We start from the raw sequence: 144,179 nt of genomic DNA on the forward strand, positions 1-144,179 counted from the left end.
GTAAAGTGGGGTAACCCAGGTATTTTGCTGAGTTAGGGGATCCAAGGAGAAGGAATGTGGGAGGCGACATTTTAAAAAAGAAAGGAGCTCAACAATGGAAGAATTTTGGGGTACTTGGAGGGAGGAGTCGGGCGCACCCCAGAGATCTCCAATGGTTCACATTCTAGAGAGGATATCCAGCTTACTCCCAAAGAGCCTGGGTTCACAGAGCAGCTCAGTTTACTCTGTGCTGCTTGCTGCCAAACCCGTGGTGTTTACCACAGTCCGGGTGGTTTGCAAACCCAGATGTCAGACTTCCTGTCCCAGGGATTCTCAACTGCTCACCCCCAACTCCTCTTCGGCCTTCCCCAGGAAAGAGAAGGCTGCTGGAAGCAGGAGGAGCGTGCACGCCGTAGCCTCACCCTTCCTCTCTCCCCACCCCGAAGGCAGGAATTTCTGGGATGGGCAGATGGTCCACCTCCTTTTCCTCCTCCTTGCCGAAGCCGGAGTGGGTAGGGCGGGGAAAACGTCCGCAACTTCCCTATCTGCAGCCCAGAGCCCCGAGTGTCCGCATACTGTGGTGACAGGGGCGACGGAGTGGGTCTCCGGGACGCAGGGGCAGCGAGGCCCCGGGAGGGGTGGAGCACGGAGGGGTGCTGCGGTGCCGCCCCCGGCGCCGCAGCCGGCTGCTCCGACTGTGGAGCTGGCCGCCGAGAGCGTCACCCCGGCCACCCGGCGAGTCCAGTGGTTAGGGATGCTGTTGCTGCGGTCGCTGCCGTTGCTGCTTCTGCTGGGGGCGCCACGGAGCTTCACCGAGGGCGCGGCGATGGCACTTACCCGCGAGCCAGTCCTCGAGTGGCAGGGTGAGTGTCCCCCGGGCCGGAGGAACCAGACTGGCTCATCGGGGGCTGGGGTGGTTAAGGCAGAGGTGGAAGGGGTGTAGCTGGGGACAGGGAGGCGTGAGCTGTCAAGGAACTAAGGCGGCCGGATTTATACGGTGGCCGCGTCTCGGTAGTCCCGAGAAAGCCGTCAAGATGGGCCAGTCCGGCAGTCGGACGGGCTTTGCACCCACTCTCGCCGCCCCACGTCTCCCTGCTCTAGCCCCCCGCACCCTCCTGGCTTTGGCGGGCGGAGAGGCAAGGGGCCTGGCCTGGGCTCGCAGGCAAAACTTGACTCAGCTGTGGCCCGGGGCCTGGCCGGGCACGAAGGGGTAGGAGATGTTTCAAAATATAGTCTCCGAGAGTTGTTTATTTGGAAGGATTATGTCTCGGATAAATGATGGCAAAAAGAGGTTCCATTTCATTCCCTCCCAAAGCAAGCGTTCTGGATGTGTGCCACCCCTCGCCCAGTGACCCTAAACCAGGCCTCTACCCCTCTGCGACTTGGGGAAAAGAGTACTAAAATCTTTTCTATTAATACCTTGTAGACCAAACAGGGGGAGTGGAGCCTCTGCAGCCCCCATGAACTATATAAGCTGGCACAAATAACCCTCTAGGCTTCTCAGTTTCTCTCATCAGAGAAATGGGGTCTGTTATGTCCAGAGGACCACCAAGGATTAAATGAGATGGTTTGTAAGTCATTTGGTGTGCCAGTGAGCCAGAGTTCCTTCAAAGTCACTCCACAGCACAAGCGCACACCAGGTCAAGTCACCAAACACTCAATCAGCACCTAATACACATACGACTCATAAAAGATTTGTGTAAAGAGTCATGAGAGAAGGTTGTTCTGCAGAAGCCCACTCTGGAGAATAACTGCATAGGTGCTTATGAGACAGAGGGAAGCCAGTGCCCAAAAGTGGAAGCCCGTGTGTGAAAGGAGGAGGCAGGTGGGGTGAGAAATAAACCAGGAGGAGGCTCCAGGCAGCCCCCATCCTCTCTGCCCTTGGGGATAAGTTTGGAAAGGAGGTAAAACAAGGTGTGGCCAATGCCCGTGTTCATGTTTTTTTTTTCCTTCTCAACATACTTTGCATACATTTTTGAGGTAATCTCACTTGGACTGTATCCTCTCGCACTCCCACAAGGCTTTATCGGGGACAGATTGAGTAATTCTCATTTTAAAATGGCCAAAGACCAGAGACCTCTTAACCCTCTTGGTAAGTTCAATAGAATGGTCCTGTGGATGTACATCTGACCCCTGGTATGGTCCATCTCCACTAAGAGTTTACCATACAGTGCTTATTACTTTACATTTAAAACGTGCCTGAATGCTAGGTATCTAGAACAGGGCAGCAGCCCATAGGACAGAAGCTGGACCCAAGCCACACAGAGAAAATGCACTGGTGATCCTCGGAGCCAGTGTTAGCACTAACGAGCTAATCCCTACTATATGTAGCAGACCCAAATCCTGGCCTGAGACAGTTTCTAATCAGTGCTTTCTTTTTAGTGGTCAAGGACACTCTGAAGTTAAAACTACCTGCTACCTCCTGTACACTCCAAGTGACAGTTTGCAAATCTTAAGGCATTTGACATAGTTGGCAGAGAGATTCTTCAGATATGAAAATGCTGTTACCGGTGTTCATGGAATATGGGTCTTAGAGAATGTGTGGCAGTGAATGAACCAATCCCTGCATAGGCTCCCCTCCCTGACTTCAATCCCCCACATCAGTGAAATTTCAAGTATAATCTGGATGGGTTTGACATCAAGTGTTTCCTGTTTATACAAAGATGGAAAAACAAAATGTTAGCATTGCAAGGGACCGGAGACATTGTCTACTCCAGCTGTCTGTTTTTCAGATGTGGAAGCTTTTACAGTTTTTTAAAATCATTCTTTGGAGGTGCCTCAGTTTACTGTTGTGTTCCACATGTGCCCCAACCACAGTGACTACCTTTATCTATGATTGGTATTCACAGAGCAGCCAGGGGAAATATACATGCATTTTAGTTTTATATTTATTAATAAGGGATATGTAATAATCCAAGGCAGATTATACATGTAGTACTTTTTCATCTGAGTTGTTTAATACGTGTTGTTTACTATGTATTCCTGATTGTTCTGATGTGTATTATAAGGATCCCAGCCTTGAGAGGCAGATGATGGATGCTATTGTGTTGACTTTTCAATCATTTATCAATAATTTCATGTTCAAAAATCAGTAGATATAGTGTCATATAATAGTTATGTTCATGGTCTCTGAGCCAAACTGTTTGGGTCCAAATCCTATCCCTACCATTTACCAGCTCTGTCACTTTGGGCAAGTTACTTAACATCTCTGTGCCTTAGTTTTCTCAAATATAAAAATGGAGCTAATAATAGTACTCACTCAAGTGTTGTCCTTTGGTTTCAATATCACCGCATCACCATTTTCCTCTGGCCAATCCAGACTACTTTGGCAGTTGATAGTCTTTTAATAATTATATACTGCCCTGCACACAGCACTGTACTTGGCATGTCTGTGTTGGCTGTAACAGGCTTCACTGTGATTCTAGAATCTGAGCTTTTCTAGCAAGTGCTGCGACTTGGCTGCCTCACTCACTCAGGTATCCCCAACACTGGGAGGGCAGGTGGGAGGATGAAGAAAGGAGTAGGCACTCTGGGGAAAAGTACACATAGTCTCTGCAGAGGTCGCTAAAGGAAATGAATGGGGGCAATAAAGACTTTTAAAGCTATGTTGAGAGCAGAAAATTATGTGAAATGACCCCAACCAACCTAATAATAGGAGAGTTTCCTCAGCAGCACTTATCTTCCCAAGGGGCAGGACTGGAGGGAGCCCATAGCTGTGTTAATCCTTGAGGATGGTCAGGGTAGGTAGGCTATTCTGAATGACTGGTGACCAGGGGAAGTGAGAGTGCTGATGAGGCTGAGGTCAAAGTTCATAACCATGGGGCCTATCTGGAAGAAGAAAGTGAACTGGGATAGATGGGTAGGGTCATCCCTTGAAATCTTGAGCCAACAGGAAGAGGAGTAAAGTGCTGAAGGCTTCAGCTATTCATTCACAATTTGTCAAGCACTGTGTGCTTTATCTCCCTTCCTGGTTTGGGTTCACCTGGAAGCAATCCCCAAGATACGTCTTAATCTTGATGTAGGTAGTTTATTTGGGAGGTGATTTTAGAAGACATGATGAAGGAGTGAGGGAATGAGACAGGGAAGGGAAGAAAGTCATTACAGACAACTGGGGCTCAATTTCACAGGAGCCCTTCTGAGTGACTGCGGAGAATGCAGTGGACCCACTGAGGGGAGGAAACAGAGATATTTCTCCACCACCCTCCACTCCTCACTGATGAAGGTCCCTCCTCGGAGCCTAATCTTCTGGTCTCTGGAATGTCAGGGTAGGCGGTATGAGTAGGGAACCAATGGAATCTGCTACTCACCCCCAGATTAGAGAGATAAAAATATGAGTAGGATATGTCCCCAAGAGGCTGAGAGTCCAGAGACACATACAGAAACACAAACAAATGCAGTAGATCTTAAAATAACAAGGAATGAGCAAAATTCTAAAGGGATAGAGAGAAAGGACTGACTTGAGGGGCTGCAGACTCACTGAAGGGCATTTTTCTTTTTCCTGAAGGAGAAGTAGACAGTTGCTACATGAGAAAAAGGAGATAGAGCATTCTGGAGGAAAGCATAGAATGCATGCAAAGGCAATAAGCCAAAAGTCTTTTCCTGGGCTTTTTTGGATAGAGGAAAAAGGGCCCACTGAAGGATATTCAGGCAAATGTGAGGCTCAGGCCACCTGGGAACTGAGAACTGGCCACTTAAATAAAGCAACTACTGTCTCTGCTTCTCTCTCAGGAGCTGCCTACTGGTCCCTGTTTGGTTCTTTCTGTGGACTAGTTTCTTCTGCTTCAACTTGCAGGACCTTTCACATATAGCTCCCATAGCTTTGTTGGAAGACTTGTCTAATATCCTAGGAGAGGAATCTGGTCACGCTCATCATAGCATGCTGGTCAGTCCCTGTGCTCTGCTCTTGAATTAGAGGCCTTCCCATGGCTAGTAGGATGTAATAGTAGTATGAGGTACACACAGGGGTCTGCCCTTTAGGAGCTGTGGATAGAGTAGATCCTCAGAATAGGGGTGTGGCAGGACAAGACACTATGATATATCTGTATTTGGACGCATGTAAGAGATGAGGAAATGAAGAGTTTGGTTAGAGGCACTCTGTTGAAAGAAAATAAATTCTGGTTGGGTGAATTGGTTTAGCAAACTCTCTGTGGAGAAGAGCCTCATGAGTCTGGACTAAAGGGAACAAGGTCACACTTTTAAGTTTAGGAATGCCATGGTCAGTTTGGGACTTGAAGAGGGTAATTCTAGAGGGCAGGAAAGAGAGTATCTGAGAGGTTAAAGCAATTGCCCATGAAGGAAGACATTGATGACATGAGCTAAAAAATCAGTTGCAGCAGGAATACTGAGGATTAAAAAGTTTGGACTTAAGAAATACAGGCTAAAAAAGGAGGAAAATTAAAATTAATAAGCTTAGCGAAAGACATGAGAGAAATGGAAGAATAAGAGGGGCAGTGGTTATACAATAGGAATAACAAGTTTTGGAGATGGATACATTCTTGGTATAACCAGGTCCATGATGTTGTTGTAGAAGCAATCGTTAAAGTGGGTAACAGGTGAAAGAAGGTCCCTGGGGCAGAGAAAGTTGAGGAACCCAGAATCCATGGCAGTACAGACGTAGGTGTCTGAAACAAAAGGTTCATTTAAAAAAAAAAAAAAACATTACCTAATACAATGTGTTACTACTCATCTACTCAGTTCCATTCCATTTGATTTTGTAACATGGATTATGACACACTGCACTGATATCATGATCCATTAATGAGCCATGATCTGTGATGGAGAACCCACTGGGCCAGAGTGCTGGGGCACCTGTATGGAAATTAAAAGCATTGAGGTGGAGAGGACAACGGGGAGCCCACTGGCATCAAAGTCATAGCAAAAGTAAGGAAGAGATTCAGGATGATGCACCCTGGTGTTGAGGAAGGGAAGATGGAGTGCCGTGTGGGAGAGGTTTCTGAAAGAGGGTGATGGGAAGAGCCACCACCTAGATACAGCAGTGGGGAGATGCTATGACCCTGAGACTTTTCCCATAGCTTTAATTTCTGATACAAAGATAACAATGGCCCCCTTGACTGCTTCTAATAGTATCTAACATTTGGAGACTTGATTACTGTGTACTATTTTACATACATTAACACACTGAACCTTCACCACAATGAGGTATGTACTATTAATACATACTCTTCTTTACAGATGAAGAAGGTTAAATAGCTTACACCTACAGGAATTTGAAGAATGTGAATTCAAACCAGATACTCAAGCACAAATGGAAAAGACACCCCTTCCCAAAGCCTTGTGACCTCATAAAATAGTCCATTTTGTATCCTGTTGTTTGATGGGAGCATGTGATTTGATTTTGTGATAGGAGGAACAGGAAGCCAGCCTCTTGTTCTCTGCAATTCCTCCTTTTCTAAGCCAGTACTTCTACATGTAAGAGTGAATATTTTCATAAAACAGAAAAGCTATTGACTAAAAAAAATGTTCTAGGCAATTCCTACACCCCTGAGCAATGAGCCATTCTCCTAATCTGGAGATTTGGAATTTAAGTAAAAGCCTGATCAGATACTGGTTTAACTGTCCTTCCCGGCCATCAGACTCCAACCATCTGACTCTGTTTACCTATCTTCACTGTCATCTCTCAGCATCTCTTCCACTTCATAATTTTCTCATCCTAGCTTCTCTGACTGGCTGCTTTCCTTACAAGTCTTTGAGAGTCAGCATAGACTTCCAGTTTTCCTGGTGCTTTACTTTTTCTCACTAAGCTTCTAACCTCTTCCCATTCTTGGTTTTCACAGTAACTGATATCACACAATGCAAGTTCCAAGCCAATGACCAGAACAGTTGAGTCACAGAGAGCTCAGATATCTCCTCATTTTCTTTCCTTGATTTAACAATTTGCTTATTTATATCCAGTTTCTTGAAGAAATGATTCCTTTGTTTTGCCTCTTCTAAACTCATCCCTTTGCAATGAATCTTCATATTATCTATCAAAGTAATATAGTTGAGACATTTATAGAGGCTTGCCTCCACTTTCTTTCAGAAATTATCCTTGGGGCACCTGGGTGGCTCAGTCACTTAAGAGTCCAACTTGACTCTTGATTGTTGCTCAGGTCATAATCTCACAGTTTGTGAGTTTGAGCTCCAAGTCAGGCTCTGACTCTGGCATTCTGTCTCTCCCTCTCTTTCTGCCCCTCTCTTATGTGTGCTCTCTCTTTCTCAAAAATAAATAAATAAACATTAAAAAAAAAAAAGAAGAAATTATCCTCGAAAGCCTTTTAGGAGATTTTCCAATACAAAGCTAGGAACATAAATTATATTTCTTTAATTTTTCAGAGTGAAAGGACATATAGTTCATAAAAGAAACAAACAAAACAGTGAATACCTTATAAACACCGTATTAAGTCATTTATAGAAAAATATTTTATAAAGCCACTCAAGAAAAATAGAGGAATATTATTAAAATTTCTGTATATCAGGTTCTGTGATACAGAGCTAAACGAAACAAACAAGAAGATTCTGCTTTTATGTGTGGCCAATGTGATTTTAAATTTATGACACTTTCCAGGCTACTATAGTTCCAAGAAATATGTTAGCATGCAAACTGAAAGAAGTCAGTCAGAGAAAGACAAATACCATATGATTTCATTCATATGTGGAATTTAAGGAACAAAGCAAATAAGCACATGGAGAAAAAGAGCGAGCGGGAGAGAGAGAGAGAGAGAGAGAGAGAGAGAAAGACAAGAAACAGATTCTTAATTATAGAGAACAAACTGATGGTAACCAGAGGGGAGGTGGGTGTGGGTATGGATAAAATAGGTGATGGGGATTCAGAAGGGCCCTTGTCATGATGAACACTGGCTGTTGAATGCAAGTATCGAATCACTAACTTGTACACCTGAAACTAAATTACACTGTATGTTAACTAACTGGAATTTAAATGAAAACTTAATTTAAAAAAAAAGTAAATGGCTAACCTAAAAACATATTCAGCCTCCCAGGTAATAAAATAAACACACACACACACACACACACACACACACACACATAAAAAAGAGAAATATGCTAGTAAAAATATTTTACTATTTCTGGCTTTTGGCATTCTGCTCTTGAGAACTTTCCTTTTTAATAATGAAAATATAAAGAGGAAATTCAAAGTGGTTATCTAACTGAAAACATTGTCTTATTTGGCACTATCCATGCTCAATGTCAAGATTTGCTTTTTTTTTTTGTTAACATTTATAAAGTGATCTTAGTAACTGAGGTAATCCTTATCAGGATCCTGTGAAGGCAGTGTTATTATTACACCCATTGTACAGATGGTGGTTTAGCTTCAAGTGGTTCTACCCTAAAAGAAATGCTCTGCAGTTTGCCAAAGTCTTTCCTCCATGGTGTTAGCATTGTTCAAGTAAGAACAGGGTAGGCTTCATCAGCATGTGGCCAATGAAGACACAAAGCCCCATGTTTAGCAGGGCATCACACTTGGAGTTCAATGTTCTGTGACTTTGGGTCTTGGAATTCTTAATAATTATAATATTTGAATTTGTGCTTTGGGCATGACATCTCATGAGACAGTAGAGCATGAGCCAGAAGCTAGAAGCCTCAGCTTAGGCTCAGTTCCACCTGTGTCACCTCTCTAGATCCCCTGGATGGGTTCTAAGCTTCCTGCCCACTCCTACCCTCCACCCACTATGCCAATCAGATTGTGTTGGGGTGACAGGAGGTCCAGGGTTTGGTAGTAAATTGGCCAGTAACATCTCAGGGAAAGGCAAGGCAGCGGCTGTCCTCACTGGGCTGACAGCACCAGGCATATTTGGTGAGGACTGAGTGAGGAGGCTGTCATCTAACTCCAGTCCAAGTACTGAGTGTGATTCCAGAACTTTCTGGCACAGATGTTGCAGTCCCTCCTGAACTCATAGGAAGTGGAGATTGACTTGACTTCCTTGCCCTAAGCAGGGCCCCACATTTTTATTTTACTCTGGGCCCTGAAAATAGGTAGTCAGTCTGAATCAGAAGCATGGGGACTATTATGGTTTTAATTTATATGTTGAAAATTTATATGTTGAAGTCCTAACCCCCATCACCTCAGAATGAGACTTTATTTGGAGACAGGGCCTTTACGGAGGTAATTAAGTTAAAAACGAGGTGATTACGCCAGTCAGAGTGGCTAAAATGAGCAAATCAGAGAACTCTAGATGCTGGCGAGGATGTGGAGAAACGGGCACCCTCCTCCACTGTTGGTGGGAATGTAAACTGGTACAGCCCCTCTGGAAAGCAGTGTGGAGGTTCCTCAGGAAACTAACAATAGAACTCCCCTAGGACCCAGCAATAGCACTGCTAGGAATTTACCCAAGGGATACAGAAATGCTGAGGCATAGGAGCACATGTACCCCAATGTTCATAGCAGCACTCTCCACAATAGCTAAAACATGGAAAGAGCCTAAGTGTCCATCAACGGACGAATGGATCAAGAAGATGTGGTTTATCTATACCATGGAATACTACATGGCAATGAGAAACAATGAAATCTGGCCATGTGTAGCAACATGGATGGACCTTGAGGGTGTTATGCTGAGCGAAATAAGTCAGGCAGAGAAGGACAAATATCATATGTTTGCACGTATAGGAGGATTAGGAGGAACTTGACGGAGGAACAAGGGGGAGAAGAAGGGCGGAAATGGTGGGGGAAAGGGAGAGAGGCAAACCATGAGAGACTCTTGAATGCTGACAAAAACTGAGGACTGATGGATGTGGGGGGGAGGGGGGGATGGGCATGGAGGAGGACACTTGTGGGGATGAGCACTGAGTGTTATGTGGAAACTAATTTGACAATAAACTATTTGTAAAAATAAATAAATAAATAAATAAATAAAATTTAAAAAAATGAGGTGATTAGGGTAGACCCTAATTTAATATGACTGGTGTCCTCATAAAAAGGGGAAATTGGGGGGGCGCCTGGGTGGCTCAGTCAGTTAAGCATTGGACTTCGGCTCAGGTCATGATCTCATGATTCGTGGGTTCGAGCCCTGCATTGGGCTCTATGCTGACAGCTGGTTCGGAGCCTGGAGCCTGCTTCAGATTCTGTGTCTCCTTCTCTCTCTGACCCTCCCCTGCTCACATTGTCTCTCTCTCTCTCTCAGAGATAAATTAAAAAAAAAAAAACATTAAAAAAATTTTTTAAAAAAGAGAAAGGGAAATTGGAACACAGAAATATGTGCAGAGAGTAGATGATATGAAGAGGCACAGGGAGAAGACACCCATCTACAAGACAGGGAGGGAGCTTGGGCCAGATCCTTCTCTCACAACGCAGAGGAAGTCAATCCTGCTGACACCTTGATTTTTCACTTCTAGCCTCCAAATCTATGAGCCAATAAATTTCTATTAAGTCACTCACTTTGTGGTACTTTGTAATCACAGGCCTAGCAAACGTACAGGGACTAGCAGTGTATCTATCATTAAAAGTTGCTATGGTTTTTGTGTTAATTTCTAACTCCCAGTTAAGTATATGTATTTTTTTTCTTAAATGGGTGTATTATTAAAGCACCTAAGATAGAAATGCTTCTGTATTCAGAAATGCCACATCATTTCCAGGATTGTTTTGGTCGCTGGCGGAGTTGTTTTCTGTTTCTGTTTGTTTTGATGATCTACCTAGTCTTTGAATCCTATCCTCAGGGCTTCAACATGCAGGCTTTTGTGAGGGAAGTTTAACTGTGTTCTGTCTTACTCTGCCTTGCCTTAACTTGCTCTTTGTAGTGAGGCTCCCCAGTGACTGAGGTGGTATATTTTCAACACAGCCTACAAGATGATAACAGAGCTGCTGTGAATAAGGATTTTTATACCAGCAACGTCTGTTAGGTACTTTCGAGTTAAAGACAAAATGATGGATGAATAGACCAAAAGCTAAAAGGGAAAAAAAATGTTTTCAGTTCAGTTTAAAAACTCACTGGTAAGATACAGATAGATACAGTGAAGAACTTCAGAAGAAATGAGATTTTTCTGCAAGGGTTGGCTACTGTTAAAGAGGAAGGGACTGGAGGGAACCAGGAGAAGCCGAGAGTGGCAAAGACAGTCTAAAAGGGTTAATCCCCTTCACACAGGGGTTGGTAACAGGCAATTTGAATCCCCACAAAACTGGAGCCAAGCTGGTGGAGCTGATTAGCAGAGTTTCATGTTTCCCCCATGTGAGAAGTAGTATTATGTGCCCCCATGGAATGGGGAGTGGTGATTTGGGAAGATTAGAGAGAAAAGGGGAGAGAACAAGTAAAAAGATTTAGCAAATGGGATCCCATGGGCCTGTGGAGGTGGTGATTATCCAGGTTCAGAAGCTGCAGGAGAAATAAAGAACACTGAAAATCAAGGACAGTGCTAGGGCAGAGAGACGGAAGTTCTGACACAGGATAAGGAGATATTTTAAAATGCACTTTACCTTTTAGTTGATTAACAGAAGGCAATTGAGAGGTAGCCACAAGCTTTGTTAGGTGCTGTCAGATTAAGAGACAAACACCAAATCTCAGATGATTTGAGATAAAATGCAAATGTGCATGCAGAGAGAGCCAGGAAGGGCAGGCACACCTTTCACTTTGTTCTGTGGGACTGTTTTTTAAGTACAATGCATATGCTGCAAGCATCAGAAATTCCTTGCTTATTGGTTTGGAAAGTCATATTAAGAATCCAGATTTTCTACATCATTCAGCCATGAACAGGACTTGATTCAGCTGGTTACCACATCCTTTCCTGCTACAAAGTAATCTAAATAAGGAACACAGTCAGATCTGAATCCATTGTTCACGGGATAGGACAAACCCAAATTTGTGTAGCTGGAAAAGGTCAATACATCTCAAGAGAGAAGATGCTTACCTTCAGATTGGTTTGAGGAGAAATGTCCTCCCCACTACCTTCTGGACCCTTTCTGGGTCCAAACTGAAATACAGTAGCCCCCTCTTATTCATGGGAGATTCATTCTGAGACTCCCAATGGATGCCTGAAACTACAGATAGTACCAAACCCTATATATACTATAGTTTTTCCTATACATATTTATGATAAAATTTAATTTATAAATTAGGCACAGTAAGAGATTAACCACAATAATAAAATAAAACAATTATAATATACTATGATAAAAGTTATGTGAATGTGCTTTCTCTCTCAAAATACCTCATTGTATTGTACTCACCCTTCTTCTTGTGATTATGTGAGATGATAAAATATCTATGTGAAGAGATGAAATGAGGTGAATGTTGTGAGTATTATAACATAGTATTAGGCTACCTGTGACCTTCTGATGATACATCAGAAGGAGGATCGTCTGCCGCCTGATCACAGCTGAGCTTGGGTAAATTGAAACTGCGGAAAGCAAAATGGAAGATAAGGGAGGAGGGGGACTGTACTGTCAGAACAGAAAGGAACTAAACAGATTCAAGAGATGATACAGGGCAGGGAGTGCATGAGCCCAGCACCAGCTGTGTGGGTGGATACTGTAGAAGAGCTTTAAACCCAGGGAAATGGGGTGGGAGATTGAAACTGGATTGCATTTGGCAAGCTGTGGCTTCCTAATAGCTTGTCATAAGCATTGTACTTGATGTGAACCATGTATGTGAACTTTTCCTTCCAGTTCCCTTAACATAGAGGAGCAGAGAAGCCGACTTTTTATGTGTAGTTGGATTAGGTGGCCGCTGTCATGGTTGAATTTATTGAATGCCAGAAAGCCTTTTGCTTGCCTAAAAATCCACCGTAAAAAGAACTTCATTTTAGGAATTGTTTTATTGTTTGTTTCAAGTGTGAAAAGTCCAGAAACCTCACGAAGTCTTAACACTTCAAACCTTATCTTATTCACTTACCACTTCAAACCTTCAGCCATTTCTAAGAGCTGACTAAAGCAAAAGGGAGTACCACAAAGCAGGTAAAGGTCATTGTAAGGGGTGCTGAAAATGAAGTGGGAGTGGGGAACCTCAAGAGAAATGTCCTACAGGCACCCCCAATCGGCACTGTTCAACCAGACACATCAGACTATAATAGTAGCCTTAGGCTTTAGACCCTAACCTCATAGTGTCATAGAAATTGGCAGGCATCTGCCAGCTAGCTAGACACCTGAGCTAGAAAACAAGTCATTGCAGCTACTTTTTCCAGAATCCTCCCATTCCATGGATTGGCAAATCTTGTCACTTATTCCACCTCTGAATTATATTTCTGGTGACCGGAGTCTCACTATTCCCTCCTTTCCTTTCTCGCCACAACCAGCTGAATTGACACCTTCTGTCCCCTTGCTGGATCACAGCAAAAGTCCTCAGACTGTGCTCCGGTTCCGTTCATAGACTGTCTTATCCCACCTAAAGGAGAACTCCTCCAGGCCAGGAATTTGGACATTTGCCTCACACCAATATTCCTACCACCTAAAACAAGGCTGGGTACACAGTAAGTGCTCAATAAATGCTTTTGCTGAATGATTCACCATGCCAGTTCAACTACACCACAGCCTCAGTCATGCTTTCTATTATTCCCATTTCTCCCTCACATCTGAAGAATAAAAGACAAATTTTTGAATAAAATTCAAGTTCTTCATAAAATGACCCCAAACCACCTCTTTCCAACTTTATATTCTATAACCACCAAAGTCTTTTATATTGGTAGGCTCTCATCAACCTGGAGCTGATTATTTTTGGCACTTCTGAGCTTTGGTGACATTCGCTCTGTCCGGAATGCCCCCTTGTCCACCTTACCAGCTGTACATCTATAGACCTCCTCCACTATTCTTTTCTCTCTCTGTCCTGAGAACAGGTAATCATGCCTGGCCACCAAGGTACCTCCGTGTGTGACAACTGTTAGGTCCTAATAAATGACTGGCAAATGAGAATGTGTGTGTGTGTGTGTGTGTGTGTGTGTGTGTGTGTGTGTATGACAGAGAGAGAAAGAGAGATTGCAATAAGGAGAGATTTCTCTAATAGGCCAAACTTATCTCTTCTAGCTCTGGCTTCCACCTCACTGTGCTTATCTATACCTCTGATGTCAGAATATATCTTGACATTGTTATAGTTCTTTTCATGCATTTCATGATGTATTCCTGGGGATTACATCGACTCCTCGAGGGCAAACACTATGACGTACATATCCTTTTTTCTGCAGTCTTCCTAACACATATGAAACTAGGAACTGAAAAAAATGTTCTTTTGAGATTTTAAGTCCTCTACCTCAAATTGTTTGGCAACAATCTGCAGCAGTTTGTTAAATACATACATATTTAACATACGTAAATAAAGCTAGACCTAGACCTATATGGTCCTCACTATGCATATGGATATTAAACTTCTAAGACAAAATGGATTTGGAAAAAATATAAAAGATGATTTGACTAAATAACCTTTCCAGTCCCATGCAGACTTAACGTTCATGATTCTGGGTTTATGGATAAAGTCAGTCTCCTCCAGGGAAACCTGGGTGGCTCAGTTGGTTGAGTGTCCGTATTAGGCTTAGGTCATGATCTCACATTCATGAGTTCGAGCTCTGCATCAGGCTCTGTGCTGATAGTTCAGAACCTGAAGCCTGCTTCAAATTCTGTGTCTGTGTCTCTCTCTGCCCCTCCCCTGCTCACACTCTGTCTCTCAAAAAAAAAAAAAGTTAGTCTGCTCCAAATGGTCTCATCCCTTCCAGTGTTCTCAGTCTCCTCCCTGGAAAATGGGCAAGTGCGTGCATACACACACACTCTTCCCACTCAGAATGATCTGATGACACCAAAAAGTCATATCCACCTCACACATGACAATAGTTGAGGATCCAGGCAAGTATTCTGAATTCTGGGCTATTTTCTTGTTCCTATTTTTCATCACTTGTTTTTAAGGGCTATTTTCTCTTTTTATCTGAGAGACAGAGCACGATTTGGGGAGAGGGGCAGAAAAAGAGAAAGAGAGAATCTTAAGCAGGCTCCACACTCAGCGGGGAGCCCAACACAGGGCTCTATCCCACAACCCTAGGACCCTGGGATCATGACCTGAGCTGAAATCAAGAGTCAGACACTCAATCGGCTGAGCCACCTAGGTGCCCCAGGGCTATTTTAAATGTGGTTATAATGTTTTCTTTGGAACTGATTGAACTCCCTTCTTTTCATTAACTAAGAGTGTTCTCATGATTTCAGAAGAAATAAGTATACTTTTAAGGGACAGATAGTTAGGCAAATAATTTCTCTATCTCTAGTGCCGTACTCAGTGCCTACCACATGGCTAGCACCCAACAAATACTTGTGGAATGAAGTAATGTTCTATATGCAGTCCAAAAAGGATTACCTTAAGCTTAAGTTCCACACTTGATCAAGGAAGCATTCTCCTCCCATTCCTTCAAAAAGTACATGTTATCCTATGGGGGCAAAGGGTAGGTCTAAAATGATCTCCTCAGAAGAACCCAGAAGTAGAAAAAAGAACCACTGTCTTCCATAGATTTCATTCCACAGAATAAGAAAGAATGAATATTAGCTTATAAGTTGCTTCTAGTAAATCAATCCTTTTTCTCCTCTTAAACTTATAATTATGAAGGGAAGTATAATAACATTTTACTGCAAAGAGATTTAGTAATTCTGGCAGTACTTCATTAATCACTTAATCGGTGTTCAAGCAGAACTGATGTCTTTGACATATATAATCAGTCTTGATTCCTCCCACATTTGGTTTTCATTCTTTTTGAAATCTGACTATAGACACTAAGGATTGGTGGCTTTTTTTCACATTATGTGTTTGTAACAGACAGCCCATATATGCATATAATAATAATCAGAATATTGATACCTATATCGGGTCTCCTCATAGTTTATTTGAAGGCAATTGTTTTCTCTTCAGTGAATTTATGGAGATTAATGGTGCCAGGACCAGATTCTATTATAGTTTAATGGGAAAATGGGATTGGGTCATTTTTTAGCCTAGTATGGCATAGTATTCCTTTGGAGATGACATATTTATTGTTATTGGTAAGCCAGAGCTACTTGTTTATGATACATTCTGAGGAACTTTTCCAAAGCTACATTCTAAAGGCAGCTGGGCATGAAAACATAATAACACTCCAAAAGTGAACAGCATGGGATTAGGTTTGTCTAATACCTTCTGCTTCAGGAAGGTATTTTTATGATCACTGGTGTAACTACAGAAGTTCTGATTTCACCACTCCTTTCTCTTAACACTTAATAATTTGGACATCAATAAACATTTATTCATCCAAAATGTTAGTGATATATAATGTCTATGTTGACTTACAGACCATCCATTCACGTATCCATACACTGCTTGTCAACATTATGTGTTTTTCACTTTCTTATAAGAGAGCTGCAGTATAGAGTTTACAGTAGATACTAGTTTGGAAGTTGAAAATATGGAGACTCTTAATTCATGATTGCACATATACTTAAACACATAAGAAAAGAAATTTGTTATCTGGATTTTGAAGAGTACTTTTCCTCCATAAAAGGTGATCTCAGGATCGTTTAAAACTAAAAAGTCTACTCACACTTTGTACTGCAGAAGCTAGAGGAAAATTAATTTTTCTGCTAATGGTAGAAGAGAAGTCTTTGGGGGATGTTCAAATTAGCACTCTTCAGGTGTCCAACCAGATCTACAGTTGTATCTGCAGACCAAGAATCAGGAAGCCAGAGGGAGAATAGATACAATAATAACACTAACAACTTGCTGAAGTCTTCCTGTGCCAAAGCAGTGTGTGATGTGCTTTGCAGGGGTTATTTAATGGAATACTCTTAATATCCCTATGAGATCGGTATCACACATGCTCCCAGTTCAAAAAGGAAAGGTGAGGCTCACTGAAATTAAAAAATTTGCCCAAAGTTCTGGACTGATCTGCCTGATTTGAGAGCCCTCAACCACTAGCCAGGTAGGCTGTTTGCCCATTTTAGGTGTATAAACTGAGGCCCAGAGGGCTGAGGTCCAGCCAGTAAGTAGGTGGATATATTTGAACATGTAAATGATATAGAAGCTAAACTACAGAACAATCATAGTAAAATGATTATCCTTTAGTGATAAATTAATGAAACTCTGAGCTAGCTAGAAAGTAATTAGTAGATTACAACAGAAATTAAGGTTAACATTCTACCCAGGCATGAAAAGGTGAAAAGAAGAGTTGGAGAGAAGGTTAATTATCAGCGTCTATATCACATTGGCAAGGGGCAGATTTGATCTTGAATGACTATTACTAATAACTGTACAGAATGGTCTTCATTAAGAAAACAAATTTCCTGATCTAAATGAAATCTCCCTAAAACCATTCATTCTCTTCCCCCACCCAAACACACACTCCCTTCTCTTTTGCTCTGGTATATGACGATCAAAGCAAATTTCTGACAGCTAATTCAACTCCTCAAATACATGTTTCTAAGTAAGGTTATCAATTATAAAGTGAAGTATAGCTATCATTAATACATTGGCAATCTTTTTAACAATGTCTTAAGTGATTTTGGTTACTGTAAATCAGTTCTCAACCTGAGTAACTTGGGAAAAAACAAAATAACTTTTACCAAAATGAAGCACTGTCCCCATGCACCGATGCACAAGGAAGCTCATTCTGTGTTGTTCCATATCCCTAGAAGGCCTCTCTGTCTATCACTTCTATGCCCCTGCCACAGGACATGACTTGCCCTAAACTGTGGCCATTTTAAGGGAAACTGATAATATCCCTTCAGATTTTTAAAGGCTGGACAGGAGGTAAACTACAAGAAGAGAATAAAAGAACTCTTGGGCATGATCAGACCTTCTGAGCTGAGTAACTCAGGAAGCCTAGGCCTGCCTGCCTATGTAGGCAGGCCTGTGCAGCTGCTAGGGCATCTAATCACCATCAAGCATTTACTGAACTTCTACAATGCATTCAGTACACTCTGTGCTTAGACTGAAGATAGTAGACACAGCTTCAAAAAAATCTGTGGGAGGACAAGTTCATAATTGTATAACTGGTGTCTTCCAGGCCAGTGATGAGGTATAGTCAGATGGCAGGCAGGTAGCTAATACCCATTCCTTGGCTGGGCCCTACTAGATTTTCCACAGGAAATTCACCCAAATCTCTCCAGGGGGTTAGAGGTTCAGAGGTGCATCACAAAAGCCTACTTTCTCCATATTCCCCTGTGGACTGTGTGGTTTTGCCTCTGCCATGGTGCTCCAGTACCTCTCATGTCTCCATCCATGATGCAGGGCCTGTGCTAGGCTCCTGGGCATCCACCTGCTGCTGGTACCACTTAACAAGGCTTCTCCTGTGAAGAGGCCATCCCCACAGCAAATGTCCACACTTTTTTACTCTACATGGACCCAGCACAGAGAGCAAACTGAAGAATCTTTCTTCCCTCACCAGCTTTACACCTTGTATCAAGACATAAAGCAGCACTTCACTTCTATCCTTTCAGTTTTCTATAGGAATTGATGGTAGAACTTTTCATTTCAGTGGCCCTTGATTCAACTGCCATGTTTCTAATATTCAGGCATTTGTCTGAAGAAAACCAAAAGATCACCATGCCTCTGGGCATGCAATGTCCCTCCCATTTAGCCCTGGGTATTATTACTGATCCCTGCTCTCTATCCAGTTGTGGCGAACTCCTTCACCATAATACCTTTCCCGTGTGGATTAATAGGCAGCCTTTGCTACTGTATGGCCAGGGAGGTCTTAGATCACATTCTCATTAGTTCCAACAAGTCCATTTATATTTCCTAAGAAATGCTTCTATTGTGCAAATAAAGGCCTTCTGGTGGACCCATCCATCAACTCCAGATCTGTTCAAAATGGCTGTAAATTGTCACATACAACATCTTTGACATGCACACCGGGGGTCCTCATGACACTAGTTAATGATATATGAAAGTTCCATGCCATGTTTTCTATTTTGTTGTTTCAGATAAAGGAATATTCATTATCCAGAGTGAGAGCCTCGAGAAATGCATTCAAGCAGGCAAATCTGTGCTGACCCTGGAGAACTGCAAACCAGCAAACAAACACATGCTGTGGAAGTGGGTTTCAAACCACCGCCTCTTTAACATAGGAAGCAGTGGTTGTCTGGGTCTGAATTTATCTAATCCAGAGCAGCCACTAAGCATATATGAGTGTGATTCTATTCATGTTTCCTTGAGATGGCGCTGTAACAGGAACATGATCACTGGCCCTCTCCAGTACATGGTGCAGGTGAATCACAACAACGTGCTTGTGGCCTCATGGAAATATCTTCATAAGTGGATTTCCTACATGTCAGGTGGTGGAAGCATTTGTGAATATCTGCACAACGGTAAGAAATAATTTAAATAAAAGTACTCATGATATAATGTATTTAGGAAGATGATCCCTAGGTAAAGATTTGTAAATTATATTATATGACAGCACCCAGCCTCAAGGGACTTCTGCTAATACATTTTAGTTGCTTACTCGCTTATCATAAAAGGATTATTGGAATCTTCAAATGAACTTGGTAAATTCAGTTAGTGAAGCAAAACTCAGAATTTAAAGGTGTTAGAGGAGAAAACACTGAAATAACTCTGAGAATCAATGGAAAGGGGAAGAAAGAACAGAAGGATAGGAGAGAACGAGAAAATAAAAGAGGAAGATAAAGTCTTTGAAGACTTGTCAGGATGAATAGAAGAACCTCTCCTGCTACCATTTCTGTTATTGTAGAAACTCAGCCCCATAAATGAGCATGTCTACAGAGCACCTGAATGCCTCCTCATGCCTGACTGGCATTCATGTGATGATCATGCACGAGGCATTGAAAGATAAACCACACACTACTGTCAGGAACAACTGACAAGTGTCAAGCGATGGGAAAGAATGGTTTCAGGAGTGGGAGCTCTCATTTTCCATAGTTCTATAATATTTGGCATTCTGAGCAGGAAAAAAAAATGATAAAATGGCATAAATTCTGAAACTGCAACCTTGTCTCTTAGATTCTGTTCTGTAGCTTTCTTCATTCATTCATCCATCCATCACATATTTATTGAGCAGTGACTATTTCTCGGGTGTAAGGCTGGGCATTTAATTTATAAAAGCCAACAAGACAGATGTGGCTCCTGACCTCATGGTGCTCTGTAGAATTATACCTTAATGAGAGTATATCCTTCTAAGAACTCTATACCAGCTCTAGGAAGGAGAGCAAGGAACTCCTATGATCCTAAGCAGGACTTTCTCCTGTACCTATAAGAAAGGAATGAAAAAGCCAAGAGCACGCCATTTTCAGGACTCAGTACAATAAGCAAGTGCTGCAAGCCAGCACTCAATAGTCTACAGTCCTAAGGAAGAACTTAATATTTTGCTTTGGGTTAATTTTTTAGGCAGATACTCACATTCCTATGCACTCAAGCAAAGACTGAGCAGAAGTCAGCGGACTGAAATAAGGGGATGTATCCTGAAATACCTGTAGTTCCTAAACAGCCCAAACTTCTAGGGCTGGGGATATGGGGTGCTTTCAGTCTAGCCCCTGCCAGTTGTGGGGAAGGAGTGGAAGGAGTACATTCCAGGACCTGTTAACTTAATTGAAGGCAGTCCTTATCCCCCTCACCATTGAAAGCCCCCATTGAGTCATGCTTAAGGCCAAGGATGCCCGATTATTGTAATACTCTGAGAAGACAGCCAACAGGCCACCTCTTCACACTTCTCTCTCCTCGAGTATTGTAGAGGCCTCCTAGCTATCATCCCATTTTCTTCTCTCTCCCTATAGGTTCTGTTTGTTACACTGCACCCTGAGTTAGTCTTTAGAAATGGAAATCTGATCCTGTCATTTTCCCATTCAAAATTCCCCAGCTACTTCCCCCTACCCTTAGGGTAAAGGCCAAAATCCATAAATGTAGCAGAGCTGGCCATCTGTGAGCTGACTCTCCAGTACTTCCTCAGTTGCACTTCCTCTTGAACCTCCTTGCTCTTTCCATTCACCCCACACATGTTCTTGTGATGGGTCCTTCGTATTTGCTGTTCCTCCCACCAGAATGACTCTTCTTCAGAGACTTGCACCCTCACCTCACCCAGTTCTTACTCAGAGAGGCCCTCACTTGCAACCCTATACAAAATAGGGCCCCTCCACCCTTCAAACACACACACAGTTATTCTGTCTTCCTACCCTGCTTTGTTTTTCTGCATGACACTTGCCACTACCTGAAATTATGTGTTTACTTGTGTATTTGCTTTCTCTTTGTCTCTCCCCAGTAGAACAGAAGCTTCATATGAAAGGGAACATTTGTAGCTTTGGTCGTTAGTACATCCCCAGTGCTGGGCACATTAAATGCTCAATGAATATGTATTGAATGAAAAGAGTAATAGATGCCTATAAAACTCTTGAGGTTCAAATGCTGATCTCCGATGTATTTGGGGAGTGGAAGGTATTGTAAAGTAAAACTCAGGGCAGCTAGGAAGCTCAGTCAATTGAGCATCTGACTATCAATTTTAGCTCAGGTCATGATCTCACTATTGTGGGATCGAGCCCCGTGTGGGGCTCTGCGCTGAGTGTAGAGCTTGCTTGGGATTCTCGCTCTCCTTCTTTCCCTGCCCCTCTCCAGCTCATGGACTCTCTCTCTCTCCCTCTTTCTCAAAATAAATAAACATCTTTTAAGTTAAAAAAGTAAATCTCCATTTACTTTTCTTTCTTATCCATTAACAAATATATATGCTACTGTGGCAGGGACACCACAGTAAATAAACAAGTAGATAATTATGTAAACAAGCCATTTATCAGCACACTCTCTGAGTCCAGCACTCACCCTGTACTTTTACATACACTAGACAGTAAGTCCTGAGGGTTCTTGATGGTATAGCAAGGGCCTCACCCACTGTGGGTTTTCAGTTGATTAAAAAACGTATTCACCATATGACTGTTTCCTAAGATAAAGCTGATGTTAATACTTATTTGTCTTTATCTTTCTCCTAGATTTGTATACAATCAAAGGGAATGCCCATGGAACACCGTGCATGTTTCCCTTCCAGTATAACCATCAGTGGCATCATGAATGCACCCGGGAAGGGCGAGAAGACAACTTACTGTGGTGTGCGACAACAAGCCGATATGAAAGAGATGAGAAGTGGGGATTTTGCCCAGATCCCAGTAAGAATAAAATCTATGCTTCCATATGTCATGAATGAATCAAGCATGATTAGAAAGTTATCTGTATCTAAAGAAAAGCACCAGGATTGATATATTGAAGTCTGAATAAGCACTCTGATTCCATTTATCCAGATTTTGATTTTGTGTTTGTTTTGCCTTGAAAAGACAATTCCGATGTATACTCTTTTTTTCCTCCTGTGTTCAAAAGATGTTAATTAGCCACTCTTCATTAAGCTCAGCGCATAAGGATGCTTTTACCAAAATGAAATTATAACACTCTGTATGCTCATTAATCCCAGCTTCCGGGCAGAATACGTCAAAACAAACCTAAATGCACATAAAACTCATTCTTTATATCTACTTTCAATCCACCCCCTCTTATAAGCTGCCTTGATTTCTCCATGTCCAGACAGCTTGTCTTGCCCATTGTCAAGTCCAGAAATCAGCTAGCCCCTTGACCTTTCTTAAATCACTGTGCCCTCATTATTTCTCAACAATGAGTTCTCATCTTGATTCCTTTCCCTTTTTACTCAATTTCTAGCTAGTACTTCAAAATCTGACAGCTGCAATGTTCTAACTTTTCTTCATTTTAGTACTTATTTTATTTTTATTTAGCTAAAAGCTTTCCAACAGCTCCTAAATATTGAAAAATATTTACTTATACCTTTTACTTTCTATACTCAATGTCCTTCACCTTGGTTCCTGCAAGTCAGAGAGTATTGCTCCTATCTCATCTTCTTGCCTACCTCTCCACATATATAACAAAATGCATCTCCTTCACATATATACCAAAATGCATCAAATAAACTTGAAACAAAAGCAAATTGAAGAGATGAACTCCAAAGAATGTGATTTATAAGTTATCTGTAGAATTGTTTTGTAATCTAAGAACCAGTATGGCTTAGTCAAAAAAGAGAGTATGGCTTTGAAGTCAGACAGACCAAGACTGGAGTCCTTTTCCCTTTCAACAAAATAATGAGATCTTGAGTCTTAGTTTGTTCACCATAAAATGGAGATAATAACAGTACCTTTTAGAGTTATTGAGATCCAATTAGATGATGCGTCTAAGGCACTTATACTATCTGGCACATGGTAACCACTCAGCATGATTAGTCATCGCCATTAGCATCAACATATATTATCATCAAAGATAACTTATGCTTTCAGTGTGCACTTCTGAATCAATTACCCCTTCTCTTTATTGTCTCTCAACAGCACTAAGTTAGGCATAGTGGTGAATACCAAGAGTACTAGGACTTAGGATCCTGCCTTCAAAGAACTTGGCCTCTAGATGTAACAGAGTACAGACAGATTTGCTCTATGCAAGAGAATGCAGACTGTATTTGATATGATATTCTAGAATCACCTACAGCATAGGTACAAATACATATACTGGCCCCTCTCTCAGAGATGAAATGAGTCCAGTGTGTGGGATCCAAGGATTTGGATTTTTAAAATTTAAATTTAAGCTAGTTAACATACTGTGTAGTCATGACTTCAGGAGTAGAACTCAGTGATTCATCTCTTACACGTGGCACCCAGTGCTCATCCCCACAAGTGCCTTTCTTAATGCCCATCACCCATTTAGCCCATCCCCCCACCCACCTCCCCTCCAGCAACCCTCAGTTTGTCCTCTGTATTTAAGAGTCTCTTATAGTTTGCCTCCTTCTCTGCTTTTATCATATTTTTCCTTCCCTTCCCCTACATTCATCTGTTGTGTGTTTTAAATTCCACATATGAGTGAAACCATATGCTGTCTTTCTCTGACTCACTTATTTCACTTAGCATAACACTCTCTAGGTCCATCCACATTGTTGCAAATGGCAAGATTTCATAATTTTTCATCACCGAGTAGTATTCTGTTGTATATAAATAAACAAATCTTCTTTATCCATTCATCAGTTGATGGACATTTGGGCTCTTTCCATAATCTGGTTATTGTTGATAGTGCTGCTATAAACATTGGGGTGCATGTGCCCCTTCGAATCAGCATTTTTGTATCCTTTGGATAAATTCCTAGTAGTGCAATTACTGGATCATAGGGTAGTTCTATTTTTAATTTTTTTAAGAACCTCCATACTGTTTTCCAGAGTGGCTACAACAGTTTGCATTCCCACCAACAGTGCAAAAGGGTTCCCCCTTCTCTGCATCTTTGCCAACATTTGTTGTTTCCTGAATAGTTGATTTTAGCCATTCTGAAAGGTCTGCAGTGGTATCTCATTGTGGTTTTGATCTGTATTTCCCTGATGATGAGTGATGTTGAGCATCTTTTCATGTGTCTGTTAGCCACCTGGGTGTCTTCTTTGGAAAATTGTCTATTCATGTCTTCTGCTAATTTCCTCACTGGGTTGTTTGTGTTTTGGGTGTTGAGTTTGATAAGTTCTTTATAAGTTTTAAATACTAACATCATTTGCAAATATCATCTTCCATTTCATTGGTTGCCTTTTAGCTTTTAAAATTTTTTTTCCTTTGCTGTGCAGAAGCTTTTTATCTTGATAAGGTCCCAATAGTTCATTTTTGCTTCTATTTTCCTTGCCTCTGGAAACATAGCAAGTAAGAAGTAAGCATCTGCATTTTTGACAAGTACCCAATGATCCTGTTGCAGATAATTCTTCATCAGACAATTCACAGCATGCAGATAATTCTGCACAACATAGATCTATATACATAGGTGATATTAAGACATTTAACAACTAATATGTTATGTGCTATTGACCAATCCAAGTGGAGACTTTAACATGGAGGTTAGGAATCCCAAAGGCCGAACACTGGTATTAACCCCTCAGCTGTGGAATTTGAGGAGGTGGGAGAAAGGAAGAGATGCAGGAGAGACTGGCATAGCAAAGGGCACCCAGAGCTCAGGATGGCAGCTGTTCACCAACCAGCATGAGAGTATTTCATTGTTTAATAATTGTTTAGTAATTAACCTTCTCCATTTGAATCTGAATATCTATTTGTAGGTGTATGTATCTGCAATCCCTATGCTCCTTAGATTCTTGAGTCAGATGCCCTATCATTTGTATTGTCTTCTCTTTCCATTTCTATCTCTTATAGATGACATTATTAAAAGTACATGAACCAATGCCAATAGCATTAACATGTATCTCACAGTATTCTTGAGTTCTGTGAAGAGCCCTTTACTATCCTCTATCTTTTATCCAATTATTATTTCCCAGATGGAAGTCTGGGTGTAGTGGTGCTTGGCGATTTTCACACACAACAGCCACCCCCCCCCCCGCCCCGCTCTGCCCCATTCTTCCTACAGCTTAGAAGCTGCTTCTGCTTCTGCTTGACAGCCTGCTAGATTCCAGCTCTCCTGACCTTTACCACACCAGCAGAGCATGTTTATTTGTAAAGTGCTAAATTACAGTTCCAGTTTTCTTCCTTTCTTGTTACTTCTGGTTCCTGGTGGCCAACATAACTCAGAATGATGTGTCAGAGGCTGAAATCTGAGCAAGCTGATGGCTCTTTCCACAGGAGCAACAAGTAGATAGAATAGAGAGGAGTGAGTGGAATAAAGTAAAGATTTGTACTTCTGTATCTCATATTTCTTAATGGAAGTTTTTAGTATCTCAATGTAAAATGATGCTTCCTTTTTTTTAAGTTGATTGTAAATTAGCAAAGTTTAAATTTAGTATACTACATATACAAACACACTGGCAGTGAAGGATGCAACAAAACACCTATCACTATAAATTTTCAGGAACAAGGAGATACTATAGGAATCTCTCTGGGTTTGTTTAAAGGCTATTCTGGGCCATCGTAAGAACCTCTTAATTGTGTCTTTTATACAGCTGGACAGTCATGTTTAGTTAGTTTGAGATATTTTTAAGATATTAACTTCTGAAATAGTTTGAGGATTGCCTTTGAATAATTTTTTTTTTTTTACCACTAACTTCAGTGGTATAACAGAGAAGATTGGTACTAACATAGATGTATGACTGCGAACCTCACCTAAGCCTTCCACACTGGTTGCAGTGCTATTATATCTCTTTCATCATGCTGCTCACTTGCTGCCACAGTGACCCTACCAATCTCTCTATCGCCTGGGTTAGAAGCTAACGTCTTACCCTACCCCCTATTCTTCTTTCTGATTCTCCTCAAACGACCTCAATTCCTACTCATAATGAAAACAGGATCTATCCGAGGGGAAGTTTTGACAATTTCTTCCTCCCTAACCTTTAAATCTACTTGGGTCTGCACCCATCCTTTTTCCTCCATCATGTACAATGATGTTCCTCCTTCTACCCTAGGGCAAATTGTTCCCCCTTGGACTCAGAGCCTCCTATTAAGCCTTCTCCAACCTGTATATCAGTGTTTCTCAATGTGTGATCCCCATTCTGACAGGATCAGAATTTCCTGCAGGCTTGCTAGAAATGCAAATCATCAGCTATACCCCCAAACAACTATATCAGAAATTCTAGACATGCAGCCCTACAGTCTGTTTTAACAAGTCTTCTAGGTGATTTCAATGCACAGCACTCTACTGATCTTTCTCCATTAGAAGCTAAACCTGCTCAAGTCTTAAGAGAACATCCTAAAAATAGTAGGACCCCTTCATCCCCACTTCTGCCTCCTGAAAACACCCATGTCTTTCACCACCCCTCAAAAGACAGACTTCTCAGAAGAATTGTCTGTACTTCTTCACCTTGTTTTCATTTCTCAGTCCACTGTCTCTCCTTTACTTCTATGACAATGCATGCTTGATCTCCATTTCCACAAATCATTCATTCATTCATTCATTCATCCATTCCCACAAATCTGTATTGAACACCTACTATGTGCGAAGCTCACTGCTGGGATTATAACCATGAACATGAAAGATGAAAGTCATAGTGCCTGCCTTAATGAAGTTCACATTCTAGAATAATACCCAAATTAACATATAATTATAATTTTTGATAAGTCCTACTTTTAAAAATGTTATCAGTAAGAAATCTAATTTAAATTTCTGAGTCAAAGAAGGTGTTCCTGAGTATATTGTACTTAAACTATAGTCCAGGAGATGAGTAAACGTTATCAAGATGGAAAGTGAGGGGATGAGATACCCATTCAGAGGTGCATGGTGCAGCAGTATACCAAGGAGGCAAGGTCAAGAGAAGGCTGTAGGAATGGTCAGCACCAGGTGTACAGGCAATAAAGGGAATATATTGTTTGAATAAAATGGAAAACAAATAATAAATCCAACTACATGTCAATCTGCTTTTGACTTACCATACACATGTACTGACAATTCTAAACAATGTCCATGATAAAAATGCTGTCACCTGTCCAGGATGACTGCTTCCCCACCATCGCTCCCAGCAGCACTAGCCATATGTCTGAAGGCTGTGAAGAGGGAAAGAGGTTTCTGCTAGTATCTAGGAATGTGGCAAGAGCACAGTGAGTAAAGGAGAAAGGAACAAACATTCTGGAAAGGTTGGCAGAGGCCAGTTCATGCAGAGGCAAGATAGTTCAAGGTGTCCTAGAGGTAAAGAGTCACCTAATTCTAACTATACATGGAAGCTATAAAAGGATATTAAGCAATGATGTGATAATGACTTAAAAAAATTTTAAGTGTCGCTCTGACTTCTTTATAGCAAATGGCTTGGAAGGGAGCAAGAGAGAAATCCTGGAGCTCAATTATAAGGCCACAGCAGTAGTCGACCCAGGGATAGTGGTGACTTGGGTTAGGTAGCAGAAAGGGGGTTGGAGAATGGATGTGTCGAAGATCTAATTTGGAGATAGACTGAATAGGATGTGGTTGTCAGGAACACAGCTGAGCTGGAGAGAAGGAGCTGAGTGTCAGGTGTCTGAGTAGCCGATTCAAGCAACAAGCCAAAAATGAAAGAGTTAAGCCTTTCACCACTTACTGTGAGATATAAGCAAGAGCCTAAAATGGGAGGAAGCACCAATTCCTCTTGTTCCACTTTTCCTTATAGGATGGTATGCTGGTTGAGGGTCAATCAACACAGACTATTGAGGGGGCCCTGAACAAAATCTTCCTCAGTTTTATGGACTCTGGGATCAAGGGTATGGGGAGGGAGAAAAGCTGGGAGTGGAAAAGGATTGGGTGCAAGTCAGAGTGAGTAAAAGTGTCTTCAAATAGTTCCCCCTCCTTTGCCCCCAACCTCAGCAGGGGTGCCTGAAGAAGATATCATCCCAAGGCCTCAGATAAAGAGGCCTAGAAATGAAGGTGCCAGGGGTAGGAATCCAAATGTGTGAAGAGCATGATGCGCTGGGGGACCTGAGTCTTGGACTAAAACTACCTTCAGAGACTTCAGTGCACTGACTATGAACCAAGTCTGATATGGGAAGGCATCCTTCCCTCATGAAGTGTGACAGATAAAGCCTTTGTAATTGCCTATGGTCAGACCTGAAAATCACATATAGATTTTTAACCAGCGGTTGGACTCGGCACTGTTAAGGACAGACTTAAAGGACATAAAGGAGAAAATGAGATGTTAATTAAGACCCAGTTTCTGATATGCATAGCTAAGTTAATGGAGATATATGTTTGGAAGAGACAATCAAGCATTCAGACTGGTACTTGTTATATATCAATTATGTGAGATGTGAACTAGGCAATTAGACATAAAGGTCTCCAAATATTTGAGAGTTGTACTAAAGGGATTTATAGGAATGAATTTGATAGTCTAGAGTATGTGTAAAATAGAAAGAAAGGGGCTCAGGCCCAAGTCTTAAGAGCTAAACATTTAGTTTGACCAGAGAAGAATGAACCAGCAAAGGAAACTGAGAATAGGCAGCCAAAGAGGTAGAAGTGTAGCCAGGCATGTAAAAGAAAAGAGAGTGTATCAGCCAAAAGAGAAAGCTCAACTTGCCAAATTATGCTGAAGGGCTTAATCTGAAATGTAAATGTTTGCTGGACTTGGCAACATGGAGGTCATTGATGGCCTTAACAAGATATACTCTAGTTGCTAGATTGAGTGGGTTAGAGAGTAAATGGGAAAATAGAAGAGAGGAGAACATTTCCTAATTCATTCTGTGAGGCCACTATTACCTAGATAGTGAAGCCAAACAAAGGCATTATAAGTAAAGAAAACTATAGACCACTATCTCTTATAATATAGATGCATAGATCCTTAACAAAATACTAGCAAACAGAGCTCAACAACATATAAAAAGAATCATATACCATGACTTATCCCAAGAATGCAAAAATGGTTTAAAATCTGAAAACCAATTGATATAATACATATCAATAGGGTAAAAGGCAAAAGCCACATGATTATCTCAAGGAATGCAGAAAAAATATTTGACAAATTTAACATCCCTTCATGCAATTAAGAAAAAACACTAAGAATACAAGAACAGAAGGGAATTTCTCAACCTAATAAGAAACATCTATGAAAAACTCACAAACAACATAATTGATGGTGAAACACTGGATGCTTTCCTCATAAGATCAGGAGTAAGATGAGAATGTCCACTCTTGTCACCTCTATGCAACATTGTATTGGAGGTTCTAATCAGAGCAAGTAGGCAAAAAAAAAAAAAAAAAAAGAAAGAAAGAAAAGGCATCCAGATTGGAAAGAGGAATTAAAACTATCTCTGTTTGCAGATGACATGATCTTGTACATATAAAATTCTAAGGAGTCCACTAAAAAACTATAACTAATAAACACATTCACAGGATACAAAATCAAGATACAAAAATCAATTGTATTTCAGTACAGTATCATTGAACAACCCAGAAATTAAATTAAGGAATTAATTCCGTTTATCATAGCATCCAAAAGAATAAATAAAATAAAATACTTTGGGAAACATTTAACAAAAGAAGCAAAAATCTTAGACTCTTAAAACTACAAAATATAGTTGAAAGAAGTTAAAGAAGACCTAAAATAAAAACATATTCCATGCTCATGGAACCAAAAACCTTAATATTGCTAAGATGGCACTACTATCTCAATCTCTTCAAGATTCTGGCTGACTTCTTCGTAAAAAGTGGCAAATTTATCCTAGAGTTCATATGGAAATTCAAAGGACCCAAGAGAACCAAAATAAAAGGAAAAAAAGAACAAAGTTGGAGGACTTAACACTTCCAAATTTCAAAAGTTATGCAGAGCTATAGTAATCAAGACAATGTCAAAATTGAATAGGAGTACCTGACTGGCTCAGTTGTAAGAGCATGTGACTCTTGATCTCGGGGTTGTGAGTTTGAATCCCACCCTGGGTGTAGAGATTACTAAAACATAAATAAATAAACTTAAATGAAATAAAATTGCAAGTCTGTTTTTATGATTCATTGACTTTGGACAAGGATGCCAAGATAATTTAATGGGGAAAGAATAGTCTTTCAGCAAATAGTAAGGGAAACTGGATATTCACATTCAAAAGAATGAAATGGACTCCTATCTCTCACCTTATAAAAAAATTAACCCCAAATGGATCAAAGATTTAAATAGAAAAGATAAAACTATAAAACTCTTAGAAGAATATATAGGGGTATAGCTTCATGATCTTGCATATGGCAATGGGTTCTTAGATAGGACACCAAAATTCAAGGATCAAAAAAATAGATAAATTGGACCTCATCAAAATTAAACACTTATGTGTGTCAAAGGACAGTATCAAGAACATGAAAAGACAACCCATGGAATGGGAGAAAATACTTGCAAATCATATATCTGATAGTGGACTTTATATCTAGAATGTATAAAGAATTCTAATTAATTAAATAATAAAAAGACAAGCCAATTTAAAAATGGGTAAGTATCTGAATAGACTTTTCTCCAGAGAAGATTTACAAATGGGCAATAAGCAATTTAGCCATCAGGGAAATTCAAACAAAAGCTACAATGAGATGCCACTTTACAACCAGCAGAATAGCTACAATCAGAAAAACATAATAACAAGTGCTGGTGAAGATACAGAGAAACTGAAGCTCTCATCTACCACTGAAGGATTGTAAAGGGTAAAGCTGCTTTGGAAAATACTCTTGTCAGTTCCTCAGAAGGTTAAACATTGAGTTACCATATGACCTTGCGATTCCATCCTAGGTATGTATCCAGGAGAAATGAAAACATGTGCCCATATAAAAATCTATAAACAGATGCTCATAGAAGCATTATTCATAAAAGCCAAAAAGTGGAAACAGTCTAAATGTCTATCAACTGATCAAGGCATAAATAACATATAGTACAGTCATACAGTGAGATATTATTGGGCAATAAAAAGAAGTGAAATGCAGGTACATGCTACAACATAGACAACTCTTGGGAACAGTATGCTATGTGAAAGAAGCCAGTCACAAAAGACCATATATTGTATAGTTCCATTTATATGACATGTCCAGAATAAGCAAATCTATAAAGACAGAGACTAGATTAGTGGTTGCCTTGGAATGAAGGCAGGGATGGGGATTGAGGGGGAAATGAATAGTGACTACTAACGGGTCCTGGCTGATGAGAATGTCCTAAATTTAATTGTGGTGATGGGGTTGCACAATTCTTTCAATATACTAGAAATCACTGATTTATATACTTTAAATGAGTGACTTATATGTCATGTTAAGTATATCTCAATGAAACTTATTTTTTTGAAAAAGTAAATGGGAGATGAGGAATTGAAAACAGTATGTGTTTCAAAAGATTTGACTAATGGGGGTAGAGAAAAGGCAATGACTGGGATGGAGAGGCCAAGGGAGGAAGTAAGTATTTTTGTTTCTTATTGTTTGAAGATGAGAGACACTAGACCATCTTTGAATGCATGTGGAAATTATCTAACAGAAAGAGGTTGAAGATATAGCAAAGTGAAAGCAATTGGTTGTATAGATATGATCTCTCAGAAGAGGAAGTAGGATCCAGAACATAGATGGACAGACTGGCCTTTCATAGATGTAAAGACAATTTCTCCATAGGTGGGAAGATGGAGAGGGTGGTACGGGTCCAAGAAGTTTGAGTGATTAGATGATGAGAGAAAATAAAGAAAAACTGGTCCAGTGGCTGTGGACTTTCTCTCTGAAGAGGGGGAAGAAGGAATAAAAGATTTGGACAATAGAAAAGGTGTGAAATGAGCATTGTGGCTGCCGGAGAGCAAGCTTATTAGAGAAAACTAGCAATGTTTCCAGGAAGTATTGGAGGTGGTTGATAATCAACTAATCAGAATGACTTTTCTCTGATCACCTGTTGGGGCCAGGCACAAAGAAGGCAAATGATTGGTCTCCTCTGTTAAAACAGTACTCCATGCTCACTATGAACTCAGTCCTCAACTTACTTAAAGATTCAGCAACATGTAACAAAACTGACACCACCTCTTTTCCTGGGCTTCCAGAACCCACATCTACTAACTCTCTTCTTTCTTTTGTGGCCACGATTTCTCAGCATCCTTTGATAGCATATTGTCCTCTACCCAATTACCTTTAAATGCTCATGGGTACACTTGGGCAATAGCATGAAAAAGATGGAATATGGTACCTGCGTTCCTGATACTTACATTTTATCAGGGAAAACAGAGAACCAAAGAGCAAAATTAAATATATCCTTTAATTTCAGTTGTGATCAGGGCTACCAAGAAGCATGTAAGGCATTGGGAATGTACAGCAGTAGGTCCTGAGTTGGTCTGATATTCTTTTTACATGAGATTTACTAACATAGCACTTTGTAGAGAGCAGAGATCCACCAGCTATGTGATGAGTCTATGAAAGACTAGGAGCACCTGGGTGGCTCAGTTGGTTAAGTGTCCGACTGGCTTAGCTCATGATTTCACAGTTTGTGAGTTCAGGCCATGAGTTGGGCTCCGTGCTGACAGCTCAGAGCCTGGATTCTGTGTCTTTCTGTCTCTCTCTCTCTGTCTCTCTCTGTCTCTGTCTCTCTCTGCCCCTCTCCTGCTTGCACTCTCTCTCTTTCAAAAGTAAATAAATATTTTATAATAGTAATAATAAAGACCAAAGAAAAATAATAATACTATAGAGAAATATATAGATATATATAGAGAAATAATATTATTTCTCTAATAGTATGAGAGTTCATTTTTTTAAAGAACTCAAAAACTTTTTAAAGTGGCAAGAGACAGTTGACCTGAGATGATGGCAAGGCTGGATCTTTAGGGAAGAAAAACCAGCCATGTTAACAGAAGGAAGGGGGGCTCCTGGGTGGCTCAGTCGGTTGAGCATCCGACTTCAGCTCAGGTCATGATCTCATAGTTTGTGGGTTCGAGCTCCGTGTCAGGCTTTGTGCTGACAACTAGCTCAGAGCCTGGAGCCTGTCTTCAGATTCTGTGTCTCCCTCTCTCTCTCTGACCCTCCCCTGCTCATGCTGTCTCTATCTCTCTCTCAAAAATAAATAAAACATTAAAAATTTAAAAAAAAACAGAGGAAAGGAATGGCCACATCCCAGTCAGAATCCATAATATAATAACGTTGACATGAATAGATCTCAGTTCATTAGAAGAGAGATGTATTTGGGGAGGGAGAGGATCACCTATTTATGATATCGTACAAAAATATTTTTGTACTCTTTCATCAAATAGTAAGAGATACAAAGATATACAGGACACAGTTGCTTCCCTCCAGGGGCTCATAATTTAGTGACTGAAGAAACAGTATAAAGACAACCATAGATGCAAAGAAATATAACAACATTATTCTAGCCCTTAGACTAGAATTTTTCAAGAATAATTAAATGCACCTGAGACACCAGCCTTCAATCTTGTGATTTTCAGTGGCTTGGAAAGAGAAGCTATGTATGAAGAAGCAAGAGAACTAAGAATAAGTAAATGTTAATGCTCCAGACCAAGATGGGAGCTATGTCAGGTGGGTTCCTGGGAAACAGTCTCTGAGGCAGAGATGAACACCAGGTCTCTTGGGGAATGTTCTTAGGATCAACATATGTGGAAAGGAAAGGAAGAAAGCAGCATTGTGAAGGATTGTGATGCAGGTCTAGGGACCCCTAGACTGACTGTATAAGAAGTTCTTAGGCTGGAATTATTCCCAGTTGAGGTGATAGGAGGGACCTATAGACCTGCATAGACCAGTTATGGTGTGCAGACCACTTTTGGGAGGGGAGATATTGGACAAAGAGACTTCTGAGCCAAGGCAGTCCTTGAAGAAGGCCTAGCTAACACTGGGATGTGTCTGCTGGCAGCTGGAGAAATAAGGCCTTCAATCCTGAAGGGAAATCAGGACAGCATATCACAGTGCTCAGGCCCAGGGTAGCACTTTCATCCCAATTTTTACCATACAACCTTCAAATAAGATCCACAGAGTGACACACAGCCCACCTAGAGAAGAAGAGCAGAGAGAAGAAGGAAGAAGACTTGTGTCTGACTGCACAGAAGTACAAATTCTTAATATTTTAGTTAAAATCAAATTTCAGGGGCACCTGGGTGGCTCAGTTGGTTAAGTGTCAGACTCTGGTTTCAACTCAGGTCATGATCTCATGGTTCATGAGTTCAGGGTTCATGAGTTCGAACCCTGCATCGGGCTCTCTGCTGTCAGCACAGAGCCTGTTTCAGACTCTCTGTCCCCCTCTCTCTCTGCCCCTCCTCCCTCTCAAAAATAAATCAACATTAAAAAAATTTTAATGACAAATGAACTTACTTGCTAGAAGAATATAGATACCTGTTGCAAACATTTGACTGGAAGTTTCCTTTTGATTACCTTAAGAATTGGCACAGATAATTGAAACCAAGAGAAATCTAATAAAACTGGGCTGTGTAACTTGCAGCAGAGACAGGATCACCTGCAAGTTTCTCATCTGAACTGTGCGATGTATGGTACTGAAGCAGTTTACTGCAAAAAACTGTGTCTACACAGCTCAATCTATGTCCCATTGAAAGGGCAGGACCAACTCTTGGCAAAAATGGGAATGAGATCAATTGAAGTGTCCTTCAGACGTTCACTTTCCATGATATGGCTGTGGCCTGTAAGTCTATAATTAGGATTTATTCTCGAATCTTTCCTTATGGCAGATGAGAGGTACCCTATACCCAGATCTCTTCCTGACATCCTCCCCCAATTTCCCCTTCTGACATCTTCTACCTACATCTCTCCCCTTCAGACATCCTACTGTCTTCTAGTAGTAAAGGGCATGCATTCCTTGGGAAGTCCTTTAATTTTTTCTTCCAAGACAATGTTTGCTGGTGTTTGCTTTGTGAACGACCAGCATGAGAATCAGGAATATGTTTAAAATGCAGGCTCCTGAATCTCACCCCAGATCTACTAATTCAGAATCTCTGACTGAGAACAAGGAATCTGCATTTTCTTCACAAGCTGACTAAATGATTTTTATGCACACTGAAATTGCAAACACCTTTCCTGCCCCTCTCATGGCCTCATGAGAGATGAATGCCAGATGAATGCCAGAGCTGATGTCTATGAACACTTATTGTGTTGTTCATCTCAGGGATGGCCCAACATTCTAACTGAAGACAATCTCTAAAAACGCATTCTCAATGGGGAAATTTCACACACCAGGGAAAAATGATGACTGAAACATTCTTCCTTCCTTTCTTTTCCTTTCCTTCAGTTTTACTTGATGGTAGCTTTGTCTTCTGACCTTCTTCACTCGTGGATCCTTCTATAAATACATGTATCAGTCAGAAAACTCTATAGACAGCTTTAAATTTATATGTGGTTTAATAACTTCTAGTTAACTAACTCAGTTCTGGGGAAGGCACCTTGTGATCAGACATAAAATCAAACTTTCCACATTCCCAAGGGAAACATCTAAGTATTATGGAGAAAAGGAACGAACGATAAAAGGGACGCCTGGGTGTCTCAGTCCATTAAGTGTCCTACTTTGGCTGAGGTCATGATCTCATGGCTCAGCTTGTGAGTTCCAGTCCCCAGTCAGGCTGTGTGCTGACAGCTCGAAGGCTGGAGCCTGCTTTGGATTCTGGGTCTCCCTCTCTCTCTCTCTGCCCCTCCCTTGCTTGCACTCTGTCTCTCTCTGAAAAATAAACATTAAAAAAAAAAGAAACAAAAAAGATTTCATTGTCAAGTAAGTTTGAAGTATAACCAAATTAAAATTGAGCTGTTTCTTTACCACAGACCTTCTCAGAGCTTTACTATGCTATCATACATTACTTGGAGGTTATTTATGCATTATGTCCCAGCTCTTGTTGGAGATCTTGTGAAGTTTTATTATTCTGTGGACTTTGGGAAATAATGTTCTAGATTTTAGTAGATTGCCTGTCCATCAGTTACACTCATGCTGTAAAATGTTCCACATTTTCACATTTTCTTCAAATTCTTTGGCAGAATTTGACCTTTGGTCATTACTATGGCTACTTACTTCATCTTGGGGTTTGATTTAAAATATTAGCAAAATATTTTTTGCTAATAAAACTAGGTCTTTATTTTCTGTTATTTCAATAAACTTTAGATTTCAGATCCACATTTCATACTTCATTAAATTTACTTTGAAGTTGGGGCGCCTGGGTGGCTTAGTCGGTTAAGCGTCCAACTTTCGCTTAGGTCATGATCTCGCGGTTTGTGGGTTCGAGCACCACGTTGGGCTCTGTGCTGACTGCCAGCTCAGAGCCTGGAGCCTGTTTCATTCTGTGACTCCCTCTCTCTCTGACCCTCCCCTGCTCACGCTGTCTCTCTCTCTCTCTCCTAGAAATAAATAAAACATTAAAAAAATGTTTAAAAAAATTTACTTTGAAGCATACTATGCAATGTTTCACAAGTGGATTTTATTTCTCTTCCTTTTGCCTGAAAGAACTTTATCTTAAACTGAGCATCAGTGTTCGTGTTCTCAGTGTTTATTCAAAAATTGTGTTCATTACGGACTCATATTTCAACTGTATCCCTTTTATTCCACCTAGCATTTTGGTATTTGGGGGAAAAAGCTTCTTGATACAACATTTGTATGTGTCTCAAATAAACATTTAAATGCTTTCAGTATAAAGTTCCAAATGATTGCTTTTTAAGGAATTCAGATGCTATTTTCACCAATACTTTGCTTCTATTTCTTTCTTTTTAAAATGCCTTCTCTTATTGTCCCAGAGGGGATTGGACCCACTTTATTGATAATTTCTTGAATTTCCTTTAAATCTTGAAAGAGTTGAACCATAAAGTGCCAGTGGGATAACAATGCATATTTCATCATAAAGACCTAATTGAAGAGTTGATAAGGCACTGAAGTTTTAGAGGTTGAAGTTGGAATCTTTCCATTCAAATTCATCTTAGAAATACATTGTTGTTTAGGTAAAATAGGATTATGGTTAATGTTGTAATGGACTTTGTTTTCAGTGTCTGCAGAGGTGGGTTGTGATGCTGTCTGGGAGAAGGATCTCAGTTCACACATTTGCTACCAATTCAACCTGCTTTCCTCTCTTTCCTGGAGTGAGGCACATTCTTCATGCCAGATGCAAGGAGGAGCTTTACTAAGTATTGCAGATGAGAACGAAGAAAACTTCATAAAGAGTAAGTAGGTGTGTAATGCACACTGATATTAATGCAGTTAAAATGATTGTTAACAGTTATGTCCAGGTATGCAAACATATATTCTGAATACAAAGTCTCTTAAAAATATTTTTTATTGGGGCGCCTGGGTGGCTTAGTCGGTTAAGCGTCCGACTTTCGCTTAGGTCATGATCTCACGTTCGTGGATTCGAGCCCCGCGTCGGGCTCTGTGCTGACTGCCAGTTCAGAGCCTGGAGCCTGTTTCAGTCTGTGACTCCCTCTCTCTCTGACCCTCCCCTGCTCATGCTGTCTCTCTCTCTCTCTCTCTCTCTCCTAGAAATAAAGAAAAAAAAACCATTTAAAAAATAATAAAAAAAAATTTTTTATTTTATTAATATAGTGTTAATTCACACCCGGAATTGTGACCTGTATGCTGGGCCATTCCATTTGCACCTGGGCATATCTTCCTTATTTTCTCTCCCTTGGAGAAGAGGAACTGAGGCCCCAGCAAGGGACTCAGGAGAATTTGCAGCTCTAACAAGTGGACCTGGGAGACTTCTAAATTTAAATACAAATTCCTGCTCTGCTGGAGATCTTAGCTATTCACCTTCCATTAATGAATGATTAAGTCATTTACTAACTAAACAAAACCTCACCTGTCAATCAATATGCACAGTACACAGGCCTTCTCTTACATGACAAAGAACTTAAAATTTAGTTGGAAAAGCAAAAGCACACACGTATTAACTAACAGTTTAAGACAATAATGTGTCAAAAGAGTTGTGCTAAAGGCTGGGTCTTGGGTTTTACCTATCACCTAAACTTTCCTCTTACTTCTCCTTTCCTCTTACACATAGGTTAAATGTGTTTGTAGATGTGTACACACAGCTTTTTAAAAATTTTTAGAAATATTTGAAAGTATCACAAAATTAGTCACCCTTATAAGTTTCTGATGCATTTGTTTTCAAATTTTATCGCTCATATAGTACATGTTTATTCTAGAACAATTTTTTGAGAGAGAGAGAGAGAGAGAGTGAGCCAGGGAGAGGGGCAGAAGGAGAGAGAATCCCAAGCAGGCTTCATGCTCATCATGGAGCCGGATGCTGGGCTCTATCCCTTGACCCTGGGATCATGACCTGAACTGAAATCAAGAGTCAATGCTCAACTGACTGAGCCACCTAGGCACCTCTAGAATAATTTTCAAATCTCAAGTATACAGAAAGAAAAATATCCCATAATTCCACAATCCAGAGATAATCATGTTTTTCTAAAAAACTAAACAAAGCATATAAACGCATACATACATGTGTAGTGTCTATGGAAAATAGCATTCAATAAACACATGAGGCAGTTGTTGCATGATGGTTAGAAGCAGGAATTAGAGAGCCATCTGCTTGAGTTTGACTCCTGCCTCTACCACTTACTAGCAGAGCTACTCATATGAGTGACCTAACCTCTCTATGCCTCAAATTCCCCCCTATCAAATGGAAATGATAACCATGCTACTTGTTGGCAGTATAGATTACATGTTATGATGGAGATAAAGTCTTAGAAAAGTAACTGGCACACATAACAAACACTCGATGTGAGTTAACCATTTAACAACTATGCACACGGTTTGATAATATGCTTATTTCATGTACCAGCATATAGTGAACCTATTTATAGCTCATATCTATAAATATGGATCTGTATCATAGTTTTTAATGGTTACCTGGTATTATAGGTTAGCAAGAATATATTTATCCAATCCCCTACTATTAGATAATGATAGATAGGTAAAATTATTTATTTTGTTTTTATATACTTGTTGCTATTATAAACCATCCTTGCACTTAGTTTTGGGCATAGATCCCCAATTATTTCTCTATAAGTTTGTGGAAGTGGATTCACTGGGTGGAAGAGGAAGCATGTTTTAAAGCTTTTGAAAGTCATCAATACCTTCCAGAAGGAATGTAACAAATGCATGAACAGTGCAGTTTTCCCTCTTTGCCCACAGACATGCAGAAGTGCGAAATTACGATCAAAACTAATTTGAGTGAGTCATATTGCAGGGAAAACACCAATTTCTAATATTATTATTAGCCTCTAATGGTTTTTACAGAAAATTTTGCATACCATTTATGAATTATACTTGTTATCTATCTTGACTGTCAGGATTTCTAATAAGAAGGTTTGGACTTACTCATCAAACATGAATAATGATTAAAGAAATAAGATATGTCAGAGACTTTGATTTAAATACCACAATTCTATAATTAGACCTCAGGGATTGTTTAGGAAAACAGAAGTCTATTCATAAAGACAGAACCTTGCTCTGACCACAGTATTTTTTAATGATGAGAAGAGTCTAGTTTATTGCTAATCGCTGGTGAACATTAATAGTTATGATACAAGGAATTATCTAAGCTGTCACAAATGCCAAGAAATATCCAAAAGAATTTAGGTTTGAGTTTATTATTGCAGAACTGTGAGCCAACTTCGTTGTAAAGCTAAATAAACAGTTTTTGTAACGTTAAACACACATTATAAATTACCCAATGACTTGGTGTGTATTGTTAAAACAACTGCACAGAGGAAATTCAAAATACTTTTAAGATAAAAATAGTTAATATTTAAATATTTTAATTAGGGTTTTTGAAAATGCTGCTTGGCATTTGCCCTGATGTGAAATATGAAAATTTCTCTATGCTGTCAATCCATCTTCCACGCCACCTCCTGTCATCAGGATACCCATTATTTAATCAGATAGTGTTACTGAAAGGATTAATCAAAATGACGTTAGAAAGAGATTCCGTATAAATGCCACAAGAGTTTGGAAAGGTGTGACTGGTGAATGATATGCTGTTTCTGTTTAGGGACTTCTGGGGTCTCAGAATTATAAACCCCCCTTTCCTCTTTCCTAAGTGGGTTAAGTTCTTCCAGTTTTCCACCATGTACTGAAATGCTCAGTCACAGAGGATGCTGCTGACTGTTATGTGAATACACTGATCTTTATATTCAGGGTGATCATACAATCAATCATTCAAACTGAGACTCTTTAGAATTAAAGGGGCTGCAATTAGTAATTATTCTGAAACTGCCAAGTATAAACCATGAGTTTTCCTGACAACCTGGGACACACAGTCATCCTTGTTAGAAGTCTTAATCTGCCAGGGCCTGTTTCAGTCCCCTGCATCTGGTTCAAAATAGATTAGGTTCTGAAGCAGCTGAACCCTAAGAGAAAGAGAAAAGTGCTCCCTTTTATAGATTAAAAGATTAAATGGCCACATTTGAAAGTGTCACAAAATTAGTCACTTTCACTGAGTCTCTTTTATTTTTGCCTCCATGATCTGATGAGAAATCAACTTTCACTAAATTTCTGACACTTTTTAAAAATGTATTCTATGATACACTTTGTTGGATTTTATTTTTTTTATGATTTTTTTTCAATTATTTCTAGAGGGAGAGAGACAGTGTGAGCAGGGGAGGGTCAGAGAGAGAGGGAGATACAGACTCTGAAACAGGCTCCAGGCTCTGAGCTGGCAGTCAGCACAGAGCCCAATGCGGGGCTCGAACCCACAAACCGCGAGACCATGACCTAAGCGAAAGTCGGACGCTTAACCGACTAAGCCACCCAGGCGCCCCCACTTTGTTGGATTTTAAAGGCAGTTCTTGGGGCGCCTGGGTGGCTAAGTTGGTTAAGCATCCGACTTCAGCTCAGGTCACGATTTCACAGTTCATGGGTTCGAGCCCCGCGTCGGGCTCTGTGCTCTCAGCTAGCTCAGAGCCTGGAGTCTGCTTCAGATTCTGTGTCTTCCTCTTTCTCTGACCCTCCCTTGCTCACGCTATGTCTCTCTCTCTCTCTCTCAGAAGTAAATAAAACATTAACAAAAATAAAGGCTGTTCTTTTATTTTATCAAAGCAAGAAGCTTGAATTATAATCAGAGACCATAATGTACACTGTGTAGATTATTTTGAAATTACTGTGGCTTTCTTTTTGGCATTGTACATGATCAGTGTGGTAAATCCATTCTCTCTCTTGGGAGCCATAATCCCCAAATCCAGAAACATTATCAATATTTTAATTTAGTAGGTTGCATTTTACTCTCAATGTTAGTAAAAATCTCTGATTATTTTAAATACTTAAAAAGTATCATTTAAACAATTATATAACATTGTTATCCAATCAAAAAAATAACTCATCCCTTAATTTCCATTACATATTTCTCCTTGGTTTGCCTTCTACATTTTGGGCTGGTTTTTATTTTTTATTTTTATTTCTTTTATTTTCTTTTATTCCAGAATAATTTTTTTAAATTCAGGCGACAAAAGAAAAACCAAAGAAAAATTTCTCCTAATTCTATAATCTTGAACCATGTTTTTCAGCATAAGCATACCAATATACATGTTTATACATAGCATCTCTAACAAAAATGGGGTTAAATTTAAATGTGAGGAGCTATGACAGTGTTTGGGAGCAGGGGCCACAGAGGCAGCCTGCCAGAAAGCCTTCTCCCAGCTCAATTGATGATGCAACATAGCATGGCTCCAGCCTGCCTGGATACTCTGGTCCCTTGGATTATGCTTCTCCACTCGGTCAGACAGCTCCTACTGTCTCTCACACTGGACAGCTGTCCTGCCCCCACCCCCACTGCTGCTTGCTTTAGCATGCCTTCTTAAATGTGAGGACTTGCCTCCATTCACCAACAACAATTATGTGTTTTCCTCTTCTTTGGCAGATCCCTATAGAAAAGTTTCTTTACATTGTTTATTTTTTTAACTGTGAAATACTTCAAAAATATTGAAAAGTACAGAAAATTTTATGTGCACACACATATACCCATTATACCCATTTAACATCATTTCTTCCTATTGCTTGGAGCCCATGGTGACCTCAGCAACTGGAGTCCTGAGCCTCCAAGCCAAGGGTGCCACCAGGAACACATAGCAAGAGAAGAAAGACAGAGGGGCACTCTCCGGAGTGGACTTCCTGGACACTTCCTCCTCCACCATCTAAAACCCTTAATTGCATGAGCTCACACAAATCAGATGGTCTCAGATTTGTAACCATGCACTGGGGTGGACTGATGATCATTTAGAGGCAGCACTTCTGGATGCTTAGATTAAGCCTTTCACAGCTACAGAACTGCTGTTAGTGAGCCTTTACAAGACTGTGGTGTTTCTCAAGATGTGAGAGCCTGACTTTGTTATTCTGAAGCATCAGAACAGGGTTTGCTCTTAAAACCCTTCTCTGTCACGGACTGCAGTTCATGTATGATGACATCCTTCAAGAATAAGAAAACAAGAAAGAATTGTGTCATTGTGGGGGGTGGTATTTGTTTCCTTGTGTTGAAACTCTGTATTTCTCTTCATTTTAGAGCACTTGGGCAGTGAGGCAGTGGAAATGTGGATAGGTCTGAATCAACTGGATGAAAATGCTGGCTGGCAGTGGTCTGATAGAACACCGCTCAACTATCTAAACTGGAACCCGGGTACCTGTAGTGTTTTATGTGCCTTTGATGGGTGGCATTATCCCACAGCCTTACATGGCAGCTATTTCCCACATATATATGTTATGTTGTTTTAAAAGTGGTTTATAAACATTTTTAAGCTTGCCTGAATTCTTTTTTTTTTTTAATGTTTTTTATTTATTTCTGAGAGAGAGAGAGAGAGACAGCGTGAGCAGGGGAGGATTAGAGAGAGAGGGAGTCACAGAATGAAACAGGCTCCAGGCTCTGAGCTGGCAGTCAGCACAGAGCCCAACGTGGGGCTCGAACCCACGAACCGCGAGATCATGACCCAAGCGAAAGTCGGATGCTTAACCGACTAAGCCACCCAGGCGCCCCTAAGCTTGCCTGAATTCTTATAAGTTAAGCTTTTCCAGACAAGAAAATGGAGGTCAAGAAGGTAGGCTATTTTGCCAACGTTGCAGGAGGATTGGTTTAGAGCCAAGACTCTAGTCAGCTGTTTTAAAAATAGCAACAAACTGCAAAATATTTCTTTAAAACAAAATCAACTATTGCTATGGGAGATCATTTCATTGTCATGTCTGGACTTCAACTGCAAAACCAGATATATATAATATAGTATAATATAGTATAGTATAGTATAATGTAATATATATATAAGATAGATATATAATATAGTATCTTATAGGATTTGTCATACATGCCAAAGAAGAGCTATCTTCTTGGTGCTAAAAACCACGTTTATATATATCAGATATATCATACCTGAATAAATAAAATGACATCAATATATTATAAACCAACCACTTTTGCCTCTAATATTAAACATGCATACACTGTATTTTCAGAAATAAGTTTTGAGCCATTTGTTGAATATCACTGTGGAACATTTAATTCACTGATGCCAAATTCATGGCGGAGTCGGGATTGTGGGTCCACCTTGCCTTATATCTGTAAAAAGTATCTAAACCACAGTGATCAAGAAGTGACTGGTAAGTGTTTTTACTTTAAGTTGCCTTTATGAGTTGCTTACTTGTCCTCTCAATGTATTCAAATTCATTTACATGTTTGCTAATAATTCATAATTTAAGCAGCTAAGGCTGGTTGTTATAGATATATGAATAAAAATATGTAAGCAGAAAATATCTGTTATTCCAAAGGCACTATGAGTTTAACAAATGCATTTAGGTTTTTACTAAAAACCAAAGCAAAAGGACCTAAGCATAGAATACATTTTCTCCTTCTTTTTTCTTAAATGTCTTCTAATTTCTTTAATTTAATTGTTCTGCATTAGAAAAACAAGATATGTTTCCTTTTCTAGTCTAGTTTTGAGTTTTACTTATGGTTACCTTAGAAAGTAAATATAAATTCGAACATAGTTTTATAAAACTACTTCATTGATCTCCTATCACACTCTATATCTCTTATAACCCTCCTCCTCGAAATAACATACAAACATTTATGTGCAACTAAGACTTAAATACTACCTAACTACAGTCTAATACCTGAAGCCCAATTGTTTGTTTTTAAGGTCTAGTGGCTTTTCTTAGTTTCTGTGAGAGTTAATGTCTTAACTCAGAAAGTAGACATAAAAACATAACGATATTGAAAAGAATCATTACCAGCATAATTAGAAACAACTACAGATTTCAAATAAGCAGAATTATAATTTTTAAATACTATTCCTTACAACCAGGCTTTAACTTTCATTTTCCTTCAAGTGGCTAAGCCTAAGGGTATGGTGGAATTGGTAGGTGTGGAGGGGGGTTAAAAGAAGCATCCTGCCATTATTTTATGTAGAGGTTTTTCTTTTTTTCATTATGTCAAGAATGTGCTGAAATTGCTATTGCTGTTTATGTCCTTTCCTTCCATCTCTTCCTCCCTTATTTGTTGTTTCTTTCTTATGCCCTCTCACCATCCTTCTTTTCTTCTGTCTTATTTACTCTACGGATCTACTAATTGAAGTCCAAAGACCACAAATGAGGGTAGTTAAGCTAAATTAGTTTGGATTATTTGCTGTTGTTTCAGGTTTAACAAATTCTTTCGATGACCTAGTCCAGTATCTTCAAACTGTGTTTCCAGGATCTCCAAGTTCTTTGCTTGGCTCCACCCTTCTTTCAATCGTAGAGGCTCCTCTTTTATCTTTTTATCTTTCCTGTAAAGTTTAAGGTTTTATTTTTAAAAGGGGTTCCATGACCCCTTGGTTGAAAACCACTGGTGTAGAAGATAACTAAATGTTCTCACATTCTTCTATTGTGATTCTAATTGCACTCAGCATCCCAGAGCAATTTTAAAACAATGTCTCATTTCCCAAATAGCAGTGGAGCTCTATCTAACTAAATTAGTGCTTAAGGGAGGCACTCGGTTGTAATTAATAAAATAAAGTAAAAAAGCTAATTACCAGGCTGGGGACAAGTTTCTGGAAAGAGAGAGCCAAAAGTTGACGTGCACACCATTGCCTTCCCTTCTAGTGCCAAAGCATGCTGGAACTGTTCTTCTGTAAGTCTAACCCAGGGTCCATATGAACCCAGAGGGACAACACAGACACTCAGACGTATCCTAAAGGTGAAAGCTAATTTGTCAGCTCTGCTTTGGAGGAAGTAACCAGAATTTCAGGATTTTTTTCAGCTGAGGATAAATATCTACATAATGGACATAAAAATCTTCATTTAAATACCATTTAAATTATGTATCACATACCATTTAAATTGTGTGTCATAATACTCATTTTCAGTGTAAGAAGATTTTCTGAATGCAGAACTCTGACTGCTAAATTTTACATCTAGCCCTGACTCTTCACTTTCATTTTCGTTTATGACCTTTACCAAGTCTCCTTACCTCTTTGTGCCTTAGCTCATCTATAAAATAAAGCACTGAGATCCATTAGGTCCTAGATGTAGATCTAGATCATATATTGAATCCTTTTCAGTTCTGAAGATCTAGATGTTTTATATGTTATTGTTTCATACGTCTCTATTTTCCAATTTTTTATAATAATCATATATTGATGGCAATTTATATGAAGGCTAACAAGTAATATTTTAAAAATTGTGGAAAATGACATTGTTTTTTGTTGTTTTAAAAAGAAAAAGATGCTTGGAAATATTATGCTACCCACTGTGAGCCTGGCTGGAATCCCCACAATCACAACTGCTATAAACTTCAGAAAGAAAAAAAGACCTGGGAGGAAGCTTTGCATTCTTGCCAGTCTGATAACAGCACATTAATAAACATTGCTTCATTAGCAGAAGTAGAGTTTCTTGTAACCCTCCTTGGAGATGGTAAGTACCAAATGTCTTTGATTTAAAGAGGTATGAAATATAATGTAGTCACTATCTTTATTAGTGAAGTTGAAAAGAAGTTAAGCTATTTAAAAGTGATTATTTATGGTACATATATCTGAAGTTTTGAAAACATTAAAAAAAAACCATGAAACTTAAACCTGTAATTTAGCTTTATGGCCATTACATAGCAGTCATGTGCTATGGTCATGTGATCTAAGTAATAACGGAATTCCTTAGATAAATAATTGGATTTTAATAACTGTAGCCAGTGAAAATGGATAATTTGTATGGTTTGGTGGTTTTCAAGCTGTGTGCCACGGTTCAGGAGCTCTGAGCTCCTGGGCCTGCATCCACGTTCCATCCATCAGAGCAGGCCTCCCCCTGTGTCATATACTTGACATGGAATTCTTCTGAAAAAGCATTGAAATCACTGAGTTAAAGTAATTTTGTTTTTAATGAAAAAAAAAATCTCCAGAGTCTATGCTGGTCACCTTCTGAAAGTTAGGTTTTAGTTTAGAGTAAAAACAAAAACCCCTCTCTGTCACTTTTTCTCACCTTCTGCATTTGAGATTAAAAGAATCCTGTGGTTGCCTCTGTCTCAATAGGGGCACTTGACCGTTTCTCTCAGCCTCCGAGGGTGTTTTCACCTTATCTGTGCTGTCAAACTTTATTTACTTTTCTGGAAGCCCCATTGCTCCCATTTTAATGCTTCTAAGAGTTTCTGTTCCTTTTTTTTCTCATAAAGAAAAAAAAAAGGAGAGAGAGAGAAAGAAAGAAGAGAAAAAGAAAAAAAGGCAAGAAAAAATTTATTGTAAAGTTTTTTTTTAAGTGCCCTTTTCCTAATCCAGTTGACCTTCCTATTTTTCCTTTCTCTAGGCAAAACCGAAACGATACTGTTCAAATGTACTTTTCATATAGTAGCAGAAACTAATTAGAGTCTCAGCAATTTGACTTGCTTTTAAGCTTTGTCCTTGCATTGGCTTTAGCTCATACTCTGTCTCACTTACAAGGTCTGTGTCAAGCAGATAGGGTAGTATAGGGGGACAGGTTTAAGTAAATATTTTATACTGAGACTTAAAAGGTTTTATCACATGAAGAAATAAAGAAGTAATCATTTATAACAGGCTGGTGCATTATCTCTTTTGCATATAATAGGATTCCTGTAATTTACATTTATCTCTTACAGAAAATGCATCAGAAACATGGATTGGTTTGAGCAGCAATAAAATTCCAGTTTCCTTTGAATGGTCTAATGGCTTCTCAGTCACCTTTACTAATTGGCATGCACTTGAGCCCCAAATTTTTCCAAATAGAAGCCAACTCTGTGTCTCAGCAGAGCAATCTGTAAGTTGATTTGTTTGTTTAATGCTCACTTTGCTGGGCTTGTATTGAAGGCTACCTACATCAGGGACTTGGGCTATGGCAGAGACCAAGACAGACACATCCCCTATTCCTCCTGGGCTTCCGTGCTAGGTAGTAAACATGCACACACAGGAAAAACATAGTAATTATAGTTGTGATGATAGCTTTGAGGAGATAGGTGACACGATGGTGAACACCTTGTGCTGGAGCCGCTACTTCAGACAGAATAGTCAGGGAAGGCTAAAAAAAAAGATGACATTTAAGCAAAAACAAAAAAAAAAAAAAAAAAAAAAAAAACCTCTCTTGAGGAGCAGGGGAAGAACATTCCAGGCAGGAGACAGCAGCTAGTATAAAAGCGGAAAGGCAGGCTAAGGGTTGCCATGTTTAATAATCAAAGAGGAGAGACCAGGAACAATGCAAATATGTGAAGTTTATAGTCCTGGTGTAGAATGACAAAAGGACTTCAAGCAGATAAGGGGCATGGTTTGATTTACATTTTATTTTATTTATTTTTTAAAAAAAATTTATTTTATTGTCTCTTATTTGGGGCTCAAACTCACAAACCATGACCTGAGCCGAAGTTGGAAGCTCAACCAACTGAGCCACACAGGTGCCCCTTGATTTACATTTTTAAAAATACTGTGGCTGCTGCATAGAGAGTAGATTAGAGAGAGACAGAAAATGGAAGCAGAGAAATCAGTTTGGGGGCTACTTCAGTGTTGAACTGGAGTAGTGAATATAGAAACCAGCAGAGAAATTCAAAGATCCCTTGGAGGATAGGAATTGTTTCTGGATTAGATGTGAGGTGAAAGAGAGATAGGTTTTTTGGCCTGAGCAATCACCACGTTTGTGGATGATAGTGTCACAGACCACCATGGGGAAGATGTGAGGGGAAGATCTGAGGTGTCAAGAAATTACTCTAGAGACTGATGGTTTTTTTTTTAAAAATATTTTTATTTATTTCTAGGAGACAGAGAGAGACAGTATGAGCAGGGGAGGGTCAGAGAGAGAGGGAGATACAGACTCTGAAACAGGCTCCAGGCTCTGAGCTGGCAGTCAGCACAGAGCCCGACGTGGGGCTCGAACCCATGAACCATGAGATCATGACCTAAGTGAAAGTCGGACGCTTAACCGACTAAGCCACCCAGGCACCCCGAGACTGATGGTTTTTAAGCTCCATTATCCTATTAACATAAAAGGATTTCTACAATGTGTTTAACCTCATTGAAAACTGTGAATCCATGGAAAATCTTGCTCTTTTCCTCCCATCAATGTAATAGTCCCAGTGGCCTTAACATCACACTTATTTCTATGCTCTAATCTCTCATTTATCTAAAGCATATGATTTAATGCCAACCCATTTGAAGCATTTATTATATGTTTAGAGTAGACTTAATTTCTTTGATCAGATAGCTACAAAACTCGCTGCTTGAGTTTCAGGAGGATACCATATCAAGTGCAGTTTATTAAATGTTACTTAAGTAGCTTGACAAAGTAATTGGGCCAACCAAACAGAAAATTTCTAAGACTTACTTTTATGGCACATTTCATTGTTTTTCTTTTAGGCTGTTATGGATCTGTTCAGTTACAATTAAAATGCTAAGACAGTTCTCAAGTCACATTTGAAAAGGGACAAACAATGATCTCTCTAAATGTTTATCTTGAGTCTAACTCTGCTGAAAGCCATCCCTGATTATTCTACAATATTTGATGCTTTATTGGTTTTGAGCTAATTAAGATGACCTTCATTTCCTACTGACATTCTCCTTTTTCATGTGACAGACATCGGTGTCTCACCAAGTTCACAGAACAGGAGCCAACATTTGAACAGATAAATTATTTTTAAGAGAGTAAGGACAGGTATTAATACTATAGGATGTGTCAGGACAATGTTGCTATAGGTGTCTTACTTTGGGTTCCCCTTTCTGGCAGCTTAGTAGCTCCTTAAATAGTAAATGCATAAAAAGCAATATTTGTTCCCATGAGGTAGAACTCAATATGAATATGATTATCGTAATGAACAAGTTACTTAAGCATGGGTGATGCCTAATTTGAATGTGAGAGCCTAGGAAACTGTTTATTCATTCATCTATCCATCCAATTGTTATTAAGCAAATACAGTATACCTAACAGTATCCTTTAACTGGATGGCTTGCTAGAAGACTCCATGATAGAGGGCTACAGAGCTGCTCTTACAGATGAAGGCGTCAGCCTCCTACACAGTATGTATATTCCCTTAAAACCCTGCACGCCTGAGATACCACCTAAAATTTGAATTGTGTGGTTTTAGCCTAAAGGTCTGATTTGTGTTAAAATAAAAAATTCTTTGGGAGGTTAAAATGTTAATCTGTTAGCAGTTATTGTATTTCATTATTAATGTAGGTTGTTAGAGCAGCTATTTGCAGAACTAGAAGACATGAAAGTATCCACCTGTCATATAAAGAAGAAATGGTGGGGGCGGGGGGGGCTTTGGAAACTTAATAATAAAGTCATTATGGCTTGAACACAAAGTTCATCTATGATAATGTTATCTATGGTGATTTATGGTAGCTTCCAGGCATTTTCCCAGCATTAGTTTTATATATGTAAGTAGCAAACATTCCATTTAACACTTAGAGGTGGTTGAAGAGAGGAAGCAGCAGCTCACGTGGTCACGAGGATAGTTTCCAAAGTGTGGTCCCCAGACCAACAGCATCAACATCAATTGAAACCTTGTTAGAAATGCAAATTCTTGGGTCCTACCTGACCTATAAAATGAGACATACTGATCATGAGGCCCCATCATTTGCATTTTAGTAACCTTTTCAGATAATTCTGGTCCACAGTAAAGGTAGAGAATACGTGCTCTAACCCAATCTGTTAAAAGAAAAATTGAGAGCAGCTTAATGTACATCTAGGCTGAGCCTGGTATTAAATCCTAGTTTCAAATTTTACTGACTATAAAACTTTGTGCAAAGTATTAAACCTAACCTTTAAAATAGGAATAATAATACCTACCTCACAGCAATGTTGAAATAATACATGAAAATCATCCAGTGTTAAGCCTGGCACACTATCAAGGAACATTAATGGCCCCTCCCCTCATGCCCACCACTCTGGGATTGCACATCTTGGAATTGTTCACATGCTGGAGGGAGCAGGGCCTCCCACTTGCATGTAGAGAGAGAATCAAGCCTTCTGATGACAGCACGAGGTCCTGACTTATTACCCCATCCTGAAACACTTATTATTAATCATATTTTTATTCAAAATAACAGATGTTGCCTATCCGCATCACTAATGAAGTTAATTCATTCATCTTGTAACATGTTTCCCCTTAGGAAGGACACTGGAAAGTTAAAAATTGTGAAGAAACACTTGTTTACATTTGTAAGAAAGCAGGCCATGTCCTTTCTGACACTGAATCAGGCTGTCAAGAGGTAAGTGCTGTTAACATTGCATTTAGGTGTATTGAATTCATAACTAGAATAATTTATGCAACAGCAATTTAAACAAATTCTGCCTCATACCTGCTTTTGCTCCCTCTTCATTCTCTTTCGACTCCTTACTTCCCTCTTTTCTTTCTTTCCTTCCCTCCTTTTTTTTTCCTAACTGTGAGCTACTTTCTGACTGTGAGCAATTATCACATGGGGGCATATGAAGGGTTTACAGCCTTGCAAAAGATTGTTGTCTTGCCATCCTCTTCAACCTAAACTACTTTTCTTTTGAAATAGAAAAACATAACGGTCCTGTTATCCCATCTGTACAAACAATGACTGTCATGTGATGCCCCAGCTTACAGGTGGTTTTCATAGTCTCCCACTGAAGACTGTCAAGAGTGAAAAAAAAATGCATTCCTTTGATGGAGAGTGAACTTCTTCACTCAGACTCCTGCCTTCCTTTTCACTCATCTTAAACTTAAATATTTGAATAGAACACAATAATGGCAAGAAGTGAATGTTTGCAATATATTTATTAGTTGGGAAAGAGATGATAAAACTTACTTTAATACTGTAACTAATGAAATATTTTGGATACTTAACATACTTATTTTTAGTACTTAAAGTAATAAAAAATATGTAACACTTCAGGTTTAAAATTAAAAGGTAAAAGGGTATGTTTTAAATTTCTTAAAATACACTCAGTATCCTTCAGTAAAGTTCTCAACACATCCACTCCCTGCTCCCCCCCACACTAAACAATTAAATTTAAATATTGGATATTAGTATGCATCTCAAAAATTTCCCAAAACTGGCTTTTTATGTAATTCTTTAATTATTATCTCTTCTAATCCAGTTATTTATGTTTCGATGAAGCGATGACTCATCTTTCCAAGGAACTGTATTTTATTCAGTAATCAGTGTAAACCAATGAATTACTCTTCATACTTTAGGTCAACAATACCTATGCCATAGGTGACATGCTACCAAACATTTTATCTAATGATTACAATTCCTGAAGTTAGAGCTGATCAATGATCTATAGCTGATCAGAAATATTTAAAAAAATTTTGTCTTACTGTGGTTTTCAAAGCAACTCAACATGTTCTATTTGTGTTGAAAAGGAAATTAACTCCTTACGCAGCAAAAACAGAACTGATGTTCTATTCAAACTTCTGTACACAGCTTCCATTTTCTGGCCAGCATTACTATCATTTTAAGGTTCAGAGTAAAACTAGAGTTCAGAGCCAGTTCTTTAACTTTATGGTGAAACTCTCATTAAGTTCATGATGAATCAATCTGTGAGTATGGTTTCAAAGTTTCCTTTCCTTTATCCCACTGCTTCAGTGCACTTCTCTAAATAGTCTGTATGTGTAAAATCAACTTATAAAATATTTCTCACACCATGCACAGAAATAAACTTAAAATGGATTAAATACCTACATGTGAGACCTGAAACCATAAAAATCATAGAAGAGAACAAAGGCAGTCATTTCTCTGACATCAGCAATAGAAACATTTTTCTAGATATGTCTTTTAAGGCAATAGAAACAAAATAGAAATAAACTATTGAGACTACATCAAAATAAAAACACTTTTCATAGTGAAAAAGCCATAAAAAAACAAAGCAACCTATTGAGTGTGAAAATATATTTGGAAATGGTATATTCAATAAGGAGTTAATATCCAAGATATATAAAGAATGTATACAAGTATACACCAAAAAATCTCCAAATAATCCAAGTAAAAATGGGCAGAGGACCTAAATAGACATTTCTCCAAAGAAGACATACAGATGGCCAACAGTTACATGAAAAGATGTGTAGCATCACTCATCATCAGGGAACCACAATGAGATCACCTTACCACCTGTCAGAATGGCTAAGATCAATAACACAAGAAATAATAAGTGTTGGTGAGGATGTGGGAAAAAAGTAACCCTCATGAACTCAGGCATTCTTAGTGGGAATGTAAATTGGCACAGCCACTGTGGAAGACAGTATGGAGGTTTCTTAAAAATTAAAAATAGAAATACCATATGATCCAGTAATTCCAATACTAGATATTTACCCAAAGAAAGCAAAAATACTAATTTCAAAGGATATGCTTCTATGTTTATTGCAACATTATTTACAATAGCCAAGATATGGAAGCAACCTAAATTTCTATCAATAGATGAATGGATAAGGAAGATGTGTTGTACACACACACACACACACACACACAAACACACACACACAAATAATTCACAACCATAAAAAAGGATGAGATTGTGCCATTTGCAATAACATGAGTGGACCTAGAGGGTATTATACTAAGTGAAATAAGCCTGAGAAAGACAAATACCATATGATTTCACTTATATGTAGAATCTAAAAGAGTAAATGAATAAACAAACAAAAAACAGAATCAGACCTATAAATACAGAGAACAAACCGATGGTTGCCTAGGGGAGGGAGTGGGGAATGGGCAAAATGAACGTTGGCTGTAGCCTTCCAGTATGGAATGAATATGTCACCAGTTATGGAATGAATATGTCACAGGAATAAAAGGCACTACATAAGGGAGAAAATTTTCTTGATAATTTCAAAGCAAAAAAAGAAAGAAAAAGAAAGAAAGAAAGAAAGAAAGAAAGAAAGAAAGAAAGAAAGAAAGAAAGAAAGAAAGAAAGAAAAAATACCCTTTCCCCACCTCCCACTCCGAGTCAATTTTGGGGGATTGTATAACATAAGCAATTGTTTCAGTACTGTCATCATCATTTCATTTAAAATGAAATGGCACCTCATGTAAAGAAGATATTCACAAATATAATGAATTATTCTTCCCACTTTCATTGTGTGGACAAAAGCTTGTAGTAAGGAGCCTTTGTTTTACTGGTTATTATGATGCCTCATTCCCCTTCCCCTTTCCTGGAGTCTGTTCAGTTCCCAGATTTTTGGTTTTACATAGCAGCCTGTGATCTGAAAACTACTAATGAAGAAGGAATACTTTGTTAGAAAGGTCAAATTGTCAGCCTTCCTCCGCCTGTCCTTCCAAATTCAAAAGCAGTCTAACCTCCCACCCCATCTGGAGTGATCCAGGGGGTTCTGACCAGAGCTGTCAATTACTCACACAGATAAGGTTATGCAGAGACGTTCAGGGAGTGAGTTCAGAGCACATCCTGGCTGGCAGGATGTGGAACTCCTGTGATCCACACCTCATTTAATAATATGTTGTGAACAAAAATAACTGAGTTCTAAAACAAGGTTTTCTTTAATTTACTGTAAGACTGAGACCTTTTCTAAGAAATATAGCAGAAATCATTTTATATCTGATCAAAATCTGGCAAGTATTGGCATGACACAGACACAGAATAAAGTGTATTTTAAAACTGGCGAATACATAAAAATAGGTAGATGTAAGTGATATGACTTTATAATAATGGAAGAAAAGGGACTAAAATAACTCAGTGAAAATATAGAAAACTAATGAATGCATGTCTTCTGTACTATATGATTTTAAAGAACAGAGCTACCCTTCAATGCTCTCTGGGTGGAGGTATGGAACTACATATTTATCATTTTTGTCTAAGTGCCAAAGCTTGCTTTGTTCTCTCTCAAAGGCTCACCAGTTGGTTTAGGAATAATTTTTACAAATATATATATTTGTTTGTAAATATATACCTATGCTTATACATGTTTGTCATATTTATATTTAAATACTAATATATACAACATATTGTATATATTGTGCGTATATATACAACATGTATGTATGTATGTATACATATATATGTATGTATACAACATGTATGTATATATACACACAATATATAAAAATACATATACATTTAAATGTATATATATACATATCCATATGTATGTATATATTTATGTGTATAAATACATATACATATATTTATGTATATAAATAATATATACATATATTTATATTGTATGTATATATTTAGCCAGTCTCTATTTGGAAACATTATCATCTGCTCAAGACCATTTTGGATTATACCAGAATTGGATTCCAGGCCAGCTAGTCCACTAGCTTGTGACTTCATCTAGGTCTCTAACTTCAGAATATCTCAGTGAGATAACATGAAATAAGCAAAATGAAACAAAGTTGAAAAAAAATATGCACTATTATCTAAATACATATGTCCTCTTTGCTCATATTGAGTTCTTGGATCTTTTTAAGGCCTCTGCCTGCATTGTCTCCCTTTGATTCTCAGAACAACTCCATGGATACTATTATTATCTTCATTTTACAGAGGAGAAAATTAAGACATGCAGAGATTAAATAAAGTTTCACAGTAGTAGAGCCAGTATTCAAACCCATGCATTCTGCCTTCAAAGCCAAGTCTTAGCTTCTACCATCCTGCAGGAAGCATTAGTATGAAACTCTCTAAGTCTGAACAGAGAGAAAGAGAGAGATCTTGAGTGAGTGCTGCTTTATTTTCATTTGTTTTAGGTTTTAAGATTTCAATTAATTAAAACTTTCAGGTTTTAATAATTAATTAAATAAATATAGAAGTGGCTGTAGCTAATGCCATTACCAGGTAGAATACTAAGTTTTGAGTTTTGAGTGGGTCAGAGAAGAAAGTTATGTAAGTAGTAAATGAGAATACAGAAAAACACTATTTTGCTGTTTAAATCAGACTATGTTCTTAATTTTCTATTTCCCTTTTGAAGAGATGGGAGAGACATGGTAGATTCTGTTACAAAATTGACACTGTCCTTCGAAGCTTTGATCATGCCTCCAGTGGTTATTACTGTCCTCCTGCACTTGTAACCATTAGAAACAGGTAAGATAGAAATTTTTTATCAGAGACATGACTGTACTTTTTTGACAGGAGGGCTCCTGGGATGATAAAATCTAGCCCTAATCAGTAATTCGTCAAAATCTAAAGTGTACATTCGAATATTAAATTATTTAAACTATTGATTGAGATGAATTTAAATCACACAATGTTGTTCCTAAATCAATTTTTGAGTAACCGAGTAAAATTTAAGATAACTTTTACTTTCCATAAAGATATATTAATTATTCAGCTTTGCTAATATATTGAATCATATTTAGATTTTATCTAAATGCTTGTAATGGAAAGAAATACGTTATTTAAAAGCTATGTTTTTAATGTAATGTGTGAGTTATGTAGGGTTTTTCTGAAAAACAAAAGTAAGTATAGCTAAACTGGAGGATTTTCAAATGCTCTCCCCATTGCTTCTTAGCTCTGTATTTGTTTAGATACAGACTTCTCTGTTCACAGGTGTCTTCTCCATACCAGCAAAGAAACTGCCCTTTTGACACTCTACAGAATTTGCAATATGCTATAGATTTGTAATAGGGAATAAAAGTACCAACAGTGGAAATGACCTTGGTGTCACTATCAATGCTAGGAGAACAATGAGGGCTGGGAAACAGACTCCTCCAAAGTGAAGACAGAAACAAGGTAGAACCCATTAGTGGTTGCTTGGAAAGTTATACCTGCAAAGCTAGTCATTTGCTTTTTTACTGAGGCTATTGCCTTTCAAGATATCCACCAAAGACCAGAAACAGACAATTGATACTACAGTTTTATCTAGAGGCTCTTCCTCTATTATCCTCTAGGTCTAACTTGTAAAAGGGATTATGTGCTTTCTCTGCTCTCCCTACAGAGGAAGTCAACATTGAAAGCCACCAGTATTTCCTTCTTCCTCTTACTTTCTTTCCCAGTCTTTCCTCCAAACCATGCACAGAATTCATGTGCATGCACATGCGCGCGCGCGCACACACACACACACACAGGACTGGATTGATAGCAGTTCCAAAAGAAATTGTGTGACGAAACATTTTGTGCTCAGGAGACCCTTCCTTCAACAATGACACCACCCTTGATATATCTCAGTGTTGTTTTTAGTTCTACCTTGCTCCTTCCCAGAATAGCTGGCAGGCAGAAGGAAGCATTTATCCTCAACTTACTCACCCACCCAAAAGATTTCAAGAGCACCTTGGGTTAGAAGCCCTCCAGTAAGTGAGCTAACACTGGACTTTATTCAGGATCCTGATCAGTGAAGCTATCTATGCTCTTTTGTTAATTATAACATAATTATATTTTTCACTGAAGAAAATAGTCTAATTGTTTCACCTGCTTCTTATGTCTTATTCTTTCTTTCCTTTTTTTGTGTAATATTCATTGAATACCTGTCACATACCTAGCACTGTGCTAATTACTTTTCATATGCTATTTGATAATGCAAAAAAACCAATAGTCAAGCATTTATTAGAAAAGTATTTATTAAATATCTCTGTTGTGAGAGGCACCATATAAACATTGGCATGCTGTATAGAAGAAATAAAAGGCATGCTATTATTGTCCTGGTGCTACCTAGAGGCCAGCAGCTAAAGAGGTAGAACATAGAAACATAGCGAAGAAGGTGAAAGAACACACTAAGTAGATAAATTCAAAGTGACATTGCAGGTAACCTATAATACCAGAGTGACCCAAGTAGCGCAGAAATCAATGTTCAAATGTTTCAATTTCTTTTTTCTTTTCTTTTCTTATTTGAGAGAGAGAGTGTGAAAGCAGGGGAAAGGAGTAAGGGGGGAGAGAGAGAGGGAGAGAGGGAGTGAGAGACAGACACACACACACACACAGAGAGAGAGAGAGAGAGAGAGAGAGAGAGAATCTTAAGCAGGCTCCATGCTCAGCACACAGAGCCCTAGGTGGGGCTCCATCCCTTAACCCTGAGATCATGACCTAAGCTGAAATCAAGAGTGGGTCACTCAACCGAATGAGCCACCCAGGGGCCCCCAAATGCTTTATTTTCTAGGAATCCTGGAGATCTCATGCAATAACAAAGAGTCTGAAAAAAAAATACTACTTGGTTTCATTTCCTCCAAAACTGGATATAAGAATATGTTATAAATAATTCGTTTCTTTGATAAACTAACCCTACAACAGAATTATAAGAGAAATGTTTGTTTTCATTCCACCCACACCCTTGTAGGCCCACCCAGGTGATTTTGTGCCAGAATGCAACTCAATGAACAGTCAAGACCCTGCATTGCTACTGTTAGCCCTAGGGAGGCATCTCTCCTAGACAGTTACCACACATGTACACTGCCCTGCAGACATGCCTATATCCAAAGCAATGACTACAACACAGGACATGCAAGTTGAGGAAAGGAAGGGCCCCATGCTCTTAATTGTTATTCATTCAGATTCCATCAGGTAAGAAACAAAGCCTCCCACTGTACCCTACTCTTTGAGTGACAAAACACAACAAAATATTTCAACAACATCTTTTGTCTGAGAAGATTAGGCAGTAGATAGAAAGTCTTCTCATATCCAGAAGTGTCCACTAGCAGCCTGGGTAGTCATTTTCTTCCATTACTGATTTCCTGTTTGAGTTAAGACACTCCTGTCACTCACCAGTGCCCAACCTTGTAGTTGCTAATTGATTTTCCACTCTTCTGCACAACTGAGCCACAGATTTGATGGGCACAATTAGAACCACCTGCTACCAATTACTTATTTCTTTTGTTATTGGGCAACTGCTCCTGGTCTAGGACTTTTAACACTTTGTGGAATAGAGAAGGGAAGAAAAACAGACCCTTATTTCTGAATAACAGATTGTTTATTTTCTTGCTAACTATTCCAAAATGTTTTCAGGCCTGGACACTTTATTTCCAGGTAGGGCATGACTGTAAATCTTGAGTTCCAGAGTTACCATGGATAATTGTCTACGGGCACATGTATCTAAATTTTAAATCAATTAGCCATGGAATGTTTACTCCAAAAGAATCCAGGGGTTCCTGGGTAGCTCGGTTAAGGTTCTGACTTTAGCTCAGGTCATGATTTCATGGTTCTTGAGTTCAAGCCCCACATTGGGCTCTGTGCTGACAGCTCAGAGTCTGGAGCCTGCTTCAGATTCTGTTTCCCTCTCTGCCCCTCCCCTGCTCCCACTCTCTCTCTATGTCTCTCTCTCTCTCTCTCCAAAAATAAATAAACATTAAAAAATAAAAAATATAATAATCCAAATGACATTCAATTTTGTGAATTTTACCAAAAGTAAGAAATCCTATAGTATTTCATTTTCTCCTAGACTTAACTCTGCATTATTTCAAGGCATTTTTACAGCTCTGCTATTTTCCTGCAACTACCATACCCCCTAAATACTTTTGCAGTTAATTTTTTATTGTGATAAAACATAAATTTTATCATTATAACCATTTTTAAGTGTACAGTTCAGCAGCAATAAGTACAGTTGCAGTATTGCACAATCATCATCGCCATCCATCTCCCTAAATTTTTTCATCTTTCCAAACTGAAATTCTGTGTCCGTTAAATAATAACTCCCCATTTTCCCTTGCCCCCAGCTCTGAAGACCCATTATTCTACTTTCTGCCTATGAGGATGACTACTCTAAGTTAACTCATAAGTTGAATCATGTAACAGTTATCCTATTGTGCCTAGTTTATTTCATTTAGTCTAATGTCCTCACCTTTTGGCTCTTGTGAATAATGTTGCTATAAACATGAATGTATAAATATCTTTAGAGTTCCTGCTTTCAATTCTTCTGGGTAATATACCCAGAAGTGGAATTCCTGGAGATTTGATAATTCTATTTTTAATTTTTTGAAGAACAGGCATAATGTTTTCCATATCAGCAGCACCATTTTACATTCCCATCAGCACTGCACAAGGGTTCCATATCCTCCACATCTTAGCTATCACCTGTTTTTTGTTTTTGTAAAATAGCCATCTTAATGGGTATGAAATGGTATCTCATTGTGGTTCCAACTTACACTTCCCTAATGATTAGTGATAATGAGTGTCTTTTCATGTGCTTATTGGTATCTGTATATCTTCTTTGGAGAAATTTCTGTCCAAGTCTTTTACCTATTTTTTAATTGGAGTATTTATTCATTGTTGTTGAGTTGTAGGAGTTCTTTATATATTCTGGATATTAATCCTTTAGCAGATACATAATTTGCAAATACTTTTTCCTACTCCATCAGTTGCATTTTCACTCTGTTGTTGTCCTTTAATGCACAAAGTTTTTAGTTCTGATTAAATCCAATTTATTCATTATTATTTTCTTGCCTGTGTTTTGGTGTCATATCCAAGAAATCATTGCTACATACAATGTCATGAAAAATTTCCCCTATGTTTTCTTCTAAGAGTTTTATAATTTTAGCTCTTGTGTTTATATCTTTGATTCACTTTCAGTTAATTTTTGTAAATGGTATAAAGTAAGAAGAATCCAACTGCATTCTTCTGCATGTGGATATCCAGTTTTTCCAACATCATTGTTGAAAAGGCTGTCCTTTTCCCATTGAACAATCTTGGCATCCTTGTGGAAAATCATTTAACCATATATACAAGGGTTTATTTTCTGGGTTCTCTTTTCTATTCTATTAATATATGTATATCTTTATGCCAGTACCACACTGTTTTGATTATTGTGCTTTCAATAAGTTTTGAAATCAAAGTTGTGATTTCCTGTTTGTTTTTGCTGTTAGAGATCCCTTGAAATTCCATATGAATTTTAAGATGGATTTTCCAATTTCTGAAAAAGACATCATTGAGATTTTGACATGGGTTGCATTCACTTGGAGTAGTATGGACATTTAAACAATTGGTTTTTCAATCCATGAACATGGATGTCTTTCCATTTATTTGTGTCTTCTTCAATATCTTTCAGTAGTTTTGTAGTTTTCAATGTACAAGTCTTTTGCCTCCTTCGTTAAGGTATTTTTTAAATTTTTGATGCTATTATAAATGAATTGTTTTTGTAGTTTCCTTTTCAGATTGTCCTTTGTTAACATATAGAAATGCAACTGATTTTTGTGTGTTGACTTTGCATCCTGAACTTTGCTAAATTTATTAGTTCTAACACTTTCTGTAGAATGCAGTTAACTTTCTTTCTTAAAACATATTTTAGTTATCCTCTTTAAATTATGCAATAAAAACATTCTCATTAGTATAAGTTCAAACAAGCCAGAAGAACATAAATGAAAAGTAAAAGTGATCTCTCACCTCCACTTCTCCCTCCCACCAATCCCATTGTTCTCCCATTAACAGTTAACAAAGGTAACTGCCGCCATTAACAGTCTGCAGTCTGCCGCAGTTAACAGTTTGGAATTTGTTCTTGCAGGTTTAATTCTTGTGTCTATGTTAAGTATCTTTTCTAAGTCTATATTTCTCTTCTAGTCTTTTGCAATAAATAATACCCAAAGACTTAATATTTCTAGTTCTTGAAGAATGCCAGTAAAAACTTCTTGAAATAATAATCATGATGCATGTCTCCTATTTTAAAACAATGATATTCTATTTGTATTCTTTATTTAAAAGAAAGAGAAATTTATCATTTTTGTATTCATTCAGCAATAGAGTCAGTTATTTGAATATGGTATTTAAAATGTTAATAATTGTGTTATTAGAAGAAATCCCATTGCAGTATCTCAGTTCGAAATTGAATAACTCATAATTGGATCACTATGTGTAAAGATTACTGCTATTTTTTAAAATTGAAATAAGTCCTCTAGTGAAGCTACATCCAGTTCATTACTTTTTTTCAATCTCTTGTTTTAGGTAATACAAACATAATCATTAAGTACTGCTGTCTGCTAAGGATAGTATTACTCATAGATAAGAAACATCTTTTTCAACTATACTTCTCACTGGCTACATGGATGAAGAAATATTTCCAGAGATCAAATATAAAATATCTCATTTTGAAGTGTGCATTTTTTGAAATGCAAAATTTGTTTTGAAATGAAAAAATCATAAGTGTATCCCAAAAATATGTATCACTCTCTTCAAGTTGCATTTTTTATTAAAATGTAATGTTTAGCACCGTAAGTAACAATTTCTTGTCAAGCTGATGGAAATTCAAGACATATTTTTCTTATTTATATTAAAAATGCACATTTGGTTTCTTAACGTTTTTAAGGAGTTGATTGGGAAAAAATTTTTTCTGATTTTAAGGATTATTTCCCTAAAAGTTTGATTTTATGGGTAGTTACACAAATGCAAACAAAGTATTTTATCATTTGTGTTTTTCTAGAAAATAACAAGTTTTTACTTTACTAAACTCCTTAGATATAATATGTTATTCTGGTCCAAATAATAATATAAAAATCTGTACATATGGTTACTTTTTGTTCCTTAAGTCATAACATTTGAATTAAATAATCTAGTGAAACCAGGCAAAAAGGCCAGATATAAAAAACTCTGGAATATCCTCAAATGAAGAATTCTAAACACAAGGCCAAAAAAGACTTTAAAAGATCATCTGCTCTATTACTGTAAGCCAGAGTTTTCACAACCCTTTTAAATGTTTGGAACCAAATAGTGAGTGGTAACAAGTATAGAATACCCTCTTGTTTTCTTTATCAGTTGGAAACAGACACTCAAATGGCTGCATGCTCTGACCCAGAGTTAAGTTCTTAGAATATGTAATTCAAGAGAAAGACATATTTGCTGAACTTCTTGATTAACAATGCTATCTTTTAAACTGTACCAAGAAAACTAGAGTCCTGATTTGAAGGTTTTAGGATCTAATGTATGAGTACTATATGCAACTACTTAAAAGATGCTTGCCAATTTAAAAAGCACAGGGTTTCTATTGTTTTAAGGAATCATAAATAGAGATAAGATAGCAAATCAGAGTGAACTAAATAAATTTAAAACCAACAGGGAACAAGAGCAAAATGTTGTCATGAATAATGATACCAGTGACCAAGTTTACAGACAATGTTATTTCTCTCCATTATCCGATAAATGCCATAGTACAAGGTCATGGAAGAGCCAGCAATGTCCCCTGGGTTTAGAACCGGCACAGTGAATAGTGGTCTGGCCATAGCCTCCACAATGCAGTGCCTTGTTAGCCTCCTAGGACAGCAGTTTAAGGCATCGGCTGGGCATGATAACAATGCTACTCTGTCTCAGAGGGGAGAAGGAAAAGCAGATTCTAAATTATGAGAGGATGAACCATTGGAAGTGTAAGGAAAATTACAATAACACCTAGACAATATTTAGTTTTATGTACCATCCTTTTGAAGAAAGATTTTTTACATTTAAAACACTATATTTACATAAAATTCTGCCACTGCAATCTGGTTAAAAAAGAGCTTTTCTAGTTTTAAATGTGTGCTTTGTAGATTATTAATAGTACCTATAGGAAATATTTAGTAAAGCATAATAAAAATATATATGCCCTGCAAAGATGAGTATCATAGATGCCTAAGATTACTAAATATTGCTAGTGATGTTCATAAGGCAGTTAAAAATTTTACATCCTTGTGTTCTTTTCTCCCCTCCCCCCATTTCCCTTGAAGCTTTTCTATTCTTGAATGACCCCATTGCTTTTGTTTCCTTAAGCAACTTAAAGATGCATGGTAATGAAAAACTTCCAGAATTGAATGAAAAAAAGTCTAATTTGCTTTCTTTTTAAGGTTTTCTGGGTAATTTCATCAGGCTTTCCCTTTCTTATTGACTCAGCAGTTCTGGCCAAAAGTCATCACTTTTAGAAATGTGTTTCTTCAAAACTTCATGTGTATTAAAAATAAATTTTTCAAGCTTAGCTTAAAATTTCAATGCTAGTTAAATTTTAATACCCACATTTTTCTATTAGGTATTCATGTGGAAGCATATACACAAATTTTCCAGATTCCACTTTTGATGCATTTATATTAGGGAAGGAGCACTGCCACCAATCAATGAACACTAATTCATTCAGCTGTGTGGGGAAAATATTGGTGGGTGCACATCTTTGGATTAGTTCCTAGGGTTTTAAATTTATCTCCAGTGAATATGGCCATCTGAACACATTTGAATAAGCCAAGGACTCCATGTGCTTATGAACAAACTGATTTGGGATACATAAAATTGCTACTCCAAAACCTGTTCCATTCTCACCAGGCAAGTGTGGTGGGTGGGTGCATGTGAAGTCCATGTTGGCAGATGCTCAGGTCTCCTCCCCACTACTAGTTCCCCACTGCATGCACATTATAGCGAGGTATGTGCTGTGTGGCCTAATTACAAAAATAGGGCACTTGCTATGCCAAGAAATATATTGCCAGCTTTATGGGCTTTACCACCTATACTCTGAAACCGGAGCTGGACTCTATTCCTTGAAATAATTAAGCTCTGTTGTTGAGACTCAAATTCTCCTCACTCATCTATTTCTGAGCATTGCAGTGACATTTGGCATGTATTAGTAATGTTCAGGGTCTATGAGTATTTTTCTGCCCCATGTTCTGAAGAATTCATCAGAAATGCTTATTCTGGTGCCATTCTGTGCACCTCATTATGCTTTAATGACAATTTTTCATTGCCCCAAAACTTACTATAACCATTTCCTTTTTCCATTTTTAAGGTTTGAACAGGCTTTTATTACCAGTTTGATCAGTAGTGTGGCAAAAACGAAGGACAGTTATTTTTGGATAGCTCTTCAAGATCAAAATGACACAGGAGAATACACTTGGAAGACAGCAGAGGGGCAGAAGTCTGAGCCAGTGCAGTACACACACTGGAATGCATATCAGCCTCGTGAGTAGAGGGAACTATAACGCCACCTCTCCCTCCTGTTTTCTTTGCTCAAAATTCCTTCAACCCTGTGATCCGCCTCCTTTGGTGCTTCCTTAATGTTTTCTTAATGCCTAAATCAATTAAAACAATTACCACAGGTTCTCAGGGGGTAACATGTGGCTGGCCATTTTTAAAAGTATGATGCATGTGACATTTGACAGGTTCAAGGTATAAATTCATTGCTCAAGACCACACATGCTTTTATTAGCAGGAAGTCCATTTTCTTCCTCCTAAAGGCTTTTACCCAGCCTCCCCCTTGATTGTCCAAGGATATCAGGGGCTTACTCAGTCCAGACTAGTCTGATATACTTCAAAACACAGTGAATGGGCACATATGGATACATCTAATCAGTCCACGGTCACTGCCGCTTTGCTGTTGAATGCTGACCCATTACTTAGGCAACACTCCTGTTAATCCATCTCCTCCATGGACTTCTGTGATCCTTAGCCAGGATTTCAGAGTTGCTCTATTAGTTCATCCTCATATGCTCAGCTCTGGATCCCCAAACATGAAATTGTGCCAGGTTAGTCAATTCCAGAGAAACTAATGACTTCAGCCACAAAGTACACTAGAACTAGCCCCTTTGGAACAAGCTTTAGGCCCTTAGGTAACAAGCCTAGACCCAACACCCCTTTACATCAGCATGAATTCCTATTTGGATTCCTTGGTCCCTTTCTTACTTGTGGACCTCAATCAGGGCCACCCAAGAGATGATAGGCAATAGGTTACCTCTAAATGTATTTCTGGAGGAAATGGGTTAGGAGGCCTCAGGCTCTTCCATGAGGAAAGATAGGTATTATTATAATACTATCAAAGTAATTTTCTTATATCAAATGTATAATAATAATTAGTCAAAGGACTAAATATACCAATTAAAAGACAGAGACTTTCAGAGCAGATCAAAAAACAAGACCAACTGTTTGTTGACTATAAGAAACCCACTTTATAAAAGAAAGGAAAAAATATAAAGGCACATGTAGATTGAATGTAAAAGGATGGAGAAAGATATACTATGCAAATACTTATAAAAAGAGAGCAGGAATAGCTATATTAATGTCACAGAGCAGACCTCAGAACATGGACATTTTTCAAGGATTAAAAAAAGGGATATTATATTGTGGTAAAGGAGTAGTACTCTAAGAAAACGTAACAGTCCCTGATGTGTATGCACCCAACAGCAAAGTGTCAAAATACATGAGCAAAAAACTTGATAGAACTGCAAAGAGAAATAGATGAATCTATTATTACAGATGGAGACTGTAACATCCCTCTATCAGAAATGGACAGATCCAGCACACAGAAAATCAGTAAGGACAAAGTTGAACTCAATAGTACCATCGATTAACAGGATATAATTGATATCTATAGTCTACTTAATCCATCAGTAGCAAATTACACATTCTTCTCAAGCTCACATGAAATGTTCACTAAAATAGACCACGTACTTGCCAAAAAACATACCTTAACAAGTTTATCTATCTATCTATCTATCTATCTATTTTATACTTTATTGTCAAGCTGGTTTACATATAACACCCAGCACTCATCCCAACAAGTGCCCTCCTCCATGCCCATCACCACACTTCCCCTCATACCTTAACAAATTTAAAAGAATAGAAATCATATAATGTCTTCTCCTGAGCCACAGTGAAATTAAACTAGAAACCAATAATAGAAGGATAGCTGGAAAATTCCAAAATATTTCAAGATTAAACAACACATTTCTAAATAACATGTGGGTCAAAGAAGAAATCTAAAGAGGAATTTTAAAACATCTTAAGCTAAATGAAAGTGGAAATCTAAAATCAGAACTCCAAGCTTCTACCTTAGGAAACTAGAAAAAGAAGAGAAAATTAAATCCAAAGTAAGCAGAAGAAAATGAATAAAAATAATTAGAGCAGAAATCAATAAAATTGAAAGCAGGAATTCCATGAAGAAAGTCAACAAAACCAAAAGCTGGTTCTTTGAAAAGATCAATGAAATTGATAAGCCTGTAGTCAGGCTCAATAAAAGAAGAGAGAAGACACAAATTACTAGTATCACAAATAAAAGAGAAGACATCACTACAGATGCAGGGACATTAAAAGGATAATAAAAGAATATTATGAACAACTCTATATCCACACATTTGATAACCTAGATAAGACTGACCAATTTCTTTAAAGATGCAATCAACCAAAATACATGCAAGAAGAAACAGACTATCTGAGTAGGTCTATTGCTATTAAAGAAATTGAAATAAAATTGATAACCTTTCCAAACAGAAAGCATCAGGTCCACATTGGTTCACTGGTGAATTCTACCACATATTTAAGGAAGAAATTATGCCAGTTCTCTACAATCTCTTCCAGAAGACCAAAGCAGAGGGAATACTTCCTGTCCCATTCTAAGGACAGCATTACCCTCATACCAAAATCAGACAAAGATATTGCAAGAAAAGAAAACTAAAAAACAATGTCTCTCATGAACAAAACAGCAAAATTCTCAACAAAATAATAAATTGAATCCAATAATGTAAAAAAAGAATTATACACCACAATCAAATGAGATTTATTCCAGTTATACAAGGCTGGTTCAACATTCAAAAATCAATTAGAGTAACCCATCACATCAACAGGTGATAAAAGAAAAGTCATATTATCATCTCAATAGATGGTGAAAAACACTTGACAAAATCCAATACATATTTATTTTAAAAACTGTTAGCAAAGTAGGAATAGAGGGGAACTTCTTCAGCTTTACAAAGAACATCTACAAAACCCACAGATACCATAATTAATGGGGAGAAACTAAAAGCTTTCCCACTAAGATCAGGAACAAGGCAAGGATATTCTCTATCAACCCATCTTTTAAACATTGTACTAGAAGTCCTAGCTAGTAGGGCAAAAAATGCAAATAAAAAGTATACAGATTGGGAAGAAATAAATAAAACTCTGTTCACAGATGATAAGACTGTGTCTATGTAGAAAATCAGAGTCAATGAAAAAATCACTTGGGTAAGTGATTATGGCAAATTGCAATACGAAAGATTAATAAACAAAAGTTAATTGCTTTCCTGTATAACAGCAATGAACAAATGAAGTTTAAACTTAAAAATATACTATCATTTACATTATCAGCCCCCAAAATGAAATACTTGTATAAAAATGTAATGGAATATGTACAAAGTCTATGAGGAAAACTAAAACTTTAATGAAAGAGATTAAAGAACAAGTAAATAAATGTAGAGATCTTCCATGTTCATGGACAGAAAAACTTGATATTGTCAAGATGTCAGTTTTTCACAAAGTGCCCTATAGATTCAACACTATCCCAATCAAAATCCCAGGAAGTTATTTTGTGGATATTGACAAACTGATTCCAAAGTTTATGTGGAAAGGCAAAAGAACAAGAAGAGCCAATTAAATATTGATGTGGAAGAACAAAGTCAGAGAACTGACACTACCTGACTTCAAGAGTTACTATAAAGCTAGAATAATCAAGACAGTGCAGTATTGGCGAGGAGGAAGAGTGGGGGACGGAACAAGTCAGTAGAACAGAATAGAGAGCCCACGCATTGACTAACATAAACATGGAGCTAAATGTGAATCCCAAAGCTGTAATACCCTAAAGAATAACATAATAGAAAAACCTAGATGTCCTTCGGAAAAGCAATGACTTATGACGTTTTAGGTATAACACCAAAGGAACAGTTTATGAAAGAAACAATTGATTTGCTGGACTTCATTAAAACTAAAAAGTTCTGCTCTGAGACAGTGCCAAGAGAATGAGAAGACAAGCTACACGCTAAGACAAAATATTTGCAAACACCACATCTGATAAAGGACTGTAATCCAAAATATACAAAGAATTCTTAAAACCCAACAATAAGAAAATGAAGGACAAGAATTAAAAATGGACAAAAGAAAAAAAAATGGACAATTATAAATTGCAACAACAAGATACCTACTAAAATGACCCAAATCCAAAACACTGATGAGGATATGGAACAATGGGAACACTCATACATTGCTGGTGGGAAAGCAAATTAGTATATTACTTTCAAAGACAATTTGACAGTTTTTTACAAAACTAAACATACTCTCACACACTCCCAACAATCACACTCCTTGGTATTTACCCAAATAAACTGAACACTGATATTCACGCAAAAATCTACACATAGGTTTTTATTTAAGCTTTATTCATACTTGCCAAAACATAAAATTAATCAAGATGTCCTTTAGCAGGTGAATGGATAAACAAAACATGGGACATCTGTATAATGGAATATTATTCACTGCTAAAAAGAAATGAGCTATAAAGCCATTAAAAGACATGGAAGAAACTTAAATGCATATTACTAAGTGGAAAAGGCCAGTTGAGAAGTCTAAAAACTATATGATTCAAACCATTGGACACTCTGGAAAAGGCAAAACTATGAGACAGTAAAAAGATTACTAGTAAAAAGTGGTTTCCAGGGGTCAGGGGATGGAAGGGATTAACAGGCCGAGCTCAGAGGATTTCGGGGGCAGTGAAGCTATTCTATATGTACACAGTGGTGTACATATGTAATTATACATTTGACCAAACCATAGAATGTACAATGCCAACAATGAAACCTAATGTAAATCATGGATTTGGGGTAGTAATTATGTGTCACTGTAGGTTTTAACAAATGTACCATTGTGGTATGAGAGGTCAGTAGTGGGAAAGTTTTTACCTATTTGAGGTAGGAGGTATAAAGGAAGTCAGTACTTTCCACTCAGTTTTGCTCTGAATCTGAAATGCTCTAAAATATATAGTTTATTATTCCCATAAAAAAACTATACTTTTTAAAGATGCCCGTAAGGTGAAGTTAAGACAAATTAGATTTTTTTGTGTATAAACATCAGCTTAGGAAATGTATACAGAAACTTGGTGACCCTGCTTGGCTCCAAATGAGAAACATCATAATTCACTCAGTAAACAACATTCTCATTCTACAAATCTGTGAATATTATTAAAATGTAGAGAATAGTGAAGTTCCATGTCACACTATTACTGAAAAAAAAAAAAAAGCTCTGGTTTCATTTCTAATATACTTTGGAATTTTGTTAGGAATGTCTATACCTGTCAAAATAAATTAATACATTTTGAATAGACAAAATCTTGGTTCTTAATGTTACCTTCCTTGGGGCATATTTGGATATCTAAAATCTGGAACTGAAGCAGAGCTCCTTGTCATTCATAAGTTTCTGCTGTAATTTATTTGAGTGGCACTACTCTTTTCCTCTTCTCCCTGAAGCAAAAATAATATCATGATGCTCAGTTTGGCTGCTCATGCTGACTGACATTGAGTAAATTGTCTCTGAATAAGGTGAAAATGTAAATCTTTTTTTGAAGAAAATAGCAATATAAAAGCCTCTGTGTTTCCTTTCTTCTTTTAAATTGCAGTTTGCAGAAATGCCATCCTAAATCACTTTTTTTTTCCTGCCTGTCACAAAAGTATCCATTAACTTCGTCCTCATGTCAGAATCTTAATCCAGCCCAGACCGACTATATAAATTGACCACTGAATAGGAAGCCTGCAGTTTTTTTATAAACTTAGCCAAGAGTCTGTCCTTATGTCATATCATCAGAATATTCAATCTGTGGGGATATCGCAGTTCTGCCACTTTGTTCAACATTGTATTATGTTCACCAGATAGTGTAATGACCCACCATATACACATCACCCAGTGTCATCAATTATCAACTCTCGGTCCATCTTGTTTCATCTATACAGTTACCCACTCTCTCCAACACCTGTGATATTTTGTCATAGCAAATCCCAGACTTTATATTGTGTCATCCACAGATATTTCAGTATTATCTCTAAAAAATACAGACTTCTTTTTAAAAACATAAATATAAGACAAATATCACAGCTAAATGTAATTAACTATAATTTCATAATATCATAAATCTTCAGTTAGTGCTCAAATTCCTAAATGATTCATAATATTATACAACGCATTTTACAGTTTGTCTGAATCAGGATCCAAGAAGGCTTACACATTTGCAATTGGTTGATAGATCTCCCAAAGTCTATTTTAATCTCTACATTTCCTTCTTCTTTGCCCCCTCCCATTAAAAAAAAAATTATTTGCCAATGCAAATGGGTTGTTTGTCCTGCAGTTTCCTACAGTCAGGACTTTTTGGTGGAATCCCTGCATGTTGTTTAATGTGTTACTCTATCTTCTTTATTTTCTATAAAAGTGACATTTTTATTTTTAAGAAGTTAGAATCAAAGGCATTATATAATTCAGATTTTCTTTTATTTTCTTTTGGAAAACATGTCATAAGTAGTTGTGTGTTCTATCTTAAGGCACATTATGTTCACTTTTCTCACTTTTTACAATGTTAGAAGCCACTAATTATCCATGCCTAGATCCATTGATTCATTAGGGGTTACTTCATAGCTTCCTATCTGGGATATTTTTATAAAGGTATAGTTTCCTGCTACTTTACTAAAACAACAACAGCAAAGAGACTGTGGCACTTGGTATTTAAGAGAACTAACTATTCAGATAAAACAGGAAGATAAGTTTTGATACATACTAACTAGTACCAGTAATTAAAGGGAAAAAATGGGCCTTTCTTATTTAGGGACACTAATGTATTAGAAACTACAATGTACTTTATACCTTAAAGATTCAGTATAAATGGAGGCTGTTCTACAATGAAGGGGGAAAAATGAGTCCATTCTTATTAAGACATTCAAAAATCTTTTCCAAGTTATATTACAGTTTCATAGTTTTCTGTACAAAAGAGAAACACTTTGAGATCATTATTCTGTATCCATCTATTCCTCAGGCTCTGTGACAAAAGTTTTGTTTCTAGATCTAGCTGCCACTGCAGAAAAGGTGTGTTTCACTCGAATGGGATAGCTCCAGAACATCTACCCCAATTGTTCCAAATCAATAGAAATCTGCCAGTGACAAGGAAAATGGGATCCCAGTAGAGCAAATCAGTTTTACTTTTCTTGAAAGTGCCCTCCACATAGCAAGGAAAAGCCTGTCCAGCCAGCAGGTAGATAGGCTGATCCATTTTAAGGCTTCCCAGAGTTCTGAAATGAACCACCACATAAATGAGGACAAATGTATTCTCATTTCTGGGCACCACGGATATTTTCATATTTTTTAATAATCATGTAAGTAACTGTCATATCAGGTAAAAATGGGATCAGAGATGGTTAAGGAAATGCTGTGGTCAAACAGAACAGAAACGTGACTATGGAAATGGAGGAACATAATTTTAAGGGAAGATTCAATCATTCATTCAACAGGTATTTATTGAATGTCTTCCTACTCTGTGTCTTGACATTTTCTCATTGTAGACTTAGTTAAATCTGTTTTCAAATTCTGCATCAAACCCCTCACTATGTGGCCTTAGGCAAGTCACCAAACCTCTGTGTCCCAATTTTTCCATTAGCGAACTGTAAATACTGATATCCATTCTCAGGGGTTTTGAGGTTAAAAAAAAAAAGACCATATAAAATATCTAACAGCATCTAAAGCTACCCACATTGCATCACTTTTCTCCACATCATGAAGATGGAGAAAAGGACAGAGAAGAAATGTGGGTAGTAAGGATATGATATTCATATAATCATATTATTTTTTTCCTTTAGTCTATTGATATGATGGATTACATTAATTGGTTTTCAAATGTGGAATTATTTTTGCACACCTGGAATAAATCTCACTTGGTTATACTTAAAAAAAAAAAAAGAAGTAAGGATGGGAAAGGGCTATTTCAGGGAACAAGAAAATAACTACACAGATTTAAGAAAAACAATTGCCAGAGGCTCTGAAGGCCCAGCTACAGTTCCCTCCTACCCTGAGGCCACACACATATTTTGTTTGTCTGCTTGCAGGTATTTGACCAGAAGGGTGAAAGATGGAGGCTTTCTCACCACAGTTCAATGTATATGGTTAGATAGTGTTGTCAAATGGAAGTGGCTAGAACAGTGGATTGGAATTTCTTAATTGACTCAAATTTATCCCATTCATGGTGTTTTTTAAAAATGTTTTATTTATTTTTGAGAGAGAAAAAGAGACAGAGTACAAGTGTGGGAGAGGCAGAGAGAGACACACACAGAATCCAAAGCAGGCTCCTGGCTCCAAGCTGTCAGCACAGAGCCTTACGTGGGGCTCAAACAAACCATGAGATCATGACCTGAGCAGAAGTCTGACGCTTAACTGTCTGAGCTACCCAGGCGCCCCCAAACACAGATGTTTTGTGTTTTTTTTTTTAATGTTTATTTATTTTTGAGAGAGAGAGAGAGCAAGCACGTGAGCAGGGGAGGGACAGAGAGATGAGGGACAGAGGAACTGAAGCGTGCTCTGTGCTGAGAGCAGAGAGCCCAATGCAGGGCTCTAACTCACGGAACATTGAGATCATGACCTAAGCCAAAGTCAGGTGCTTAACTGCCTAAGCCACCCAGGGGCCCCTCATTCATGTTCCATGGAGAGAGTGAAGGGGGAATAGAGGGAGAAAGAGGCAGATACGGAGACTCAGTTTAAATGTGAAATTCACTACTGAGAAACAAGATGATAATTTTTCTTCTCCAATGGGAGAGGAGTTATTGAATTTGAGAACAATATCTCTGTGAGAAAAACCCCCTCTACTCCCACCCATACTCTACTTTATTATTTGGCTTTTTGCAAGCATGCCCACAAAAATAAGATTATAAATTTGGTTTATATCTCCCTTAGCCCAGTCTCCCTTTATTACACTGCTTTACTGCTTCTTTGGGGCTGAGACTCCAAAATTTGGGTCAAATGTTCCATTAAGTTAACCACTTTAGAATCCCAGTAATACTCCTGCAACACTTTCACCTTCATAGCAGTTCACAAACATCTCCTTCTCCACTAATGAAGATGAGTTGAGTATCTATAGTATCTAAAACCAAAGCTATTTAATCATTGTCTGATGTGAAAAAGTAAGACAAAATGCAAGACCAACAAAAAAAAGTGTATTACATTTTAAACTTGCTGATTCGAGCTTTTTAAAAATTCTTTGAACATGCAGGCAGAACTCATACAACAAAATCCCCAGCTTTTGTAATAAAAAGTCAAAAAAGAATAGAAGCAACATCTTAGGGCTGGTTTTAGCCCTTCCTGTCTTTCAGGGTGCTTTTAAATACATTATTCCATTTGATCTTCATGATAACCACTAAGGAAAAAAAGGAATTATTATCCCCACATTTCAGGCAGGGTGTGTGTGTGTGTGTGTGTGTGTGTGTGTGTGTGTGTGATTAATTAAGCTGTTCAAGTTTTGAGTTACTAAATATTTGTGCTGAGACTGCAGTCCAGACTTCAGGTTCCAAGTCAAAGGCTGCTAGGGAAGGAAGGATGGAAGAATTGAGAGGGAGTGCATGTTTGTCCTGTTCTTTCAACTAGAGCTACTCCATTAGCATATTATGTTTGGGTCTTTCATGTGGATTTCCATAGTTCAACTTCATTAGAATCTCATCACACAGAGTATGCAACATCTCCTCTATTGTTCAGGACCCAGCTAGATTGTGAGCTGCATTCCAAAAGTACATCACAGAAGACTGCAAAGCTCCATTCATGGCAGGCTGCAGTTGCATGCTGTAATCTTTCCCCCTTGTGTGGGCCCCAATCTTTCATTCATCTTTAACACTAACTAGGTGTTCTGGCCAATGGAGCCAACTGATGGCTTTTGTATGAACCAACTCTCTCTTGACTTTCTTTGCTTCTATACAAGTCAGTAGTAAGCATGTTTTCTTGTTTACTACCGGTCATTTTCACCTTTGTGGGTCTCTTTGACACATCAGCATGCACACACGCACACACACACACACACCACACACACACACACACACACACACGACTGTAGGCTTCTTGTGGATGTCTGTGATGCCTTGTGATGAACACAGCGTGTACACTCAGGATTGTTGAAGACACAAACACTGGTTCTTTAGCCGCCTTATTCTTTTTTTTAATAGTTTATTTTCAAGTTGGTTTCCATATAACACCCCGTGCTCATCCTAACAAGTGCCCTCCTCCATGCCCATCACCCCCTTCCCCACCTCCATCAGTCCTCAGTTTGTTCTCAGCATTCAAGAGTCTCTCATGGTTTGCCTTCTTCCCTCTCCCCCACTATCTTTCCCCTTCTTCTCCCCCATGGTTTTCTGTTAAGTTCTTCCTAATCCTCCTATACGTGCAAACATATGGTATGTGTCCTTCTCTGCCTGACTTATTTCACTCAGCATAAAACTCTCAGGTTCCATCTATGTTGCTACAAACGGCCAGGTTTCATTCTTTCTCATTGCCATGTAGTATTCCATTGTATAGATAAACCACATCTTCTTGATCCATTCGTCCATTGATGGACACTTAGGCTCTTTCCATGATTTAGCTATTGTTGAGAGTGCTGCTATGAACATTGGGGTATAGCCCACTTATTCTTTCTCCTATTCCACAAACTCTTCTGTTACTTTAGGAGAGGCTCTTTGTATGTCTTCCTCTGTCTTCTTTCTTCTCCCTTCCCCTCTTCTTCAACTCTCTCTTTAGTCTTTCTGTGAGCATAAAATAACCACCCATGGCTGACAAAGACAAATCCAGTTACCATGTATCTAAAAAAAAAAAAAAAACCTGAAGCTGTTCTTTGTGAAGGAAATTAAGCAAGACAAATGTATAGTACCGAGTGACTACATTTTTAAAAGTGCCTTTAGGTCCAGAGTCATCAGAGTCTTCAGATGCTCCATCTATAATTGGTTGCTTTTTTTTTTTTACAAGCACCCCTTGAAAACTCTTTTTCTCCTTTTCAGTCTTCAAATCTCAGCTAAAATGTCAGTTCCTGCAAATCCTTTACTGATATCCTGAGGCATACTCTATCACCCCTTATGAAAACTTCCACAGAAATCTGAACTCTCCTTTACTATAGTACTTCACACATTATGTTCAATGCAATTAATGTATCTATGCCTCACAGTAAAATAAGGAGCTGGGTTTTGTTTGTTTTATTTTGTTTTGTCCTCCTTTCTCTAGCAGCTAATATGCAGACTAGCCTGGTATGTAGATATAGATGCACAATTTTGTTGTGGTTGAATTTTATTTAGATGAATGAATGATCACTTTGGCTTCAAGAAAAAAGGTTCCTTTTTACTCAATTATTATTCTATTTTTCAAATGGGATTGTTTTCTACTATTCACTGAAATTTGAGGTGTATATTTTTTTAGCTATCCTATGAGCTGTATCGATTCGAAGACAAACTTGAGCACCTTAACTCAACATAGAGATCGTTTGTATAGAAAAATATGGTTCGTTTTTCAAAATGTTCAAACATACACAAAAGAATAGAGCTTCATCCAGAACTAGATGGTCTTTCCCTTTTCCTTAATGTCTCCCTTTATTCCTACCCTTAGAATTTTACCCCACACAGAATTTATATCATTTTCTCCACTCTCCCATGGTTTACAGTTTGGTTTTCTGTGGTGTACCTTGCAGTCTGCCTTGAATCCATCATTTATGTATTTTCCCGGTCAAATCTATTTCTCAGAGGATAAGAACTATGCATTTTTCATTGTTAATTTTTTCACAAAGGGGTTTCAAAGCATATTGTGCAGAGTAAGTGCTCAGTAAATGGTGGGCTAAATTTTTCTCCATTCAGTTAAACAAGCACAATAATTGAAAGTAGAGGAAAGTCGGCATTTGATTGAAATGGGATGTGTCTGAATATGGGGAATATTTCAGTCCATAGTTAAACAGTGCCTAGTTTTCTATCATTTACCATCTGAGCTCAAAATGTCCAAATTTCATTCTTCACAGAGTCTCTTCCCTCACTTTTTCATCTTTTATTCTTTTCTCCAAAGATGAAGAGAAGATAGTCCTGTTAATAAAGCATTCTTCCTCATCTTTATTGTTCTTCTGTGGGCTCTTCATTATGAGATGTCAGTTAGGCAACCCTCTAAAGACCAGTCTTCCAAGAACAAAATGTTCTAGTCATTCTAGTATCTTAAAAGTGTTGTTTTTAGGGTGCCTGGGTGGCTCCGTTTGTTAAGTGCCCAACTCTTGATTTTGGCTCAGGTCATGATCTCACAGTTGACGAGATTAAGCCCCACATTGAGCTCTCTCTGCACTGACAGTGTGGAACCTGCTTGGGATTTCTCCCTCTACCCCTCCCCAATTCACATTCATGCCCCCCCATCTCTCAAAATAAAGAAATAAACATTTTTAAGTGTTATTTTCTGCTTTTAGGCTACAGTGGTGGCTGTGTTGTCATGCGAGGAAGGAGTCCACCTGGTCGCTGGGAAGTGAAGGACTGTAGACAATTTAAAGCGATGTCCCTGTGTAAGCAACCAGTGGGAAATCAGGAGAAAACAGAGCAGGAAGAGATATGGCCCTTTCACCACTGCTACTTGGACTGGGAATCAGAGCCTGGCTTGGCGAGCTGCTTCAAGGTGATGCCAAGGGTACCTAGACATTCTCAATGGAACAAACGTTATTTCAGTTTTGTCCATGTATCTCAAATTCCCTTATTCCAGAACAGTGTCTGACACAGAGCAGGTACTTAATATTTGTTGACCATTTCTATCTTTTAAGTTATATTCCAAAATAATTTTAAGTTGAAAGACTGCCATATCACTGGTGGTACTGAAGGCCTCTTCATAATGATTGTTATCCAGGCCCCAGTCAATGTTGTTCTTGTTGCATTGTACTGTTCACTGGGTATTGAAATGATACAAATCCATATCATTTGTAAGAAAATGAATAAAATCTTTATTATGGAATAATACCATTTTGCTGCTAAGAATAGCTTTTGCAGCTTGCCAGACACCTGAGGATCAAAAAAATTAATACATACATTTGATGTGTGTGTGTGTTTGTGTTTGTGGGTGTGTGTGCGTGAAAAAAGTGTGAAGAAATGTCTTTTTGCAAATCAGCTTTAGATCCTAGATACAAATCACTACCTACAATCCTTTAATCATGAAACATCTGTGAATGCACTCAATTGAATATACATGTGCACAATCCCACATTGAATTCATTGGCTAACAGTGACCTCACAAAGCAATGTTAAACCTTACAAATGAGTAAACTGAGGCAGCAAGATGAAGTGATTTGACCAAGATCACAATTATTTATTGACAGAGTTGGAATAAATTCCTGGTCTTGTGAATCCCAGTCCAGTGCTTTTTCTACTTTATATTACCCTGACGTGTCAACAAATGTAAGGTGTGTTTGATGGGCATGGTGGTAAGATTGATGAATTTTAAGTGATTCAAGAAAAGGTTTCCAGAGGAGCTGAGTTTTGACATATAATTTAAAAGATGGAAAAGCTGTGCTGTGGCCCAGAGGACTGGGGAAGCTATTCATTCTGGTCTCAGCAAATCAGAGCCTGGTGAAGCCTGGCCTCAGGGTGCCTGCCTGGCATCAGAAATTCGGGTGCAGTGTCAGGCAATTAAAAACGAGGAGGGCACAGAGGCCCAGGATCTGGAGTTCTGTGTTTTTGGACCCTCACCCTTGATCTTAAATAAAGTCAGCACCAGACTCTCCATTTGACTGACCTCTTCCTGCTACTGCGAAGACAGCTGAGATACAGCAGAGAATTTAGGTACAGCTAAGCCTTAAAGATCTTAGTAATATACCTGCCCTAGGTCCCAGGTCTCATTTCTCATTTCTTGCCATGGGTCAGCCAGATTCATGATCATCCACCAATTCTAATTTGTCAGAAGGCAATCTGGTGGGATGGAAATTCAATGACTCCTGCAGCAAGGAATGCTGGACCTAACCCTAGTTCTGCCTATTCGTAGCTGTGTGACTAGAAATTTGTAATCTCTCTTAGCCTGACTCTCATCATCTCTTGACAAACATTTATTAAGGGACAAGTATATGCCAGCTATACGAAATTTAGAAGAAAAAAAAAAGAGTCCTCAAGGAGTTCATTTATAAAACTGAGCTGATTCTGCCGTCCTCATGAATTTGTTGTGAGACTAAAATGAGATAATAGTTTTACGATGAGTAGACACATTCAAGTTCAATTAATGTTATTTTCCCTACTGGGTCAAGTTTTTAATAGAGATTAATGACAATTATATTACTGTTATTTTCTTGTCAAGAATTAAACAGCCTCACCTTATCCATGGTAGTGTCAACTTTTCCTTGCCTCTTACTACAGGTATTTCATAGTGAAAAAGTCCTGATGAAAAGAACATGGAGAGAAGCAGAAGCATTTTGTGAAGAATTTGGAGCTCATCTTGCAAGCTTTGCCCATATTGAGGAAGAGAATTTTGTGAATAAGCTTTTACATTCAAAATTCAATAGGTAAATACTTGTTCATTTTGAAAAATGCAGTAAAATATTCTGTCTCCCAGTTATGAGTTCCCAGGGATGAGTATCCCAAATATTTGTTAAAAATCTCAAGTATTTGTTTTAAGCCTAAAAGCAACTAACCACTAGTTGTGAAAGAAACATACATATATACAGTTTTATATTTATATCGCACCAATTCTCATTATATAAAACACAGAACAAAATGATGACTGTTTTGATATTTGAAATCTTTTCTGTGTACCTCAAATCAGAATTTTAGAACTTTTCTGCCAAACTCAGTAATTATCTAGGCCTATAATTTTCAAAGTGTTGCCTGGGGATCCCAAGAGTCCTGGAACCCAGGACTAGGAGGGGAACAAGTGGACAGAAGTCTTGCTTCCGTGCTCCATGACCCACCAGAGAAATTCCCACCAACTCTGCTTGTATATAATAGGAGTCCATGTAAGATTTTGTTTGGGAAAAAAAAAGAAAGCCCCATTGATTGATTCCCAGTTTTACATTTGAGGAACCAGGTATTCACTTGCCGGTATCCACCTAGCAAGTTTACACAATCTTGAACTGCATGGATTTAGAAAATCAATTTAGTTTAAACTTGAAGAAGCGTAAAAGGCTTATGCTATCTTCTACCCAATACAAAAAATCCTTCGCTATATTCCTGTGGTCATCTTCTGTCTGCAGAATTCCTTTCAGAGTGCTTCTTATTTGGGAGAAAGCCCATTCCGTTACTGGAGGCTGATTTCAAAGATCAACTCCCTAGTAAGCCAGAACAATAGAGATCAAGTCTACTCTATTTTTGATTACTCTATATTTGATTATTTTGATTATTATACGGGACAGCCCTTATGTTCTCTTTCAGTGAGTCTTCTCACCCTTTGGCCTCTTTCTCTAAAATGTTCCTGTTAATTGGCATACATGTTTGGAATATCTTCTATGTGGGGTACTTTTATATGCATAGCTGGCTGGAGCATGCAACGGACATGACAGATAAAATATTGCCCCTGAGAATGTTGTGGTCTAAGGCGGCGTGGCTCCATGGCTCCATACACTCATTTTTTAAAACTTTTTAATGTCTGTTTATTTTTGAGACAGAGAGGCAGAGAGAGGGAGACACAGAATCCTAAACAGGTCCAGGCGCTGAGCTGTCAGCACAGAGCCTGACACTGGGCTCGAACTCACAAACTGTGAGATCATGACCTGAGCTGAAGTCGGACGCCCAACCAACTGAGTCACACAGGCACCCCTCCATACATTTATTTAATAAAAGAAAATGTAACACCAAATACAATGCTCCAAGCTCTGGAAATCTGGAGTCTCAATGAAACACTTGGTTGAATCACAGAGAAAAGTCCAGAACTATTTTTTGAGGAAAATTTTGGTCTTCCCATAAGGTTCCTCTGGAGTATTCCATAAAAAGATTAATATGTAATATCTATCAAATTATTCATCTCCACCATCTACAGTAATGACCTAAATGGTAGGAGTCTTTGACATTTTCCAATGTGAGTCTCATAGAGCACGGTTAGGGGAAAAGAGTAAAATACCTTTGCAAAATAAGGCACAAACTTGGAAATTCACCATATGCATTAGCATTGTAAAGACTTCTAGAAGGAAGCACTTTCTTTGACCACAAACCTCTTTTTTTTTTTTTTTTTTTTAGAACACTTATCAATATCCCAGAGAACTGCTAGTGTCTGCAGGAAATGCTGACTTAAAAATCATGTTTCCCAAATTTGGCTGATTATCACACTCACTGGGGACACCTTTTAACATAGAGACCTCTGGTCTCTCACCAGAGCTGCTAAGTCAGATGTCTTCTCTGGTCTGAAGAAAAGTTCAAGAAGCTTCCTGATTAATTGGATTGTTAGTCTGGTGTGAGGCCACAGATCCAAGATATATGGAATAATCTCCATCCTTCTAAGTTGCAGCTTTGCTTCATGACTTGAACCCCTTGCAAAACATCCTTTCATATTTGAGTACAGTGAGGTTTGCTATATGAACAAACATGTGCAAACCGTTTCCAGTTTCTCAAATTTGCTGTGAGATCAAATATCATTGTCATTTCTATTTGTATAAGTTCTCACACTTAACATTTCTTTAATCTTAAGCATCTAACAAATTATTAATCTTTAGCACTTAATCATAAAAGCTATATAATATTACCTTGTGCCCAGACTGCCAGGGAGTTCAACAAAATCTCATGTTTGCTTAGAGCAAATAAACCAATTCTCTTAGTTAGCATATATTCTCCTCCTTATGGCACTACTTTTCTATTTCTATTTTATTATTTATTATATTATTAACAACCATACAGTTTTAGGAAATGGATGAAGAGAAGATTAATGCCAGTTCATCACCTGGGAGCAAGGACATATCAGGAAAAATGTTGAACTCTGAATTCTGTGAGTAAAGGAATAAATAATTCTCAAGGCAGAGAGTAATATGAATTCCCAACCTAGGCCATTGGTGTTAAGGTACCTGGCTTAACCTTAAGGCAGCCTCCTCCCCCTCCATGACCTTGTAAATTGTAAATTGTATTCACAGCAGTGGCTAGCTAGGCTCCTATGATCTCTCGGATTTCTAAGTCACATTTTACTTTCACTTGTATTGTTCAGGCACAGTACCTCTCATATTTGAGAGGGGGATGTTTCAGAATAGGCTTGCTTCTCTGCACTAACGAAAATAAAGCATCTGTCATGATTTCTGAATCTTTTAAATCTTTAGTTCTCCAAATTATTCTCAGAAAATGGTCTTAGTGAGATGGGTCATTGTACAATTAGACTGTACTGGTTGATTTATTGAGTACTCTGTGGTTTGATGTATTTGTCCTCCACCTAATAAGAAGGAAGATGGTTCCCTGTGGGGTTTCTCGCCAAGTCTAACCCTGTGGTGACTGCTGAAGTTAATCTACTGTGCCTCAGACTGATTTGCTATGAAATTATTTATGTTGGGATCCGAAAAAACAAAAAACAAAATCTGCTGTGTACCTTCTGTCAAGGGGGTGTTGGTAATTAACCTTCAGAGAATACATGAACATTTGACAAAAAAAAAAAAAAAAAAGCAACAAATCAAAGCACAGTAAAGTAGTAAATACATAGTGAGATAGTAAAAAGTCCACTAGGGAGATGTTCCAAATTTTCTTACCAACTTGCTTGCATGTGTTCTTATCCTGATTGAAAGGTGTTGCCATTCCCAATGAACATGAGAAAGCAACGTTCTCAATATGGGTTGACTTGTCCCCCAACCAGTCACCATATATTGCACATCAGCAGTGAGCACACCATATAAGCCAAGAGAAACAGGAAGCCAGACTAATTTTCTTTACATTGATTTCATAGCTTAGGTTTTGCATAAATGAAATTTTCAATAGATGTTTGTTTGACTTGATCCATCCTGCCAGTAGTATCAGCTGTTTCCCGCACACATAAATACTTTAAAATATTTCTTGAACCTTTTACATAATGTTGTGAATTCAATAGGAAGAGCCAAGTTTTTGCCTTTTCTCTTCACAGGACAGAAGAAAGGCAGTTCTGGATTGGATTTAATAAAAGAAACCCACTGAATGCTGGCTCTTGGGAGTGGTCTGATGGGACTCCTGTAAGTTTTTCCAAACTGAAGAAAAGGAAATGAATGCAAAGCAGGTGGCCCTGGAACACCTTGGTAAACCAGCCACAGAAACTGGAAATAATGACCGTATTTCCTGTGACTAAGACTCAGGCCAAAAAGTGCACCAGATCTTGGTTTCGTTACAGTTATTTCTGCAAAGTCCTGGGAAACCTTTACTAGTCGTATAGATCTGAGGCCAACTGTAGGCTCTCATCCTGGAAAAGAATCAAAATCTCCAAAATGTCCCCCAGACTATCTCCCATGTGAAGTCTCGAGAAAGAAACAACTATTGTTTAAAATAATATTAGGCTTTCTTTACCCCCACTCTACCTCTGGCTTAGTACCTAATTATATGAAGTGGGACCCAAGTCCAGATCACAAGGAAAAACACCATTTCAGTTTATCTCTAAAAGGACAGAAATGCCACACTTAGAAATACCATCTCCTTTTCAACCAGAGCAAGTTATTCAGAAAGAAAAAATAACTTGCTTTTCATTTAGCCTCATACTTGTAAAAACCTCTGTGAAGGAAACTCCCTATTATTTTTTTTTTTTAGGTACAAAGAGAAATTCTCACATTTCCCTCAAGATGATAGGGAAAAATTGGAAGCAGTAGCCTAGATTGAAATGAGATTCATCTGAAGCACATGAAAAAGTTATTCCATTTCACCTGTGAAATGGGGCGACTAGCAAGAGCTGGCAGTGAGCACTTAATGCAGCTGCTATTTACTGAGCCTGAATTATGTTCCAAACACTGGATTAAACACGTTGCTGTATGATCTCATTTCCCCTTATGATGATTCAATGCAGTGGTTATTAGAATGCTTAGTATGCCTAAAATAATGCTTCAGGGAGCCAGGATGTGTACACAGGTTGTCGGTCTCCAAAGCTATGATGTTATAATGTCTCCTAGTAGGCAAATTTATCAGCAGCAAAACTTTGACATAGTAAAGATCAATAGAGAAATAAGATCTCTAGCCTCACTTGAGAAAATTTGTGGCAAGGAAAGGATCTGTGGAAAACTATATGTGGGAAACAAAAATAATAAGGCCATGCTAGTTAAACATATATAAAATATATATATAATACATATTATATGTATAATATGTATATATGTATAACTGCTATATAACTAACATAAATAACAATATATAAATAACTACAATAAATAATTAATATATTAATTATATTAAATAATATATAAATTAACAAGTTTAAAATAAATTTATAATAAATATACTATATATGATATATAATAAATAATACATATAATATAAATTATGTATTATACATTATATAATAAATATATAATATATAATAAGTTATAACATATAATATATAAATAAACATATTTCCACCTTATTACTGCTTCTGCGAAGGCTATCAGGACCAGAGAGTGAAAAGAGATCTTAGTGATCACGCAACCCCACCCATCTATTTTCCTGTCAAAGAAACTGAGGCCCAGAGAGTGGAAGGAACTTAGTAGCATCCACCTGCTACATAAATGGGAGTCACCATATGGCACACTTGGGTGTTTAATATCAATGTGGCACTTGAAAAATGAAATGTGCATGTAGAGGTTGAGAATGTTTCCTTTTGTTTTAGTAAAACAATCTTTTTTTTTTTTTTTTTTTTTTTTAGTAAAACAATCTTATTAGTAATACAGAGGAATAGACAATTTAGTGCAGAATAAATGAGATAAAGCATGAGGCCGTGCACTGAGTTCCTCACCACCACTCTCTACTGGACAAAACAAAATATTCAAATGCACACCATTGCCTGAATCTGAGATAATATATAAGTTAATGAGTTAGATGAGTTACTATATGATTGTGTACATGTTTGAAGAAGAGTGTACATGTTTCAAATATCCTCTTTTTTCCAGTATTTTTTTTTTGCTCAGTTTTACTTGTGATGCATCCATTCTTCTGTCAGGTAGCCATTCAATCACTGAGAAGAACGAATCTTTATTTCATATCCCTGTTAAATGATCATTCATGGAAAGTGTTGGATCATTTCCCAATTAAAACTAGTGATAAGTTAAAATTTAGTGACCAAAGACTGAAAGCTTAGGGAACATGCACAAGAATCTATATCACAGATGGGACTCAAATCTGACAGATTAGACCCTTCCAGAAGTTTACCCAGGCTCCCAGGACGAGCCTATTCCAGCCAGTGAGACAACAGTGCAAACTCAGAAGGGAGTTTGCACCTGATTTGTTCTTTCTAGGGAAAGGAGCAGCATGCTTCTTTTCAGGAAAAAAGCATCTTTAAGGAAAAATGCTAGTTTGGTTAGCTTGTTCTTCACAAACATAGGACAACCTTTACATGCAATCTTACCCAAACATATCTTAACCTTGCTCCAGAAGTCTATTGTTATTTATTTACAGAGATGCCCCTTTTGATCTTTTGAAACTTTTTGTGGGGTATCATCATTAAGAAATAATGAACTTGATCTGCTGCAGGTTGTCTCTTCATTTTTAGACAATACTTATTTTGGAGAAGATGCAAGAAACTGTGCTGTTTATAAAGCAAATAAAACATTGTTGCCTTTGCACTGTGGTTCCAAACGTGAATGGATATGCAAAATTCCAAAAGGTAAAAATATGAATAAGAACCTTACTATGTATTTGCTTTCTAATAATGTATAGCACTTTTCCAAGTGAAGAGTTACAGAAATCTAAAATGTAAGCATCCTGGTCTACAGTACCAACAACCTTCATGAAGAACTCAATTGCACTATTTTAGCAAAGAATTCATCATTGGGGAATGAGAAAAGGTGACACAAGGCAGTATGCTAAGTTAATTAATAGGAAATGAAGATAACCAACTGTATTGTGGAATATGGTATTTTTCGAGCACTGTCTGGAAGAAATGTCACTGTGACATTATAACCAAACCAAATCACTTGTCAACTGAGTAAGTGAAAGCACCTGCCACAGTGTGTGCCACACAGTAGGCACTTGACAAGCGCTCACATCTTTTCTTCTTTAATCAGAGGCCTCTCTTGAGCCTCCTTTTCACTTATGAGAACTAATCATATTTCAAACAGCACAAAGTACCTGGTTTTTAAATGCTTTTAAAAAGCAAAGCACCAAATATTGTGTTTAGAGCTGAAGTAGATCAGAGATGGCGCACTTGTGAAGAAAGGTCCCTCAAGGTGGCTTGTTTTCACTTTGCAGATGTGAGACCCAAGATTCCACCCTGGTACCAGCATGGTAAGACTATCCTGGAAGTTCTTGAATTTCTAATTACCTACTATCATGTATAATTACTGTATTATTACAGTTCTCCAATTGAGACTCTCTTTTCTTATTTCAATCCAGAACAATTTTTTTAAAATTAACTAATTAATAATCAAATTAATAAGTCATTAAATATGATTAAAGATTAATATTATAGCTTAACACTCTTCATGAGACGTGATTTTAAAATATGCATTTATCCCAGACCTTGGAATACAAATGTAGTTTTCTTATAAGAGATAAACCAAGAAAGATAAACAAATAATATGCTTAGTTGTGTGTGTATAAATATACTTATTTATGTATATGCAAACACACACATTTTTTTTAATGCTAAGCAACTAAATTACAAATTTGGGATTGATCATAACATATCCTATTTAAGTCTGCATTGTATCAGTCAATAGTTTTTGCACATTTACATTGGTTTTTGGGTTTTTTTTGGTCTTGTCATTGTTTTTCAGATGCACCCTGGATCTTTTATCAGGATGCAGAGTATCTTTTTCATACCAGTGCTGCAGAATGGTCCTCCTTTGAGTTTGTCTGTGTCTGGCTACGTGGTGATCTTCTCACAATTCATTCTGCACATGAGCAAGAATTTATCCACAGCAAATTAAGAGCGGTATTTGAATACAATTAACCATGAGAGATTTAGAGCTTAGTTCCTTCTTCAGTCTTTGGGAAGATTTTTTTTTACTTCAGAAATTTATTTACATTTCATTAAAAGCCACAGGTTTTTGAGAATTGTTTTTCTTTTTCATATAAGGATTAAAATATTTTTAATGTTTTTGTTTTTTTTATTTCTGAGAGAGAGAGAGAGAGACAGTGTGAGCAGGGGAGGAGAGAGAGAGAGAGAGAGACAGTGTGAGCAGGGGAGGGTCAGAGAGGGAGATACAGAATTTGAAACAGCCTCCAGGCTCTGAGCTAGCTGTCAGCACAAAGCCCAACGCAGGGCTTGAACCCACAAACCATGAGATCATGACCTGAGCTGAAGTCGGATGCTTAACCGACTGAACCACCCAGGTGTCACTTTCATATAGGGATTAAGAGAAAATAATGGAAACACAGATTTTCTATGTTGGTCATCATATCACTTTTCTTGATTCTTACTAGCAGCAGTATGAGGAAGTAGAGTTTTATTGTTTTAGTGAGAGTCATTCAATCATTCAGGACATATTCTGAGTCTACTCTTTGAGGGACTTGGGCTCTATCAGTGATTAAAATAGACCAAAATTCCTGCCTTTGTGGAACCTATAATCTAGTCTGGGAAGAAAGACCATAATCAATATAAGCACATAGCATTAGAAAAATAGTTTAGAAAAAGACAAATAAATAAATGCAATGGGGTGAAACAAAGCACAAATGAGGGACAAGGTATACCAAGGAGAGGAGTGGGAGAGCACGTGGCTGATTTAAAGTTCTGAATTTTACAAACAAGAGTGCAATACTTTTACGGCTCAAAAGACTCAATATTCTGAAAATGATAAGGAGTGGTCTTCCATTTCAACTTAAAGCAAAGACTTAGACAATCTTTGAGGAGCTAGGCTAATTGAAAAGGTATGTGAAACGTGTTAAATAATGAAACAGACTGCCAGGAAGAGTATATATTTTCCATGTATTTCTTCAACAAGCATTTATTGAACATTAGGTGTCAGACATCGTGATATTTGTCAAAGACATAATGTCAAGAATGAGAAAATGAGATAGACTCCATTTTTTAAAAACTGGAAGTAATAGTAAATGAAAAGGGAGCAATATGTACAAATTACCAAGGGGACACTAAGGGGAGAAACCTCACTCCCAGTTTTCCCTAGGAAATCTTTGAAAGTAAGGAAAAGACTTTTTTCTTTTCCATAATTTAACATTATTTGAAGATCACCAGGAATCCTTTCTTGAGCTATCATCTTTTCATATGTTTGTAAGTTGGTTGTTAAAATGAAGCTCTATATTTAAAGCATCTTTGGCTTGTAAGAGAAATGTTTTCCCTTACAGTTCATGGAGCTTTTCCATTTCTATAATCTTGTTTGATGACAGGAGCCTGTGAGGTGCAGGTAGGTCAAGACCACTACCGATTTGTGATGGAAAAATCTGAGAAACAGGGGTGTCAGATGACAACCCCACAGTCCCACAGAAACTCAGTGACAGACCAACCATTAGAACAAGATGTGCCCCACTATCAGTTTGTGCACTACTTTACTACTTTTCCTCTCCTACAAATGCAACACGCAAGCCAAAACCATAATGTTAAATATTAACATGATGTCAGCAAATACGTTTGTTTCTTTAACAAGACAGCAGATCCCTGGTGGCAATAACAAGACATCAGGTCAATGTCTGAAAACCAGTCCATCCATTGACATGGCCAAGTGCATGTCTCTAATGGAACAGATATTTGGCCAAAACTTACTGTAATAGTGTCAGGCACTGTGCTAAGTATTAATGTTTAATGGCATCTAATCTTTCCTAGGACTATCTATGGGAAGTCTATTACTAGTATATTTTACAGATGAGAAAGCTAAAACTCCAAAGAGGTGAAGCAATTTGGTTACTTACACAGCAGCTAAGTGGTGGAATTTGGAAGTGAACCCAGGCCATCTGACTTACGGGGTCATTTAAAAACCCTCTGCTTGCAGCATAGGAGCAATATAAGGGCACAATGTCTTCATTACATCAAAATGCTAGTTTTAAAATTCCTCTCCAAGGGAGGGAGGCAAACCATAAGAGACTCTTAAATACTGAGAACAAACTGAAGGTTGATGGGGGGTGGAGGAGAGGGGAAAATGGGTGATAGGCATGGAGGAGGGCACTTGTTGGGATGAGCACTGGGTGTTATATGGAAACCAACTTGACAATAAACTATAAAAAAAAAAAAAGAATCCCTCTCCAAAAGATGGTGCCAGCTCTGTCTCAGACATGACCAATGAAAGGCTTCTTTGATCCTTCCAATGAGCTTAGCTCTCCTAGAACATCTGCAGGTCTTCTATCTTCACCTTTCCCTTCATTCAACCTCCCAATTATTAGTGGTTGGGAAGCCAGTGGGGATGGCAAAGTTAATACCTCCCCTAGAAGGGAATAGTAAAACCTATGGGTTTAGGTGTTTGACAAGTCATATCTGGTGCCATGATACTAGCTGAGGACTAAATCTAGTTGTGATCTCAAACCACACAAACCTTGTGGTATTCCATATGGCAAAACTATTACCCAGCCTGTGACCATGTTGATACAAAATGCGCTATGAGTATGATGGGTGAGCGGCTGACTAATCTAACACCACAAAAGAAAATTACTGGATGGTATAAAATGTAGCAGATTGAAAAGGGGGCAAAAGAGGTAAGGGGAAAGGGTATCAATTTAGAAAGAAGAAAGCTATAGGTTTTCGAAACAGTTCTTATTATTGCATAATCTGTGGCTGTGTTAGGCACTTTTTGGTGGTGGTGACAATAGTGGTATTTATGGTGACCATCTACAGATCACGAGTGAGAAATTCCATATCTACAAATGTCCTACTAGAAGGAGTCAGTTCAGAAGCTATTTTATTCCAGGATGAAGAACTAAACATGTAGAGAGGTCATACCTCTCACTTTTGTGGCATACTCATCCTATTAGTGCAGGAAGAATTATAAGACTAATTAAATATTTTTAATATTCTGTATGTGTTATATAGTTTCCCTAAAAGAGTAGTAACTTAGAAATGTGAAAAACAAAATTACAGTTAGCTGAAAAGTAAAACAACTAACTATTTAAAAAGAAAGCTGGATACAGTTTTTAAAATCTGAAGAATTTTTTTAAAAGTGTTTCTATCTTGGAAAAGTGATGGGTCAGTATTTTCTCTTTGAATAACAGAATACCATAGGCATAATGAGTGAATTTTTGAGTACTTCTTTTTCAAGCCATCTTGTTTGTTAGATTAATGCCAAAAAAGTAAAAAGCCATAAGCACTTTGGGAGTTATTTAACACGAACTACTAGCCAACTAGTCCACTCAGCTAACATTTTTATGCTATGTTGTGGAATATTTGCATTTCAAAATTGAAATTTACTCTTATTTTTATAATTTCATGTCTAAATACTTCTAATAAAAATATATCAAGTCTAGTAGTCATCCTCCAATATATGATGTTTCAAACCCTCAAAATAACTTGGTTTTGATATCTTTGATGGAACCGTTTGAAGGGATGACAGGTTATTCTTCCTTATGTTTCTTTGTAGATTAATTACTTTGTAGATTATATTAGCTGGTGCTGTATTTTTTTTATAAGTATTCTTCCTATATGATGCTGTCTATAATGGCTGTCACAAAACATAGTTGATGTTATAAAATCTGTGGTCGTATCACATTTCTTTATAGGAAGGAATATTAATAAGTCTTCTACTGTTGTGATTTTATACCTCAGCTAAAATTCAAAACATCTATTTTTCACCATGGATTTTTTTCCCCTCTAGCTTCTCACTTGTCCTTCTAGCTTGCAGTTCTATGCCATATCCCAACAGGTTGTGGTGTGCCATATAGAGGATTACCATGCTATAATTGAGGTGGTAATAAATATGTCACTTAAGATGCAGTAGTTATAATTTCTCTTTAGAGGTCCTTAATTGGGGCAGTGAACAATCAGCCCGTGATTTCCACTATTGTTGCACATGAGACTTCTTTAGATTGAATGAAATTGCTGTGGTTCTCCCACTGAGTTCACAGCCAGTCTCAGTGGACCCATTCCAAAGCTTGACAATAGGAATCTAAATTCAGCATGTAAGAACACGTCCGTGAAACAACACCTCAGGGATCCCAAATTATAGTTGCTCCATCTTGCATTATTCTCAAATTGCTGATATAGCAGACAGCCACAGTGCTCAAGGAGTAAAAATACCTGTTTATAAATTAGAATGTTAGAGAGTTATTAGGTTCTGTTGTATGATGACCTGAAATTCATGTGGAAAAAATATATATCTTAAAGTGCATTCTCCAATTTTTACAGAAGAAATGAAGTGCAAATTTAAATATGCAATGCCCTCAAATTAATACATTTTTAGCTTAAAAGTTAAGTTACATTTCACACACATACACACACTTACACTCATACACAGCATACACACACAATAAAGTATATTGATTTAGCGGTCTTAGAGAAATCCTTACTGCTTCTTCCTCTTTTGTGGTTAAAGAGGGTATTTCAATTTCTTGGGTCACACATGTGTGAACATGGGATTTCATTTTATAGTTTATTGTACTGAGATCTGTGTGATAAATAATCATACCAAATTAGTAAAATATAGAAATAATTTTCTGGTTGTGAAACACTGGAAGTTCTGTAGTATTCCTTCATCCTATATGTGTCTATTTAAACAGGGAGTGTGCTATAACTCAGTTTAAAAACTTAACAATCAGACTAATGCCAAAAATTCAAAATCTTTTTTTTACTATTGATGTCTTTGTGCCTTGAATTGTTTCCGAACAGTGTGACACATGCAGTAAACTTCTATAAACCTCTGAGATGATAAAACACTAAACTTTTATTTAAAAAAAGGAATCCTATTTTACCTTACAATATTACTTTCTAAAGCTCTATTATGAGAGTTAGAAAATGTACTTTTAAATACATAAGGAAAGTTGTAAGAAAGATTTTCAATATTTGATTCCAATTTCCCTTCATAAAGAGGAGAGAATATTTTAAGATAATGAAGTTTCAGGGTCTCTCAAGATGCTAGGCCTTAGTGTACTCTTCTTTAGATAATTGGGTAAAATACTAAAGAATAGAAAGCTATTAACGGCAACACCATTAATCTTAATAGCGAAAAAGGAAAACAAGTAGAATATATGCTGACATTTTCTTTTTTTTTTTTTTAATAGCTTTCAAAGTATGGTGTAAATTGGTGGATTGGACTTCGAGAAGAAAGAGCCAATGATGAATTTCAGTATGGACCTAGATCAATCTGCATTTTATTTTGTTTGACAAGTTTTATTTGCAGAATGATTGAACCAGATCTTAATGATCAATTTGTTGAATAGCCTTCAAACATTATCTTTAACTCATAAATTTTCATTTCTCTAACCAACGACATGAGTATTTTTTTAATTTATTAAAATATTATGCCTTTAATCCATACCCCCAGAACTTCAAGAATGGTATTGGAGACTGGACATACAGAAAAAGAGAAGACACTAAATTTTTCCATTTTTCTACAGCTGGAGAGATGGAGCACCAGTAATATACCAGAACTGGGACAAAGGAAGAGAAGGATCTATGAATAATCAGAGCCAGAGATGTGGCTTCATTTCATCCATAACAGGTTATTTTATTCATCCATTTTGGGGTTTATAATACAAAATGATAGTTTTCAGGAGGCTTGAAGTCTCCTTTTCATTGCATTAGTTCCATGGAAAGGTCTTGTTAGCCAGCTTGCTTTTTAGTTGAATGTTTTTAGTTTCATCAGTCTTAAGGTTTAAGGATGGTCATCCCTACAGTTAATTCCATGTGTTCACATTCTTGGAAAATGAATTACAACCAGATAAGTCATTCCTCATGAAGCAAAATGGCACCAGAAATAGGCCCATTGAAACAGGTCAAAAATATACTTGACAAATACTATTCTCTATACAATTTCAATATGGGCTCATTTTAAAATCTCTTCTTAATTTTCAGTTTATATTTGACCAGAACTTTAATCTCTGTGAAATTTACTTCTCTTTCCCATTTAAGAAAGATTTTCTTTGAATTCAGTATTTTTTTAATGCCTAGCATTAACTGTTTCTTACCATGGAATACCAACTGTCTCCAAGTTGGATTTAGAAATACACGTATGTTTAACATGGGTGTTTTCTTTTTTAATTTATCAGTGAAATGTTATTTGGGTTCATTGTCACTCATATCCACCCCACTCTTTCTATCCTATAAAAGGTAATTATGGGGGCACCTAAGTGGCTCAGTCAGTTAAGCATCAGACTTCAGCTCAGGTCATGATCTCCCAGTTTGTCGGTTTGAGCCCCGCATTGGGTTCTGTGCTGACGGCTCAGAGCCTGGAGCCTGCTTCAGATTCTGTGTCTCCCTCTCTCGCTGCCCCTCCGTTGCTCATGCTCTGTCTCTCTGTGTCTCAAAAATAAACATTAAAAAAATAAGAATAGAAGGTAATTATGTTCCTGACTCGTAACAGATTCATAATGAACCTGTGCCCCAAGTTGAGAGAAGGATAAGCATGGAAAGCAATCCTTGGTGGAAGGGTATCTGCAGAGAAAGGAAAGGAAAAACCACACTGTTAATCAGCTCTCTTTTGCCAGCAGGTGTCACAACAGCCTACAGAAAGGCTGTTTGTGATTCTGGAAGACTAGCAGCTACTCTACATTGAAAATAGCATGTCAGCCCCTCCTTCAACATGCCTTTTTTGGGGGGGTTCGGGGGAGGTTCATATCCTTCACACTAGACAACTGAAACCTGCCTTTACAATATAAATGTATCCCTGCCCTATTCTGGGATTTATAACTTGAATGCTAATGAAATGCATCCTATACCCTTTACCTGGAAAATATAGCTCTTCTAAATTAAAATACACTTTACAGGAGGCTAAGGACTTTGGGATATATCTTCCTGAGGGCATGTCTATGTGTGCCTGTTTTGTTTAAGGGTCCGTATTGAAAAGTGCTTCTTTCTTAGAAGTTACAAAGTTAATTTTTCTACATTATGTATTTTCTAAAGAATTTTAAGTTAGAAATGATCATCCATTTAGAATCTTTTTTCTCTTTATATTGAAGTTGAATATTTGAAAACAAAAATATTACTTTACACTTTTTTGTTAACCAAGTCAAATATTCTCAGAACTTTAATCAGTTCTATGATTTCAATTATAATATTTCAATTTGTTGGGGTATTTTTTCTTTTTTATGGCACTTGCAAAATTCCTACATTCTTGAATTAGAATTATTCAGTTTGCCCAGTCTGCTCTTGTCATGAGAGAACTCTATCATCAGTTTAGTCCAATTTCTAGATTTAAAAAGTTATGATAAACCATTAGCAGTCATAAAAATGTGATACACAGAGAATGCTTACAAAGAGTCACCATTGTTTCAGGTCATTTCTAACACATTTACTCCTTCAGGACTCTGGGCTAGTGAAGAGTGTTCAGTTTCTATGCCTAGCATCTGTAAGCGAAAGAAGGCCTGGGTCATAGAGCAAAAGAGAAAGACCCCAAAACAACATGGAACATGTCCCAAAGGATGGCTATATATTAACTATAAGGTAAACTCATTTTCAAAAAGTTGCCTTTGCCTCTCTTTCGTAAATGTTTATTTTAGAATGTAATAAAAAAAGTAGGTATGGCTTTGAAAAACCAGGAGTTGTCCATTGGAACCGAACTTTTTTGTCACAACTTTCAAGATATCAGGTTTTCAATGTAGGGGCAAACCTCTTGAAATAAAGAAAGAGCCTTGACACCACCCTTCATTTGTATACTGGGTTTTTGCTCACAGTCCTTCATTGTGGTGTATAACTGTTTCATCAGGTAAAATGCCTGTGAGTGTGTGTAACTAGGTCCTGCCACGAAATGAGCTGTCAATGCCAGAGGACACAGACTCCATCTTCTCCTTCTTTTGTGTCCTCCCTGCCTGAAGCTGCCACAGAGACCTCCTTGTGAAGTGACCCACTAATAATGTCATCTTGAGCCTCATAAAGCTGGTACTTCCCTGCAGAATTGAAATTTTTTTTAAAAAATTGCCAGTGGGGATATTGTAAACCAGATTTATTATTTCTGATAATGCCTCCAATTAAGGCCAAGAGTAGCTCTATACTCTATTATGTTTTATAATAAAATAACTTTATAGGCCTTAGGTGTGGAGGTAATTAAAATGCATCCCAAATTATAAATGTTTAATTCTTTGATAATGGAAAAACCCACACTGTATCATAATTTCATATGTTAATATGAAATTGCTCTTTGTTAACAGCCAGTTTTCAGTCCTTATATTCAGTTATATTGCAGAGTCTTCTCTTCTTTTTGATCTTCCATTCACTGTTAATTTGTGACATGGGACCATTTGGATTTCACATGTATTTTGTTAAGCACTTACTACATATTTGGCACTGATTTTTTTATTGTGGTAAAATTCACATAATATAGAATTTACCATCTTAACCATTTTTAAGTATTTAGTGAGGTAGTGTTAAGTATAACTCACATTATTGTGCAATGAATCTACAGATCTTTTTCATCTTGTAAAACTGAACCCCTAAGTCCAATAAACAACCCCTCGTTTCCCCTCCCAGAGCCCCTGGAAACCACCATTCTACTTTCTGTTTCTATTAATTTGACTACTTGAGATAGTGAGGATAAGTGGAATCATACATTATTTGGCCTTTTGTGAGTGGGCTATTTCACTAAGCACAATGGCCTCCAAGTTCACCCATGTTAGAGCATGTGTCAAAATTTCCTTCCTTTCTGAGACAATAATATTCCATTATAAGTGTATACCACATTTTGTTTTTCCACTTGCCCACTGATAGGCATTTAGGTCTCTTCACCTTATGGCTTAGAGTTTTTGCTGGCTGATTTAATAGATATATTTCTTATTTTATTCAATTCTTTAAATACACAGAATTATTATCCCATCTTATACACAAGAAGACCAAGACTGGTAACATTGTGTGTTTTTTCTGAAAGTTCATAGCAAATAAGTGTCAGGTGGAGAATCAACCAGGGTTTTCTGACCTTGAGTCTGGTAGTCTTGTCTGTTTCCTATAGTTGACACTTCCTAGAAGAATTCTTAAATTACTAGACCAGTTTAGGGGCGCCTGGGTGGCTTAGTCAGTTAAGCATCCGACTTTTGCTTAGGTCATGATCTCGCGGTTCGTGGGTTCGAGCCCCGCGTCGGGCTCTGTGCTGACTGCCAGCTCAGAGCCTGGAGCCTGTTTCAGTCTGTGACTCCCTCTCTCTGACCCTCCCCTGCTCACGCTGTCTCTCTCTCTCTCTCTCCTAGAAATAAATTAAAAAAAAAAAATTACTAGACCAGTTTAGCCCCATTATATAGTCAATCTGGTGGCACTATGAGATTCTTCTAAAATACAATGGTTTTCTAAAACTTTATATAGTATTGAGGTACATTTTTAGTAGTTAATACTTTCTGCCTGATTCCTAATTTCCCAAACTATAACATCTACCAGTTATAAGTTATTTATACATTTCAGTATAAGAAACAGCAAGTATTCAATAAAACACTGAATATAACTAAGTTTTTAATTAAAAACTTTGACAATTAGTTCTTTTTAAATCTATTCTACTGTGATAAAATATATTTAAAATAAAATGTGCCATTTTCACCATTTTAAGTGTCTAATTCAGTGGCATTAATTACATTCACAATGTTATTCAACCATCCCCTTTATTACTAAGATTCATCATCATCCCAAACAGAAACTCTAACTCTTAAGCAATAACTCTCAATCCCCCATTCCACCAGCCATGATAAGTTCTAATCTATTTCCTATCCCTATGAATTTGCCTGTCTAGATGTTTCATGTAAGTGAATTCATACAGTATTTGTCCTTTTGTTTCTGGCTTATTTCTCTTTGAATAATGTTTTCACAGTTTATCCATGTTATAATGTGTCTCAGAACTTCATCCCCCTTTATGACTAAATAGTATTCCACACCACATTTTGTTTTTCCATTCATCTGAATGGATATGGGTTGTTTCCATGTTTTGGTTATTGTTGATAAACCTTCAATGAACATTGGCATACAGGTATCCGCTGGAGTCCCTATTTTCACTTCTATTGGGTATACACTTAGGAATGGAATTGCTACATCGTGTACTAACTCTGTGTTTAAATTTTTGAGGAACCAGTAAACTCTTTATCACGTATATGGCTGAACCATTTTATAAGCCTGCTAGCAACATGTGCTAGGAGTTTCTCCACATCCTTAACAACACGTGTTATTATCTATCTTTTTAATTACTGCCATCTTAGTGCATGTCTAGTGTTATCTCATTGTGGTTTGATTTACATTTGCCTAATGGGTAAGGATGTTGAGTATCTTTTCATGTGCTTATTGACCATAGGTATATCACCTTTGGAAACAATGTCCATTCAAGTCCTTTGTCTGTTTTTGTTTGGGTTGTCTTTTGATTGTTGAGTTGTAGGAGTTCTTTACATTTCTAAATATTAAACCCCTATTAGATACATGTTTTACAAGTATTTTCTCCCATTCTGCAGGTTGCCTTTTCTAATGTCCTTTGATGTACAAAGGTTTTAATTTTAATTAAGACCAATTTATCTAAAATCTCTTTTGTTACTCATGTTTTCAGTGTCATATCTAAGATAGGTTGCAAACCCAAGGTCATTAAAATTTACCTCTTATGTTTCTTCCTAGAAATTTATGGTTTTAGCTTTTATGTTAAGGTTTTTGTCCATTTTTAGTTAATTTTTCTACCTTGCAACCATTAAGACAGGTGCATCCTGGAGTGCTCTGTATGGGACAGCCAAAAAGGAATGCCTATCTTGTCTCAAAATCACATTTTCGATGCAGACAGTGAGCAACCCCAAAGCATTAGTAACTACTAATTGTAGTACTAACTACTATTGTAGTTACTAATCATAACTTCTCCCATGTACATAAGAGGATATGTTAAAGAAATTACAGCAAATCAAATCCTTGGCATTACAGAAATGATTCTTAGAAACTCTCAATGCTTGTTTCTGGTTCAGCCCTTGGCTATTATCCTCCCCCCAAACTTCTTTATCTGCACAGCTTAACTCTAGTCGATGTTTTCTCCTGTGTAAACATATTGAGTATATATATACAGAGGCATGGTAGAAGTGACGATAGAAGAGACCCAGGGCAACAGAGCAAGTGAATACTTCCTTTGAAAAGAATAGAAGGGGTGTGAGTAAAGCACAAAAACATACATGAGAGGAGAAAGGCTTTCTGAAGCAGGATTGGAGCAGGATTAAAACATCCCTTGGTAGCTCAAAGTTAAAAAAAAAATCTTTATTGATAACTAACAGCTAAATTAGTGGTTTACAGCCCTGATCAAATATTTAGAATCACCATGTGAGCTTTTTAAAAATGCCAAGGTGCAGGTGACATCCTAAAGATTCTGATTTAATTGATCTGCATTGGATCTAAACATCAGTGTTGTTTAAAATCTCCCTCGGTTATTCTAATGTACAGCCAATATTTGCCCAGCAATACAACATCCACATGACTTAGTCTTGAGTCATTCAGAGGAATTGACTAATAAAGATACTGTCACAGCAGGCTTCTTGAGAAAGATGATCTTTTACAGAGAAAATTATAGGGTACTCAAGTGTCTCCACCCACCAGGCCTTCCTTTGCATAGTAATGGCTAAAATCACTGGAGTCTCACTCCTTTGCCTTGACTCTATTTTTTAATTTTATTTATCTGAGATTGCTTCATCTGTCATCTACACCTTGGAATAAGTGGGCTTATAAGATCATTGGAAAAGCTGGTAAAAGAAGGATTGATAATGGTGAGGAGGAGAGCCTTGTGGGGATGGCTTCCCTGATTAACAAAGTTACAGAAGGAAAACTGGGAGATAGCAATGACATTACTCACCTCACAGTTCTGAAGGAGCATCAATATGTTATGTTTCATTGAATTTTGCTTCTTGTTTGTCAGTTTTCTATGGCTAGTTTTTATTGGTTATTTCTAAGAAAAAAATCTAGCTGGTTGACTAATTATCCACCTAAAAGAGGCTTTTTCATTTGTTTTACTTTTATTTGCATTTATTTTATGCAGAATTTACTCCCAGGCCATAAGTTTTTGTTTCCTCAGTTTCTTCTGGGATATCTTTTTCTTTTTCTTTTGTGCAACCTCCTCTTCTTCTTCAGAAACAATTTGCTCTTTTTCAATAAGGATCATCTCAATGTGCAGGGAGAGTTTATGTATGGGTTAATCCATGAGCCCTGTAAGTTCTTTCTGCTTTTTTTTTTTTTTTTAATTTTTTAATGCTTATTTATTTTTGAGACAGACAGAGACAGAGCGCAAGCAGAGTTGGGGCAGAGAGAGAGGGAGACACAGAATCCAAACCAGGCTCCAGGATCTGAGCTGTCAGTACAGAGCCTGACACGCGGCTCAAGCCCACAAACCGCGAGATCATGACCTGAGCTGAAGTGGGAAGCATAATCAACTGAGCCACCCAGGTGCCCCGAGCTCTATAACTTCTATGCCACATCTTGGTGGCTTTGTTCACCTGGATGTGCTCGAGGACCATAGAATCTACATCTAAACCCTTAAGTTCAGCATTTCTCTACGCATTTTTAGGCATGTGCAGTAAAAATTCTCCACTCTTTTTGGGCCACTGACCCTGTGTCCGGCTCCACTGTTTGGCTGGGCATACTTACCAACTCCACAACTGTAGTGTCAGAATGGAACACATTGCTTCTGCACATACTTTCCAGATACTTGGTAGCTTTTCGGATATGCATATCCTTGATGGACTGGGCAGTCTCACATGTGTTCTTAAAGTGAACATGAATATTTGAACCTCTTGATTTGCCTGATTTTGTCGGGTTGTCTGGGTCAAGTGAATAGTCAACTATTTTCAGAGATCACTTCAGGCAGCTTACAGGAAGAGGAACTCACCTTTAAGAGTTTTAAAACTGAGTTACCAAAAGTTAAGCATCTTTTCTAATGTTTTATAAATTATTTTCTCTGTGTTTGATGATATATGAGTCCTGACCTGGGATTACCTCTAGAAGAGTGAGTCATCAAAGATACTTGTCACAGTTGATCTGTAGGCAGGAAAAATTCTAAGTGTGCATGTGCTTGTATTTATATTAGATTAACTCTTATGCTTCTACTCACACATCTTTATCCAAGGATCTGGGTCGAATGCTAATGGCTGCTTTGTACCATCTAGTTTGGGATTGGCCAAAATTTGATTTCATGTACAACATAGTTTTTCTTTTAAAAAACACTCTCTCCTCTTTTTTTAATATTAATATTATTAGCATTTTATTTATTCATTCATTTAACTATGTTGGATATTGGTAATTTGATGGTGAGGAAAACAAACAAAATCCCTTTTCTTTTGGAGTTTACAGATGAGAGAGGAAACAAACATTAGTAAATCAATCAGGAAAATAACTCTAATTTATAACTGTGACACATATAATGAAAAGATTTACACAGTTCTATAAAAGTATATAACAGGAGAACGTAACTGAGGTGGTCAGAAGGACAGGAAGCATTAAAAGCAGGGGAGTACAACATGTGCTAAGGTCCTGAGATAAGAGGGGATGTAACCTATTAAAGAAATTAAAGGAAGCATAGAGAACTAGAATGTGAAAAGTGAAATAAAAGAGTTTCTGGTTTTTACCCTAAGACCAATGAGAAATGTCTCAAGGGTTTTAACTAATGAAGAACATGATCAGGAATGAGTTTTGAAAAAAAAAAAATCATTCATGCTGCAATGGCAAAGACAGACTGGAGGAAGGCAAGGATGATGAAGGTCCTAAGAGTGGTTGGGCAGCTATTGTTACAATCCAGGCTAAGATAGTGAAGGCAGAGACTGTGAGGCAGTAGTAATGGGGGGAGGACACTGAGAAATGGGATGTTCAAATGGTAGATTGAAGAGGGGATGGGGTGGGAAAGTGAGGAGACTCCCAGGTTTCAGGCTTATATAAATGCATGACTGACTGCCATTCCATGTGAGTAAGAATACTAGAAAAGGACCAAGTTTGGGGGAAAGGTCATAAATTCCATTTTTAAAGTTTGAACTGGAAATGATTTTAAGATAAGAAAGGAATTTTGTATTCAAAACCCATTTGGAATACAGTAGGGTATCCTTAATTCACTGTAATATTAAGAGATGCCTTAAACTTGATCACATTTTGCAAATTAGTAAGTAAATAAACAATTTAAAAGTGCCGTACTTCATCTTGCTGTTTTGCTTTAATTATTAATGACAACCATTTCAAAGTGTGTTAGTAAATTTTTTTTGAAACAATGAAGTGTAGTAATAGGAGGCTACACTCTCACAGTCAAGCTAGTAAATCTTGGCTGAGGCAAATGTGGGGGGATGGAAGAGTTGGGGGATGGGTTGCGGTGTGTGTGTGTGTGTGTGTGTGTGTGTGTGTGTGTGTTTTCTAGAAAGATTTATTGAGCTAACTAAACCAATGAGGTTCATTGGTATTTATGAATGGTTCATTAGTGTGACTATCTGAACACAAGGTGAATTCACATTAAATGATAAGACTGCCTAATAATTAGTGTGTGCCACTCTTTGGAATTTGTAATTAGAGAGAGGAGACAAAATGAAAGGAAATAGATAAAAGAATAGTTGCTATAAAATTAAAATCCTTTAAAGCCAATTCCATTTCTCTGTGAAGCAAACAAGGTGAAGAGGACCAGAAGAATTGAAAATGTATTTCCTCTTATTTGGTAATTCAACTTCAGGCTATATCAGGGTTTCTGGTTTTTATTCTAAGAACAGTGGAAAATCTCTTAGAGGTTTTAGATTTATTTTTATTTTTTGGAAAATCCCTAGTAGTTTTAAACTAAAGAGTGACATGATTGGGATTAAGTTTTGAAAGGAGTTACCTGGGCACTATTGACATTTTGGGCTGAATAATTCTTTGTTATGAGGGACTGACCTGTGCATTATAGAATGTTTAACAGCATCCTTATACTCTACCCACCAGATTCCAATAGCAAAACTCCACATTAAGCTGGGACAACCAAAAATGTTTCCAGACATTACTGAATGTCGCCCTTTGAGAACCACTGGACTAAATCTAGAATGCCGTTTGACAACTATTTGGGGGTCTATTGGCTTTTATTATGTTCCATAAATATTTATTGGGGACCTTCTTAGTTGTAATGTTCAAAGAAAAGCAACACTTAGTATCTCTGCTTTTTAAGGAGTTTATGATGAAGGGAAGGGATGGGGGACTGACAAATATAGAAATTAAAGAATGAGGAAGGATGTCATTCTAAAAGGGGATGGGAAAGGATGTTCTCTCAAATGCAGGCTTCCACAGTAGCCTAGAATTATCTTCTAACTGGGATTTTCTTGGTGGCAAAATCTTGAGATCTAACCTATCAATGACCAGGGTTGCCTATGTTCATTGATAAGAGAATATTCAACACAGAATATCCTTTGCATATGGTCTTCCCTGACTTCTCTGGAACTTAGCCTGATTCACTATAGCCTTTCTTTTCTAGCTCTCTCTCCCCTGACTCCACCTGGTTCTGTTAACATGTTTAAATTTCACTGAGCTTTAGTTGGGGATGGGAGGTGTCTTCAACACTATCTGACCTGTCCAGTGGTTATCATTTCATTTCTCATCCCATAATGCGTAGTCCTACCATGACACAGACATGATTCTCTCATGAGTAACAATGAGCTCTCACTGACAAATCCCACTGCCTTCTTTTTGTGTTCCATTGACACTGCCGGCCACTGTCCTCTCTATTTCTCCTTCCTAGGTTTCCTTGGTCCTGCCCTTGCTTCTCTTCCAACTAGACTCATTTTTTCTTTTCTGGCTCTTCCTCGTGGACTTACAAACCGCATAACTAACAAGTAATTAGTGAATTTAAGTCCCTGCTGCAGTTTGATTTCCCAGTATTCCTCTCACTTAAAGTGAGGAAGTGTATTTGTAAATAAAATTGAACTAAGCTATTAATTGCTACCTATAGGATTTTTAAAAGTTAAATCTACCACTTCACACTTTGCAATCAGGCTGGCTCCTTTTTAAAAGGAATACTGTTTTTCATTGAGCAAAAGACATTGTTCTGGTACCTTACATAACAAAATAGATGCTTGCTTCTATTCCTACCTGATACAAATGCATGCAAGATATTGACTTACCCTAAAAGCTGGTCCCCTGTTTTACTTTCACACCTTTGGAGCAACTCAAAGAAAAAAAATGAGTCATTTCTGCTCAAGAAAACTATAAAGAATTCTAAAGATTGATCCTCAGTGTCTTTGGGAGGTTTTTAACTCATTAAGAAAAATATGGAAATGAATGCTTTTTTTTGGACACTTTTTAAAGTGCCTTTTGGTGAAAATCCCCAAAGACCCAAGGGATTGGAAGAACTGGACATCGGCTCAAGATTTCTGTGTTGAAGAAGGGGGGACACTGGTTGCCATTGAAAATGAGGTGGAGCAAGGTAGAGTACTCAATGTTCAATATCTATTAAAATGGGAGTGCCGGGGTGGCTCAGTTGGTCAAGCATCCAACTAACTCTTGATTTCGGCTCAGATCATGATCTCACAGTTTGTGAGATAGAGCCCTGCATCTGGCTCTGCGCTAACAGTGCTTGGGATTCTCTCTCTCTCCCTCCCCACTCATGTTTTTTCTCTTTCTCAAAATAAAGAAATAAACTTTTAAAATATTCTCTCAAAATGCTAAAATTTCTAACTCAACATTGTAAGTATTATATTGGTGATGACATATACATTTTCATTTTGACCTATAAGGTTTATATTATGACATCTGTAAAAGTTAGTACATTGCATTGCTTATAAACTGATGATATTTGAAGACTTTTGTCTCTCCAGTAATAATGAAAAAATTAAGGATATATTTATGATCTATATTTCAAAGTGGCTAAAATAATCTGAGGTATACTCTATAATAATTGCAGGTATAATTTTTAGATCCCTTTCGATTTACCTATACACTTTTATTTGATACTTTGGCAATTGTACAGTTCAGTTTAAGCAGAGTAGATAAATCCTCATTTTTTAGAAAGGCATTGAATGAACACTGGAAATAGTTTTGTTAATAATATGATGAAATCTCAGGCTTAGCCAGCTAATGTCTATCAATTGTTTCACAATTGAAGCAAAAGTGAAAGAGACTGCATTACCTTAATAGGAACAAAGTAACAAATTCCTACAATTGATTCGTAATTAAGTTTTGCTGTCATTTAAATAAAATCATAGCTACAAATAGAATTCAATGATTACCCAATTGGTTTATATGGTATTAAATTTGATAATGTATTCCTATTTTTCAGCTTTCATTACCATGAATCTTTTTGGCCAGACAACTAATGTGTGGATAGGGTTACAAGATGGTAATTATGAAAAATGGCTAAATGGAAAGCCTGTGGCATATTCTAACTGGTTTCCATTTGACATAAATGTAAGTTTTCAGATCTGATTTTTAGAAATCATTTTAGTAAGAAATCCTATTTGATATTTATTTACTAAAGTGTTCTTTTACTTCCTATACTTTATAGGCATAAACTTTATTAGTCTGTTATATTAATTTTTAACAATATAATTACATATCATTTTCATGTGTTCTATAAATGGAATTACTTATCACAATAATTATTTATTTGGCAGGCTATGAAGTGATCTGTGAATACGTTTATTAAATGCAAATAAAGGAATAATATTGCCTGAATTTTTTAATTGTCCTTTAAAAATGTCACTGTTATAATAATGTTATATGTTACCATTCTTTTGGAAAACATATGTATCTTTTTAAAGATTCCAAGTTATAACACCACTGAAGTTCAAAAACACATTCCTCTCTGTGCCTTGCTGTCGAGTAATCCTAATTTTCATTTCACTGGAAAATGGTATTTTGAAGACTGTGGAAAAGAAGGTCATGGGTTTGTTTGTGAAAAAATGCAGGGTAAGAAATATTTGCTTTTTTATTCATTTCATCTCTATGACCCTTCTGTATTTGTTTTACACACTGTATAACTGTCATTTTCATACCTAACAGTGCCAGGCACTTACTTTTTGAGATTTACATATATTTACTCATTTAATCTCCACTACCCCAGGATTATGCTCTTTAGTGGGGTTCTAAAGACTAGAGAGACCACTTGAGAGATGAACAAGTTTATGCATCCATTTTGGCCCTATTAAGTGGCTTTACTGCTTTCTTATGAGTTTACATGTGTGTTTGGGGAATAAAAAAGGCTTTAAGAAAATGTTGTAAAAGAAAGAAAGAAACAAACTAATATTTCCTACTTTCTTGGAAACCTAAAAATGCCCTCTGTGACTAAATATGGCATGTAGCATGTCTCTAGAGCTGATGATCAGAACCCCCAGTAACCTTTAATGTGAAATACAAAAGCCATACTATTACACACTTTCAGTGGGGTTGATGATCAGGGCAAATGCACTGTAACTGACCTTGAGTAATAAAAATAAAAACAGCAACAACAAAAACAATAGCTCCAACTTATGCTTTCACCAAGTGCAAGGTTTCCCTGTATGATGCTAGTCTAGAAGACCACAGTTTGTGTCTGCAGCTGGGTGGAACTCTGGGCAACCTATTGTTTATGTACTTACTTGAATATGATTTATACCTCTTAGTGTTGCATGCATGTGAACTCTTTAATGCACTAAGTATCTATCCATCCTCAGAATAGCAGTTCCAGGGGAGCCCTATTTCCCAATTCACAGTTATCACTTAAACATAATAATATTCAGGAACTGAAAGAAGATAATCAATTATAGCAAGAATATTATGAGAAGAGCAGAGTCGTGTAGGGAAAGAAATATCAATACATCATGTATTAACATAGTTATGATATACTTGGCACTGTGCCTTGGCTTCATAAGCAATAAGGCATAAAAACTTCCCAACAATGTTAAGAAATAGGTAAAAAGTCTCCCTATTTTACATGTAAGAAACTTGAGACTTAGAAAAAATAAATAACATATTCCAGGACCCTCAGTTAAATACAATGATTCTATTCTATGACATTGATGTTGATCTCTTCTTAAAATGTACTACTCTCTGACCACTTTCTTTCTTTGATATTTTTTGGACTAATGTTGTGTATGGTCTTTTAGACATAAACTAAAGTAGGGTTGGTTGAGAGCACAGGCACTGGAGTTCATACCACACCTGGGTTCCTTCCCCACCTCTGTAAATAACTGTCAATGAAGTTTCTTATCTTTTTACAGATATGATTTCCACATCTGTAAAATGGGATAATAACTATCTCACAGACTATAGGCGTATACAATGCTTAGCAAGTTGCCAGCATATTAACAAATGATAGCTATTTATATTATTATTTCCAAAAGATATTATTCAACTGCACAAATTATCATAGTCTATAATAAATGCCCAAATTCTGCTCCACTTATTTATTAGAGCCTAAACTTTCTTAACTGCCTGAAAGAATAAAGATATCTAAATTAAAGGGAGACAGGGACAAAGTCAAGATCCCCAATATGGGGCTTGGTTTCCAACAGATCCTTCTTTTTCAGGTCAATGAGTGGCAAAATCATGTTGCTGAAAATCACTTATGTTTTGAAGTTTGATAGAACCAATTACATACAAAGAATTTCATGTGTGTAAAAATACAAATATATAATATAATGGGGGGAAATAGTAAAATTGCTATTCAGGTCACATATATGAAAATTTTTAATTACATTAATTTCACTAATTATCATTTTTTAATATCTACTTTGGTATTATGTTGGGTTTTTAAAATAACATTATATTTGGTACATAGGCTGGCAACTGGCAAACCCTAGTAAAGAATAAACAAATGTAAAAGTGTAGTCCATCACAATTTAGTTGGTAAATAGGTTAATTTCACTTTGGTTTTACAATATGTACTATTATTATATTGAGGTAACATTTTCAGGTAAGAGTCAAATTCCCATTTTGCCATTTTTACTTGGCATGAAGAACCAACATTTATTGAGCACCTGCTGTGCTCCAGGTACCACATTCCAAGTGCTGTGTTCCAGTAAGTGTCCTATGTGGTCATTTCTGAATTCTACCCACACCCCTCTAAGGAAGGCTTTACTCATCTCTTAAAGACCAGAAATTTGAGATTTGGAGAGATTACTTATTTTCCCAAGGTCACTTAGCCATTTATAGTCAGGACTGGGATTGATTCGCAGGTCTTCTGACCTATTCATACCTCACCATGCTCCTTTTCAACCCCAAATGTAATAAAACCAGTAAACAGAAAAATGCCCCAGCCACTTTGTATCAGACAGTTCAGAAATTCTTACCTTGTTTTAGTATTTTAGGTTTCCTAAATCTAGCCTATCCTAGTACATGATACAGTACAGAACGAAAAGGCAAGTGCACATTTTAAAGAGGAAATATCCTGTATGTAAAACAAGGGGTTGGCTGTCACATGATCTGTCACTTATGAATAAGAAAGTACCAGTGACCATGTCTGGGAAAACTTTGCCTTTTGATTGTAAATCTTGGCTCTGACAGATGACATATTAATAATAACTATTTATAGAATGTGTATATTTTAAGTGTTTATTAATATAGTTTTTAAACTTCTGTTAATTAATTTATTTATGTATGTATTTATTATGTTTATTTATTATTGAGACAGAGAAACAGAGCCTGAGTGGGGGAGGAGCAAAGAGAGAGGAAGACAGAATCCGAAGCAGGTTCCAGACTCTGAGCTGTCAGCACAGAGCCTGACGTGGGGCTCAAACCTGCAAACCATGAGATCATGACCTGAGCTGAAGTTGGACACCCAACCAACTGAGCCACCCAGGCGCCCTTTAAACTTCTATTTAGAATTTATACATGTAAACATTAAGCATGATAGCAACTATCATACAATCCCAAGTTTAATAAAGGGTGATATTTGATTTTAAAAAGAGGGGGGAGTGCCTGGGTGGCTCAGTCGGTTAAGTGATCTCAGGTCATGATCTCACAGTTCATGGGTTCACGCCCCGCATCTGGCTCTGTGCTGACAGCTCAAAGTCTGAAACCTGCTTCGGATTCTGTGTCTCCCTCTCTCTCTGCCTCCCACCCATTCATGCTCTCTGTTTCTCAAAAATTAACATTAAAAAATTATTTTTTAAAAAGGGTGGTATTTGAGAATATGCACTTGTAAAATTATGTTTGCAACACAATATAATGTATGACTCCATAATATGTGCCAATATTCTCTTAGTAAGTATTAAGTTCTGCCAGAGCAATGTGTGTTAGACTGGATGTAATAGCGGTATAAAACCTGCCTAGGGCACCAGGGTGGCTTAGTCAGTACACTGTCCAACTCTTGATTTCTGCTCAGATTTCATCCCAGGTTCATGGGATCAAGCCCTGCTCTGAAATCCATGCTCAATGTGGAAACTGCTTAAGATTCTCTCTCTCTCTCTCTCTCTCTCTCTCTCTCTTTCCTCCCTCCCTCCCCTCTCTTTCTCCCTCTGCCTCTCTAGAGAGTGCCTCACACTCTCTCTCTCTAAAAAAAATTAAAGGAGCACCTGGGTGACTCAGTGGGTTAAGCAGCTGCCTTCAGCTCAGGTCATTACCTCACAGCTTGAGAGATTGAGCCTCAGCAGCGTTGGTTCTGCGCTGACAGCTGAGAGCTTTCTTGGGATTCTCTTTCTCCCTCTCTCTGTCTTTCTCTCTTCCTCTCCCCTACTTGTGTGCACTCTCTCTCTTAAAATAAATACATAAACAACTGATGGATGTGGGGGGGAGGGGGGATGGGCATGGAGGAGGATACTTGTGGGGATGAGCACTGAGTGTTATGTGGAAACTAATTTGACAATAAACTATTTGTAAAAAAAAAAAAAGAAGGAAAACATTGTGAAAGAAAAAAAATAAATACATAAACAAACAAAGAAGCAAACAAACTTAAAAAAAGAGATAGTCAAGTGGTATGCACAATTATTCAGCCATCAAAAAAGAATGAAATCTTGCCATTTGCAATGAAATGGATGGAGCTAGAATGTATTATGCTAAGTGAAATAAGTCAATCAGAGAAAGACAACTACCATATGATTTCACTCATGTGTGAAATTTTAGAAACAGAACAGATGAACATATGGAAGGTGGGGGTAGGGGAACAAGAGGAGACAGGGAAACGAACCACAAGAGAATCTTAATGATAGAAAACAAACTGAGGGTTGATGGAGTGATGTGGGTGGGAGACGAGCTGGATGGATGCTTTAAGGACTGACCTGGTTATGATGAGCACTGGGTGTTGTATGTAAATGATGAATCACTGAATTCTATCCTGAAAACAACATTGCACTCTATGTTAACTAACTAAATTTAAATTTTAAAAAAAGGAAGAAAGGAGACAGTCAAAAATGTGAAATCTAAAAATGGTTCTCTATACGTGTATATTTTTTCTTAAAGAAACTCATGCTTTAAACTTCCTAAGTGTTCTCATTCTTTAGCATCATCTATGCTTTTAGGTATTATTCTCATTGTTAAATAGTTCTAGAAGGGAAACTGATGTTAATCACAGCATGGATCATCATGACATGGATCCATGCTAAGCTTTGCCTCTCCCTTTCTCAGCCAGGTGCTGAAAATGATTTGTTGTTCTTGTTCTTGTTCTAGATACCTCTGGACACAGTGTAAATACATCTGATATGTTTCCAGTCCCCAATACCTTAGAATATGGAAACAGAACTTATAAGATAATTAATGCAAATATGACTTGGTATACAGCAGTAAAAACCTGCCTAATGCATGGAGCAGAATTGGCCAGCATTACAGACCAGTATCACCAGTCCTTCCTCACTGTTATCCTCAACCGGTTAGGACGTCCCCACTGGATTGGACTGTTCACTGCAGATGTAGGTATCTTAAATCTCTTGGAATATCCCTGCTTAACAAATTTCACATCTACCCCCTTAGTGGTATGGCCACTGAAATTAACACATGAGAAAAATTCCCAGAAATAACAGCAAATGTAACATTTAAGTAATTGGTTTATACAATAAGTATGACCAACCTTATGAACAGCTTATGACTACAAATTAATGGTATACATCTTTTTTTAGAGTAAATGTCCACTTGCCTAACTGATGGAAAATAATGCCCTTCAAAGGTTCTCTGAAAATTTCTGAGTATCCCCAGATGCTGCCTCATGTGGTCAGTGGAACACATCGAAAACTCAAGCACCTGCATTTGGGTCATTTGCATTTAAGAAATCCCCAAGAAAAATGGATCATGCTTCCTGCCTATAAGTGTGGTTACTAATTCAGCACCACTTTGGAATTTAACTCTCCCTCTAGGGATGTATTTTGAAGACTAAGATTTTTTTCTTAGTTTTCTTTTCTTTTTTTTTTTTTAAGTAAAAGTATCATACACTTGCAGTAGTAAAAAGTAAAAACTATTCTATCTCGACCTCTGGCTCTACACCCCAAAGATAATCACTATAAATATATCTTGTGCGTCATTTAAAAATTTTCTACATATGCACATTTATACACATAATGGGTGAGTATATATATTGTTTTTTAAGTAAAAATGAGGTCATACTACATGTGCTCTCCTTTAACTTGTTTTTAGTTTAGTATGCCCTGCACAGCTCTCCATATCAGCACACAAAAATCTAACACATTCTTTGCAGCACCATGTAAAGATATACCATACCACTCTCCTGTGAATAGAAATTTGGGTTCTTCTCAGTTTTTGACAATTACAAGTAATACACAACAAACATCCCTGGTCAAGTTAGATAAATTCCTAGAAGTGAAGTTGCTAAGCACACTTTACAGCTGAAGAAAGAGTGCCATATTGCCTGCCAAAAGTTTACACTAATTTACATGCGAACAACTATGCTAACAGGTAGTTTTTCATATCCTTGTCAATACTGGGTATTATCAACACTTTAATCATTACCATTGGGATAGGTGAGAGAATGGTATTTTATGGTTGTTTATTGTATTTTTGCATTACAAATGTTCTAACTTCATGTACTCTATTATGGCCTCTGGATTTTGTATCAGACTTGAAAAGATATTCCCCACACCAAGAGTATAAAATATTTAGCCAAGTTTTCTTTAGCACTTTTATGTTTCCAATTTTATGTTTGAATCTGACCAATCTGAAATTGGTTTTTGTGTAAAGAACAAGGTACTGATCCAACTTTATTCTGATTGCTTACTTCGAAGTTATGGTGGCAGTGAACGAAGGATTCCCCAAGACTAAAAAAGATGCTGTTGTGACAGATACTTCTTTTTGTCAGGCCAAATTCACAAACTATCCTAGAGCCCTTGAAATGTAACGCTAGATGTGGAAATATAAATCAGTGTGTGAAGTAAGGGCTACTCAAACAGCAATGGGTGATGCCACCAGCAGTCCTAGCAAGGAAGTGATGGTTCCATTTCGCTCCACAGAATGGTCTTAATTTTGAGTGGTCAGATGGCACCAAATCCTCCTTCACTTTTTGGAAAGATGATGAGTCATCCATCTTGGGTGACTGTGTTTTTGCTGACACCAGTGGACGCTGGAGTAGCACAGCCTGTGAGTCATTTCTGCAAGGAGCAATTTGTCATGTACCTACTGGTAGGTTCAATTCTATTCAACTCAACAAATACGTACTGGGCACCTACTGTGTGTAAGGCACTGTGCTAAGCAAGAGCTATGAGTAAGAGTAGTAAGAAGTGTCTGTCCTCAAGAAGCCTCTGGTCTGGCAGGTGATGTTCAAATAACTGTTATACCAGGCAGAACTACCAAATGATGGAAAAGAGGTAGTAAGTGTTGTGGAGGGTTAGCAAGAGAAAGAACATAACACACCCAGTTGAGGACAAGTAGGACTTCTTGAAGGACATGCCTGTGGAGACTGGACTTGAAGAATAGGTGAGATGTAGTGAGAAAATGATTGGACATAGAGAGGCATTCTGAGCAGAAAAGCTTGGACAAAAACATGGAAGGAAGAAAGGTATAAAGCAAAGCTGGTGTTGAGATTTGCCTGCATGGCAGTGTACCAGTAAGGAGAGGTGGGAAATCAGGCTAGAAACCTGCATTAAGAGCATGTGTGAAGGACCTTGAAGGCCAGACTGCAAATTTATGTTTAAGTCAAAGACTAATAAAATTCTAGAGATGATGATGATGATGATGGTAGTAATAATATTTATATTATATGATAAGGATGAATAATAATATTTCATTACTCTTAAAGCTCACCTGGCCCTCCCTAGTTAAGCCAGGTGAACTTTATTTTAAAGAGAAAATGAACTCAGAACATGAAATATCTTCCTGAAGATCTCACAGATGTCCACCAATAGCACCAGGAGGAGAAGCCAAGCTTCCATGTTCTCTGATATGATGTTTATCCCATTACACCAAGTCCCTCTTCCTTGATTGCTACATAGAGTTCTTTAACACCAGTTGGTCTCTTTTAAAATCTCTCATTTAGTAAAAGTGCACATATTTGCTTACATTCTGGGTACTATAAGTTAAACAGCATACACATTGTGTAACTTCAGATCAAAATAATTCAGGATAATAATGTAAATGATAGCCATATATATTGGAAAAGCTAATTCTGCTACTAAAACACCATAAACATTTAATCTTCTCTTTTCAATAGCACTGCATTTGTTGAGTGCTTAAGAAGTATCAGGCACTAGCTCATTTAAATTTCTCATACAGGGGTGCCTGGCTAGCTCAGTTGATAGAGCATGTGACTCTAGATCTCAGGGCCATGAGTTTGAGTCCCATGTTGGCCATAGAGATTACTTAGAAGAAAAAAATCAAAATAAATAAATAAACTTCTCAAGTAACAAAGATGATGTTGTTAGCTCTCTTTTATAGCTTTTTAAAAAATGTTTATTTATTTTGAGAGAGAGAAAGAAAGCACAGGGAGGAGAGAAAGAGGAGGGGTTGGGTGCAGAGAGAGAACATCCGAAGCAGGCTCTACACTCAGAGTGGAGCCCAATCCAGGACTTGATCTCACGACTGTGAGATCATGACCTGAGCTGAAATCAAGAGTCGGACACTTAACTAACTGAGCCACCCAGGTGTCCTGTTGGCTCTTTTTTTATGGATAAAAAAACCCAAAGTACTAATATGATAGATAACATGACTATAGCCATACACTTAGAATCTCAGCATGGATGTGACTCTCATGATTGGCCTCTAAAGCAAAGTCTACCCAATATTTCCCTTAGTTATGTATTATGCTTTGCTATGCAATGTACTTTACTGAATGCATTATTTTCTTTCATAGGTTGATTGGCAGGTAAGGATTTGCTAAATCTGTAATATTCAGCACTGCATAGAACATATCTTGTACATTAGGAAGTGCTTTTTGCCGACTTCATTCAGTTTCCAGTATTTCTATGAATCACATTCTCCAGTTTTTCCAACCTTTAGGATACCAATTATAAACATGAAAGACAGCTACCCTCACCCATGCAGCACCCAAACTAAGCCTAAGAAGCTGTTCATGAATATACCCTGTTATGTGCAGGTAAAGATTATTTCTGCCAGAAATGCTACAAACCAGACTTAGTTTTATAATCATTTATATTAAACCCACTCTTTCAGAGTATTATCATGAAAATCTCATTACACTATTTACCTTAGTCTGTCACAGAATTTAATGGAATGTTTTTCTCAATAAGTGAACCCAGTCACCACCCTAAAATCGTAACTGATTTTTGTTCATAGAAACAAAACCATTTGGATACCCAGAGTTGTGCTCAGAAACATCTATTCCCTGGATAAAATTCAAAAGTAATTGCTACAGTTTTTCTACAGTCCTAAACAGTACGAGTTTTGAGGCTGCTCATGAATTTTGCAAAAAGGAAGGTAATTCTTTTGTGATGGTAAAATGCTTTCAATGCATTCTTTCTTGACATTTCAGTAAACAATGTGGTTTTCTTCATTTGTCTGATTATTTAGTGACTTTAGGAGCAACAAAATTGAAAAAATAAATACTTTTGAATTGCTTGTTTGGGGATGGTCTAGCTATGAAATTCAATGTCTAGTATAGAATGTGAAAACCTACAGTGATGTCTCAGAATACTACACTTTCCCAGAAAATGTTCCTTTTGAATACACTTAAATTATAAATTTTTAATGTTCCATAAAATTAATATTCTATGCTTTAGCTTCTTATGTACATGCTTGTATCTTTTAATAAATGTAGTATAGCTTTTACATTTTTAATCAAAAATCACTTATTTACAAGAGAAATGCTCACTCTGCAAAGACTGAGCTTTACCAATTATTATATAGGAGATACTTTTAAAATTGAATTTACTCATACACACAAATATTTGTTTATTTACTGTTCATGTTTTTTATAGGGTCTAATCTCTTAACAATCAAGGATGAAACTGAAAATTCATTTCTCCTAGAAGAGCTTTTTGCTTTTGGTTCTTCTGTCCGGATGGTTTGGTTGAATGCTCAGTTTGATGGTGACAGTAAGTGATTTGGGTAAAGAGGAGACAGCAAAAATAAGTACATGGTGACCAAGGCCAATGAAAATGACATCTACAATTCAGATGGCTCTCCTTAGATATATTTGCTGTGAAAAAATAGCAGTAGCCCAAAAGCCATTTCCTCCAAAGACAATATTGCTAACCCTTTTCGATACCCTTGTATCCTTTGAAATAATCCCAGAATACCAAACAGAAAAACAAGCAAACAAGTTTTATCTTATACTTACCCTCATGTCATGAAGATTCTTGGATGGAAATTTGTGTTCACAGACTTAGTCATAGACAACAAAACCCTATTTATTTGAAAACAGCCCAGATTCCTCAATGTTATAAAAGCACAACAGTTATAGAAATGTTTCAGTGATAAATTGTGCTTTTAGAATTATTTGCTTCTCATAAAAACCAGGGTTTGTGATCAAATGAGACCATGCTTTTCTTTTATCTATGTAATTGATCGATATTGAAAATACTTGTAAAGAAAACTATTTTAATTGGTATGGAAAACTTCTTACAGTCATGCCCCAAGATGGAGGGTGGATTCACTCTGAAAGGAGGAGTGTTTCAATCACAGACATTGTTTAGAATTTCTAGCCCATTGTGGTAATAAAAGCTGACTGACTTTTAGTTACTTTTATTGTTGGTTTTCAATTCTTTTTGGACAATGCATCCCCTCTTATTGCTTACACCTGGAGGACTCTACCACTATCCCCACCCCTCAGTCCACCATTGGTTTGCTTCTTAAAGAAATTCATTGTAGGGGCGCCTGGGTGGCTTAGTCGGTTAAGCGTACGACTTTCGCTTAGGTCATGATCTCACGGTTCGTGGGTTCGAGGCCGGCGTCGGGCTGTGGGCTGACTGCCAGCTCAGAGCCTGGAGCCTGTTTCAGTCTGTGACTCCCTCTCTCTCTGACCCTCCCCTGCTCACGCTGTCTCTCTCTCTCTCCTAGAAATAAATAAATAAATAATATATTTAAAAAAATAAAAGAAATTCATTGTAAAATTATTTTAGAAAGAGAGTCATTATGCAATGATACAGATGGTAGGACTTCAAATGATTTCTTTAAATTGATCAAATTATAAGGAATATTTCACTATTCAAACTATTACATTAAAAAAGATGATAGTCTAAATGAACTAAATTAGAACAATATATCTAAAATAAACAGAGAGCTGTTCACAAGGCAACTTTACTAATACCTGCCTTTTGATATTGAGTTCATGACTGTACCTACTGAGTTGAATGTATCAGATAAAGAGACAGTCTCATCAAGTTTAGGAGATGCTTTTTTTGAGGGAGGGAGAGAGAGAGAGAGAGCGCGCACAAATGGGGGAGGGGGAGAGAGAAAATATTAAGCAGTCTCCACACCCAGAGCAGAGCCCAATGCTGGGCTCAGTCTCACAACTGTGAAATCATGACCTGAGCTAAAATCAAGAGTTGGATGCTTAACCAGCTGAGCAACCCAGGCACCCCAAGAGCTGCTTTTTATGGTTCATTCCAGTCATAGTATATTTGATAATCATACATATAATTCATAGTAAGTCAACAATTTTTCCACAGATGAAACCATAAAGTGGTTCGATGGAACTCCCACAGACCAGTCAAACTGGGGCATTTGGAAGCCAGAGATGGACCATGTCAAATCCCATCTGTGTATTGCCCTGAGGATCCCTGAAGGAGTGTGGCAGTTATCTCCATGTCAAGAAAAAAAAGGATTTATATGCAAAATGGAAGCAGGTGGGTAAAATCAGAGGATAATTCTTCATTTTGATTCTACCCTGACCAATGTTGACCGATCTCTTTAGCATTTCAAGCTTTGAAAATCCAAGTATTCAGGAATATTCAGATTCTGACATTATCATCTTGTTTTACAGCAGAGGACACTTCAACTCTTTCTTTCTCTGATATGAAGAAAAAAATTATTATAAAGACTATGACTTTCCTGTGTCACCCCACTTGTTAACCTAGTGTGCAAAAAACACAGTTTAACCTCAAGCAAATGGAACTAGAAATGTTAACCACCAACTGCTACTGGTAGTGCTAGCACCATTCTAGCAACTGCTACTCAGAAATTTTAAGATTAATCTTTGGTCCCAGGAAATATAATCACGGCATAGGTATTCTTGCTGTGGATACATACATATTATTCTCCGTTGCTAGAGATAATATGTTGTAAAAGTCATATTTTAACTTCTCTGTGAGCTACATAGTTTGTGGTGATAAAAAGAAATAATAATTTTAGAAATCTAAGCCAGAAAATTCTAGTCAGTTGCAAACAATACAGAGATTTCTAAGATAGGATGTTAACAATGATCATTAACAGTGGAAAGGCATTTTTAAAAATAATCACATTTATAAATGCCACTGTTTCAGAGAAGGAGGAATTGTTGAGGCCTCACCTACTGATGAAGATTTCAGAGAGGAGATAAGGCTTTGGAATCCCAAAAGATGAAGAGAATAGAGGAGGGAAGGCATTTAGACAAAAGTCCCAGCATGACTAAAGCTAGTGATTGAAAATGAGCTTAGATTGAAGCAAAGTGCTCACATTAGGTGGTGATGAGAATAAAACTGGACAGTCATGTAGGATCCATTCACAGAGAGTATCAGTTTAGGGAGCTAAACTTCCTGGTGAAGAAGAGAGGGAACCCCTGTGTGCTCTGTAGACACCTGCAGTGGAATCACACTCATCTGGATATAAAGGGAGGCCATTGTGATTTGAGGGACAGAATAAGGAACATGAGGAAGAATAGAAATAGGAAAAGAGAATCATCAGGCTTTGGTGATCTGGGTGGGAATGAAGGAGAAAAAGCTGGTAGGTGTCGGCACCAACATTCAAGTGTGGAAAACAGGACTAAGCCTAATAAGCAGTGTGCCCGAGTGATAAATAGCATTTAAGTATCAAAAACAAATCAGAAACACCTTGCATCTGTACAATACTTTAAAGCTTCCTGTAATATATGGGATTCCTCTTTCATCCCTCACAGCAACTTTTAAAGCAGTGAAGTAGATACAATATTCCCATTTTACAGATGAGAAATGTATTTGATCAAACTGAGGCCCATGGACCAAATATTTTGCCTCTACGTGCTCCCTCCATATCTGCCCACTGCATGCATCCTGAGAATAAATATTCTTTTAACAGCTTTTCTTTAAAAATTATCTTCACATGGGACACCTGGGTGGCTCAGAAGGTTAAGCGTCTGACTTGATTCAGCTCATGATCTCACCATTAGTGAGTTAGAGTCCCGTGTTGAGCTCTGTGCTGACCGCTCAGAGCCTGGAGCCTGCTTTGGATTCTGTGTGTGTGTGTCTCTCTCTCTGCCCTGATCATTCTCTCCCCTGCTCATTCTCTCTCTCTCTCTCAAAAATAAATCAACAATAAAAAATAAAAATTAAAAATTAATAATAAAAAATAAAAAGTATCTTCACACACATATGTGTTTTCAATACTATGATGATAAATTAATATTACTGTTTTAAAATTGCAAAACAAGTTTTGTTAATGTGGTTTTGCTGTTGGTGACAACGTTAATGTTTTAAGTGTGTAAGAGTGAATGAGCCTAAGTACTATACCAAGATACTTTCTCCACTCACAAATCCTTTACTGATTTTTCTCTGAGTCATTCTCTACATATTTCTCTGGATCTTTACCTAGAGGAAACATAGCAGAGTTCAAACTTTGAGACAGAGTCTCCTTGAAAGAGATACATTTTTACTGAAGGAAGTCCTCAAACAGGAACCCTCCAACTTTTTTAATGGACGAGCTATTATTCATTTCTCAAGATTCTTAAGATTGCACAGGTGAGAAGATGCTGATTTTAGAATCCTTTCCTGGAAGTAAAGAGATTATCATTGCTGGACAAACTCCATCTCAAAGCTTAATGAAACTGAGTTCCTTGCAAGCAGAGACTATATTTTATTCATATTTTTACTATAGCATAGTGCTGAGACTAGATGGAAATTTTTTAGCTTAAAAAAAGAGCAGTGTATGTGTTTGTGAGCAATAATACTGATTACAATAAATCAGCAGTCAGCAAAATTTTCTTGTAAAGGGCCAGACAGTAAATATTTTAGGCTTTGGGGGCCATATAGTCTCTGTCACACTGCCGCTGTAGCATGAAAGGAGCCACAGACAATACATAAATGGATGAGTGTGGCTGAGTTCCAATAAAACATTACTTATAAAAACAGGCACCAGATCTGATCCAGAAGCCATAGTTTGTTGAGCTCTGCTACAAATAATAAGGTAATTTTGCTGAATTAAAATAAAATTTTTATCTCAGGTGGATTTTTTTTGTATTTGTTTTTAGATATTCACACAGTAAAGGAGCACTCAAGAAAAGGTAGGTTTGAACATTTTGATGTCTCTTAAAAATAGTAAAATAGAAAGTAACTGTGTGGTAGTATCTATCTTAACTCATTGTCATTGAATCCTTCCTTTTTTTTTTTCATCTTCTTTCAGAACCAAGTCACAGCATTGTACCTCTTGCAGTAGCACTGACACTGACAGTAATTCTGGCAATTTCTACACTTTCCTTCTGTATATACAAGCACAACAGAGATATCTTCAGGAGACTTGCAGGGTTTGGGAGTCTCTACTATCCTACAACCAACTTTAGTACAGTACATTTGGAAGAAAATATTCTCATTTCTGATTTTGAGAAGAATGACCAATAACAATGAATTCAAAGAATGACATGGCCATGAAGATAATAAGATTATAACGGGAGTGTCCCCCACATGTTCTTTTACAGACCAGATGCCACTATAATGTGAATTGTATCACTATTTAATTACTCTTAAAGTGATTACTGTTTTTGGACTATAACCAAATCAGGTGTGTGTTGACTTATTCATTTCCCCAAACTGTGATCTATTCTTAAAAAGGGGAAATTATACACTGGCTACTATTCAGAAAACAAGAACTATTAAAAATAACTCCCTATTCAAGACTCGAACCAATATGAATGTTTTACTGAAACTTTAAAAAAATTTTTAGCCTCATCTGGTAACTATTCAGACATTTACTCATACTCATTCAATTAAGAGAGAGAGGGGAAGCAAAACAAATTTCAAAACTGTAGACCTTATACAAGACAAAAAGTTAAAGTCTTCTGGGAGGTTTTCTTGTTGGTTTTTTAATTTAATCATTTTAACACAGGATTGAGAAAACTAATTTCTAAGCTTAAAACTCACAAATTCTGGGCTCCAAAATAATATACACAGTGATATTTGTTTTTATTAATTCTGATTTCTCAAACTAAAAAAGAAAAATTACCTGTTTTTAAATAGGAAAGACCTTGGTTAGCAGCACACTCTCACAAGCACCCACATAATGTGGCTAAAATCTTCAATTACTGAATAATGACTACATTTGATATTTAAAAATATAGATAAGCTTAAAGGAATTTATCAAAATCTTACTATTGTTAAAACTCATGGTTTTTATTTAAAAGTAAAGGTATAAATAATATATTCTTTCATAACAACTGAAAGATATAAAATATAATTTGATTTTAAAGGTGAAAAATGAAGACCTGAATTATAGTCCCATTAGAACCAAAATAGAGGACATATTGAGAAGTACTAAATATATTGCTCTCCAATCATAATCTATATACCTTTGTTATATAAATGAGTTTATTTAGGGTATTCTATTTAGTAAACTATGGTTCTTAAGAACCATCTCTGTGTTGGACTAGTTGGTGCCGTTGGTTAATAGCAGGACACTGTCTATAATTTAAATATCACAGATTTGACATTCCTACATGAATTCCTGATATGTAAAAGTGACTTCGTAACCTACATTTAAAAGTTTACTCATTACATAAATGTTTATTGTATTCCTACTAAGAACCAAGTGCTATTCTAGAAACTAGATGTATGGTGGTGAGCAAATCAATGAGAACTCTAGTTTTATGCCACTTATTTTCTGAGAAAAAAAGTGAGAGCAAGCCAGTAAAGAAATGCATAAGTACAAAATACCAGGTGGTTATGAAAATTAAGTAAGGTCTTGTGATAGAGAGGAACTGGGGGACTCTCAGGGCCTCCCCAGAATGCACATTTTAATTATAACTTCCAGTTGCCTTGAAACTAACTAGTGGCCACTAGTCATGAGGTGGAGCTCTGAGAGAAAGTATAAGTGAATTGCTAAGTGAAAAACCATCATCATTAGAAATAGAATTTAAGGAATATACCCTAAGAATGGATTCCTTGTGGCCTGAAATAGTTAATACAGCTTCCAAAAGCAACTCTTTGCTACTGCTGTGTAACTTACACATTAGGACAATATACTTCCATAATTCTTTTAAGTTTTGAGACTTCATTTTTTAAAGGATATTATATTGTGTGGCAGTTGTATATTTATAACTCACAAGAATAATTGGCTTGAACTAACCAGGTGGTATAAAAGCCCAATTTAACAATCTGTCAAGTGAAATTAAAGTTCTGTTCTTTTCAGTGGCTTGGTAAAAACTGCTAATCAATTATCCTTCTAGTTGAGTTATATTGAAGTGGAGTAGTCACACATAACAATTTGACAAAGTATGTCATTAATAAAGTGGTTTTGCAGAAAGAAACCATACTTCTTGTCAATGCTCTGTACTTTGCTATTTAGTATTGAACTGCATCTCTGGGGAATCTGTCCCCATGGACAAGATCATGCACTCCTTCCCATTACTAAAATAGAAAGTACTGAAATATTATGTTTTATTTATATATGTGCACTTAAAAAAATTTTTCCACATTTATTTTTAATCTGAACTAGATTTCATAGCTATGGCATGAAAAGCAAAGAAGCATCAGGGTCACAAACTCATTCACACATAATTAATGTGCCCCCCTCCAAAAAATCAATTATTATCCATGACTCTGAGTAATGGAAAATCTTAGATTTCACAATTAAAGGTATCTTAGGCTTTTCCAATTCCAACAGCCTTCTCTGAGTTTAAATACTTCTTCAATTGTAAGTTCCACTTCCTATCAGGGGTGAATTAGACTAGGTCTTAGATAAACAGTCTTTTGGAGTTTCCTTTTCCTCCTCAAAATGGTGTTGGATACATGAGAACTTGTGTCATTGTAGTATTCAGGGGAGAAATTGATAACTGACTGTAAATGTGTGTTATCTCTGTCCACTGAAGGTAACTGTCTGGCCCCACTGCTGGGAACAATGCAGGCATCAGCTATGAAGTCTGTAGTTGGTGCAACCTGCAATCTATTCTCTTTGATTTGGCTTCATTCTGGCTGGAGCACCGCCTTATCCCTAGAGTATTGGCTGTGACTCCCATTCAATTCTCTACTTGAACACTGCAGTTCTAAAAGGCCACTTCACTTCTACAGAAGTGAGACCTACATAGCACCATCAGTTACTCTATTGGGGGAGGCTAAATGCTGTAGCAAAAAATCCCAACACCTCAGTAGCTTAACACACCAAAGGTTTACTTCTCATTCATATCAACAATGAATTTGCAGGAGGACTTTGCTCCATTCAGTCATTCATTGGTCCAGGTGTCTGCTAGACAGGAGGACCTCCAACTCCTAGGGCCTTGGAGTCCTCCACTGGGTCTCCTACATCTACCCGATGGAAGTTAACTTGAGAGCTATCTTTGATTAAGTATGTAGCTTCCATGAACTATTGAAATGCGTTCTTTAAATTATCAGTCTTCATAATAAGGACACATACTTTGAAGGTGCATAAAGATTTCCAAGAAGGGGTCCTGGGTGGCTCAGTCAGTTAATCGTCTGACCTCAAGAGAGGTCATGATCTCACAGTTCATGAGTTCTGAAGAAGTTCACAGAGCCCACATTGGGCTCTGTGCTGATGGCTCAGACCCTGGAGCCTGCCCTGGGTTCTGCGTCTCTCTCTCTCTCTCTCTCTGCCCCTTCCCCACTCATGCTCTGTCTCTCTCTGTCTCTCAAAAATAAATAAACATTAAAAAAAACTTAAAAAGGGGCACCTGGGTGGCTCAGTTGGTTGGGCATCCAACTTCTGCTCAGGTCATGATCTCACATCTGGAAAGAAATTCTAGTGAAAACAAAGAGAGTGTTGATATTTATAAGAACCTGACATCTTACTTTATCCTGAGGAAAAGCTTATGACAAAGCTATGTGCTTTATTTGTAGTAGATTTCTAAGCAAAGGTGAGTATCTTTTAAAGGGAAAGACATACACTTTTCTGAATATTTATTTGTCTTATTTGGCTCAGGGATTTGACCATGAAGATCGGCATTACCAATTAAGTTTTATGATGAATATTTTTCATTAACTAAATAATCTAAATTTGCAACTCTAATGTCATAATAAATCACATATTAAGATAAAAACATTTTAATAGAAAAATAGTACTGACAAAACTATAATGATATTAACAACATATCATTTTTCCTAACCTTACTTAGTATATCAGATAAAACAAGGTGCCTATGAATAAACAAACCTCCCTTCATTCCCATCTACTTATATGAAGTTTATAAGAAGAAAGTTTTTATGTTAGTCAGAATAAGTTACGGCATGCTGTGGAAACAAACAAACCCTCTAACGTTAATGGTTCAAAAGAAAACTCAAAAAAAAAAATCATTTTCTGGTAATATAAAGCCTGCTATGATTCCCTTGGTTCTCCAGGGAAGTTCACATCCAAGCAATAACTCAGAGATCCAGGCTGCATGTCCCTACCTCTGGAACATGGAGCTTTTTCATGGTAGGAAAAAGAAGTTGAGAACTCTTAAGTTCTTGGATCCTTAAGCAACACATGGCACTTCCACTAACATATCACTGACTAGACTAGTCACATAGTCCAACCTGACTGCAAGAAAGTCTGACACGTCTCCCTGTGTGTTCAGTAAAGAGAGGATAACCAACAACTATGAGCACCAACAATCTCTACCAGAGTTTCTCAGCATGTATAGCTAAAACATAACAACAGCAACAACAACAATAGAATCCATGCTAAATCCTGACTTATTCTAACAATTTTAAATTAATAATAATTAAATTCATTGTGACACATCCATTTCATTAAGAGATACATTACCTATAATATTTTAGTTTGATATATACTAATTGTTTATTAACTGTTGTAAAATATTTTGTTGTTCTGATCAATTGTGTACTAATAAAAATTGACATGACAGCTCCATATAGAAGAAAATGTATAATACTTTTATACATTTTTAAAATAATTTAAAAATTTTTTTAATTTATATACATATTTTTTTACTATAGGCCAATATGACAAGGTGATGAATAAAGTATTTTCAAGATTAAAAATATATTACATTAGGATAAAATTCTGTGGACAGATTGGAAAGAAAATATAAGACTAAAGAGAAAAATAAAACAAAATCTCTGACTGTCAATGGCAAGCTCGTTTGTGTCTATTTCTATTTTTAAATAGATTATGATGGAATTCAAATCGTTAAGGAATCTCCAATCAAAAGAAATAGAGCTCCCCAGAGAAGCAGTTGATTCCAGGTCTGGGGCAGGAAAAATGCAAGATGAAAGTGGATTATTTTGTGGTCTCAGAAAGTAAAAAAATGCTCACAAAAAAATGAGGTCATGTCTAAAGGACACAGTAAACTTGATGGAGTTCCCAATGGCTAACATTGGAACAATTTGAGTATAAAAATATTGATAGTATTTGATTATAACTCATAAGCTATAAGTCCATATTAATAAAAAATAAACACTGAATGAATAAATAAAGGAGAAGGAATTGTTCTTTTCTATGGAAGAACTGCAACTAGTAAGTATAGTAGGAATAAGAAAAACAAAAATCGCCATTAGGCAAACACAACAGCAATAATTTATATAGGCAATATCCACCAGTGGGTGCTAGAATTAGTGAGTGACCGTTTGTGGAGAAACAGGAATTTGCATAGCCTTAAAGTATTACCCCCAAGATAGTCACCAATTATAACAGGAAAGTACTAACTTTACAGTTCAGAAACTGCTTTAATCAGGTGATCAAGGTTAACAGAAGCAGTAATTAGCCATTTCAGCATCAGGTACTACCTTATAAGATGTCCTCAGAAAGGCACATGACTTCTTTGGCATCCCCTTCAATAATGCATAGTTCTAATTTAATAATAATAAACACCAGACAAATCCAAATTGAAGAACATTTTACAAAATAACTGATAACTTCCAAAGTGCCCAGATCATAAAAGTTAAAGAAAGACTGAGCAAATGTCACAGCTTGGAGGAAAATAAGGAGACATGACAACTAAGTGCATGGTGGAATGCTGGATTTGATCTTGGGACAGAAAATGGACATCATGGAAATGCAAAATTACAATAAAATTTATAGTTCAGTTAAACAGTATTATACAGTATTAATTTCTTAGTTTTGATGATTGTACTATGGTTATGTGAAAGGTATCATTAGGGCAAGCTGGATGAATGGTATACAGGAATTCTCTGTATTATACTGGCAACTTTTCCATAAACCTAAAATCATTCAGAGTGAATACTGAAAAATCTGCTATGATATGAGAGCCCCTTGGATATATTAAAGGAGTAACATGACATTTTTATTTTCCAATGTTATTATTTATGCTGTAAATTGCATCCTACTTATAAAACATTTTTAGATGTCAACTTGGAAATGTGAGAAGGGATGTACATCTTTTTTCAAAATTCTTTTAGGAAGTATGCAAACACAAACATTTGAGGATCAGTACTGTTTGACATTCTTTCTCTTCTGTCCCAAATGAGAAACAAGCAAAATCCATCTTTTCTTCAATCTGCCTGATAACCTTCCTACTGGAGATTTTGGACCAAGATATGTCTTGCTGTGGGCCACATTTACTTGTATTTGTTCTCCTTTCTACACACTCTTCCTCACTCCAGATCTTTTCAGGACTTCTCATTCTCTCTCTCTCTCTCTCAATTTTATTTATTTATTTGTTTGTTTGTGTTTTAATTTACATCCAAGTGAGTTAGCATATAGTGCAATAATGATATCAGGAGTAGATTCCAGTAATTCATCCCCTATATATAGTGCTAATCCCAGCAAGTGTCCTCCTTAATGCCCCATTTCCATTTAGCCCATCCCTCTACCCACAACCTCTCCAGAAACCCTCAGTTTGTTCTCTGTATTTAAGAGTCTCTTATGTTTTGTCCCCCTCTTTGTTTTTATATTATTTTTGCTTCCCTTCCCTTCTGTTAATCTGTTTGTATCTTAAATTCCACATATGTGTGAAGGACTTCTCATTCTCCTACTCCTGCTTATCCACTACAACCTCATGGTTTAGTCTTAACGGCAGATATTTCAAAAATGTTATGTCCAACATAATTCTCATTGCCAGCATTTATAAGAAACTTAAACTGTCGTGATTATTACAATGCATGGTTGGAATCCCCAGTCTCTCTCTCTTCCTCCATCTCTCAAAACAGTGATTGACAGCAGAGATTGGCAAGGCCAAATACAGCATAATGCCTGTTTTTGTGAATAAAGTTATTAGAACACAGCCATCCTCCTTCATTTTCACAGTATGTCTGACCACTTCTAGGCTACAACAGCAGAACTCAGTGGTTGTGACAGACTGAATGGTTCACAAAGTCTCCACCCTTTACCATCCAGCCCTTTACAGGAAAAGTTTGCTGACCCTGATCTAAAGAATCAAAAACCTACAATAGGCGATCCAAGATACTTTGACACATTCTAGCAAGCACTATTATATATATGGGCAGCACTTTAGTGTATCAATAAGCAATCCTGATCAGTAAACATTTATTGAGAGCCTACTTTGGCCCAGAGAGGGTGCTAGGCTCTGGCACTGGAAATGTGAATAAAATTGTCTCTGTTCTCATGAGGCTTCAGGGGCAGAGGAATATGTAAATAATAAGTGCAATATAATGTGATACAAATAATAACAGGAGGAACAGAATCAGAAAAGAAAAAAAGAACACTGATTAATTCTGTCAGATACAGAGGCTTAATGTGGAGGGAGAATAATGCCTACCAAATAGGAAATTTTAGATAAAACAGCTTTCTTTGACATCTTTTTTGAGTTCAGAAAAAAAGTTTTCAGTTTGGGGCTAATAATGAAGAAAAGGTGAACCAAATTGCTATATTGCTATTGATAACTTTTGAATCTCAGAAAAAAGACAGTCATAAGAATGGCATACGTTACTACCTTTATATTGTGGCTAAATCCATTTAAAACCAACTTGTTTATAGAGCTTCCAAGCTATTACAAGAGTGGATTGGAAGAGGTGAGTAACTATGCATTGCTGATCATACCACAGCATTCAAATACTAAATTCTATAAACAATTTCAGGTTAAAAATCTATTTATCATGTGTTATATGAACAAAATAATACATACTATGGCTCTCATAAGTCTTGGGAATAAAATTCTTGGCTTACACTAAAGGAAAACTAAAGCTTTTATAATTGAACATTAGAAATACACATTTAAAAGTAATAGCTATTTTAGAAATATTGACTTAAGTGTTAATGGTTCTCAAAAGCCTGATAAAACTTATGGTATCTTAGATTATTTACAAGAATTTATAGCATTTAGAGTTTTACATCTGATGTTTACAACTGAATATAAAATTATGGAAAACTCAGATTTGTTCATTCTTTGTGCTATAAAATTTGAAGTACAATAGGGTATGTGGTTTTTAAAAATTCAGCTGTAATCCCTGTGTTTATTGCAGCATTATTTACAACAGCCAAACTATGGAAACAACCCAAGTGTCTATCAATAGATGAATGCATAAAGAAGATGTGGTACACACACACACACACACAAACACACACACACACACACACACACACAGGAATATTACTCAGTCATACAAAAGAATGAAATCTTGACATTTGCAACAAGATGGATGGATCTAGAGAGTATAATGCCAAGTCAGTCAGAGAAAGACAATACCATATGATTTCACTTAAGAACCAAAATAAATGAACAAAGAAAGAAAAACAAATTAAAAAAAAAACTAGACACTTAACTATAAACAACAAACTGATGGGTCCCAGAGAGAAGGTAGGTGGGGGATGGATGAAATAGGTAAAGGGGATTAAGAGTACACTTATCATCATGAGTACTGAGTAATGGATAGAATTGTTGACTCACTATACCGTACACCTGAAATGAATATAACACTCTATGTTAACTATACTGGAATTAAAATTTTTTAATACCAAAAAAAAAATTCAGCCACAATATTTAGGGCTTACACAAAGGGCCAGTATTTTAGATATACTTATAAATATGGTGAACCATATGTTTCATTTAAGTCAATTCCATTATTCTGCATTTTAAATCTTCTAGAGAAAAATCAACAAATGTGCCTAAATCTGAATTGCTAGATAAAAAATTGAAAATCTACATGTGCTTATAATGACTAATGAAGAATTCTAATTGCAGAAGAAAATCCGTAACTAAAACCACGAAATGATTCCCCTGTATACCAGTGACCTTCTTTACTCAGAGTTAATTAACACAAGCACTTGCTTCTTGCAGAGCACTTTACTGTAATTTAGAACAAATTAAGTAAAAAAATCATTGAAGTGCTGTTTTCTTCACACCATGAAGTGAGCATGGTGGGCCAAAGTTAACTCATTTAAAATATTGTCATCCATTTCTTATAATTATGAATAGCAATACCACTTTTTTGCAAAAAAAAAAAAGACATTCTGATCTATGCTATTGTCAATTTGTTTTCTGTGCTTCTATTTAATAATGGAGTTTGATTTTAAAAACTAATATAAAATGCCCTTGTCCATCTCTCCCATTATGTGTCTCATTTACATTAAATTCAAGCATTGTATATTTTCCTAGGCATTTTTCAAATAAATATATTTTGAATTAACATGACAAATTATTAAAGAATTTGCCCACCCCCTAATCCTAAAATTGTGGCTTTATTATTGTTTCCACATGGCATTTTGTGAATTAACTTAAGCTTCTTTAGCCCCAACTTAGAAGATCATGTCCCCAGGAGATTATTTAAACTTTACTCTTTACCTTCTTAGAGAGCAGACCTGGTAGGAGCTGGAAACTCAACTCAGAGATATAGGAATCAGTGGGATGCTTGCCCCTGTAGACTTTAAGGAGAGAGTGAAACACAGAGCCAGAAGGGAGAACTAGGGAAAATTCACTAAAAGGAATAGGGAGGTGTAGGGACTTAAAAGGAAGCATTACCCCACTGTCACCAAGGACTTTGGAATTCCTGAGTTAAAATGCAGTTCTGTGGAGACTAATGATAAATTTGTTCAAGAATGAGCATATCTGAAAAGATATATGCACTACTATATTTATCACAGCATTATTTACAATAACCAAATTATGAAAAACAGCTCAAGTGTCTATTGATAGATGAATGCATAAAGGAGATGTGGTACATAAAGCAATCTACATATTCAATTGAATCTACAATTCAAAACAATCTATCAAAATAGCACCAGCATTCTTCACAGAGCTAGAACAAACAACCCTAAAATTTGTATGGAACCAGAAAAGACTCCGAATAGCCAAAGCAATCCTCAAAAAGAAAAACAAAGTTGGAGGCATCACAATTCCAGACTTTAAGATGTACTACAAAGCTGTAATCATCAAGACAGTACAGTACTGGCACAAAAACAGACACTTAGATCAATGGAACAGAATAGAGAACCCAGAAATGGACCCACACATATATGGCCACGTAATCCTTGACAAAGCAGGACAGAATATCCAATGGAATAATGACAGTCTCTTGAGGAAATGGTATTGGGAAACCTGAACAGTGACATGCAGCAGAATGAACTTGGACCATTTTGTTATACTGTACACAAAAATAAACTCAAATGAATGAAAGACCTAAACATAAGACAGGAAGCCATCAAAATCCTAGAGGAGAAAGCAAGCAAAAACTTTGACTTCACAGACAGCAACTTTTTATTCGACACGTCTCTGGAGGCAAGGGAAAACAAAAGCAAAAATGAAATACTGGGACCTCATCAAGATAAAAAGCTTCTGCAAGGCAAAGGAAACAATCAACAAAACTAAAAGGCAACCACAGAATGGGAGAACATATTTGCAAATGACATATCAGATAAAGTATCCAAAATCTATAAAGAACTTGTCAGACTCAGTAACTAACAAACAAATAATCCAGGGAAGAAATGGGCAAAAGATATGAATAGAAACTTCTCTGAAGATGACATCCAGATGGCTAGCAGACACATTAAAAGATGCTCAACATCACTCATCATCAGGGAGATACAAATCAAAACCACACTGAGATACTGCCTCACAATTATCAGAATGGCTAACGTTAACAACTCAGGCAAAAAGAGATGCTGGCGAGGATGTGGAGAAAGAACATCTATTTGCACTGCTGGTGGGAATGCAAACTGGTATAGCCATTCTGCAAAAGAGTATGGAAGTTCCTCAAAAAATTAAAAATAGAACTACCCTACGACCCAGCAATTGCACTACTAGGCATTTATCCAAGGGATTCAGGTGTGCTGTTTCAAAGGGACACATGCACCCCAATGTTTATAGCAGCACCATCAACAATAGCCAAAAAACGGAAAGAGCCCAAATGTCCATCGATGGATGGATGGATAAAGAAGATGTGGTATATATATACAACGGAGCATTACTCGGCAATCAAAAATAATGAAATCTTACCATTTGCAACTACGTGGATGGAACTAGATAAAATTAACAATTCAGGCAATGACAAATGCTGGCAAGGATGCAGAGAAAGAGGAACTCTTCTGCATTGCTGTTGGGAATGCAAACTGGTGTAGCCACTCTGGAAAACAGTATGAAGGTACCTAAAAAAATTAAAAATAGAACTACTCTACAACTCAGCAATTGTGCTACTAGATGTTTATCCAAAGGATACAGGTATGCTGTTTTTCGAAAGGGCACATGCATCCCAATGCTTATAGTAGCACTATCGACAATAGCCAAAATATGGGAAAAGCCCAAATGTCTGCTGATGGATGAATGGATAAAGAAAATGTGGTACATAAATACAATGGAGTATTACTCAGCAATCAAAAAGAATGAAACCTTGCCATTTGCAACTATGTGGATAGAACTAGAAGGTATTATGCTAAGTGAAATTAGTCAGAGAAAGACATATCATACGACTTCACTCATACGTGGAATTTAAGATACAAAACAGATGAACAGAAGGGAAGAGAAGCAAAAATAATATAAAAACAGGGAGGGGGACAAGCCATCAGAGACTCTTTTTTTGTGTGTGTGTTTATTTATTTTTGAGAGAGAGACAGAGTGCAAGTGGGGAGGGCCAGCGAGAGGGGGAGACTTAGAATCTGAAGCAGGCTCCAGGCTCTGAGCTGTCAGCACAGATTCATGTCAAACCCATGAAATGTGAGATTATGACCTGAGCTGAAGTCAGACACTTAACTGACTGAGCCATCCAGGCACACCCATAAGAGAACAAACTGAGGTTTGGTGGATGGTTTTTTTTGGGGGGGAGGGGCTGAATTGGCAAGGGGCATCAGGGAAGATACTCATTGGGATGAACACTGGGTGTTACATATAGGGGATGAATCACTGGATTCTACTCCTGAAATCATTATTGCACTATATGCTAATTAACTTGGATGTAAATTTTAAATACATATATATATACATGCATACGTATATGCATACATAAAAAGAAGATAATCGGTACACACACACACACACACACACACACACAGAATGGAATATTACTCAGCCATATAAAAAGAATGAATCTTGTCATTGCAACAACATGGATGGATCTAGAAAGTATAATGCTAAGTGAAATAAGACAGTCAGAGAAAGACAAATAGCATATGATTTCACTCATATGCAGAATTTAAGAAACAAAACAAAGGAACAAAGGAAAAAGAGACAAAAAAGCCAGACTCTTAACTATAGAGCAGGACAATGCTTAGCAGAGGAGAGGTGGGTGGGAGGATGGGTCAAATAGGTGAAAGGGATTAAGAGTACACTTAATCATGATGAACACTGAATCATGGATAGAATTGTTGAGTCACTATATTGTGCATCTGAAACTAATATAATACTGAATGTTACTTATACTGGAATTAAAATTTTTTAAAAAAGAATGAGTATGTCTGAATGAATGTAGTGTTTACCAAGTCCATAAGCACATGTAGTCCTCAAGCAAAAGCTCATATGGTCATACAAGAAATTGTTTTATTCCAGATAACACTTAAAAGTCCAAAGGAAGGCCAGTGTCTCACATGTTGCACAACAGGGGGTGATCCGAATGAAGCAGTGCCTCCTGGCCACAGGGAAGGAACAGAGAGCTAGTGATGTTGGTACTCACAGTAGAAATTCCCTGGAGTTGATACTATGACTTACACTTTCCCAAGGGAAGTTTAGAGTGAAATATTGAACAAGAGGGCCTACTTGTTTATGTATTGTCTTAGAAGATAATCTGTAATCGAACTGCATATTAATAAGTAAATTTAATATTACTCTTTAACAATAAACTGCATTTGTTAAGCAGGATGTTTCCATGGATGGCAGTCACCATAATTACCCTATTGTTGTTATCATTACTCATACTGCATTGGAAGTACTCTCATCTAATGCAGTTGGGACTCAGGGAATCAAAAATATCAGTTAAAGCAAGGAATACCAGAAATCTGATAGATACATACTTAGTGAAACATTTTCTTTTCTACTAGAATACATAAATACACATTTTCCACAGATCTTTTGGGGTAAGGACAGTATCATTCATTTCAATATGGCATCCTGATGGTCTCACATATAAAGCATACCCACAGGGGCGCCTGGGTGGCTTAGTCGGTTAAGCGTCCGACTTTCGCTTAGGTCATGGTCTCGTGGTTCGTGGGTTCGAGCCCCGCATCAGGCTCTGTGCTGACTGCCAGCTCAGAGCCTGGAGCCTGTTTCGGACTCTGTGTCTCCCTCTCTCTCTGACCCTCCCCTGCTCACGCTGTCTCTCTCTCTCCTAGAAAGAAATAAAAATATTTTAAAAAATTAAAAAAAAATAATAAAGCATACCCACAGGACTTTGTCCACATCTCCAGTTTGTGTCTTTAGTGCAGTGAAAATTTAAAGATAGCTATAGACCAGTCTGAGTGCAAAACCTTAAATTTTTATAACTTTCCCCAATATTTATAATTGTCTCATTCAACAATAGAATTAGCTATTCACCTCTTTTGAGTCTCCTCAAAGCTTTAGCCGAGTTTTCCTAAGAGAATTTTCTTGTTACATTCATATTTTATATTTTTTAATTTAATTACACTATAAAATTACAATACTTAGCACCAATTGGCATAAACAGATTTGGGAACAAGCACAATCAATTCATGTTAAGCCTATGAAGGAAATGGTGGGAGCAGCAACCTTGCCTCCACCCCCCTTAAACAGCATATTTCACAGAGGGCTTGGTTGATCCAGCATGATGATGAAGTAAGCTGCTTCTTCATTGGTTAGTGCCTGAGATTTACAGAAAACATAGGAAGTAAGACTTTCTCTCAGAACTTAACTCTGAAATCCACACAGAATGGTTCAGAGCATAAATAAGCAAGTCATCTTAAGAGAGAAAAATACCTTCCCAGGTTATCTGTCTAGATTGTAACTTGATTAAATATGTATGAGGAAAGAAAGCAAGAAAGTGTTGAGGAAGGTATTGGGAGGGGAGTCAGTCCCGTATGGAACCAAGGTCACAGAGAGATCCTCAGCAGTTTTGGGGAGAAAAGGACTTGGGTATTAGACAAAGTGTATTTTCACTTCCAACAGCATGGCTCCCAGGATATGGCCCAAGAAATTTAGGATTACAAAGGCATCCTTGGGGGAGATGGCATATTATTAGACCATCTTACTTTGTGCTATATGCATAACTTACTTTATTCCATTTCCATGCCCAAAATCTCTAGTTAGGATTTGGGTCTTCAGTGTAGGTTTGCCTAGTAAGGAGAATATCTGATCTCCCAGACTTTGAGTATGTTGGGTGCTAGGAGAGGGGTTGCTTATGATAAAAGAAATGGCTTGTTGCTGTGATTAAATTCCCATGCATTTGAGAGAAAGTGCTAATTGTGTAAGTACCCATCTTAAATTTCTAATTGTAAATTAACACACTGGCATTGTGATAGCTACTTCAGTCTCCTGTATAATGCCCCATTGGAGAGGCAATGATGGCTCAAGATTGTCACTGTTGAAGGTGTTCAGGTGTAGGAAGGCAATCTTGACCCAAAGGATTTGTCCTGGTGCAATGATGGAAGAACATGTGCACAGTGCTTATTTGGATGGCAGAACAACCCTAAAATGGTATTATGGTCTTTACCTTGGTTTAGTGGGTATTTAGTTAGGGGGAACCAAGACATGACATCCTCTGGTCCCAAACAGGACTTTGGAATCCAAACAGGTCTGGAGCCCCAAGGAGAGCTCTAGAAGCGGGGAGCTGAAGGAAAGAAGTACAAAAGATGAAGAGTCAGGAACCCCAGAGGAGATTTACAGAGTACTTGACAAATAATTAGAAGCAAAGTTACCCATTTGCTTTTTCTGATGAATCTTATGAATGGCAAGACTTCCTCCTGCAGTCCTGGATGGTAGCAGGAATTGGGTTGCTTCTGTCTTGTTCCACGTTCCCAAAGACTAATAAATTCTGGTTAAAATCTAGTAAGTTGCATTCCAAACTGATCAAAGATATCAGACAAACAGCTCTGAAAGTCACATAGCCCCAGGAAACAAGAGAATTTGGGGGAAAGCCTTTTTTATTAGCAACGACTGGAAAGCAGAAGAATGGAAACTGGAAAGCCATTGAATGTAGATTCTAATAGGTCACGTCCTTATCAGATACAAATGCAAAGTCTCTTAGTATCAGTTTTGTTCCAGTCTTGTATGTGTGCTGGCTATTCCTCCAAATCAATGCCCCACCTGTCTTCACCCTGCTCTGTGCCTCAGCTCGTATCACTTGGACTTCTTTGTCCTGAAGCTTCTATGGGGTCCAGTTCAATGGGACACTCCAAAAGGAAATTCAGAGGTAAGAAAAAAGAAACATTTGCATTTTAATTTGCTTGGCTCCATCTTGTCTTGATGTAACATAACAGGGGCCACATTCCTCCACTGAGGCCACAGTTCTCATTGATCCGCCACCCCCACCCCCACCTGTAGTGTTTTCCAGACCCAGGAACAGCAAAACTCCTTGCTTCTCCAGGCCTCAGTAGTAACAAGCTCCCTGTTGCATGGAGTCCCTGGGTGTTTCATTGTCCCTTGGTGCTTTATAACCTTTCCACACCTTTAACCTTCCCACACCTTTATAAATAGTCCCCTTGTTAAACTCTCTTCAATTCTACATCTTGTGAGCCACCCATTTCCTGCAGGACCCTGATACAGCAAGCTTGCAAACATGGGCCATGCTTTTGATATTGCAGTGGCTCGTACGTTAGCAGTCTTTATTCTCCAGCTTTCAATTTCATTTCTGTGTGAAGCTTTTCCAAGACAACAACATAAAATTCCAATTAAACACATGTTCAGCCCTACTAGACTCTAAAAGCAAGCATAGTAAATCATTCCCAAGTAAGCCATTCTTGGGCTAAAATAAGAATGGACATTGTCAAGGGAAAAAAGGGTTATTAGAAGCCCAAACTGTTAAATTATACTTTCATGACTGAACACAACTGTAATCCATATTATTATTTTAAATTACACTATAAAAAGCAGTCATTTATCGCCTTTCCAAAACATAGTGATAATATATTACCAAATTATCAAGGGTCTTTTATTAAAGCTCTTGAATTTGATTTATAATGCATGATGTAGCTTATCCTTGAGAAAGATCTACTAAAAGGTATACTTAGTCTTAAAGCTAGTGAAATAAAATCTCCCTCTAATCAGCCTCCAGAAAGCTTCTGCTTCAATGCTTTGTTGATACTGGTGTCAGCAGGACATTAAAAGCTTGAAGCTTTTTATGTTTGATCAAATATCAACATTATGCTGAAGCAGAAGTATTAATTCACAGAGTGAAGCTTCCAAACCTCTACAATTCTCCTTCATCCTTTCATACTCCCCCCCAAAAAGGTCACATCAAATCAGAGGGTTTGGGAACAAAAAAGAGATGGACATTTTATGAATGTTAGGTATACACAAAACCACTCTAGAACCCAAGGGAGAAACAAGCACTAAAATATACTTTTTGAAAATGCCAATCATATCTAAGAAAGAGGAAAGTAACTGGTACCAGGAAATAAGATGGTGACATAATGAGAAATGGAGTACCAGAAGGGGTCAGGAATTTGCCTCAAACTTTCAGCTAGTGTTTTGGGCATACGGGATCATTGTCAATCAGATCATAATGTTACAGACCCTTCCTGAATAAAATCTCTCTCAAGAAAGAAATAGGAAGCCTCTGAGATTAAAGGAAAAAGTTATTTTTTCCTCACAACTTTAATTTTTTCATCACTTTGATTCTGGGCCTTCTAAAGAAAGTTTTTATTATGCTGCCACATTCACAAAAAACACTCAGGGGAACAAACTGAATTTTAAGAGTGTCTTAGAAGCCGGCAGCGAAGTGTCAACAATAAAAACATTCTCAGAAGATTATTTACACAGAAGAGCCCAAGATGTATTTGCACTGACATCTATGTAGTTGCTATAAATACTCATCTCAATAACTTCTAATGGTTTTCTCCATCTCTTAAATACACCCCAGAATGTAGATTTACCATTTTTCCATAGTATTTGGACACTGTGCAACCTGTAAGATGCCTACCATCATTGTAACACTACAAAGGCATGTACATCCTAACAGATTAATGGACTTTTTTTGACAGATTGATTAGGAAAATAAGAGTTGGCACCATTATTTCTAACAGGCATACAGGTAAACTCGTGAAGTTAATTGCTGACATGGAGGTATACATGTGTACTGGGGAAAAGGAGGAAAATACAGAAGGACACTTTAGTTTGCTTGAAAATAAAATTTCAGGGAGTTGAAAAAACAGAAGTTGTCTACCTCTTATTGCCCAAGTCCTTATTGGTATCAATCTATTGGACAATGCTAGTCATCACAGGAGTAATATACATCAGACCTGATAAGAAATGGAATTCACCATGACATTATAACCAAATGTCATTCTTAATGAAATATTGGATATAACTGAATTGTCCATATTAGGGTCATGGGGCAGATTTTTCCTATGATCAAAGAGGATTACAGCCCCCAAACCATACCTGGGTATTGTGTTTTGCCATCCCCCACCCCAAGTCAAAGAAAATGTTTTTCTAAATTGATGGTTTTCCTAGTCAATAAATGCAAAGCTTGAAATTTGGTGCCCAAAACATTCATTAGTGAGCATATTCTCTTAGCCAAAATTCAATTTTACAAAGTTTTGGAGACTGGAGTAGTTGGCAGTAGACAAATATTTTGGCCACCTCTCATCTCTGAATGCCTTTCCTGACAAGCTCATTCCCTAGCCTTCTTTGCAGCACAGGAGCAGACATGTGACCTAGGCTCCACCAATGAGATGCACACGAGCGAGACTTCAATTCAGAAGCAAACACCACTGTGTTTGTAGTAGGATGAATAATGGCCTCCAAAGATGTCAGGTCCTAATTCCTGGAACCTGTGAATGGTACTGTACATAGCAAAGAACTTGCAGATGTAATTCAATTACAGGCATTGAGATGGGGAGATCAACCTGCATTATCTTGGGGGCTCCACATGAATCATATGTATCCTGTTAAGAGGAGGATGAAGGAAATTTGACATATACAAGGGGGAGAAGACAATGTGATGGCAGAGCAGAAGAGGTTTTGAAGATGCTAGCCTTGAAGACTAGAAGTTTGCAGCCATAAGCCAAGAAATGCTGGTAACTACCACAACCTGTAAGGGGCAAGGGATGGATTCTCCCCCAGAGTCTCTGGCAGAAGCACCACCATGCCAAGAACTTCCCTGATTTCTATACTAATTTTAGACTTCTGGCCTCCAGAGTTGTGAGAGAATAAATATCTTCTGTTTTAAGCCACTCAGTTTGTGCTAATTTGTTACACATCAGGAACTAAAACATGAAGGAATGGGCCCTGAATGGAACCCATTGTGGTGAGATTGGGCAGCTGCAGACAGGTTTCAGAAGCAGTAGCATCTGAAGTTCCAGGACTACTGTCATGTACAGGGTAAACTGCAGAATCGATGCCCAAAAAAGTATGGCTGGGGAGTCCTTTGGTACAACTTATGCACTGATTCAGCTGTGTAGTCTCTGACGCTTTCAACAAGTCTGTGAGCTACTTAACATGCTTTTATAAATTCCTTTTCCGCTTGAGCTGGAGTAGATTCGGTTGTTGGTACTTCAGAACCATAGACACAACAATAATTAAATGAAGATTATCTTAAACATGCTGGGTTATCCTTACCTACAGCAGATCACATATGACGGACTCTATTCTTTCCATGTATCTACCCATGTAAAATACAGTTAAGCTAAGAGGTGAGGGTAACCACTGAGTAGAAAAGGAGAGGATACAAGGAGCACATTAAATACAGTTAGAATAAATTGATTGAGCTACTGTATTCAACAAGATAATGATGAGCTTAGTCCAATCCTTGTCTTTGAGGAGGCAAAATGGGTACTTTAAAGTTTATGTAATATTGTAAGTGAAATAATAAATATACAGTTCCTGCCTTGTTACCTTGCCCCATGGTTTAGTGCAAGAACATGCTTGTCTCCAGGGCCCTGCTACTCCAAGAGTGGCCCAGGACCCTCAAGCATCAAGGAGGAACTTGTTAAAATATCAAATCCCAGGGGTGCCTGTGTGGTTTAGTTGGTTAAGCCTCTGACTCTTGGTTTCAGCTCAGGTCATGACCTCACGGTTCAGGAGTTCAAGCCCTCCACATCGAGCTCTGTGCTGACAATACAGAGACTGCTTAGGATGTTCTCTCTCTCTCTCTCTCTCTCTCTCTCTCTCTCCCTCTCTCTCTTTGCTCCTCCCCCCAAAACAAATAAAAATAAACTTTAAAAAAATAGAAAGAAATATCAAATCCCGGACCTCAATTTTAAGCAGACTTAATGCACCAGAATCTGCATTCTAACAAGATGCCTGGGTGATTCATATGCATATTAATAGTTGAGAAGTACTTCATATGGGGACTAGGAGAAGGACTTCCTGGAGGAGATGGTATTTGATTTGGAACTCAAGGTAATGCTTACGGTGAGCTATGGAGAAAGACACTTCATGTAAAGAAAATACAAAGGCTTCAAGGTGGGAAAATATGGAACATGATCACGGTCATTAAATTCTCAAAGAAATCCCATGTATAGGATAAACAAGGTGAATCAGATTGTGGGTGGCTTGAGAGTCAAGTTCTAGAGTTTTCTCTTTAGCCTGAAGGCACTGAAGGGACATGAAGGGGCAAGAAAGAGGATGATATAAGCAGAACAGTGTTTTAGGAAATTTAATATGACTGCATGTGTCAAGTTAATTCAAAAGAACAACTAGAGGTAGGAGCTCAATAGGGAGCATATGACAATTGTTCAGGTGACAATGAGTAATGACAATATCAGGGAAATGAAGAATACAAGGTATTGGTCCTGAAAAAATAAAATAAAATGAACTTGGTACTGTTCATTTGGAGATGTAAGGGATGGCACAGATAGAAAAATAGAGTCTGGATGTTCAGCAAGAAAGAGAGAAATTTGGAGGAGAAATGGATTTAGTAGCAACATCAGAGCTGGTGAGTCTGAGTTTTACTCTTGTTCATTTTGATGCATCAGAAGGACATACAAGGGTGTGCATTTGGAACTGCATTTGGATCTAAGTGTGAACTTAGGTCAAAGCTTAGGAGAGAAGTGGAATCCAGAAAAAGATTTAGGAGAAATTGGCATAAAGGTGATTACTGACACAGGCAATAGATGAGTTTGCCAGCAGAAAGTGAGGATGGTGAAAAAAGACAGACATGGAAAGAGGCAGGAGGAACACCTTCATTTAGGGGGAAGAGGAAGAAAAGAAAATGTGCTCGCCAGGGATCTTCAGAGCAAACCACAGAACCCAACTAACTCTGCCTCATCTAAGCAGAAAAGGAATTTACTGACAGGATATCGGGCTTGCTCTCAGAGAGCAGGAACAGGAGAACTAGCCTCAGAAAACAAGAAGGAACCAACTGAGGCCAGCAGCTGTTAGCCAGGACAAGCTCACGTAGACCCCAGTAATAATTGGTGAGAACATCAATGCAGTGCTGCTTCCAGGGTATGCTCAGCAGTGCTGAGCTGCACCGTTGCTCTGGGTAGGAGATTTTTAATGCTATTCCACCTGCAGAAATAATTTCTGACTGTCGCGGGCAGGAGCCTCTGATTGACAAGGCACCGGCCATGAGCCAGCACGCTAGCAGCATGTAGGGGGTGTAGGGAGGAAAGGGAGAGTTAGGGTTTCCACCCCACCTGTGGGTTCTGCCTGCTTCCACACCCCTATCCCAGCGGTTTATCCAAACAGACAGGGGTCAGAATGCTAAGCAGCCAAAAGCTGATGAATGTTCACTAGAGCAACGAGGAAGGAAAGGCAGCAGAGGAATCAGGAATGCAGTCTCATAGGAAAAGAGACAGCAGTGGTCACGTGATCACCAGTGGCAAACAACCAGGGATGCCAAAGAGGATGCGGGCAAACGGTCCCCGGAACAGGCTACTGTGGTCACCTTGAAGAGGAAACAAGACAGACTTCAAGAAAAAGAGGAGAGAGACAAGAGTGAAGTGACAACAAGGAGGCTACATATAAACTATTTTTATAAAGTGTGGAGATGGAAGGAAAGATAACCAAGAAAGGTGGTTGTAGAACAGGGGATATTTGAGCATATTCAGACCACTGTAAAGAAATCTATAAAGAGGTTGATTGAAAATTCCAGAAAAAATAAAAGAGTGAAATAAGATCCTAGAGGATGTGGGAGGGATTAGGATCAAAGACAAACTGGTGGTGATGGAGGGAGGTGGCTAGAAAAGAGAATGGAAATGGGGATAAGCAAATCTTGGTGCAGTTCCTTTACTTCAAGTTCACATTTATGTTGTATCTATCATAAGTAAGTGTTATGCTGGGAATTGTGGTTACACAATATTGGGAAAGCAAGCCGTGACCTCAAGGAGCTGATGAGCTACTAAATGAGCTCTAATGTTCATTCAATGTTAAATATGCTATAAATTTAATAGTTTTAACTTCAAATATCAATACAAACAAGTTAGAATTTAATAGGGTCGAACAAGATACAAGTTGCTATAGGAATTCAGGGCAGGATGCAGACACTTCCATGTGGAAAAGTTTCAAGGAGGAAGCTGGCTCTTAAAGAATAAGTACACATAGCAGGGACAATGAGCAAACAGGAGGGTTTGCCAGACAAAACAAGAGGATCTAAACCATAGCACACAAAAAACTGGATGTTAGAGTAGACATTTATCAATTATGAGGCTTCCCAGCTTCTAAATCTCTTATTTGAGCTTCTTCCATCTTTTAGACAGAGCTGTCACTTGAAGCTGGAAGTCCAGATCCTCCCCTTTATATCTAGAGCAGAGGGGCATGGATTCATCAGTTAGGCAAACTTGCCTCTGAGCTCAGCAGCAGCAGTCACTGCACTTGACTTTGTGGCATAATTTTTGTTTCCCCTCCACTGTCTAGATTGATTCCCATAGCCTGGTTCTCCAGCCTTCCTTGCAAGCCCACAAGCTATCTGAAAGCTTTTAAAGAAATTTCTTTTCTTTTAAAAGTAGCTATATTTTCTGTATGTTGCTTGCAACCAAGAATCCTAATAAACAGATATGATAATCCTGACCAATATTGATATGATCACAAAAAAGCTCATAATTCAGATTAAATGAAGAATTGGGGTGGGGAGATATATTAGCCTAGGTTATGTCAGGAAAACAGAAAGCTCTTTAGGCACAAGTATAAAGGGGATTTTTTTTAAATATTGGATTATACAATCTCTCAAGGTCCAGGGGAGCAAAGGAGAGAGAAGACACTGCTAGGGTTCATGAGATTGAGAAATGCATACATTGTAGAAACCACGCTGAGGATCTCAGCACCCAAGGAGGTGGTTCTCAGGAGGATGCCTGGAAGTCCTGGCACGGCTGCCCAGATGTCTGCCCTCTGCAGATGCTGATGTGCTTGTCTGGAGCTGCAGCTAAGGAAAAATGGCTTCTCCTCTTGTACCTCGCAAATCTCAACCCAGTGCCTCTCATAGGATTCTGAATTGAAACCCCACAAGGAGTCTGAGAAACATAACTTTAAAATTTCCAGTGCTGCCATAAAGGAGAGCATTTAGAAGGATGGTCATTGGGAGGATGGGAAATAAGTGTCCCTGCTATGAAGGCTCAAATGCCTAAGTGCAACTCTCTTCTCCCTTTGAAATTTGGAGCTCTTTCCTACATCCGCCAAGCCAATAATCACATTGAGACTTCCAGGACTCTGATCCCTCTATTTTCTTCTGTCAGCTCCCTCCACCTTTCTTGTAATCTTTGATTCCCTTGCCTCCTTGTCCACCAACCACTGTCTCTCTCTATAGTATAAAATTTCAAAACTGTACCAGCTCCCATTCCCCACAGCTACTGTTTAAAGCTTAATAATAGTCCTATCAGGTCTGACCACTACCTGTTTTCTCTCCATCCTCCACACAGTCTAAGCAATGGCCTTGTCTCCTACTTCACAGAGAAAATAAATAATGTGAACTTGGAATCTCCACTGCCTCTTCTTCCTCCTCCCCACATAAAGCCTTCATACTTATTTGCACCTGATTCCAATTCTTACCACTTTCATCCCCCTATAGAGGAGGCAACCTCCTGGTCCTCAAGGCTGAACTTCCCTCCTGTGCTCTAGATCCTTAGGGGTTTTGTTATACTTATTCTCTCTCCTGCCTAACTGCCTCAAATTCTCTTTCCTGCCTCATTCCCTTCACCCTATAAAAATATTCAATTCTCATTCTACACTTGGCCGTTTATTTCCTTTTCTTTCTGCTTTAACCATAGGCAAGATATCTGGCTTCCTGGAAGAATAGTTATCTACCCTCAGACTCCATCTTCACTAACTAGCCTCATGCCAGGAGACACTATCACATATTATTTAAGAGCTCAGCTTTTAAAATGCTCAACATGGTTCATATTTTGCTAGGGCCACTTAACTGTGTGACCTGGTACAAGTCACTTAAACTCTGCAAGTCTCTGATTATTTTCTTAAAATAGAGATAATCATAACTTCTTCTCAGGGTTGTCTGAGAAGTGCTTAATTGGCCCAGTGTCTGGGATATATTGAATGTGTGGTTAACGTAATCTGTTGTCACTTATTGAACTTCTGTGATCTGGCTGCCCCTCTTCCTCTGTTGACACTGCCACATCAAAGCCTCTAGTGACCAGGTTGTTAAAAGTAATGAATATTTTTCCATTGTTTTAAGATAATATTTTATTTAATCTGTTCAAGGTGTTCCACTCTATTGACCCCTCCCTCTTAATTTAATCCCAATCTCCAAAATGGGGCACAAAGATGATTCACTTCAGTGATAGAAGAAAACATTGCAACTTCCATTGTTTATAAAATGCATCATTTTTCCTTCCATTGCCAATTAAATATGACACAGCTTTCTTGTAATTTTGAAGTTCAGTTAATACTTATTACAAGAACTCTTTTAGATTTACTTAAACTTAAACATTTATTTAAACTTACAAATAATGGCAATATGATTTGTTGTGACTAAGCTCATGTGTGTGTAGACAGTTCATGTATATGTGTGAAATGACAGTGATGTCATTTCAGCTCCCCCAAAAGACAGATATTAAAATGGGGTGGGGGAAATATGTATCTTATATTATATATATGTATATGTACACATATATATAATTGAATATCATTGAGCTATAAAAAAGAATGAAATCTTACCATTTGCAACAACATAGACAGAGCTAGAGAATATAATGTTAAGTGAAATAAGTCAGTCAGAGAAAAACAGATACCCTATGATCTCACGCATATGTGGAATTTAAGAAACAACAAATGAGCAAAGGGGAAAAAAGAGAGAGACAAATCAAGAAAAAGACTCTTAATTATTGAGAAGAAATTAATGGTTGCCATAGGGGAGGTGGGTGGGGGGTGGATTAAACAGGCAATGAGGATTAAAGAGTGCACTTGTCATTTTGAGCACCAGAAGTGTTGACACACTATATTGTACACTTGAAACTAATATAATACTGTATGTTAACTAACTGGTATTAAAAGAAAAACTTAAGAAGACAAATAAAATAAGATAAAATGTCAATATTATGTCAATAATTGTGGGAACTAGATGAGGGCTATATGCAGGTTCATTATCCTATTCTTTCTATTTTTGAGTATGTTCAAAATTTTCCATAATTGATTTTTAAAAGTTAAAAAAAAGGAACCTGACTGGCTCACTCAATGGAGCATGAAACTCTTGATTTCAGGGTCATGAGTTTGAGCCCCACATTGGGTGCAGAGATAACTTAGAAAAGAATAACTCTTTTGCTCAGGCCTGCGGCGCCAGCAGTATGAGCAAGTGTTGCGGTCTTCGTACTCCCTGGAAGCTCCATAGTCACTGACAAGATCAGAAGTGGCATGATAAACACTACAAGAAAGCCATTTCAGCACAGTCCTGAAGGGCAGCCCTTTCGGAGATGTTTCTCACGCAAAGGGAATTGTGCTGGAAATAATAGGGGTTGAAGCCACACAGCCAAATTCTGCCATCAGGAAGTGTGTCAGGGTCCAGCTGATTAAAAATGAAAAAGATCACAGCTTTGGTACCCAATGATGGCTGTTTGAATTTTATTGAGGAAAATGATGAGGTTTTGGTTGCTGGGTATGGTAACAAAGGTCATGCTGTCGGTAACATTCCTGGAGTTCACTTTAAGGTTGTCAAAGTAGCCAGGGTCTCTCTTTGAGCCTTATACAAAGGCAAGAAGAAAAAACCAAGATCATAAGTTTTGATGGTGAAAATATGACAAAAATAAATTTTCATATGCCAAAAAATAATAAAATAAATGCATTTTTAAAAGGCAAAAAAAGAAAATATGCATCTTCTGCTAAGTAAAGTATATTTAGTTTAAAACTTTAAGAAATTAAGTTTTACTAATAGTTATTATATGAAATAAAATATTACATGTATATAATCCATAAGTAAATATACATATATCAGAATCCTTAAAAAAATTGCTGATTGAATACAGAATTTAAAAGGTTTGGGAACTGGACCATGGATCTGAAATCCATCAAATCTAAAATAGAATTTGTCTATTCCTTAAATCTGCCCCCTTCTCCTGTCTTCCTTATCACAGCACATGGCAACATCATTTTCCACTCACCCACTTCAGAAGCCTGGAATTTATTATTTCAACTCCCACTTCCAAATAGCTCGAGAATATGTCACCTGCTCTCTTTCTCCACTGTCACTACTCTAATTTGGGCTCTGGCTACAACAGAAACTATGTTGCATTAAAAGCCAATAGCTCCATCTACAATGTAAAATTAAAATGAAAAAATAATT

At 37.5% G+C, this 144,179-nt stretch overlaps 1 protein-coding gene and 1 pseudogene across 2 annotated transcripts; both read left to right on the forward strand.

Annotated features, from left to right (window-relative positions):
- Positions 1 to 718: 718 nt before the first annotated feature.
- Positions 719 to 118,544, forward strand: PLA2R1 (phospholipase A2 receptor 1). 2 transcript variants are annotated; one of them, XM_039237539.1, is made up of 30 exons: positions 719 to 842; positions 18,839 to 19,222; positions 21,845 to 22,018; positions 37,218 to 37,391; positions 42,731 to 42,844; positions 43,669 to 43,812; positions 45,907 to 46,101; positions 47,291 to 47,448; positions 50,787 to 50,885; positions 55,565 to 55,677; positions 64,241 to 64,413; positions 76,685 to 76,887; positions 78,606 to 78,751; positions 82,270 to 82,354; positions 84,828 to 84,960; positions 85,545 to 85,580; positions 86,072 to 86,229; positions 91,452 to 91,516; positions 91,788 to 91,891; positions 93,692 to 93,831; positions 102,607 to 102,724; positions 103,577 to 103,704; positions 104,058 to 104,205; positions 108,880 to 109,118; positions 110,667 to 110,835; positions 112,945 to 113,085; positions 113,586 to 113,702; positions 115,278 to 115,454; positions 118,028 to 118,060; positions 118,180 to 118,544. In XM_039237539.1, exons 1-30 carry the CDS (start codon positions 734 to 736, stop codon positions 118,392 to 118,394), a joined length of 4,392 nt encoding a protein of 1,463 aa, XP_039093470.1. In that variant the 5' UTR covers positions 719 to 733; the 3' UTR covers positions 118,395 to 118,544. The 2 variants fall into 2 exon arrangements, with proteins under 2 accessions (XP_039093470.1, XP_039093471.1); XM_039237540.1 differs by having other exon boundaries at positions 113,586 to 113,696.
- Positions 118,545 to 143,187: 24,643 nt separating this feature from the next.
- LOC120235290 lies at positions 143,188 to 143,616 on the forward strand (annotated as a pseudogene).
- Positions 143,617 to 144,179: the final 563 nt, after the last annotated feature.

Source organism: Hyaena hyaena, unplaced genomic scaffold (genome assembly GCF_003009895.1).
Source record: "Hyaena hyaena isolate Hyena2069 unplaced genomic scaffold, ASM300989v1 scaffold_126, whole genome shotgun sequence".
NCBI lineage: Eukaryota > Metazoa > Chordata > Mammalia > Carnivora > Hyaenidae > Hyaena > Hyaena hyaena.

Coding starts and splice junctions, on each gene's coding strand:
- PLA2R1 (XM_039237539.1), top strand. CDS start 734: ATGCTGTTGCTGCGGTCGCTGCCGTTGCTGCTTCTGCTGGGGGCGCCA. Junction 82,355..84,827: donor AGTGGTCTGATGGGACTCCT/GTAAGTTTTTCC, acceptor GATCTGCTGCAG/GTTGTCTCTTCATTTTTAGA. Junction 103,705..104,057: donor GGTTTCCATTTGACATAAAT/GTAAGTTTTCAG, acceptor ATCTTTTTAAAG/ATTCCAAGTTATAACACCAC.